Source organism: Arvicanthis niloticus, chromosome 13, assembly GCF_011762505.2.
Source record: "Arvicanthis niloticus isolate mArvNil1 chromosome 13, mArvNil1.pat.X, whole genome shotgun sequence".
NCBI classification, from domain to species: Eukaryota; Metazoa; Chordata; class Mammalia; order Rodentia; family Muridae; genus Arvicanthis; species Arvicanthis niloticus.
Genome location: NC_047670.1, coordinates 60229099 through 60370042, shown reverse-complemented (window position 1 = coordinate 60370042; position 140944 = coordinate 60229099). Strand labels below are relative to the sequence as shown.

Below are 140944 nucleotides of genomic sequence, written 5' to 3'. Positions count from 1 at the left end.
CCTCGATTGCTTTGGGAACATTTCTGCAACTTAGGCATCCTTTCCTGGGGTCTTCAAAGGCCACTAGCCTAAGATCGCAGACACCCTCTGCAGACTATGGCAGCAAAGCTTGGCTGTGTGGTTCTAAACTTCAGAGACCGTGGAGCCCTTACGTGTGTGCTCCAGATTTTAAAATAATGGCTGACATGATAAGAAAGTCTGTTGAAAATTTGTCTTCCCCCCAGCTGAAAGAAAGACACCAGGAGTTCTTCTATGTTATACAGTTGAGGCAAGTTAGAAGTCCCCTAGAGGAAAGATCCTAAAGCAAGACGGGGCACAAAGCTAGGGTAGGACTTCAGTGACTCACTGTTAAATTGCAAGGGATTTGCAGGGACTGCTCTAAAACTCAAGACTTTACAGATTATTTTTTTTTTAAGGGTTGGGACAGGACTTAGCTGACCATAGCTCAAGCACACACTGGATGCGGGAATTTCAGGGAGAAGGGTAATTAATTACAAGGTGCGTGGGTTCTGACCCAGTGCTCTTATTTGTTGAAATACTCTTATTCTTTCAAAACATCAAATATGATTTCGAACAGTGGAACTTCCTCCACGGCTTCATTTCCCTAATTATATCTAATGTCAACTTCAGACTTAAAAGTCCAAGTCTTCATGGATGCCCTTTATGCCAGAGAGGAAATACCTTAACTAGGGATTTACTCAAGGAAAGGGAATATTTAACTGCTGCAAAAGAAAACTCGGAAGAAAGAAAGGGGGGGGGGGGGAACCCAATGCTTTCATTTTGCTTCTGGCTATTACAGTGATTTCTGATTTCAAAAGAATTTGAAGTTTATTTTCCTTAAGCAAAAGAAAGTGGTCATGTAGGCCACTGGACAAAAAGAGGTACTGATCTTGAGAGATACATATATATGTATATATTACATATAATATATACATATATAATATAATTAATATATAATATATAATATAATTAATATATAATATAATATATAATATATGATATGATATATATGTAAGATATATATAACTTTTGCTGACAAATGCAGATTTTGAAAATGTATTTTAAGATAACCAGAAACATGAGCAGATATTTCCCTGCTACACCTAGTTCTCCATGTTATGCAGAGGGGAAGATTTAAGTTCACACTAAAAGACTTTTCACCATTGCAAATGCTTAACCCATTAACTAGTTTTTCAGCTCGGTACTCGAAATTCTCAGCATGTTCTGCCTCCCGGGTGCACTCTGCACAGAAGACTTTTCTCTCTAGGGGAGGCGGGGGACATAGATACTGCCGGCTCCTTTTCTCCCTCTCAAGATTTCTCAGAAATCTGTCCTGTGTTGAACACTGAATTTACAGCAGGACCCCAAGTCTCAAGGAAAAGTTACAAGCTGGGGAAAAGCCTGTCAGCACACACCCGGAGCCACAGATTCAGAAAACCTAACCAGCTGTAGTCAAAAACCAAAACACTCAGCCTGAAAACAGTAAGAAACACAGAGTTCTTTGGTGTGACATGAAGAATTATAAATAAGACCGCTCCGAGGCAGACAGGTTGAGAGAGACTTTAAGACAGCCTGTTGGTGCCTCAAACTTTAATACTAAGACTGTGAAGTGTTAGATTCATAGAGGTAATGTGTGTGTGTGTGTGTGTGTGTGTGTGTGTGTGTGTGTGTGTGTGTGTGTAGCAATAACACTTCGGTTTCCTCTGTGGCCCAGCAGTCGAGCCGAAGTCCTTATTGGATAGCCCTCAGCCAGGTGCAGGGCAGGCCCTATCTGTAGCCTCCTAAGTTACACCCTTTCTCATTACACCTGTGCCAACACCCAAAAAGAGCCAGAAAAAAAAATCGACCTAGATAACAGACAGATTCGGAATACAGTAGAGCTTTCCTTGCAATAAAAGCTGTGCTTTGTGAGTGAGAGCCCGGCTTCTGGCTCAGCCACTCTGAAAGCTTTGAGGGTCCCCAAGGCCACACTGGTAGAGCCCAAACGGTGTAGACTAGGCTCAGGCTCAGACCGAAGACAATTCCCTCTGCTGGGCTAGACACAACTATGAAGGCCATGGACAGACAAACGGCTATCTGGTACCCCCAGAGGACCGTCAACTCCAGTCTCCCAAATTGGGGCCATCTTATTATCATGTTTAAAGGGAGAAGTTGAGATTTTTTTTCCTCTCCCATGTTTAGTCCTCACCTTTATTAGAGCCAGCACGGAGGTGTTTGACATGGTTCAAGTCAATGACAGCATTGCAATCCCAGAAGCCCTGGACACTGTAGGAGCTGCTAAGCCTTTTAATCACAAACGACTGCCTCCTTGGGTGGAAGGTAGAGGTGAGCGCGTTGCTGGTGTATATAGCAAGCACTTCACAACGTACATAGCATGACAGGAATCCATGCACATACAGCAAGCACTCATAACTTACACAGCATGGTTCCACCTCATCTCATCTGACCCAACCCGAGAGGAACAACAACAATGATCAGAGCTCTTGAAAGACTGAGGCCCAGCAGGCAGAGAATAATGACCGGGCTGGATATTACACAGACCTGGGCCCCCAAACCCTGTCACACAAATGCACTTTAAAAAGAAAAAAAAAAAAAAAAAAAAAAAAAAAAAAGGAAAACATCACCATTCACTTTTTCCCATATCGGCTTATTTCACAGGTAAAAGCAGCAATTTCCAGAAGGGAAAAACAACAACAACAACAACAAAACAGAATTCCTTTGAAACCTCAGGCCAGTTTGGTCATCTGAGGCTCCCACTGAAAGGTCCATTCTGACCAACTCTTCAAAACCAGCCTTAAGGTATAAAAATCACAGACACGTGCTCCCCACCCTTTGGGACTCCTCACAAGAAAGCCACCTGGCCTGAAGTGAGGGATCATATCTCCAGGGCTCTGCCCTCATTCCCCCTGAAACTGGAGTCTTCTTAACCAGTGAGCCAGAGTGGTTCCCAGACCCATGCCTGCTTACAGACAGTCTGGGGCCTGGCACGTACTTGCCCCATGGTCTCAGCGTCAGAATAGTGGTTGGTGCGAATGGGTGGGAAACCTGAAGTTCTCCTCGGATCAACAAGGTCCCAGAATCCTTTTTCCTGAGGTCCCCACCCTGAAGGTACTCAGAATCCTCAGCACCCCACCAAGGCAACCATCTATGGCAGATTGCTAGCTGTCTCAGAAAAGAGGAAGGCTAGAGGTCAATGCTGTGGTCACCAGTGGAACTAAGACTTGAGGAAGGCCTGAAGAATGAAGGTAATTTGATAAGCCAACTGATGGGAGACCCAAATGCAAGAGCCGGCTCCATGTGGTGCTGCTTCTAAGACCCAGCGTGTTGCACACAGGCAAAGTTACCACGCAGCTGCCTCCTCCACTCCTGGTCGTGGCAGGACCCCGTCCCGGAGCCTTCCTTACAATGCTAAAGCATGTCCTGGCAACTCCAGAGTGCTCGGCCTTCCCGGAGGCAGTTTCTACCCTGCGAACAACACGTTCAGAATGGAAACCCACATCTTGAAAGTCTTCCTGGCAAAGCCTGGCAATAGTTAAAGCTGGGAACAAAACTTTGAAATAACTGAGAATCAGGCCAGAAGACCTTGCCCAGAAGAGCCAGGGGCTGAAGGACACTCTGCCGTCTTCAAAAGCAACGGCTTCTAAGAGTCCTTTGCTTGTTTTCTTTCTGCACCTAATTACAAGAAAGTGCCTTTTATAAAAATAGATAAAGCCCATTTCCAAAACACGAGGAGTTAAGTCTTAAAAGCTTCTCAGGATAAAAATTATAGCCTTGTCCAATATGGGAGGAAGAACAAAGGAGACGGGGCACGGAGCAATCAGGCCTGAATTCAGTGCCTGCTGTGTGCGTGGCGTGAGATGCTAGCGTCACCTGGCATTACCCTCCACTGGAGATGTAATTTGGAGGGGAAAGAAGGGTTGTGTGGAGAAGGGTCTAAGGAGTCGAGCTTTCTGGACAGAGGATTCTGCTTTTTCCTACTATATAAACAGACTTCCAAGCATTGGTAAAGAGCAGAAAGGGGTTAGCAATCAACGAATACTCTCTCATATCTGCATCCAATCATCTGAGACCCTTAATGATTCCTGGGCAAGTAACAAACTAAGAGGACCAATGTCTCACCTGGCCACAGGCCTGCTTGGGACCCTTAAGCAGGACATAGAGCATCAGCTCATTGAGTGAAGAGGATTTGGCCTGGTGCGCCTCCTGCAGGCAGCCCCAGGGCGGAACCATTAGCCAAGACGCTAGGCACCAGATCCTAGGGCAAGGGTTCAAGGTGTGGCATTAAATCCCAAGGAAGCCCAGTGTGCAACCCACAGTCAGGCTGGGGACCGCTTGGATGCTGGGACTGCAATCAGAGCCACAGCCAAGCATGGATGTGTTTGTCAGGCAGAGACTTGGTCCAAGACTGTAGCCCTGGTCCGAGTCTAGGTTTGAATCCAGTGTCTGTGTGGGTGTTGTGGATGGAATCTAAGGTCCCAACTGGGTCTGCGTCAATATCCAGGTCTGATTTTCCGCCCTGGACAGGGTCCAGGATCCAGGTCGGGGTCCGCATCAGTGTTCAGAAGTGTCCGGAGCTGGGTCCCTGTCTGAGCCCAGGGTCAGTGTCCAAGGTCCTGGTCTAACCTTCACTTTGCACAGGCTCTAGGGTTCGCACGTGGGTGTCCGGGGCTGGGCGCCTGTCTGTGCCCAGGGTGGGTGTCCAGATTGGGGTCTACGTCCATGTCCAGGTCCAGGCCAGCCTCGCACAGGCACGGAAGGCGAAGGCCGCACGCGCCCCAATTAGCCGCGGGCCAGGCGGCGGGCAGCCCCATTGAGGGCGAACAAAGGGCGCGACCCCAGGGTCAGGAGTCGCGGGCTGCCGGCCGCTGCTTTGTTCCTGTGTTTGCTCGGCCGAGCAGAGCACACATTATATTGACTAAAGCGGATTAGAGGGTCGCGCCCTGAGGGTCGCAAAAACCCGCAGCCTGGACCTCCCAGGGTCACGGGCCCTTCCCAGGCCGCAGCTCGCTCACTGTGCGCCCCTGGGGAAACTGAGGCTCAAACTACACCCTGAGGGTTCAGAGTCCTGCGCCCTGCAGCCCTGGTGTCCCCCGCCGCGCAGGGGTCACTCCAGGGAGCCTCACCAAGCCTTTCACTCAAGGGAACACTGACACTTGTCTGGCTCAACATGTGACAGAATTTTGCCGGGTTTTTTCCATCCAGCAGGACCTAGGAATTTGTTTTTTTTTTTTTTTTTTTTTTTTTTAGGAAGACCCTGCCTGAAGGCTAAGAATTCTTTAGTTAGACGGAGAAGCTGATTTCCTCCATATTACAAAATCAATTCTGCAACATTACTGACAAAAACAAAACAAAACAAATTCAGGCCCCTGGTCTTGAAAGCAGCCGTGTGACCCAGATGTGAATTGAAAGGGGTTTGCATGTGAAAGAAAACTTTTGAGATATAGACATTCGTGTAAACATAACCTTAAAAATTATATGCTTTTAAAGAAGATGATGACCATAAGTAGACCAATAAGATTATCATGAGGCATCATGAATCCAAGATTCATTTACTTCTCTGTAACCCAAAAGTTTCTACTATGCCTTTAAATTGACTTTAAACACAAAACAGCCACAGTGAAGTACAGAGATTCCAAGAAGGAATGCCCCTTCCTCTTCACACTAAACTTTAGGGGACACCAATCACTTCTCCCCAAGTCCACATAAAATTTTAATTGAGATTTTAACACTCTGGTTATGTAAGCACTTGTGTTTGACTAGGGACCCCATGAAGCATTTGATTGATAACCTATCAATGTAAATATCTTCTACAGAGGAACAGATAATATTTACTCTCTGTAGGGTATATGTTGGCCTAACAAATATTTCGGCTGTCTGCCATCTATTCCCAACAAGTAAAGGAAAACATGTCATTTGTCGATATTTCTATTCCTAAGCCTTTTAAAATAATCATCCTGACTATGAAAATATCATGTGTTTAAGGAATGCAGGAAAAAGCTTAAAGTCTAAACAATGAAAATAAAATATAAACATGTTAAGATATAGGTAATTTAAGTAGAAAGTACACACACACACACACATATACACACACATATATGTGCAGGTTAAATACAAAATACACAGAAAAAAATCTGGGCATAGGTAGGTCCTAATATTGTGGATATTTCCTTCTCCACTAGTATTCAATGAACATATGCACACAATAACATAAGTTACATATGTACTTACTGTTATGGATCTGTCACATTCTGTATTTCCCCCAAGCCACCACAAACTCTTTGCTGACACCATTTTTAGGGTGACACCCTATGCCACTACTTCGTTCTGTGATAAAATTACTGCGGTGCCATTTATGTTGCCAACTTCATCTTTTTGCAGTTTTCCTCCGTAATTAATACTGCCACCCACCAACCTGACTGTAAAATCTGTGTGCAGTGTGAGCTCCTAAGAAATCTCGAAGGGGTTGGAGAGCTGGTTCGGTGATTCAGAGCGTAAGTCGCTCTTGCAGAAGACCCAGGTTTGATTCCCACCACCCACCTAGTGGCTTACACAAAGCATCTCAACTTCAGCTCTAGGGGATCTGATGCCTTCTTCTAGCCCCCAAGGCACTAGTAGTGCCCGTGGTGCACAGTCATGCACATAAAATAGAACACATAAATCTTTTTTAAAAGTTTTTTTTTTTTTTAAAGAAAAAAAGAAGGAAAGAAAGAGAGACAAAAAAGGAAACCTCTAGTTCTCAGCAAGGAACTTAGCATTTAACAATTTTGGAATTTCTTTTGAATTTAGCTGACTCCACATATAAAGTGTATATACATTTGTTGGTTCTGTGGAATATTTTTTTTTTTCTAATTTGAAGGACCAACTGAGGTACATGCCTAATTCTGACATGGCATTTGAGGACTGGCTCCTTACATTAGCCTTTCTAGTGTACCCCTGCTTGCAAGCCCCTGGACTCCATTGGCAATCCATCACTTGGTGGATTTAAGTCAAGGCCATAAAGTGGACACCTCAGAGACAACTATCTCAACAGCTCTGAGGGACATTTCACATCGAACAAGAGGCCTGCTTTATGTGACCCAAGTGTCTTACTTTGCCCAGGATCTAAACACGACATTACCATACTGCGGGTCCCTGTGCTAACAGCCATGTTCATTGCCTGCCCCCATCCCTACCCCCACCCCAAGGAAAGCCTCACCTGCCCTTCTCCACCTTCGTAGCAGGGTTCTGGGCCCCTCTACTCTCATGCACCAGGAGCTTGAGTACATCCTCAGCTTTGCAGCGTGGCTGTATACTGCTGGACTGATTATGGTCCGGCTGCTAGATCTGGGCTCGGAAAACCTCAGGGAAGAAAGCTGGTGCCAGGAGGCCCTAAGCCTTCTCCTTGAACACCTAGGACCTGAGCTGGACACTTGGAAGAGACAGGTAGGGTTCACCTGGGTGGAAGAAGTGCCTCTGAAACCGAAGGTCAAAGAAACGGGGACAACAGAACAGACAGGCATCGAGGCATTATCTGCAAACAGATACTGCAAGAGTCAACAGGGAGGAAGCCCAGGAAAGTGTAAGCAGAGCTTGACTCTTCGTGGAAAGGACAAACCACCTTTCCTCACATTCATTTCTGTAACATCTAAATTGTTTACAGTGTATCTATGATGCATTCAGACTCCTAGGACTATGTTATATAAAAAAGATATAATTCACAGGGACAGTGAAACGTGTGAATGGCTACTAGTTATGAATTTAATACAAACACTGATTATCACACTTTGCCTTTTAAAAAAAAAAGTTCGATTATAGCGATTCACAAATCTTCAGCCCTTGACCCTGTAGGGAAGGCTTCTGTTTCTCAAATAGAAACTGAAACTAAGAGATCCGCCAACACTGGCTGCTGGTGTCTCTGGCCTGCAGTAGCCCCAACAACTACAGTGAGCAGGCTCCTGTTTATACCGGGACTGAAGCACCTCAAGGCTTCAAGGAGCCTTTCCATTCCATATCCAGGCCATATCACAGCTTCCAGGCCATTTTCCTTGGATAGTCAATGTATTTCCTATAGAGTTTTGTTTGTCTGTCTGCTGTTTTCACAGTGTCAGTAATAGCGCCTGGAGCCAGGGCAGAACTACAGGGAACAAAGACCATCTAGGTTCGAGCCAAGGCAGAACTACAGGGAACAAAGACCATCTAGGTTCACCTTAAAGTAATGATATTTGCACAGGTCCCTTTATCACTCTCCGGGCATGATGCAGCTTGTGGGTCTGACTAGTGGCCCTGCTGTGGAGCGTGACAGTGTCTCGGCTGGGTTGGTATTCTCCCACATAACATGACAGCCTTAGAAGGAAGAACTGTGCACAGACCAAGGCTCAAGTGTATGTCTGAGGACACTCCAATCTCAGGACCCTGACTCCCGTGAGAGCATATTTTGTTTCTCACTTGTTGTTTACAGTGGACTGTTTCTAGACTCCAGCTGCAGGGATGGGTCTCCAGATCCAATGAGGATGGCATATATATATATATATATATATATATATATATATATATGCTTAAAATATATATATATTTTAAAGTGGGTTAAAAGGCATGCCCGAATGCTGTTTTCTACTCTAAAAGGCAATTCCTAAATTTGGATTGAGAAAAAAAAAAAAAAAAAAAAAAAACAGTACTTGAGCTCAAAAAAATCCAATGGTTCTCAGAATGTGAGTGAGATCAGCCACTCTTCGTGCTAAAAGCATCTTAAATAGCCTAAAATAAATCAGAACAAAATGCTGTATGCAGAGCATATGTCTTCCATCACTACTGGCTTTCTGAAGGCAGTTTGAGCTGCCACACACAGACATATGTTGACCCACGAGCTGATGGCTCAGACTCTGGCGGGCCCAGGACCTGTGAGGTACCAACCTCTCAGACCGTACAGACATAGCCTTGCTAGATTCCAAAGACAATTTCAGTGCTCAATGGGGATTAGACTATAAAACAAATATAAAACACACACACACACACACACACACACAATCAACAGGTGAGTTGCACAAATATGCATATTTATTTCCTCCAACTCAGAGAAAGAAGAGCGTCTGGGACTTGGAATTTTTAAGCCGTGAATGGATGGGCACACTTTCAAAAGATTTATTTTACTTCCTCTCCTTAACACTGGGCATAGCAAAAAACACCCCTGCTTTCTAAAACAAAAACACATGCCATTTTAATTTAGCAAACAAAAGCCAAAAGCCAAGATGTAAAAAAAAAAAAAAAATCTCTGCTGAGACGATTTTTAAATTAAAAGGCAAGAAGAGGCCGCTCGTGTGCTTTATACCTTTCGGGGAGGATTACCTTATGCAATCATCAATAATTTAACAATGAAATCACAGCAAAATGCCAATTCCATCTGAGGCTTTGGGACCAAGGCCTCGGAGAGATTTTACTTGTAACTGCCGACTAGCCAACGCTGAGGTTAACTGCAAGAGCGCTTTAGGGAGTCTCCAGACAGGGCGGGGTCATAATTAATTTATTTTATCTTATCCATCTATCTACACACAGGATTAAAATATTCACATCAGTCCTCTCACTTTGAAACATACGCCCACTCCAGGGTGACTCCTTCAGCCTTCAAGGTTCTGCCTGCCCTCCTTCCTATCTTTGGACGTGACACCTACTTTCCAATTCGGGTGGGATCTTTTAAATAGGGAGGCTGGCACGCTGGGTTCTCTAACATGAAAATCCAGGGACAGTGAAGTCATAGTGCCAGAGACCCTGCCAATAGTTTTCCCCCAGAGAGGCCAATGAAACCTTACAGGTCTGAACCCGGCTTCTAGAAGGAGTGTGACTTGGCCAAGGTAGCTTGACAGGAACCAAAGCCTAGCAGGAGTGCACCATTAAAGGCTGCCAGGTAGGCGTCGGGTAGCAGAGGGTTAACTTGGGGAGCAGGGTGGGGTGCAGACAAAAGCACACAGGCAGGGGATCAGGAGCTATAGGGCCCAGCCTGACAGGCACAGACACAGGGGGCTCTGTCTGCCTGCCTGCTGCCCTGGCACAGTGACTAACCGCCCCACCATTGTGAGCCTGAAGCCAGCCCTTTGTGTGGTCCCCTGGCGTCTGGGAGCATAGTGGGAGAGCCCTTTCCAGCAGTTTGTCTTTGCCCTGGAAACCTGCAGCCTGAGACCCCTTTTATCCATTTTCAGGGTTGCTGGGGGCCTGACAATCCAACAGAGGAGTCCCCTGCCCTAGCCAGGAAGGGACACCCAGCAGGGGTGGGGAGGGGCAAAAGAAAGCTTCCAGCTTTGAGAAGCCAGCTCAACTTGCCTTGCCCAGTACAGCAAGCTGCCCACCTTCTTGGGCCCAGACCCCTTGAGAAGGATCCAAGTTTGGGCACTTGCATAAAATATGTTTAGAGTATTGAGGACTTTGTAGGGGAAAAAAAGTAAGATGTCTCTCATTAGCAATTCCGTGTGGCGCATTGAGATTACTGTTTGGGATCTATGGTACAGTAAATGGATTCTATTAGCAAAGTAAGGACCCTGTATGATTGCTGCTAGGCCTGTGACTGGGGCTCACACTGTTTCTGCTGGATAGGGCTGGGCCAGGAGAGGGCCTACGATCCACAAAGGACCCTTGAAAACTGTTTTCTCTTAGGGAGACAGACAAGGGCTCCCCAGCCCAGAATGAACTAGGATTCAGGAAAACCAGGCACTCATGACCATACTGTCACTTGCCTCAACTGTCTCTTGGCATTTTCCTGTATTAAAGATTGTGACTTATACCTTCAGGTACTGGGGAACATGAGTAAACAGTGTATGCACACACATGTGCATTCACACACACACACAGCCACCAGGCCATGGCTTTTCCCCGTGACAGAGTCACCTATCCTGCCAACCACCAGAGAAGCCAGATTCATGGAGGCTCAAGATGGCCCCCAAAGTACCCCCAGAGCCAGACATCAGACCATCAGACCCAGGAAAGACAAGACTGGCTTATGACCAGCTCTGTTTCTTCACATCTAATCACTGTTGCCCTCCTGGGACCCTTCCTTCATAACTATTAAAAATTCTATTTCATAGACACACCGGAGATGGACATCACACAAGTCGGGCTCAATATTACACGTTCATTACTTCATATCCATTTTTTTTCTTTTCATTTTAGAAGGAGTTGAAATTAAAACAGGGACCCAGGCCATCCTGGGCGTTCTCACATCTGCAGCTGGAATCCCTGTAGCTTGCTAGCCAGGTACAAACTTCCCCTACCAGGAGCACCCCTACCACTTTCCCCTGACCACTGTTCCCTAGAATTTATTCCCTTTCTCCCTAGACAGACAATGGGGGAGCCGCCCCACCCCCCAGCCACCAGAAAGCATTCTGGAGCATTTTTAAAGCACAAAAATCAGCTAGCAGAAACACTCAGTATCCCACCGAGGGCCCAAGTCAGTAGGAACTGAGACCACCGTCTTTCCATCCGGTTTCTAAGAGGGCCTGGTCAACGCCTTCAACCCCAAGAGCAAAGCCCAGGCCTGGAAATAACAGGGCCAATGACTGGCACCCTGCCACCACCCATGATGCACCAGGCCTGTGCAGGAACCAGACAGTATGCCCCGAAACCCACACCCTCAGCGGGTGCTCCAGACCCTAGCTCTGGAAAAGATACTGAAGAAGCCTTGGCTTCCCAGTATCTCACAGAAAAGGCATGTGGGCTCCTCACAACCCCTTTCCCGTAGTGTCACTGCCTAGTTCCCCTGCAAACTTTGCTTGGGGAAGGCCTGGTTGATGCAGGAGATGGTTAAAATTCTGCATCCGTTTGCATCCGCCTCTAGAGGAAGCACTGCTTTTTTTTTTTCACCCCCAGCAGGAGCGGGGGCGGGCGGGGGGGGGGGCGAGCTGAGAGCAGCAATTTGCAGGCCTTGGGATGTTTTTCTCCTTGACAGCCCTGGGCCCCGCCTGCCTAGCTTGGCCTTCTTGGGCTGGGCTACACTGCTGGTCCCTGCAGCCTAGGCTCCACTCCGTGGCTGCTGCTCCTGAGGAGGCCCCATGCACACGCAGCCACCCGCCCCCCCCCTCCCCGCGCCCCCCATCCCAGGCTGCAACCTCTCCGGCTTGGGGCGGGCAAGACATGCTGCATGCTGGCGGCCTGGTACTGCCATGGTTCTTCGCCAGCCAATGTCTTCCCACGAGGCCTGCTCCCAGCCGGGCTGCACTGCCTGCCCACCCCCATGGCTCACCCTACTCCCACCCGGAGTGCCCTCACCTTCTGGGCCCCTGGCCCCTGGCCTCGGGTCCTGCTCGTGCCCAGGGCGCCCAGCCACGTCCTCCGCGCCTCTGCCGCTCGCCCCACCCTGCTGCCCGCGCTCTGCGGCGAGCCTGGCACTGTGCCAGGCTGCCTGGGAGCCCAGCCCGGGCAGGGCGAACTTTCCAGCGGAGTGTGTGTAGGGGGATGCTGGAGTGAAGCTGGTGCCAAGGGAGGGAGCGAGCCCCAGGTGCCCGGCGGCCAACCCCCCTCCAGCCCTCGCCACCCCCCCCAACATCCCACTCCCTGTCTCCTGAGTCCCATAAAGGCGCAGACAACACGAGTGATTTAGTCAAAACAGTCATGTGCAGGAGCCCGCAAACAAACAAAAGCCCTTATTTATTTATTTAGTTCACACACCCAGATAAGGAGCTGCCTTTGTGCACATAATTTCACAGAAAGGAGGCGAAGCCAGTGAAGCCATGATGCTCCCCGCAGCCCAAGAGCCTGGACAGCAGGCCTGGCTTCATGAATAATTGCAGAGCCTCAGCTTGGGTATTTCCATATTTAAATTGGGCAGCAGCGTATGATTAATTAAGAAGGAAAAAGGCAAAAAGGAAGAAAAGCTGTGGGGGTGGGGAGCCGGACATTCTGGTCAGTGCGACGGTGCCAAGGTGCCCACAGCGGCTTAACTCCTCCCATGCCAGGCCCAGAGGGGGCACTGCTGCAGATGGTTTGAAGGGGCCCTGCTGGTGCCAACACTGGCCACTTTCCTGTGTCTAGGGCCACCTAACTCCAAATGCTGCCCAGGAAGTTTCTCCTGTGTTCCAATATGGCTCTCACACACAAGAATTCTGCTATGTTCACGATACCCGGTGGGACACTTCAGGCTGAGACAGCCTTCTCCATGAACAACACCTCCACCTTCACATGCAAGCTGCAATGGGGCTCCATTCACAGGGCCCCCAAAACACACACAGATCCCTTCCAAATCCAGAAGCTTCTCCATAGTCTGGCCGTGAGAGCAGGCAGCCTGTTCTGCCAATGAGATAGGAGGCCTGTGGCCCTTCTGGATAGTCTAGGGCTGCAGGCTAAGTGAGAGAGGGAAGACTATATACCCGAAGGCCACAGCCCTAGGGTTGAGGCCCAGCCATCACTGTGAGTCAGCCGTGACCTTGCCAGCTGTTTGACTTGAGTCCTTTACCTCAGTCTGGCCATCTGTAAAATGGGAAGGGTACTATCTATGACTGGTATCTGCCCCCATGGGGTTGAGACAATATAGTATAGTTTCTGGCTCACCAGGAGACCTTCTTGAGGTCTAAGGACATTAGTTTTTGAGATGAGCAATGGTGGGGCCTGGGAAGCCTCCTGCTGGAGTATGTACAGATTGTCCTTGGGCAAGGACCTCCTGGAGAGGGGAATGAATCCCTGGTGGGGGGGGAGGGGGGCTATCTACCATGCCCAGTTGCAGATAGGTAAATCTAGATATAGAATGATCAGTTGCCCCGAAATAGGGTCACTAGATTTGAATTTGGGGCAGCTCCATCCACACCCTGGCTTGTAATCAGGAACAGGTACAGTGGGCTGATGCCTGTCCGGGAGGTAGCAAGGCAACAAAACACCCTCAAAGATGGGCCAACCCGACCCCTAATAGACTGCCCCTCAGAACCAGTGGCCAGAGACTACACATGTGCAGTGTCCCTGTAAAGAAGTGAGAGAAGAAGGTCTCTGCAGAGGAAGGCCCGAGCAGAACACCCCAGTGATTGTGTCTTTGGGAAAAATCAATACTCCTCTCTAAGCCAGTTTCTTGGGTTTCACCATGAGAAGTGGCTCTGGGTTCTTCCTAGCCTTCAGTGAGCAAGCAGACAGGCTCTGCTGGGATGCAAGGACCCTATCCTCCTGATCACGGGACAGTTCCAACTACATCTGCTTCTCTGCCAACTCCAGGCCTGGAGGGTTCTCTGCAGGAGCTGAGGTTCCTCTGTGGACAAGCTGCTGCATTCTGCCAGTTGAGGGGGCTGTTCTTTCCATCTCACGGGGGCTGGGGAGATGAAGTAGATCCTGATACACATAAAACACTCCATAGTGTCCACCTGCCCCAGGTCCCTTCTGATAGTATTAAGAAAGTTTTGAAGCTGGTATCTCTCTCAAGACAGGGTATCAAGAATAGGGAGGGCTGTCTGCTCTGGAGCCAGGTTTCTGTGTCCCTGGCTTCCCTGACCTTAAGTTCATACTCAAAGTAAGAAAGAAGAGAAGGAAAAGGAACAGGATGGGTGGGGAGGAGAGGGAGAAGAGAGAAGAGAGGAAGGTGACATCTCTTAGTACTCTAAGAAACATCAGGTTACTCCTCAACCTGCCCTTGCTGGACAGGACAATGGCCCTGAGATACTCAGAGCTCAGTCCCTCAAAACTACAGATATGTCACCTTTCAAGACAAAGGGGACTGAAGTCATGATGAAGCTAAGAACCTGGAATAGAAGGTTGGCCTGGACTACCCACAAGCCCTTTAGTCAGAGAGAGGCGCCAGCATTGGAGGCAGGAGCAAAGGAATATAGGCAGCCATCAGAGGATGGAGAAAACAAATAGCAACAACAAAAACAAAAAACAAACATAGGGCACACCCGGGATTCATCGAGGGGGCCACTCTTTCCATCCCACACGGTTGGGGTCATGAAGAACCTGACACACAATAGTCACTCCATAAACGTTCCTCCAATCCCTCAAAGTGAGGGCATTGGCTCTCTCCTGTAGAACAGCCACACAATACCTTGCTCTCAGCCCAGCAAGACCTCCACCAGATTTCTAATCACCCCCCACCCCCATTGTTCTGGCGACAATTTCAGCGACCCTGAAGGTGAAGAACAATTCGAGGACCCAGATAGACAGCCTGGCCACTCCACAGACATTTACTGAGCACTGTCCACGAGTGGCCACCAAGCTTTTTCATTTCAACTCTATCCAATGAGTCCTGGGGTCCAGGAAGCCTACTTCTCCACTTGTGGTCTCCCATGTCCTTTCCATAGTTTGATGTTACCGGAGGGGGGGAATACTGTCAGCTCTGTGACCAGCATGTCCCATGGTCTCCTACCACAAGAGCAGCAGGACATTCTGTGACCAGCATGGGATTCCTATGACATTGGATAAAAGTACCACTGTAGGTGCCATGGCTATGACATTGGTCTGTCACCCACAAAAGTCTGGGGACTGGAGCTCTTGGGCCAGATGAAACTTCAGATACGCTCAAGAAACTTCCAAAACTGAAAATTCTCCCTTAGCAGACTGACAGGGGCTCCTGTGAAGGCTTACAGCCTTGGGAAGCAGGGCATGTGTGCTTTCTGTGCTGTGGTTAACAGCAAAGGAGTCTGGGAAGAATCTTCATGTCCAGTGATGAGGGACTGGGTGGGGAAATGCCCCCAGCAATCTCCCCTTAGCCATGACAATTGGTTTGTAGCATTGTGTCATTTGATGTAGGCCAAGAGCTGAGATCAGTTACTCAGTGAGCTGCACATGAGGTGCAGTACGGAACAGACACTAATGTGCTTTGTTCTCGTGGATAGTGTGTGAGCTGTTTCCGCTGGGTGCACTCTGTGGATTCAAAGGTAATAAATAGACGGTTTTCTTTTGGGGGGAGGGTCCAAAATGATCTCAGTTTACCATAGAATACCCACAAACACGCACGCACACACACACAACATGCACATGCCCACACACACCTAGGAAAAGGAACAGTGAGCTTTCAGTTTGGCTGCCTACAGTCGTCCCAAGCCTCGGCATGAATGAGTCCAAGGGCCAGCCCTGACTCTGTGGCTTGGGATCATCAGCTACCACACAGGCCCAGCATTCAGCAAGCACGTGAGTTCAGAAGGGCCCTACATTCTGTTAAATCTACCACTGTCACCATCTTGAAATTTTGAACACACTTCCTTGCTCCACTGAGGCATCACAGTACACAGAGGCTGAGACAAAGTGCACAGGGCTCCACACAGCTGGACCTTGATGTCTCCTCTCTGCATTCGGCTCCCAGATTTGCTGCTTTACCACTTTGTGACTCCCTTTTTTTTTTTTTTTTTCTTACGTTTCATCCAGATTTTCCCAAAACTGGGAATCTAATGCCACAAAACTACAGTAGATAAATGTTGTCCCCAGGGAAAGAGACCTTCTTGTTAGGAGATAAGTGGGGGTCACCAACACAGACCTGGCATTACCAAATGGAATGTTGGCAAAAAACGGGAAACAAGGCTCAGGTTTGTAAATAATAAATAATAGAGATGAAGATGAGTCTATGTTCTCTGGACCTTCTTAGGAGTGCTTTCCCTGGTGAGGCATAGAGCTGTTACGTGCCGCTTATCCTTGTTCCCCCTCAAGTACTGTAGAAGGGTACCTGGAAGGTTTCCTTCAATAGCAATACAACAGAGAAGTAGAGAGCTGCCTGTCTCTGCAGGCATTCAACAGACCATAGGGCCTGTGACCTGGGCCCTGTCCAGAAAAGAAATACTCTGGTTGGGGCGTAGGTGTAGAGAACCTCACCTTGAGGCTGGTACTACTCAGAACAACTTCTCCCCTGCCTCTTAGTCCCCTCGGAGAGGGGCTCAGTGGAAGGAGATGAGAGAAGAAAAAAAACACCAAAAGTGAAAGGAAAGGCATTCGATGCAGGAGAGAACTTTGTGGGCAGCCTCAAAGACAGATGACCCAAGAGAGAAGACAGGAGCCTGGACTCTAGATCACCCATAGGGTATCAGGGGCTCTGATTTCTGAGTGACTGGTGGGTGCTTGCAGGGAACTTAGCAAGGAGATGCAAATATCATCTTGACCCTCTCAGAGAGTACGAGTCATAACTCTGTAGCCAGTGAGGACACAGAAGCTCATGCAAGTGTTATTCCGCTAGGATGGGGGTAGCGCTGGGATACAGAGCTGACCCTGCCAGGGTGACAGTACACAAATGCCCAGGCAGTCAATACCATTTCTTTAACCACCTGGGACATAAACAAAGTTCAAGTTTAGACCTGCTTCCTGCATCCTGTCTCCCTTGTGGCATCTGAGGATCATGGGCACTGACTGAGCAGAGCTATGGAGTCAAGATAGGTTTGGAATTTTCTCTTGAAGAGAGAGAGAGAGAGAGAGAGAGAGAGAGAGAGAGAAAATGTTTTTAAGTGTGTACACAATCATGTGTGTGTGTATAAGTGGTGTGTGTGGTGTGTGCCTGTGGAGGCCAGAAGAGGCCCATCAGATCTCCTAGAGCTGGAATTACAGGTGGTTGTGAGCCACTAAAAGTGGATGTTAGGAACCAAACACTGGAACCTTTCCTCTGTAAAAGCAGCACGCTCTCTTTCTGCTTGTTTCAGTGTTTTGAGATAGAGAGTCCCTGCAGAGTTCTAGGCTGTTCTAAAACTCACTATATATACAAAGTTGGCCTTGAATTCACAGAGATCCACCTACTTCTGTCTCCTGAGCCCTAGGATTAAAGGCATATATGGCCAAGATGCCCAGCTAGGAAGCTAACCATTGAACAATCTCTCCAGTGCTGGGACTCTTGTTTGGAGGGAGATTTTTAACTTTGGAATAAATCTAGCCTGAGAGGGTAACTCAACTTCTCCATGAAGTATAGTGAAATGAACACAAATTTGCCTCCCAGATCTGGGTAGCTTCCTTCTCAAGGCTCTGACTAAGTTACCAAGACACCAGAAAGCCTGCTTTTTAACACGAGTATATTCACATGAACGTACAAGAGCCCAAGTTGGAAGATGACGTTTCCTTGTCCTGTAACACTTTCTTTCTTTCTTTTATTTGTTTTTCAAGACAGGGTTTCTCTGTGTAGCCCTGGCTATCCTGGAGCTCACAGAGATCGACCTGCTTCTGCCTTCTGAGTGCTGGGTTAAAGGCAACGTGCCATCACCACCTGGCCATGGAATACTTTCAATTTTATGGAGGTCTGGCATTCTTCTTTCCAGACTCTTGTTTGAGAACCTGCTGGGGGGATGGGGTATTGAGGACAGGTAGCTTGCTGGGACCAAGGGTGCCAGATCTCCAGTTCATATCTGGGTTTCCCCCACCCCCAAAGTCCCTACAGCTTCTGTGGTCCCAGGTGCCCAAGGGATATCTGTGGATCAGGGCTGACCTCTAGATAGCTGGGGACTTGGCCAGCATTGGCAGTAGTAGTTAGCCAACGATCTCTGCAATGGCTGGGGTGCCTGCTTATAGTCTTGCTGATCTCTGGGAGCGTTGCCACTGTCTGTGTATTGGAGAGCAGAGTTCAACCCCACGGGGACTCCTCACGCACACATACCAGGCCATTCTTCAGGCAAGCACTTATTTCAGATAAAGGGGAATGGTGCTGAGAAGTGGTGTCCACAAGTGGTCTCAGAGGCTGAGCCTAGAGAGCAGGCTCTCCAGGGTCCTGATGTGGCCCTCCCCCTTAAACCCTCTGTCCACAGCTGTCTGTGTCTCTAGCACTGGCTAGGCTCACTCACACCCTGGCTGACCTCAGGTAGCACAACAGTGAGTACCTTTCTACTTTTCAGGCTACAGGGAAGTAGCTTGCGGGGGAGGGGAGAAGGGGGGCATCCGAAAATAATGTCAACTACAATTCTGGCAGTGAAGCCCCGATTGACTCTGCTGCCTCTGGCTAGCCCAGTCTAGGAAGGCTAACTCCTCCCCCTCCCCCTGTATCCCAAAGGGGCCAGTGTGTAACAAAAACCCCCAGCAGAGAGTCTAAGTGCAAGATCTTTTTTTCCCCTTTAAGAGCTCTGGCTGCAGGAAGGAAACTGCCTCAGAGGAGCATTCCCGGCCTAACTCTGCAGCCTTCTTTTGTGCGAGGCTGGGCTGCACAGGCTAGGACCCAGACTGCACCCCAGGGCGGCCCCAAGGCGTGCCCCTGGCTGCTCCCTCCAGCTTCAGCCGCTAAACCCACCCCGGACCCCGGCTTAGGCCAAGCAGAGGGCGGAGCGCTTTACCAGGTCAACCGGAGCTGGCGATGCAGGCGGGAGGAGGAGCACGGGGTCAAGTTCATGTCTACCACCAGGACTGTCTGGAGGTCCCTAGAAGCAGGCTCTGCCGTAATCCTGGTCATGACCTCGGGCAGCTCCAGGTGCTGATGCCCCTTTCTCTGGCCTCGCCGCTCCAACTTCGTGCACAGTCGCTGAACTCGAAGTTTCCGGGCTTCGCAGAGGCTGGGCTGGGTTTCAGGAACGACGTCTGAGCTTGGCAACAAAGACAGAAAGCAGCCTGGCTGGGAGACAGGAGAAAGAATGACAGCAGCAAGGACAGGCGCTGCTCAGAAAGCCTTAGAACTTGAAATGATACCCGAGAGCCGTTTTGTTTTGTTTTGTTTTGTTTTGTTTTGTTTTCCCTAAGGGGAAAATAAGAAGGGCTCAGACCCTAATCCAGGAAGGATACGTTATTTTTTTCCACAAAAGTGAATGGTTAGTGGCCGGTGGGCACCTCTCTGCTAAGTGGGTCTCTTCATTTCAGTTCTTTGTAAGAGTCAAGTTTACAGGTCACAGGGAAGAGCTTAGCGTTGGAGCCTGTGATCATATCATACTGGCTACCTACCTGGCATGGGGCTAGGGACACAGTGGGTGGAGCCAGGGGCTAACTAAGAAAGCATAGAACCCGTTCTGAGAGCCCAGAGACACTTTGGCCTCCATGGGTTTACAGTGTGTTCCCAGTGTCCCCATGGGCTTCATGGGTGGAGGTGGGGATGTGTGTGTGTGTGTGGGGGGGGGTTAGTTGCCTACCAGTGAAGATGGAAATCCTGTCCTGAGAGTGCAGGATGACACATCCCACTGTTTTCAAAGGAACCAGTGTATCCACAAGCCCTGAGACAGTCAGCCACAGTGACTCCACGGCAGAGCAGGGGGAATTCCATGATGGCAAGGTGACCATTTCAAGAGAATTCAGTCTAAGTCGCACTCTTTTCAAGGGGGGAGCCTGCTTTTTCTGCTGGTGACCTTGCTGGGAACTCCATTTGATATTTTAATTTCCTTTTTTTCCCCTTATATTTTATTCATAACCATAAACTTAACTTTGCAGGGGGACTGTTAAGACTCAGAGAAGAATGAGGAAAATATAGACCACAGAGAACTTGGTAGGACAGAGGAAACAGGGTCGACTTGGTGGGGCACTCTTCTGAGCTGCAGAGGGAATGGCCTGGTGGGTAAGATGCCTGAAAGTCAGAAGAGTCAGAGCTGTCCACAGTTGGCAATGGTGACCCTCTTGCTGGTCCTGCTGTTCATGGACACAAAGCCGCTCTAATGGCTTCTGTGATGTCCATGCCTTCTTTCAACTTCCCAGAGCCCACATGTTTGCTGTCCAGCCACTCAGGCCTTGCAGTGCAGATAAGGAACTGGGGACTGTTTGTGTATTGCTCAGTGCTTGCCAGGACGAAGTTCTCACCTTCCAATCTCTCCCTGCAGGTGGACTCGCTGCCAGCGCCATTACAGTGTGCAAAGTTGCCACCCTGGCACATGAACCCTGAAAGGGGGAGCTCCTGCAGCCCACGTTTTCTCTCCGGTGCTCAGATCTGAACGTTTTTTTTGCTGTCTTTGGAACCTTGTGAGCAAAGGCTCACCATGAGCCTGATGTGAGACTGACCATAGCCATGGCAAGGGGCAACAGGGACAGCGGCGTCTGCAAGCCCACTATGTATTTTTTCAATGTATCCAAAACACTGTCTTCCCAGAGCATGGCTTGCTGTGCCTCTTGCACTCCTTGACTTTGGAGCTCAGTTTGTCCCAAAGGAGCTAGGGGTGGGGTTCACACCTGCAACCTAGTGCTCCAGATCAAAGGTAGAAAAGTTGTAAATTTGAGGTCCTCTGGGCTGCATAGTGAGAAACTAACTGTGTCAAAACTAAAGTGAGCTGAAGGAATAACTGGGTAAAGCTGGCACTGCTCTTCTGGAGGACCTGAGTTTTCACACCAGGCAGCTCACAGCTGTCTATAACTCCTGCTCCAGAGAATCTGACATCTTCATCTGGTCTCATCAAACACCTGAGTGTGCGTGCAAGCATGTGTGCATGTGTGTGCACACACGCACATGCATACACACACACACTTAAAAATGAATCTCCAGAGTGGGGCATGATGTCACATGCCTTTAATCCCAGCACTGAGGAGGCAGAAACAGTTATATCTCTGAGTTTGAGGCCAGCCTGGTCTATTAAGCCTAGCCATGGTTACTGTCTTTTAAAGAGATAAAAATCTTGAGGCTGGAGAGATGGCTCAGTGGTTGAGAGCACTCTGCTCTTCCAGAGGACCTGGGTTTGATTCCTAGCACCCACACGGGGACTAACAACTGTTTGCAACTCCAGTTTCAGGGGATCCAACACCCAATTCTGGTCTCCAAGGGCACTGTACACACATGGTACACAGACATACATACTCACAGACAAAATACCTATACACATAAAAAATCAAAATAAACCTTTAAAAACTTCTTCAAAAATAAACACAGGAAGAAAGAACAAACATGTAAGCGTGAAGAAGAAATAATGATAATGATAATAATAATGATGATGATGATGATGATGCCTGGGAATATGTTCAACTAGCAGAGTATTTGTTTAGTGTGCTCGAAGCCCCTGGGTTTGATCACCAGTATTGCATCAAACAGCATTGGTGGCCACACCTATAATCCCATCACTCAGGAGGTAGAAACAGGACAGTTAGAAGTCATTCTTGGTTAAATAATCTGTCCAAGGGCTATACTGTGTTACATAAGAACCTGTCCAAAAAAAGGGGGGGTAGGGTTGGGGAAAGACCACAAAGATGAAAAATAATTACTTACCCAGGGCTGGCCACGAGGGTGTGTGGCATGTTTAGTTCCACAGGTCCACAGGGCCATGTGCACAAAAGGAACCCATACTTGTCAGCTGCCACCTACCTGGGAATCTGAATCATTTTTGAGCTCAGAACTGGCTTTTTTTTTTTTTATCTTGTTCTGGGCTCTGAGAACTAAGTAGACTCCTGACTGTGGCTATAGGCTCACAATGCCACAACGCAAGTGCCTCTCATGATGTTTCTGTTGTTACTGAGTTCTGCCTACAGAAATGATTTCAAACCCTGGGTAGATGAGAAAAAAGAAAAACATCTCAATGCAAATTTATTATGTTTTCAGAGGATGTGTGTCTTAAAGAGGGAGAGGCTGTGGTGACACTGGTAGGACTAGAAGGACTGAAGTCATCTGGGTCATTCCTTGCTCTCCTGTGTGGATGCTGTGCTCCATCTCAGGGGCTTGGGTTTCTTTGGGGGGTGTGGGGGGGATGAGAGTTTCTACCTGTAGATATTCTTAGGAACTAGTGGGGGGGGCGTAGTGTCGGTGGATCAGTATGCAATAGGCACTCAATAAGTAACTAGCACCCTTGACCATCATGGTTATGACTTGACAGTGGGACCCAGGGTCAGTTTCACTTTTTATTTTTAACATATGGTCTCACTATGTGACCCAGGCTAGCCTAGATCGTGTGATTCTCCTGACTCAGCCTGAGTGCTGGGATTATAGACACGTGAGCTCCTATGCCCTGCTTCATTATTTTCAGTGAATGTGTATTCACCTCCTCTTTCTGTTGCTCCTTCCCTCCCCATACACACACTAGCTGCCTAGACAGAGTCTGGCTACATGGCTCTGGCTAGCCTGCAGCTCTCCATGTAAATCATTCTGGCTTCAGACGCAGCATTCCTTCAGCCTTGGCCTCCCATGTGCTGAGATTACAAGCATAAGCCAACACTCCCAGGCGTCCCTTGTTTTTACATGAAAGCAGCAGTATGGGGCCTCTAGATAGCTGAGCTGGTGAAAGTGCTTGCTGCCATTTGAAGCCTGAGGCTCAGAGCTTGATCCCTGGAACCTACAAGGTACAGGGAGAAAACAGACTCCTACAAATTGTCCTCTGACCTTCCGCACACAAGATGTGACATGCACGCGCCTACACACATATGCATACTTGTAATAAATAAGTTAATTAATTAATTTAAACACACACTGATGAGAGACTAACTCGGTGGGTTTGTTTGCCATACAAACATAAGGACCCGAGTTCAAATCCCCAACATAAAAGTATTTGGAATCCCATTAGCCCTACGGGGAGTGAGATGGCGTGGGAGGGAGGAAGGGAGGGGGAGAAGGAGGTAGGGGAAGGAAGGGAGGAAGAGAAGGAGGAAGGGCTGGAGAGAGACAGAGACAGACTGAGAGGACTGAGAGAGACAGAGAGAGAGAGTGTAAGCAAAACATAGTGGGGCCTGACTGGAGACTCTGAACAGAGCCAATGACCACCCTATACCCGTCAGGGATGCCCAGATGAGCATATTGTGAGCTGTCTTCAAACTAGGCATCAACCTGGCCTGTGTGGCTGGCTGTTCCCAAGGACTAGACACTGTGACATTTGCTACTGACTAAAAACTCTGCATCACACTGCGTCCTTAACCTTCCGTGCCTCGGCTTTCCTATTTGAGACTTGTTTTTTTTTTTTTTAAATATTTTTAACAGTTTCAGGCTCTTATTTATACCCACAGGCTGCTAACAGAATCTGCTCCAACAATCAGGGAGGGGGAAAAAATCAGAGCCACCCGGTGTCTCTCCCAGCAGCCTTGTGAGACCAGCAGGCAGGAGAGATGGGTGGTGAACACTGGGCCCCAGCAACTTTCAATAAAGGTAGAGTCCTGTTCCGAGAGAAGCTCACAGTCAACTTCCAAGTCTAGCTACAGAGCCCACAAGAATCCAGACCCTAAACCCGCACCCCCTTAAACAGCTACTGGGTCCAGAGATTTGTGGGAACTGAAATTATAAGAACTGGAAGCCCAGGAAAGAGTTAAGTTCACCAGCTGCAGGCTAACGTTCTCTGGGCAAGCTATTCCTCATCTAAGGCTTCGGTTGCCCCAAACAATAGCCTTAAGCTTTTGGGGTTCAGTGATGACACAGGCTCTTTCTACCTGTGCTGCCAATGCTACTGCATCTAGCCCTTGAGGATCGGTGTGGCCAAAAAGATCTGATACCAAAATACTATGTTGGGAAGGGCAATACAGAAGGCAGCTGGTCCCAGGCAGGTGCACATGGCCTGAGGCCAGCCCTCCAATCAGAAAGGTCTGCCCGGGACAGGGCTCTCCTGGCTCCCCTTGTCCACAGAGCACATTAGCTCTGTAGGGCTCAGCGGGGACATAGCCTCCCCCGAGTGACCGGCACAGAAACGGAGCCAAGGACAGAGAGTTGGGTGTTCCAGACGGAAGCCATTTTCCCTGCAGTCACCTCACTTTGGGAGTTGTCCTCTGTATCCCATCTAGAAGTCCAGTTCTAAAAAAGAAAGGATATATGCTTGATTTTATTTAATTTGTTTATAAATATAAAAGTGTTCATTAAGGGACATCTGGAAGGCGGATGCTTGCAGCTAACCATTGAACTGATCACGGGGTCCCCAATCGCAGAGTTAGAGAGAAGACTGAAGGAATTGAAGGGGCTTGTGGCCCCATGGGGAGAGTGACAATACCAACCAACCAGAGCCCCCAGGGTCTAAACAGCTAGCCTGGGAACACATGGAGAGACCCATGGCTCCAGCTGCATATGTAGTGGAAGATGGCCTTGGTTCGGTGAACACTGGGTGCCCCAGTGTGGAGGAATTCCAGGGCAGGGAGGGGCGAGTGGGTGGATGGTTGGGGGCACACCCTCATAGAAGTAGGAGAGGGGGGACGGGATAAGGGGTTTCTGAGTGGGGGGAATGGGGAAAGGGGATTACATATGAAATATAGATAAATAAATTATCCAATAACAACAACAGAAGGAACATCTGGAAATATAGAAAAGCATAAAAAAGAAAACAGAAATTGCTCACAAGGTAATTACTGGGTACATTTTGTTCAAATCCTGGGATATTTCAAACAATACATGTGTGTGCATGAAAACATACATATGTGTGTGTACTAAAACCAAATTACATGGTAAGTTACACATGTCTTCTACATGTACATGAAGTTAGATCACAGAATAGATTATCTTAAAATCTTGTCTAATATGTTGTAGAATTTTATGACAATATTCTCTACAGTATTTGAACATATAAAAGGTAAATAACTTCTAAAATCAGTATTAGGCTGGGATGTGGCTTGCTTAGTGGAATTCTTGCTAAACATGCACAGAGCCCTGGGTCCGACACCCAGCACCAATGCTGTATGGTACAATTATGTTATCTCAGCACCTTGGAAAACTGAGATTCAGGGCATCCTCAGCTACACAGCAAGTTGGAGGCCAGCAAGGGATACGTGAGACTCTATCTCAATAAATAACAAAGCTGATGCAGGCAACTTTGTATACTTTGTATGTGAGTTCAAGTATACTGTTGTGTCATTGTTGCCTGCACCAGGAAAGAAAGTATCTGTAACCACCTACTTAATGTTCCACAGGGCCTCTTGTAGGGAGGTGATGACCCCCAGGCCCCAGGATCACATGCCTGAAGCCTGTCATGGCACAGTGCTTTTACCTTTGCTTGACTAAACATAAATGAACCACAGACTATGAACTCTTGCTTGGCACACTTGACACTCATCTCTGTTGTTCAGTCTGCCACAGCTTGTTCCTTTTCACTAGTCTATAATATTCCATTGCTGACTGAAAGTTATGTTTGTCTACTGATGGACCACTGGATTGTTTTCGATGTTTTTGTTTAACTATTGTAAACAGAACTTTGTAATTTTTTAAGCTCATAAATGAGCTGTATCACACACACACACACACACACACACACACACACACACACACACACACGTGCTTAACCTGTGTCTTTCTTCCTTGGGGCATCTGAGATGAGAAAATTGAGGAATGAAGAGATGCATGGGTAAACCAGAAGCCTTGGAGTGGGTCAGGAGGAAACCCAATTTCAAAGTCTCAAAATCCCTTATCAACAGGACAGATGCCTCCTCTTACAGATAAGCTGGTAAGAAATTGTGGTGGTTGGAATATGCTTGGCACATGGACTGGCACTATTAGGATGTATGGCCTTGTTGTAGTGGGTGTGGCTTTGTTGAAGGATGTCACTGTGGGGGTGGGCCTTGAGACCCTCCTCCTAGCCATGTGGGAGCCAGTCTTCTCTTGTTTGCCTTTGGAAAAAGATGTTGAACTCTTAGCTCCTCCTGTGCCTTACCTGCCTGGGCACTGCCATGTTCCTGCCATGATGATAATGGACTGAACCTCTGAACCTGTGAGCCAGCCCCCATTAGATGTTGTCCGTATAAGAGTTGCTTTGGTCATGGTCTCTTCACAGCAATAGAAACCCTAAGACAGAAGTGTTCCAAATTATCCTGTGAGGACATCCTATGAAAACCAAACTGTGCAGGACACAAAGGCAGTCTCATGTTAATGGAGCTGCTTCTGTTTGATTCTTCCACCAAGCTTAAGATTGTATGTGAACACGTCTGTGGTTTTCTACACATTCAGACACTAACACACTAATCATCACCAGAGGTTCCTGAAGCCAGGAGGAGTGCTGGCTTTACAGTCTCAGCATAGCCTGGCCCAGAGCAGGAAGCCTGGACTTAGCTACTGCAAAACCATTCAAAAGACTCAGCCCAGAAATATCTAGTGGATTCCCCAAATCCAGTCTCCCCATGAGAATGCAGATGCATCTTTCGGGGACTTCTGAAAGATGAGTCACTGAGTTGGCTGCTTCTAAAGAGATTTATCACAGCTGATGGAGCCAGCAGAGCCCAGGCAAAGATGAGGACAAAGAGATGCACACGAGAGAATGCCACGAGAGTCAGAGCAGTGGTTCTCAACCTTCCTAATGCTTCGACACTTTAATACAGGTCCCCATGCTGTGGCGACCCCTGATCATAAAATTATTCTGTTGTTCATTCATAAGTGCAACTTTGCTACTGCTACGAATTGTAATGTATGTATCTGATATACAGGATAACTGATATGTGACCCCCAAAAGGGTCAAGACCCACAGGTTGAGAACCTCTGGTCTAGCGGTTCCTGGGTTCCTCCACAAATTCCTGGAGGGCATAAAAAGAACTCAGCATTAAAACTGCATCCAAGTTTGGTTTTGCTCCTGAATTAATTAGCTCCAAGTTACAGATCTGTCTGATAGAGCTTCCCTGTATCTTTAAAGATTTTCTTTATTATTTATCATTATATATATGTATATGACTGTGTATGTGAACATGCATTCAGATCCCTGGAGGTCAGAAGATGATGTTAGAACCCCTGGAGCTGGAGTTACAGACAGAGGTGAGTAGCTGGATTTGGGTGCTGGGAACTGAACTCAAGTCCTCTGGGAGGATAGCAAGTGCTCTTAACTGCTAAGCCATCTCTCCAGGTCCTGTTAATCTTTTTAAAATGACATTTTATATATATTCTTTGAAAAACTCATACAAGTATACAATGTATTTTGATCCTATCCCTTTATCTTGTTTAATCCCAAATAACCAAATATGGATATCCACATTTGACAGACGAGAAACTCAAGGCTCAGAGAAGTTAAGAAAGTGGAGCTGCCTCAGTCAGTAAAGTCCTCGCTGTGCAACCATGAGAACCTGAGTTTGGTCCCTAGAACCCATATATGGAAGCTGGGCATCATAGGCAATCCCAGAATTGGGAAGGCAGGGACAGGAGGTTCTCTGGAGCTTGCTGGCCAGCCAGCCCAGCCAAATCGCTAAGTTCTAGTTTAGAAAGAGACTCTATTTCAAAAAGCAAAGTGGAGGGGCTGGAGAGATGGTTCAGTAGTTTAGAGCACTTGTTGCTCTTGTAGAGTACCCAGGTTTAGTTCTTAGTGCCCACATGATGGTTCACAACCATCTGTGACTCCGGTTCTAGAGGCTCTGATGTCCACTTTTGATCTCTGTGGGCACCAATATGCATGCATGCATCCATGAATACATACATACATACACACACACACATACAGGCAAAATACTTGTACATATCAAACAAAAATTTTAAACTCAAATAAAAGAGAAATGATTGAGGAAGACACTGAACATGGACTCTGGCATTCACATACACACATGCATGAATACTAACACTCGTGGCCCACAGAAAGAACTTAGGGTTGAAGAAAAGGTTTAGCTGTCAAGACCCAAGTTTGCTTCTCAGCACCCAAATCAAGTGGCTCACAACTGTATCTAACTCTTGGTTTTGGGGGACCCAACACCTCTGGCCTCCTTAGACACCTGCACTCTCATGAGTACAATCACACACACACACACACACACACAATTTTAAAATAATATAAATCTTTAACAAGAAAGGGAGGAATAAAGAAAAGATGGAAGAAAGGAAGAGAGGGAGGGAAAGGAGGAGGATGAAGGGCTTGCCTGAGGCCTCGGAGGAGTCTGAACTCCCAGGAAACCTGCTCCTTACAGACCTACAGCTAAAAGCCTCTTCTGAATCAGAGAGGCTTCTTTGCACGTGTGGCTAGCAGGCCCTGAGGGATACCTATTCACCCTAAACTAGCTCAGGTGGAACCCAGAACGATTCTCTAAGCACAGAAGTAGTCTAGACCCTCCTACCAAGTCCTGTTCGGCTCTAAGAGTCCTCCTTCCTTGGACCACACCCAAGACCCATTCAATTCGATTTTTTCATAAAAAAGGGAGCACTGGTCTCTGAATTGAGACTCCCAGACTCCCTGCACTTGAAATTATTGGCTGAAGTGTGCCTCTGTCCACAATTGGTGAAACCAAGAAATGGAGAGGCCGGTCTCTTGGGAACTGTGTGTTTTCTGTTTATAGAGGTGGCTGTCCAGTTCTCAAGCTTTGTCTTTTAAGATGGAGAGAGAGAAAAAACCTGTAAAGCTGCCTCTCTGAGGCACACTTCAGTCTAGAAAATCTGGACTGTTGCAGACAAGCTACACAGAGCCTCAAGACCAGGGACAGGTACCCAGTGTACCCACTGCTGCCAACAGACAGCACATAAGACCCAAAAGACGCTATGAAACCAGTAAGATACCTTAGGATATCCCAAGGGGAGCAGCAAATACAGATGAGACAGGCACCCTCAATACACAAGGCTGGTTTCTTCAAAATTATATATGAGAACACTAGGTGGTCTCCCTCATACACATTCTGTCCATGAGAGTAGCTTTGACAGGCTTGGTCCAACAAACTAGATGCTTGGAAATCACCTACTTTTCCATGTTCTTTCTTCAAAGGCTTCACAGAGCCCATCTTCCCCAACCCACCCCCGACTCCTGTACAAAGACTGTACACAGCTGATGCACAACCTACAGTGTTTCATTTAGGGGTTGATCTTGTGATGGTGCAGAAGTGACAGGCATCAGCAGAAACAGTACTTGGGATTTTGAGTTAGATCTCTTCCATGCTGGTGATAATGCGATAGAAACACCCTTTCTCAACGTCGGCCATCACCAGGGGAAACCACATGGTCCTGTGTGCTGCGTTGATAAGCCAGGACATTTAGTAGATTAAGCAACCCCATGATGTCTTCAAGCCACAGCGGGTCCTCTGTATAAGCCATCATTAAAGGTTAAAGAACATTTGTATTTGATGGTCTTGGTGAACAGGGTGGAGTGGGGACATCAGGCACCTCCAGGATGCTTAGGGAAGGAGGATCTTCTGGCTAGGGAATAATAATGAATGAACCGGGCAGGGCTGGCGACCAGCAGTGACCACGGAAGAGAAATATGTTTACAGGCTCCAGTTGAACACAACAGGTTAAAGCAGAGAATCAGAACCAGGCAGGGTGTGGAAGAACTGTCTCTCTGTAGAGGGACAGTACTGGCCACACTTGCTAGGAACACTGAGACAGCACATCAGATATATATGCAAGTCTTCCTGGAAAGTGGCTGTCAACAAATAGGCGCTCTCATCTCTTGGCCTACAGACCTCCGAAAGGGGCGCTCACATTGCGGGGCTAGCCTCGACTCTGCATTTCTTGGACCTGGGCTGAGCACTCAGCAGGGCTTCTAGTACAGACTACCGCCCAAAGTAGGAGGGGCCTCGGGTTCCCGGTGCCACGACTCCGCCGCCATCACAGTGTCCTGGCTTGCCCTCTCTAGGGACCTAGAAAGCTTCGCGCTCACACCTTGACGAGGTACAGAGGGAGCAGAAAAGAAGTACGCCCACAGCGCGGACAAACCTTAAGCATAACACACCACCCTCATGCCCCACCCCGGAAGCAGACTTGGTCGTAGACGTAGGGCGGGGCCTCTCGCGTCGGGGGCGTGACTTCTAAGCGGCCTGCGCCGGAAATGAAGTCCAGGGTGCGGCAGACACAACGACAGCGGTTCGCAACTGAGAGGCGGGGCCATGTCTAGAGGCGGAGTCTTGCACAGCTGGAGGTGGAGCCACTGGGCCACCGTCTCCGACTTCCGGGGTCGCGGACCGTGCGGGCGGAATGGAGCATGGAGTGGGCGGGCCCTGGGTCGGCCAGCTCTGAATGCAAATTTACGGCCTAGGCAGGCAGCGGCTCAGGGGGCGAGGCCTGCGCCGTGGGGCGGAGCTTAGGCATGTGGGCGGGATCTGGCGAAGCGCACTCCCAATCTTAGTGTGGGCAGGAGGGAGGCGGAGCCTCTACGCGCGGCCTAAAGGAGTTTGCGCAGACTCAGGGCCTCGCTGTTTCCTCACGTGCAGCAGGCATCATCTCAGCCTGTCACTGTTGACCATAGAGCTGGATTTCACTTGAGTCAGATTTTTATTTAAATTAGACTTTTCTGTTCTGAAAGCTTTCCTACCCTTCTTCTCAGAAACCAGAGCAAACTACCAGATAGTTGGAATTTGTAAACTTTGGCAAGGAGGAAGAAAACCCTCAAGCACCTGGGGAGATATTTTTTTCCTTTTTTGAGGCTGTGTACGTGGTATAAAGATTCTTGCGTGATTGCAATAACACTTGTGAATGCCTTAAAAATATCCAGTTCTTGATCTGGGGAGGTAGCTTGGTACCAAAGGCACACACACAAAACAAACAAACTTGATAATTTTCCAACTCAAAAATCACACGTTACTGGAGAAAATTTAGGAAGTTGAAAAGAATTTTTAAAACCTGATCAATAAGCCAGGTGGTGGTGCACTCCTTTAATCCCAGCACTTGGGAGGTAGAGGCCGGCCGGTGAATCTCTGAGTTTGAGACCAGCCTGATCTACAGAGCAAATTCCAGGACAGCCAGGGCTATGTAGAGAAACGTTTTCTCAACAAACAAACAAACATCCTGATTATTTAAGATCATTAATTAGTGTTAACATTTTGATGTGTTTCTATTTTTACAATTCTATGTATATTTGAAGTAGAAATAGGGTCAATACCCTACAGTACTGCCTTGCCCTTTGTCTTTTTGTAGCTGGTGTTGCTGTGAAGTCCGACCATAGCCCTATTTGTGGCCACACACAGCCCTAGATGGGGAACCCCTTTGTTATTAACGCTCATCTTATTATTCGGTCTTGGCTTTGCCAGTTTCATTTCTTCCTTTCCTCTGGTTTGCCGTGCCTAGATGTGTAATGTTACCTGTCAAATATGCAAATACTAGGTCTTCTTGTTTCTATCTCTTTAAGATGAATTTTCTACATTTAAATGGTAACAAATGTTTCAACAAGTGATAGGTCCCTTGTAGCCAAAAAATAGATACCTAGTTTACATAGAGGGCGAAAATGCAACAATGAAACCCCCAATTTAATTATAGGCAAGGGACGTGAATGTTTTCTTTTTTCTTTTTTTTTTTTTTGGGGGGGGGGTGTTTCCCAGACAGGGTTTCTCTGTGTAGCCCTGGCTGTCCTGGACTCACTCCGTAGACCAGGCTGGCCTCGAACTCAGAAATCCGCCTGCCTCTGCCTCCCAAGTGCTGGGATTAAAGGCGTGCGCCACCACCATCCAGCATGTTTTCAAAGACTATGTAGCTGTCTAAGACTCATACAGCCAATCAACAGGGGAGAAAAAAAAAAAAAACCTAATTCACAAAGCAAAACTTCACACTGAGGTTGCAAGTACAGAAAAAAAATTACTAAAATTCATTATATGAATGTAGGGAACACAAGCAACTTGAAAAAAATGGAAAGTTTGAAAAGGTGTTGGCAAGTATGCGGAGAATCTGGAACCTTTTCGTGTTGCTGGTGGAAATGCAAAATGACGTAACTGCTTCGGAAACCCTTATGGAAAAATTAGAGCTACCATGTGACTCGACAATTTAGCTTGTCAGTATGTATCCAAAGACTTGAAAGCAAGAATGTTGTCAGGCTGCTGTGCACTCCTGCTCCAAGGAGAGGAAAGGTAGAAATTCTAGAAACAGCTCCAAAGGGTCATGGATGGGTCAGTGGGTGAAGCTGATATCATAAATCCATACAAAGGGACATCATCAGGCTTAGAAAGGACTCGAGTTCTCCCATCAGCTACAGCGGAATTGAACCCTGAAAACTTGCTAGAGGAAGGAAGCTAGACACAAAGTATCCAATCATGAGATCTGTTCAACAGTTCCACCAGAGAGCCCATAGACAGGAGAACAGCGTTGCTAGGCTCCAAGGCCAGCGGAGGTGTGGAGTTCTTACTGACCAGACGAGTTTCAGCTTGGGATAATGAAGGTGTGGGAATGGATGCTGATGGCAGCATAGCAAGGTGAGTATGCCTAATGCTGTGGAAACAGTACATTAAAAAAAAAAAACCTTATTAATATTCATGAGGAAGTCAGAGGACAACTTTCAGGAGTGTCTCCTTCCACCTCGTTTGAGGTTGAGCCACTCATTTCTGCTGCAGGGTACACTCCAGGAACTTGCCGCTGATTCTCCTGTTTCTGACTCCTATCTCACAGAAGTGCTGCGATTAGATACACACCTGATGTATAAATCAGACTTTTTATGTGGGTTCCAGGGATCAAATCCAAGTTGGCAAACTTGTGCGGCAAGCACCTTTATCTCCTGAGCCCTTTAGCCAGCTTCCTTAATAACATTGTTACAAATATTTTAACAACCCCTAAAGACGTTTTGGGAGAGGGAAGACTTTTTGGAGAGTGTGTGTGTGTGTGTGTGTGTGTGTGTGTGTGTGTGTGTGTGTGTTTATGTGTACATGGGGGACAGTGAGTTCTTCAATTACCTGCCTTATTTTTTCCCACCTTACTTTTTGAGACAGAGTCTCTCATTGAACCTGGAGCCCAACTTCTGGAGTAGACTGGCTGACCAGCAAGCCCAAGGAAGCCTTTGCTCTCTGCCTTCGTAGTACTAGATTACATGCTAAACCATGGGGGAGGGATAGGGTCTTTTTCTCAGATGCTAATCCCAGTACATAAATCTCAGGCCCATTGAGGTGCCCCTCCAGGTGGCTGGGGATGGCTTCATTCAGGCATCTCTGTAATAATCTCCAAGCAGGAAAGCAAGCCTAATTTGCAATAGCAGTAAATCATTGGTGATCTTTATCTGAACTTGATCTTTTCTGTTTGAACCACCAAAACACACACACGCACACACACACACACACACACACACACACACGCACGCGTGCGCACACACATTTTCTTCTCTAAACATCATATATGCTTATTGCTGACAATTCTGATAAAATAACAAACAGAACTACAAATTAGAGAAGCCACCATTGTCAAGACCTCCTCTATTCATGGCCCATACTTAGCCACTGACTATATGTCCTGTTGTATTATCTTTGTCTCTATTAACAGGTAATAAAAAAATTTCTCATGTTTCAGCTGCACATTTTAATAACTTCATGCCATCCATTGTTTGGATGTCTCTTATGTACCTCCTGTACTTAATTCTTCGCTGTTGGCTATGTGGGTGATTGACACACAGGCTGCAGTAAGCATCCTTGTGTGTCTCTCATGCTCCTTATGTGTCCCTAGAGAAGCTGTGACTTCATAGAGAATCAGTCCTTTGTTGTTGTTTTAATTTTTAATTTGTTATGTGCATTTATATTTTGCCAGCATGCGTCTATGTGTGTCTATATGAGAGTCTGTGAGCATGTCAGACCTTGGAGTTGCAGACAGTTGTGAGCTGCCATGTGGGTGCTGGGAATTGAACCTGGGTCCCCTGAAAGAACAGTCAGTGCTGTTAACCGCTGAGCCATGTCTTCAATGCTTACTTTAGTTTTTGAGATGGGGTTTCTCTGCATAGTCTTGGCTGTCCTGGAACTCACTCTATAGACCAGGGTGACTTCACAGAGATCTGTTTGCCTCTACCTCCTGAGTGCTGGGATTAAAGGTGTGCACCACCTCACACAGCGAGAGTCAGCATTTCAAAGCTCTTGAGTATATATCATTACTAGTTGGCACCCAAGAAGGGCAAACATTTTTTCAGTAGCACAGTTTGTGACAGTAGATTTTGTTTTGATTTTTTTTAAAGTTTTTTTTTATGTGTATGGGTGTTTTGCTTGTATGTATGTCCATGTACCATGTGTGTACCTCGTGCCCATGGAGGTCAGAAGAAGGTATTGGATCCCCTGTAATTGGAGTTACATATAGTTGGAGCTGCCTTCTGGGTACTGGAAGTCAAATGTTGGTCTTCCGGAAGAGCAGCCAATGCTTTTAACTGCTAAGCCATCTCTCTGGTCCATTTTGTTTTTGAGATAGGATTTTGCTATATTGCTTTGGTTGACCTGAAATCTCTGAATGGACCAGTCTGGCCTCAAACATATGGGGATTCTGCTTCCTCTGCTTCCTCTGCTTCCTCTGCTTCCTCAGTGCTGGGCTTCCATGCCAGCTGAGCATGTGTGAAGCATCTCACTGTGAGGAGAGCTTTGGGGGCAGGAACAACATGTTGGAGAATGGTCCTGCCTGAGGCTGTAGCCCACTGTGGACCCCTGCCAACTTACCTTTGCTGAGCAATCCTGAAGACAGGTGGCCAAGGAGAACTGGGGCTCTGGGCTTCAAAGAACTTGGTTCCACTCCTTGCTGCTCCTAAGGCTGCTGAGCCTGTCACTGCTTGTCCCTCTTGCTGTCAATCAGGTAATGGGTTGGTTCTCAGGTCTGGCTGGTGCAATGCTCTCCTACACTCCCAGGCCCACCGAGTTCCTATTCTCTCTTAAAGGATGGCAGAGGCAAATCTTGGCTATATCTTGGCTAGTAGGCAAGACCTCTAAAAGGGTGGGTGTGGTCAGAACAACAGCACTGAAGAGTCCTACGAGACCGACTTGTGCCATCTGCCCAACCTGACTGTGAGCAAGGCTTTGGGCACCCTTAAGAACAATGTGCGGGCTAGCTTTCTGGCAGTCTTGCTCCAGCACTCACCCCTCTCACCATAAAGCTCCCTCTGAGCAGTGACTAAACCCCCCCCCCCAAAAAAAAACGACTTGTGGCCCCTGCCTGTCCCCAAATTTTTGGTTTGGGACTTGAAGCAAGCTGATCTCTGCCTCTCTCTCTGGCCCCCTCAGCACTGCCATTTCCTATCACCCAGAAGCAACTTGCCCAGTGCAGAAACTGCTAGAGAGAACCACTGGCCTTTCCTTTTGGGGATGCTCTTCCTTCCTGGGAATCAGAATCCCAGCTCCTCCTGAGAATAACAATAGCAACTCAGACCGTTCTTGCTGGCTGTTCCCTCAGCCACCATGTCCTCTAGGAAGCTTCCCAGGATAATGGGGATAGATCCTTCAGCCAGGAGAAGCCACGTAGACATGCTGGTTCTTCCTATCTTTGCCTCAGCCTATCTTTGTATTGAGTCCCACCGGGCTGTTAGTTTCCTGAGAACAAGGAATGGCCTCAGTGTCCCCAGTGTTCAGCACTACTGTACAGGTAGTACAAGCTGTGGTCCAGGACCAGCCTGTGACTGGTAAAGATAGTGACTTGATAAGCCATTTGATAAGCAAGTGGCTGAGTATAGACAGCTAAAGCAATATGGCTCCCATACTAGTTCTGACCTCTCAATTTCAAATTCTTAGTCATTTGGAAACAGCTTAAATTTGAGATGCCATGGTGGGCATTATTAGCTCATGTATGTCAGTTGTCATTCCTCAGGCAGCATCCACTATTTGGGGTGGGGGTATTGCTCACTGACCCAGAACTCACCAAGTATAGGCCAGCAGGCCCCCAGAGATTTGCTTAGTCTCTAATTCCACACACACACACACACACACACACACACACACACACACACACACACATGCACTAAGATTACCAGTGGACAATGCCACATCCAGTGGTTTTGTTTATTTAAGGTGGGGGTCTCACTCACTCACTCACTCATTATGTATCCCTGGCTGATCTCGAACTTGCTGTTCTCATACTCTGAGATCCACCTGTCTCTGCCTGAGTGCTGAGAGGAAGAAGAGCATGCACACACACACACACACACACACACACACACACACACTTTTCAACATCTGGTATAGACAGCCAGGTCACATGAATTCAGACTCTGACACTCTTGTTCTCACATACACCTTCCTTCTTATAAGCCAGTGTCCCCTGCTGCCTTGTCCAGTCACAATGTCTAGTTATGGTTCCACCTGGATCATGCTCTGAGAATGGCCAGGTTGGAGGACACAGTGGATTCGGGGGGACATTGGAAGTTCACTTGCCCTCCTGAGGATCTGGAAAGCCAGTACCCTAGGTAGGAATAAACCCCCGAAGGACTCACCCTCGATGGGCATTTGTTTCAAACATACCATGGAGTCACCGCTTCCTGTCCAGAGTCTATGGTGGCTCCCTGTTATTCTTGAGTTTAGAGCCAGATTCTTTAGTGTGGCTCCAACACCTAAGCTAAGGACAGGAATTGTTACCTTCAAAGAAGTTCATCACAGCCCTTGGCAAAGGGTGGATGGGTATGAGAGCCCATCTAAAGGGCAGTTATGGTCTGAATACAAAAGTCCCCTCCTCCACAGTCTCAGGCATTGGAAGACTTGGTCCCTGTTGGTGGTGCTGTTTGGAGAAGGTTTGGGTTGTTTAGCCTAGCTGAAGGGACCCATGTCACTGAAACAGTGCTTCCCAGTTCTCTCTCTCTCTCTCTCTCTCTCTCTCTCTCTCTCTGTCTGCTTCCTGCCTACCACTGAGATGTGAACTCTCTGCTTCCTGCCCTCCCCACTGTACTATATGCTTCATCATGCTGATAGATTCTTATCCTAGAGTCTTAAACCAATATCAGTTCTTCCTTCTGTAAGTTGCTTTGTGTCATGGTGTTTTATCACAGTCACAGAAAAGTAGCTAATACAAGGGAACTCCATCTGCAGGGAGACCAGGAATGAAGCAAGGAACGTTTAAAAAATGGATTAAGCACAATGTCCAGGCTCCCAAATGTATACTTCATGGACAAGGCTCCAGGAAGGGGAGACCCCATTCTTAAGTCACATGAGATGAGAGTGCCAGGAGAGAACTTGATCGTGGATCTGACTCTAGGCCAGACTCTCTGCCACCAAAGATCTGGGGCTGGGTGGCTTCTCTATGATGCCCTTCCTCATCAGCCCACCTTTGCCTTTCTTCTAGAGCCTGGCCCTGGCTGTAGCAGCAAGTCTGTGGACATCACCCCAGAGCATGGCACTCGTGATGTGCTGGCTGCCCCTGCCCTTCCCTCCGAGCCTGTGGCTTCACATGGATGCACAGGGACAGGTGCTGCAGACACCTGGGATCTCTGGCATCGGGTGGTTACCACCCATAGATCCACACAGAGATTATGCTTCCTGGTACCTCCAGAAGCTCAGAGGTGGGCACCTTCCTCCAGGCAAAAGGGAACCCAGAGGCACCCTCCAGGAAAAAGCACACACGCATACACACACACACACACACACACTTGGAAACACCTAATGTCATGGCCTGTCCCCATCTGCTACCAACCAGCATGACCAGCCCTGGCTGGCATTCACCCATTCAATTCTGCAATCAGTATTTCTGTCCTGAGTTTCACTGAGCCCCAGGGATCATAAGTTCCTGCCCCAGGGAGGACGTGGGGAGGATCCCAGGATAGTGAGGTTAGTTGAGACACTCTGGGACCAGAGCTGGGGCAGAAGGTATGATAATGGTGGCGACAAAACACACACACACACACACACACACACACACACACACACACACACACACACACACACACACAAACGATCTGGGGCCCTCTCTCACCCTAAACACTTGCTCAGCACAGTAGGACAGCAACAGAGCCCCACCTACAGCACGCCTAGATTTTAGTTTTCATGTCCCTGGTCCTCCAGGCTAGGAGGCAGGTTCGATCCAGAAGTATATCTGGAGACTAGAGGGCAAGCTGCCTCATGGTTTAAGGGAAAGGAAACTGAGGCTAAGACTTGTCCCAGGCCCCATGGGAGTGATGTCAGGCCCCCTCTGCTCTCTGGCCAGCCGCTCCCCCGTCATGAGCCTGCCTTTCCCACGGGGCCGGGGCACTCCTGGCAGCCCAGAGGTCTCCTGGCACAAGGCGTGGAGGAGGAGTGCGGTGGAGGGCATCTGGCAGCTAGAGGTGCGGGGGGCTCCTGGCAGCAGGGGGAGCCTGGGGGAGGGGGCCTGGCAGGGGACGCAAGGGACTCGGGGCGGCGGCGGGCCGCCCGCCCAGACGCGCTGCCAGGCTGATTAGCATGGGCGAGGGGCGCTGGCGCAGGGGCGCCGCCGGCCGAGCTGGCACGTCCCGCGCGGGCCCAGCTGGCCGGGCCGAGACACAAAGCGCCTCAGACGGCGGCGGCGCTCGGCCATTCACGCGCTGGGGCGGCCGGGCGAGGGGTTCCCGCCGCCGGGGCGAAGAATAGCGCCTGGGCCAGGCGGGGCTTGGCCGCCCGGCGCTGCTGACCTTGAACCTTTGTGACTGGAGCGCATGCAAATCGCGGCGGGGCCGCGCCAAGCCCCGAGGGCGCTGCGCCTCCCGGTGTGTCCCGGGGAACAATGCGCTGCTGTCCCCCGTGCGGTGCTGCGGGCTGGGAACCGCGGTGCAGGCAGTGCTGCAAGGAATGCAGATGCGGACTTGGCGGTGCCCGCGTGTGCGGGGTGGGCTGCGTGGGCTCCGGGTCCGGACTTTAGCCCACTCTCTGCTCAGTAGGCCGCTCACCCTCGCGCGCTGATTGTGAGCAGATCCAAAAGGTTTGAGACCAGCTCCCACTCCTGTTCTGCCCACTTTCCTTGAATAAGAATGATATTTTAAATCCGCCAGTGATCAGTAAGAAGATAAAAGACCTGGGACCAGAGCGATGGCTCAGCTGGTTATGGCAGTTGCCACCAAACCTGGGGACCTGAGTTCAATCCCTGGGATCCCCAGGGTGGACTCTTGGAAGTTGTTCTCGGACCTCCACACAGTCACACCATCAACACTTTCACGCGCACACTTATAAATGTGAAAAATAAAGACTGCTACCCACCTCACATAGAGAGGTCTTGGTGGGGTTATGCCTATATTTTCTCTCTGGAGTCTGCTCTCTTTGCATTCAGTATCTTGATTTTGAGGCCTAGGTTAAGGTTTTGTTTGGGCTACTGGGGGAGGTCCCCATTACAGAAGTAACCGCTTGTTAACAGGCTCTTCCCAGCCCTTAAAGTGTCTGTACAGAGAACAGACAAAGACCTCACCAGGAGTTGCAGGGCACAGCTCAGGTGGTTTTAGCAGAATCCCATAGCAGCACTACAGCCCGTTTCCAGACTGTCTATTGTGGTCACATGACTACGTAGAGGAAGCCTGTCCTAATGTCCATACACATTCCTGGCTAAGAGATTCCAGCATATTCCATTGGTTTGAAACCAAGCCTCAGCCCACCGCATCCGGTAACTGACTAGTGACCTGTTGCTTGTCTGTCAGAGACTTGGTGTCCTTGTCTGGCAAGGGTCTGTGAACCCTGTCTCCCCGAATTGCAGAGATGCAAGGTGAGGGCAGATTCCCTGGGGCCACTAGGCTGCTCTTGGTGAAAGAAGGCCTTGGCACACCTTCACACATGCATGGGAGTATGTGCTGGGCAGCTCGGCTCTGCCATGACCAGGGGACAGGATAGGACAGGATAAGACAGGATAGAGATGAGCAGATGCCCTTGAGCAGTCGCCAGTTTCTCCTGGTATTAAGTGAGGGGTTGTGTCGAAAGTCTGAGAACCCTATGTGCGCTCTTGCTCTCTCTCTCTCTCTCTCTCTCTCTCTCTCTCTCTCTCTCTCCTCTCTCTCTCTCCTATTTCTGTAATGAACGAGCATGACCAAGGCAACTTCTAGAAGAGTTTATTTGGGCTTTATGGTTTCAGAGAGTTAGAGTCCATGATGGTGGTTGAAGGCATGAATGGCATCAGGCACAGCTGAGAGCTCACGTCTCAAAACCACAGTCAGGAGGCACAGAGCCCACTGCCAACAGCAAGAGGCCTTTGAAGTCTCAAAGCCCACCCTCAGTCACACACCTCCAATAAGACCACACCTCCTAATCCTTCCCAAACAGTTTTACAAACTAGAAACCAAGGGTTCACATGAGCCTGTGGGGACTATTGTCATTCAGACTGCCACATAGAGTCTCACTATCTGGCTCTGGCTGGCCTGAGAATTCCTGTGTAGACCAAATGGGCCTTAAACTCATAGAGGTCTGCCTGCTTCTGACACACAAGTGCTGGGATTAAAGGTATATTCTACCGCACATGGCCCTACTAGCTTCCTTAGAGACAAATGACAATGAAGGCTCTCTCTCTATAAGGGCAGGACAGTTACACATGTCATGTCATCCTAGAGAGGGCACTGTGTTATTGGCTTCCTGTAGATGATCTTCTGAGGTACCCTTGGGGCCAGCAATTATGAAAAACCCGTAAGCCATGCACGGACCTTGCTGGCCCTTGGGGAGTTCAGACTTTGTGAAGAGGGGTGGATGAGGACCGCTAGGAGCCTGGTGAGTAAGGAGGCATGGAGCAGCGGGAGAGCGTTGTTAGCAATGGATGGTCCAGGAAGGTTCCTGCAAGGCCGAGTAGCTTCTACCAGATACGAGAGAGTGGGGAGCACTCCATCCAAGGGAAAACTGCAAGGGAGCACGCAGAGCATTCCAGAGGAAAGAGCACTTGTGAAAAGAAGATCTTCAGGAAAGAAAGTACCATACAACCCTAATCCTAAACTTAAGCCCAACCTAACCCTAGCCTAAGCGTAGCCCTGACTCTAACACTACCATGCCCCTGATCAGATTCTAGCCAAATCTGACATCTCTCCCAAGCACTAAACTAGGTCTAAAACTAAGCAGAAACCACGCTGACACCACCTGTACCTCATACCCTAATGTTGCAGCCGGCTCCATCGCCAATGCTGGTCCTAAGACGAACCCCAGCTCTCACCATAATCATAACCCAAACCTTATGAGGCAATATGTGTAAGTTTAGACCTAACCCTAACCCTAGCTCTAACCTTACCTTAAACCTACAACTAGCCATACTACAATCCTAGCCATAACCCTTACCCAGGCCCCAAGCATAACCCTAATCCTAGTGCTAACTCTAATCACCACATAAACCCAGCCCTAACCCTATCCATTGCCGTAAGCCTAGCAGAAAACAAAGCTCTGCACCTGACACAGACACTGGCTCTAACCCTAGTCTTGACCCTAAAGCAAATTAAATGCAGCCCTAATTCTAAACCCAGTTCTGACCCTAGCTCTAACCCCAACATTAAACCTTTAATCCCTGTCATTAAACACAGGGACTGAACAGTTGAATGCCTGAAGATCGTACATGGATACACTGGGTTATGTGACCTGAGGCAACTCACAGGATCCTTAGGACTTTGGTGGTGCTGACATCATGTGAGAGCCCCATGTGGAGGCAGCAGGAGGCTCTGGCAAGGCCTTGGCTTGCATGCCCAGCAGTGCTAACAGGGGTCTGCAAGACTGAGGGAAAGGGCAAATTCAGGACAGGCCACAGGAAAGGAAGAGGGCAGGTGACTGGTTCACTTCCCTCGAAGACACACATTCAATCTCAAAACTCTTAGCTTTTTCAACAGAGGGTAGTGGCTCACCTCTTTGATCCCAGCACTCAGGAGGCAGAGGCAGTCGGATCTCCAAATTCGAGGTCAGCCTGGTCTACAGAGTTGAGTTCCAGGATAGCCAGGGCTACACAGAGAAACCTTGGTTTGAAAAACAAAAACAAACAAACAAAATAAGTAAACAAAGATTCTCAGCTTTGAGGAACAGTTGGCCTCTTAGGAGACAGGCAGTGTGATTCTGGTTCCCAAAGCCAAAGCTGGAGGCCAGTGAGCTATACGGGGGTTTGTGGTCATGACTCTGTGTCCTTGCAATATGCTGCTATGGGGGACATTTTGTGTAGGAGACTGCTAGGTACTTACCTAGTTCAAGTGCCAGGCCGAATACTAGCACTCAGGAAGCCCCTGTGTGACATGAGACTTGAGGTAGCCTGTCCCAAATTCTCAGGTCCTTTGTCATCTTAACAAAAGTGAATTTTGTAGGCCTGGAAGACATTCACTATAAGCCAGCACCGAAGGGCTGAGACCAGGTTGTCACCGCAGCGGTTCCAGTGCCCCTTAGTCTCATGACCCTTGACACAAGGCAGAACTGAACAGACCCTTGGCATTGCAACCCCTGATTCCTAGCACTCAGAAGTGGCAGCCATGGCCCTGGTGGATTGGTCTGAAGCCAGGACAGGCCAGCATGAGAAGCAAGTCTCCCGCCTTCTAGGTCTTTCCACTACTTCATCGGATTCCTTCGAAATTAGCAATGGAAAAGCCATCCCACACTTCTGCTCTGGAAGAGTCAGTCTTTCCATCCTGGCTCCTTGAGAACACCTGGGGTGGGGGTGGGAGCGGCAGGGGGAGGGGGAGGGAAGGAGGGGGATCTCATGTAATGCAATGGAGCAGAGCTGTGTTATATCACCTGGGCCAGTTCACAGGATGCTTTGGGCTGTGGCGATGTGGCTGTGGTGGTGGTGACATGGTGGGTGGAACCTGTAGAGGGAGTGGCATGACTTCTTCCTTAGCTGCCACACCGTAGGGTTCTGAATCCTGCTCAGCTGCCCTAGGGGTAGCAGCAAAGCCCTGGAACCTTTCCTATCCAGGAAAGTGTGGACAGACAGCTGTGCCCAGGGCAATCTAAGAAACCAGTGTTGCAGCTAGTGAGCTGTGCATAGCCCTGGGCAAGCTGCCTCACCTGCCCAGCTTCAGTTTGCTTCTCTGTAGAGTCAGATAACAGCCATAGGAAAGTGGGGAATCAGTAGGCAGCACAAGGTAAGGGTCTGGGATGGCACCAGGCATGCAGTAAGTGCTTAGCAAATACCGGCAGCCACCCGATGCTCAGCCAGATGCCCGTCTTCCCCTTCCCTTCCTTCTTCCTATTAACCGTACTTTCTGTCTGGCAGCTGTGCCACTTACTGGGAACAGAGAGTCAAACTGGACAGACAGTGATACTAGTACTTGCAACCTAGCAGGAAGCAGCAGAGGTTAGCCCAAACCATCCAGAGTAACTTGTCCGAAAGAGTGTTCTGTGATGACCCAAATGTTCTTTTTGCTGCCCCCCAAAGTAGCCACAGTTAGCTCACATGACTACTGAGCCCCCAAAAATGGATGATCAGGGAAATTAATTTCATATCTGATTCCATTTCATAATTAAAATTGATTGGGGGGAGGAGATTGAGAATGGCAATGGTGTGGATGTGTATCCATAGGCTAGAGCGCACATGTAGGAGTCAGAAGACAACTCTCAGGAGCTGACAGGGACAAGGTCTCCTTGTTTTTTTCTGCTGCTCTGCTCTGCTCTCAGCTATCAGTTTGCTCTCCTGCCTCTCTTTCCCGACTCACCGCTGGCATTACAGATTCATGCCAGGACAGCCAGCTTTCTGCCTGGGTTCCAGGGATCAATCTCAGGTTTGTGTGACAAGCACTTTCGGTCCTGGTGCTCCAACCCCTCCACTTTCATTTCACCTTAATGTAAATCACCATGACACTGATATCCTCCTGTGTGGCTGGCTAATGGCTATGTGACTGGACGGCACAGACAATTCTTTCACACCACTGACAGCTGTCTAAATTTGCCAGGTCATTTCCTGCCAGTTTGTTCTGGGATGGCACATGCCTTAGACCTCTTTCTTTGAAAGCAGAATCTGAGACAGAGACTGGCCCCTGGGCTTTTGGTCAGGGATAAGATTCCAGGGGAAGCCAACTCAAGGATGCTTTACTATGTCAGTCCCTGAGGCAGGAGAATTACTTGTTTTATTGGTTACTTTTCTCATCTTTCTGATCAAATACCCAGCAGGAAGCAACTGGACAGGTTGGGGAGACAGTCAGCAAACCATCTGCCACACAAACATGAGGGCCTGAGTTCAAATCCCTAGAACCTGAGTAAAAAGCTGGGGGTTGGAGTGGATAGATAGCTTAGAGATTAGAAACTCTCTCAGGGGACCCAGGTCTGCTTCCCAACACCTATGTCTGTCCAGTAGCTGATGCTATTTCCAGCTTCAGGGGGATCTGACAACTTCTTCTGACCTCTGTAGATACCTACCTACTTACACACACACACACACACTCACATATGAAACAAATAAACAACAATGGGGTATGATAATTCATGCTAGTAATCGTAGCCCAGAAGAGACAGGCACAGGAGGATACTGGTGATTTGCTATCTAGTTAATTTAGCCAAATTAGTAAGCTACAGGTTCAGTAGGAAACTCTTGTCTCAAAAACGTAGGTGGAGAGAGATTGAAGAACACACCTAACACTGACACTCAGCCTTGGCATGCACGCATGCACACAAACATACACACACATAAATACACACATGCAAACACAAACATATATACATACACACACACATGAACACATGTGTACACATGTTGACATCCCTACAGTCCTGGGTTGGATGAGTCTAAATATTGTGCAGATTCATTATAGGACCTGATGTCAGGACGGGCCCTCAGCTAGCCAGTCACTGTGAGACTGACCTGGAGGCTTGCATGTTTGAAAACCTGATTCTCAGTCGATGGAACTGTTTGGGAAGGATTAGGAGGTGTGGCTGTCCTGTTGGGGGCTTTGAGGGATGACTGTCCAGCAGACTCTGCTGGGAACGTTTCAGTTCTATGGGTGTGTCTCTTACTCTACACCATTGGCAAGGCAGCTACCCAGCTTTGCAGAAGTGGAACTGTGAAGGACCGACTGAGGCAGCCACCTTGGCTGGAGTAGCACGTGCATTTTTTTTCTATAGAGATAGTACACTATTCTGTGGCAGAGACCATCATCCCCGACAGCAAACCTTTTCCTAGAGGAAAGTAACAGCTTCTGCATGTACATCAGAGTTACCTACACACTATCCTTCCAATGCCCCTATGAACTGGTTCCAGCATCTTGTTGGCTCCTTTATTGTTAAATGAATTACTATTAATTAATGAATGAAATCAAACCGTGCATGGATTTATTTTCTCTTTGCATAAGAATTACGATTTGACCTCTAAGAATCATTCTGTGTCTGTAAGAATTTACATTCTCAGTAGGTGATATAGAAGTTATAAAACGAAAAGGACAAGACCAAACAACAACAACAAAATAAAGCACAAACCCCAGTCTCTAAACCAAAGAAATGGCCTGCCTAATGAGGAGAGAAGGTGAAATTAATAGTAGGTCCGGTCAGTCTCAGCAGGTCCCTACTGGCTCAGATTCTGGTCTCTGCTCCCAAAGAACTGGTCAGGGGAAGGATTAGCCCCTCCCACAGCTGGCTCTGTCTTAAGAAGGATCTGGGTTTGGGGACTGGAGGAGGCTGCATGGGATATTGCCAGTGCCCAGGAAAGAGTGATGGGTGTTCAGGTCTGGGTGTTAGCAGACTGAGCATTGGTGGGGGTGGGGGTAGGGTTGGTGGGGGGATGAGTGGCGTGGGTGGGTATGGTGTGGTAGGGAGATGGGTGTGGTGGGGTGAGTGTGGTGGGGGGATGAGTGGGGTGGGTGGGTATGGTGTGGTGGGGGGATGAGTGGGGTGGGTGGGTATGGTGTGGTGGGGGATGGGTGGGGTGGGTGGGTATGGTGTGGTGGGGGGGATGAGTGGGGTGGTGGGTGTGGTGTTGCAGATGATGAGGAGTATCTGGAAGTGGTGTCCCTGGGTGCTATTGTCTACACCTTCCTTTATGTCTGTAGTTCAGTTTCTAAGTGCTACTTAGCGAGTCAAACAGCAGAGATCACCACATAATCATTAGTCCAGAGTTATCTGTCACTCAGCTCAACTCCAAGAAGCCCTCATGACAGGGAGTGGGACACTGGGGCAGCTCTGGGGTGGGGGTAGGGGGTGGGGGTAGGGGGTGGGGAGCATACTCTCAGTTCCAGATGTGTGGCCGCAACCTCAGGATTCTGGAGGCTGGGTGAATCTGGGTCAGATGGAGCCAGCCTGATAATTCACAATACCAGGGTTCTGGCAGCTCAGGCCTCTAGTGACTCTCTGTGTCCTCTCCCCACATGACAGGAGACTTGGGGCTCCGACTGTACAGAGCTAAGCCTCACAATCCTCTGCAAGGACTATGTGGTCTTTGAAGTCTAGGGTTGAGTAACTCAACAAGGGCAGAATCAGAGGCACACAGACAAACAAACGCGAGGCTGCCTTCATCAGGTTGGAGCTCGCTGCTGACCTTGACTGGAGCCATCAAGTAGAGAGCAGCAACAATCCCAAAAAGTCTGAAATGCGGGTTGGGCTGGCCAGTTTAGACGGGTCTTGGGCTGTTGGCTGGTGGCAGGAGGGGGAAGTGGCTAGGTCTGGAGTGGGGTGGGGCACTAAGGGTGTGTCCCTTACTGGGGAGATTTGGGCTGCGGACAGCCCGAGGGAAGGGCGAGGCAGCAGATGCTGGGGAAGGAAGGTGGAGAGAAAAGAATAGGTAGGTCCTGAGAACAGGTGGGAACGCGCAGGGGAGGGCGTGGGCTCAGGTGCTAGGAAGCAGGGCAATAGCGGGAGACGCCACAGAGAAGCGGGCAGGCCACACAGTGACTTGCCCGAGGCCAAGGGACAGCCCCTATATTATACCCCCCACGTGACTCATCTGCGTGACAATCTGATGGGCCGTGGCAGCCGTGGGAAGGCGGCTGGAAGGACACCTGAGTTCCCCACACAAGTTCCAACACGGCTCAGCGGGCGCAGGGGCTGCTGGTCTCGGCAGGGGCAGCAGCATGCCAGGGCTGACTCAGGCGCGCCCTCCTGGAGACAGGCAGAGTCAGGCAGGGTGCTACCTGCCCAGCGGACCCGGGTTTCTTTTGTTGGGACTGCTCTGGAGTGGGTCTTACCACTCACTCTAGGGGGTTCTACTGTATCCAGAGCTCAAAGGCATAAATTGGTCCCAGGGCCTCAGAGCACAGGGTTAATCCCTTGTGGGCAGGCTATAGAAAGGCCTATGCTGAGCTCCGTCGCCATGCCATCTCCACTGTCACCCGTGTCATCCACGTGCTCGCTCATTCCTGCGTCTGCACGCTCATTCCACGCGTGCTGGAATGAGCACGCGTTCCCTGCACCGGGCCTGCCTTCTGCCCTGGAACAGCGAAGTCAAGGTGACAAATCTAGCGGCCAAAACCCGAGAGGCAACAGGGCAGGTGGAGAGGTGAGTCCCAAACTGGGAAAACCCTAGACTAACCTGGGCGGTACCCTGGGACAGCTGGGCGGAGCTTTGAGGTGTTCAGGGTCGTGACTGGGCAGATCCTTGAACTGGGCAGAACCAGGGCTGGACTGGGCAGAGAGGTACCCTGAGCAAGGTAAGCAGAGTCCTAAAATGGTTGAAGCCCTGAGTGGAACCTAAATGGGCAGTGCCCCGAAATGGGCAGATCCCTGGGGGTGAGTGGAACCTTGGGTTGATCTGGGAGGAGCCTGGGGGGGGGGGCAGAATGTGGTGAGGCTGTATGGAAGGCTCACGAGGATGCCCGGGGGTCAGAGTGGATCAGAAGGTCAAGGGGGTCAAGGGCTTATCGGTAATGGAGAGGATGCAGCGAGGGGCGTGAGTAGAAGGGACCAAGGTGACCATAGAGACTCAAGTCCAGGGTGAAGATGTGAAAACGGGAAGCTTCTAGCAAGCTGAGGTGAAAAGGATAGAGGTGTGGCCTTTGCTTTCGGGTCTGAGTAAGTAGGGAAACATCAGGCAGAGAGAAGAGTCCCAGCAGACGACCGTGAGCCTCCCACCCTTGCCATAAGCCTTCCTTCAGCACACCGTTCTGACCGGACACTGCCAGGTGGGCCTCTGGCTGCAGAAGCTGGCCTAGGCACCAGGCCTTGGTCCCTTCATCAGGCCTGCCCAGTGACTCATGTGACCAGGGCCCACTCTTGCAGGCTGAGGACAGCTCTGGGGTCATCATGGAAGGTTCATTCTACAGTGTCCACCCCAGCATCCATCCTTCTGCTCCTGTCCCTGGTTCTTATCTCCACGTAGGACATCATTAAGCATTGGCTTTCTCAGTCACACTAGGGCTGGGGTTCTAAGACAGACCAATACTACAACTGCACCAGCTGCAGCTTCAACTATCCTGCAGGAAGGTAGTCTAGCCTTGAGTGGGGAAGGTGCCAGAAGCTCTTGAATCTTGGAGCCTGTGGAGGCATAGCCCAGGGGCAGGAAGGGTCTTCTATGGAGCCTGTGAGCTCCGAGGGCTGCTGTCTGATAGCACCCCTGGCTCTGGTCCCCCTTTCTTAGCTCCTCAAATACAGACTTCCTTTTTAAAAGGGTTCAGTCCAGCCTTTAACCCTTTGTATATCTTCCAGACCCATCAGGCCTCAGTGTCATTCCACCACGTGTTCCCTGCTGTGAAGAGATAACATAGGGCCAGCCTCTCTGTAATCCAGAAAGACCTCAGTTACTCATAAACTAGCTTGTTGCAGAGACCCTTCTGTGAATGAGCCCCTTCTTGTCCCCATCTTCCTACAAGCTGGCCCCAAGGCACGGGTGTCCACATATAAGTTGTATTCTTTCATGGGAGGGGGTTGAAAGAAGCAGAAGGAGGGGGCTCTAGCCAGTACAGAATGTCTGGCCAAGGGCAGCTGGGTACAGTACTGCAGGCTGCTGGGAGTACTGTCTTGGCTAAGGGTGCTTCCTTCCACTCAGGGTCAGGTCTGCTCTCTAACATGCTAGCTGATACTTTCAGCTCAGCTGGCTCGTGGCCAAAGCTGCATCTGTCCCAGCAGCAGCAAAAAGTGAGCGTCCCACACTCTCCGAGCTGCCCCTGGGGGGGGGGGGGACTCTTGTGTTGCCGTGGGGCTGCTTGCCCAGGGACATAGACAGGCATCCTGCTGTTTTCAGTGCCCTGAAAACCCAGATGAGTGACAGTAACACCCACAGCTCCAGAGTGCACATCTAAGGTGCTGCCAGCCCCCCTCCTTTCCCCCTCCTCCAGCCCACAGCCGCAGTGCCAGTTTGCACCCCAGAGGTTAAGAGACCGGCCACTGCAGGGTGTGGCAGCTCAGCCCTGACTGGCCCAGTCTAAACTGATGTTCCGCCAAGGAGGCCCTTTGGCTGCCGTGAGCACCTAAACAGCCCTGCCTTTGTCCTAGTGGCCACAGGCACTGTTTGCTCAGTGCCCAGCTTGTTTTTCCCAGGCTGAGCTGGGCAGGCAGAGGCCCGGGAGCCATGGAAACAGCACAGGCCACCTGTCTTGCCCAGCCCCGCTTTCTGCCCAGTTGCTTTCTCAGTCTCTTCAGACCTCCTGCTGTACTGGCCCTGTCCCAGCTACCCCTGTCCCACCCCCTCACTCGCTAGGCTGGGTGCAGAGACAGCTAAGGGTTTCAGGAGACTTGGGGTCATACAGATCCTGGGGTCAGTTCGGGCATCCTCAGCACCCAGGTAGTTGACTGCTTGCTGCCTGCAGGGCAACTCAGGACTCCAGCATGGAAGTCTTTTACCTGGCACCTCCTCCCTGATCAGGCAGGACTTCCTGTATGCAGGAGGAAGGCTGTGGTGTCCCTCAGGGGCTCCATAGCTGCATTAAAACTGCTGGACGAGGGGCTGGAGAGCTGGAGCAACAGTCACGAGTACCAGTTGCTGTTCCAGAGGACCCAGGTTCAATTCCAGCCCCTATATGCTAGCTCACAAGTGCCTTTGCCTCAGTCCCAGGGGATCTGGTGCCCTCTTCTGTCCTTCATGGGTACTGCACATACATGGTGCATGGCTATGGATGCAGACAAAATCAATCAATGAAACAAACAAACAAATAAACAAAAGCCCTTCTGCCCCAGCCTCTGAGTGCACATCCTTTTGGAATCTCCAATCATTCATTAATGTCAGTCTGAAGGCCAAGCAGAACACATCTAATTCTTGTCCCCAACAACACCTCCCACCCACTAGAGTGTCCTAGGTTTTTCTCTAATAAGTAACCAGGACAGCTACCCATGTGATGGGCCTGACCTTGGACCTATGTCCACAGGCTCCCTCAATGGGTTTCAGTGTAACCCTGTCAGGACCAGTCTCCTCTAGATTTATTTTCAGAGAGCACAGGCATTCTCCAGGCAGGGTTTGGGGAAAGGTGGTGAGCACAAGAAGCTCTGTGCTTGGGTGAAGTTGGAGGACAGTTTCACTCCCTCTGGGGCAAGGAGAGAAGTGTGTGCTCATCTTAGGAGGAGCCCCTGGCACAGGCAGGGGAGGACCCACCGATATGGCCCCATAAGCACCAGCCTGTCAGCTGTGTTCTCGGACGTCTTATGGATGGGAAGTTTATTTGCGCCATTCTCCAGATGAGAAAATCAAGGCTCCGAGAGTGTTTTCTAGTACTGTCACTGGATCAATGGCTAGGGAGCACTCCTGGTCACCTTTAGAGCACCCTCTTCACCCCATGCTGTCCTTACGGTCCTGATCATGTGACTGATTACATCACCCAGAAGCATTGGGCTCTGGGTGTGCATCATTAGACAGCAGGGTACAGCTCAGTCTGCCTGATGCTTCTGTATTTTGCAGGAGGGGACATGGGCTGGAGAAGGTCAGGGCTTGGCGACTCTGCCCTTCATTTTTCCGGCCCCTCTCATGTCTGGCCATTTTGTTCCAGCTCTTGAAATATCTGCTCTGCCTACCTGGAAGCTACTGGCTTCAATCGGGACCATCCCTCCTGCCTGCTCAGTCCAATCCAGCCTTGTCACCTCCCTGCAGCAGCCACTGGACAGGCACTGGGATGTGCTGTCTGCCCTGGCTGGGCTCCTGGGTGGCCAGGAGGCTCTTGGAAAGCCCTCTTTATTCCCACCCGTGGAACTCTGCAGCTCTTTTCCGGAATGGCTTCCCGATGAGGTAATGCTTCTTGCAGACGGGAGGAGGTCCTGGCGAATGGCAGCCAGTGGCCTCTTTGCCTGGGCGACCTGCCCAAGGCACAAAATGAGCCCTTTTGGGGGACTGAAAGGAAAACCAGGCCCTAGACTCCACACCTTCATTCATTTCCCAGTCTTGAGCTGAGACTATCCCAGTCCTGGGCTGAGCCTGCAGCCTCAGAGTTCTTTTCCCTGCCCCTCAACTGAGGGGAAACTGAGGCCTGAAGGGTTAGGGGGCAGGTCACACTCAAAGCCCCAGCAAGAATCCACAGCTGCTCCTACTTGGTACTCTGAGGGACAAGAAAAGCCTCCTGGCTCACCCTCTTGGGTCCGAATAGTCGCTGACTGTTATCCTTCTCTGTTGGAGCTAGATGGATGCTGGCCAGGAGGACAACTGCTGGGTTATCCACTATCTGCTCTATATCCCAGGGGAGAGAGAGAAGCTGCAGAGATAGACACTAAACCAGGAAAGTCTTGAGGAGGCTTGATTCCTCGCTCCTGCCTATGCCTGCCCCGTCCCGCTCTGGTGATGAGGTCCCCCGCACCCACATAGTCCAGAAGCACTGGCTCCTCAAGCTTGGAAAACAATATAAAACTTCTTACTTCTGAGGATGGAGGCCACAGTGCCCAGTGCCTGGAGCTGGCACAGGCAGACCTTTGGGACTAGATGACAGTTGTCTTCCCCAGCCCAGAAGGACCCCTGTCCTGTAGGACTCCAGTGCTTGGTGGGATTGGGACATGAGCTGTGAAGCAGGCAGGCCCAGAGTCTGCAGGCCCAGCTGGCCCTGTCCCTGATTTGAATTTATTGTGCAATGTTATCCAAGCCCGCCCCCCCACCCCCCGCCCTGGCTGGGTCTCAATTTCCCCATCTGCAGACAAGAGGAGGGCAGGAGAGGCCTCAACTGGACTCCAGAGCGCCCCAGGTCTAGAGGCCCAGACCTGCAGCTGTGTGGGCGCAGCCTTTCTGGGCAGGAAGTTAATTTCCGCGTTGGAGGGAATGCCTGAAGTAGGCCTAGCGCTCTCTGCATGTTCAGATGAGGGGCGGGCTGGTGAAGTCATGTGGGAGGTAGCAGCAGTAGCAGGATCCAAGCCAAGATTTCTCTGCTGGCCTGGAGTGACCTTGTTCAGCCTCCTTTGCTCAGTAGCCCCCACCTCTCTTGCCTACACAAAGCTGGCTCTACAAGGGAACACAGGTCCTCTTGAAAAGCCGGCCTGCACCCTCTTCTGCCCCCTGGTGGCTGTAAGTACATATGGCAGTTCAGTCAGGGCTTTGGATGCTACAAGGCCATTATCCACCCCAAACCATCATCCCTCCCACCCCCACACAGGGCCAGATACCCACAGGGAGCTCTGGTTGTGACACCCCCACACAGGAGGATGTCACTGCCACCTATGTCTGAGGAGTGTGCCATACAGGTCAAGAGTGATTAGGGCATGCAGGAAATGCACAATAGACCACTGAGAGAAATAAGTGCTCGCCCACCCACCTGTCAGCACTCTCTGGTGCTTCAGGCCGCAGTGTTGGGGGATGGACAGGAGGCTGAGGCACATGTCTTTTAACTCCCAGCAGTGACAATGAAGAGAAGGGCTCAGTTTGCTGGTTCTTCCCATTGTCTCCTGAGGCTGCAGCAGCAGTGGCATTACGGGACAGACAGGCACCTACTAGGTTTGGCCTGACCCTGCAACAGCAGGCTTTCAGAATGAAGGACAGTTTCTCTGAGGCCCTGAAAGTGCTGAAGGCTGTACCACAGCAGGGCTATAGAAGCCCAGGTTGGCCAGCCCAGTCTGGCTCCTAGGACCTCTAATATCATCATGAGGGATAGGGTGGACTGGTCAGTCTTTAGAATGTGCCAGAAAGCTCAGACATTAAGAGCTGCTCTTCCAGAGGACCTGGGTTCGATTCCCAGCACAGGCATGGACTCTCACTTACTGCCCGTAACTCTAGTCCCAGAGGATCTGACACCCTCTTCTGGTCTCTTCAGGTACTGAACACACGTGGTGGAAAGATATACATGCAAACAAAACACTCATACACATAAAAAAATGAAATAATAAAAAAAGAATTTCTAAGGACTACTCAAATGCTTCTCCAGAATGCTACCCCACCACAGCACCTTTTCCTTTTCCCACTCCACCCCCCCAAATCCTGCCTGGGTCCTATGGCCAAACCTCTTCTCCACCCCTGACCCCCACCAGGTTACCTGGCTCAAGGAATGACAGGGTCCCATAGAGTGCCATCACATTAGAACTCAAATGGTCAATGCTCACAGGAGCAAAGCAGCCATTGCACTGGTAGATAAACTGAGGCTGCAATAGAGAACCTGGTAAGGCCCAGGACTAGCCAGACACAGACCTGGGGCTGAGATGAACACAGAGTCCTTGGGTAGTCACCAGTCCAGAGTGATGTTGGCACTGTGACACTGGATCCCCAGAGGGAGGTTTGAGGCCCCAAGCAGCCTGAGACATCCTCCATACCTCCCACCCTGGAGTCGAGGAGAAAGGGCCATATCATGCTACCCTGACTAATGAGACAGAGCCTCAACTGATAGGAAGAGAGGACAAGGGTAAAGACCCAGAACTTTCCGTGTTTAGGTCCTGAGGACTGGTAGCCTGATACTGGTGTCTGAGGGCCAAGTGGGAGTAAATATCTATGTCACCTCCCATGCCTGATGTCCCCTCTTCTCAACCTTCTAAAGAAGAGATACTTGGGGATTGAGAATGTCATGATTTGCCGGGCGGTGGTGGCGCACGCCTTTAGTCCCAGCACTTGGGAGGCAGAGGCAGGCGGATTTCTGAGTTCGAGGCCAGCCTGGTCTACAGAGTGAGTTCCAGGACAGCCAGGGCTACACAGAGAAACCCTGTCTCGAAAACAAAAGAGAGAGAGAGAGAGAGAGAGAGAGAGAGAGAGAGAGAGAGAGAGAGAATGTCATGATTTGGGTCTATAGAGGAAGCCGTGACCCCAAGCAGATGCTCTGGTGTAGAAAGACAGCATGGTATGACTAGCAGAAGGCCCAGTGGCCTGGTAGGTTACCCAGTGTGAACCAGGGCAAGGTGCACAGTGACGGCGGCGATTGCCCAACTCCTTTCCAGGCCTCTGTCCCCCTCAGCTGTGCATCAATGAATAGCAATCCCAATCTCTCAATACTTCATCACCACAGTCCTTCCTTCCCACAAGGCAATGGACTAACACATACAGGGAAGGGGCAGGGGACAGTCTAGCAATCCTAGGAGATATTGTCGTTGGTGCTGACGTTATTACACTGGTGCTGAGGAGAGGGATTCAAGGTGAACAAGATACGGCCCAAGCTCTTGGGAGTTGACTGGGCTGAGGGATGGACATGTCAGCCCTCCTGGGAAGCCTGGTATAGGAAGTGACTCATGCCAGGACCTTTGGGGACAAGGTTCCTAGACCTTCATTGTATTGCCAATAAGGATAGGAGATAGATGGGAAACTCTCCATTGGAGCACGCCAGGGCCTTCATTTGGGCTGGATCAGGGAAATGTGGTGAGTAACCTGAGGGCTGGTGGCTGATGGGGACTATCTCTCTGTGAGCTGTGGCCTGTGGGCCTGGTACAGATCGATGTTTGGGTTCTGGGCAGCCTGTGGAGTATCTATTACCATTCCCTGGCCTGTATCCTCTAATCCAGCTCAGGGCACCCAACAGAACAGGAGCTACATAGGTGTCAGGAGACCTGAGGTTCAAAATTCTGAAAGCCCAGAAGTTATTGTCTGGGGGGGTAAATTAAATCTTATAGTTCAGCAGGGTGGTGGTAGCAGGGTGGTGGTGGCAGGGTGGTGGTGGCAGGCACATTTATTCCCAGCATTTGGGAGGCAGAGGCAGGTGGAGCTCATTCTGGGCTACAGAGCGAGTTCTAGGACAGCCAGGGTTGCACAAAAAAAAACCCTCTGTCTTGAAAAAACAAGCAAGCAAGCAAACAAACAAAAACAGCAGCAACAACAACAAAAACTTCATAATTCTAGGGCTGGAAAGATGGCTCAGTGGTTAAGAGCACTGGCTATTCTAGAGGAACCTAGGTTCAATTCCCAGCACCCACATGGCAGTTCACGCCTGTCTGTAACTCTAGTTCCAAGGCTTCTGACACCCTCACACAGACATACAAGCATACCAATGAACATAAAAAATTAAAAATCTCATAATTCTAACATAATAACCAGGACCCCTTAAAGAAGGACTTTGGGGTACTGCTTGCTGGCTTGCTCCCATGGCTTGCTCAGCAGGCTTTCTCATACAGACCAGGACCACTTGCCTAGGGCTAGCACCACCCATAGTGAGCTGGGCTGTCAATCGGTAAGCAAGAAAATACCTCCAATCCAATGGAGGCACTTCCTCAACCGAGATTCCTTCTTTACAGACGAGTCTAGCTTGTGTCAAAGTTGCAGAAACTAACCGGCACAAGGTCTCACTATGCAGCCCAAGTTGGCCTTGAACTCAAAATTCTCTGCCTTGGCCTGCCCAGCACCGAAATAACACGATTGGCCTCCACACTTGGTCAGGAATATTCTTTTTTATTTTTCTTATTTTTCAACTTTATTTTATGAGCATGAGTGTTTTGCCTGCGTGCATGTATGTGCACCAAATGCATGTCTGGTGCCTGCGGATGTCAGAAGAGAGCATCAGATTCTTCCCCTAGGATTGGGGTTACAGAAGTTGTGAGCCATTGTGTGGCTCTAGGAGCCAAACCTGGAGCAACAAGTACTTTTAACCAGTGAACCATCTCTCCAATCAGGTGCCGGGATTAAAGGTGTGCACCACCATGTTCAGGCTTCCATTTAATATTTTGTAACTATTTAATAGAAATTTTGAGTGTTGTCTTTTTTTTTTTTTTTTTTTTTTTAGTGTATATGAGTATTTTGCCTGCATGTATGTCTGTGCACCACATGCCTGCTGCCCAGGGAGGCCAGAAGAGGGTGTGATTCTTTTGGAGCTGGAGTTACAGGCAGCTGTGAGCCACCATTTGGGTGTGGGGAGCTGACCCCGGCTCCTCTAGAAGAGCAGGAAATACTCTTAACTGCTGAGCCATCTCTCCAGCCCGAGTGTTCTTAAATATAAATGGTCTGTTCCTGGGCATGGGAGTAGCCAGGTTTTCATGTAACCTCTGGGGTTCCATCAGCCTGGTCCCTCGCTGATGGCAACTGCCCTGTTTGCTCTTGGGACAGGAATGGATGTCATCAGTTCATTCTACAACTGGAAATACTGAGAGACAGGGAGGTCATCATGGGCAAGTTACAGGTGAGACGGTACTGGGACCTGGGGCAGGTGTGTGTGGAACACCAGGAGTCTTAAGGGAGAAGGTCTCAAGACAACAATGTTGGAACTGGATCTCAATGGGCCATGTGAGCAGCTGGCCCTCAGCTGTGTCCCTGGTAGAGACTCTGGTTGTGGATCTAGGAGCAGAACTAAGAAGTTGAGGGGGAGGGGACTGTCATCTTCACAGAGGGTCATGGCAACCCTTGGCCTTGAATGGCCTCCAGTCTAGTGAGGCAGCCAGACTGCAGGGTGCCAGGAAACAAGGCCGGCACTGTTTATTCAGCTGTTGGGTTGGCGCTGAAGCTAACCAGGACCTGGTCTCTCTGGAGTTAACACATGCACTCCTGTCTTCCTCACAGAGCATGCTCAGACAGTGACTACTCCTGAGCAGATAGAGTTTTCTCCAGAAGTCATCATGGGCAAGCCAGTGCACGGCTGCAGGTGAGACTATACTGGGGACCTTGGTGGAGGGACTGGGAGGCTGAGGTCCTGACTGAGAGACAGGCATTGGCCAAGTGCAGCAGCCTCTAATAGAGAAAGAACCTTAAGCTACCTCCCCACCCCACTGGCTAGGACCAAGCAAAAGTCTGCATAAGCGGTCTGGGAACTGCCGAGGTCAACCTTCAGGAGCTGCCTGGTGGGTGAAAAGGGGATCTGAAAATCCCAGAAAGGCAGTTGCCAGGTTCCTAAAGAAGCCAGTCTGGCCACTAGACTAGGCCTCCCCAGGGAGAACATCAAAGTTATCTTCAAGGAGGCCACAGGAAACCACACACTGAAGCCACACCGGGGGGGGGGGGGGGGGGGGGCTCCACCCACCCCCATTCAGTCTTCATCTTTCTGACTCTTCTGACACTGGCCATATACCATCAAGGGTGGTGTCTAAGCCCCTCCCCCCAGATAGGGGTTATGGCAGCTCCCTGGTGCCACAGAGGTGTCACGTGGGCACAGGACCGGCCTGTGGGATCTTTTGGCTGTTCCCAGCTCATGTGTAAAGTGCCTATCACTTGCCAATCCTGAGTAAGAATGTCCCCAGACTCCAGCCTTGCCTACCAGGCCACCTGCAGCTGAGGTTTCCAGCCAGGAGGACCAGAGGCTGGGTATTTCCTCTGCGACCCAAAGGGGTCATAAGCATTAACAGTGTGGCTGTTGGAGGCCAGTAAAATGTTTGGCACATACTAGAACGTATATAAAAAGCCAGACATAGTGGCCTGAACCTGTAATCCCAGTGATGAAGAGGTGGAGGCAGAAGGGTCCTTGGAGCTTGCGGGCCAGCCAACCTTGCTTACTTGGAAAGCTCCAGGCTAGTGAGAACCCTTGCAAAAAAAAAAAAAAAAAAAGTGGATGGCTCCTGAGGAACCACACCTAAAGTTGACAGCTGGTCTCTCCATGCCCATGCACACACAGACACATGCATCTGGACCGGTATATATAGACTTGCCCGTAGTCCTTCCAACATGCACATAACATGGCTGTAGTAAAAGTCTGTTTAGGGGTTCCCTCTTACACGGCAGGCACAGTATCTAGAACAGCCCCAGACCTCACAGACAAGTGCCAGGTATTTGGGCTGTAACTGAGAGAGGTGTGGTTGTTGTGACTCGGAGCTCGAGTGAATACAGTGTAGACTAGTTCTCATGTGCCATGCTCCGGGCTGAGCCCAGTGCCCTTGGCTTTAATGCTGCCAGGGTCCTGTTTCCCGGCCTGCACGGAAGCTATTCTTTGATAAAGATAAGAGGAACTAGAGCATCAGGGGGAAGGGGAGGGTAGAGAGGGGTCATTTATCACCAGTGGGAGAGGCCTGAGCCATGGACTCTGCCAGCAACATTTGGGTCACTGTGTGGGCAGGGACAGCCATATTGAGTGAGGCTTTCAGGGCCACATGTGGCAGCTGCCTGGACCACAGCAAGACTGGGGGTTGAGCTGTCTGTGGCAGGGGGTTGGGGAGACAGAGGTGTGGTGCCCAGGCAGGGGACTAAGGAGACATCTGGCTGAGGTTATAACGGTGACAAAGATATGTTCCAGGGCTCCACATTCCTGTTGTAGGCTCAGAAGAAGCATGGCCATTCCCTTCCAGCGTCTGCTGCAACTCCATCACTTCATTTGTCAGCTGGAAGTGCAGCAGTGAAAGTCTCCGCTCTCAAGTAGGTGCCCAGGTGGCTGTGGGGATGGAGGGAGGCCTTGTGACAGGCATGGGCTGAGGGCCTGGCACGCCTGATTTGGGGTTATACCTGGCGTATCCCAGGTCAGTTCTATCAGCCCAAGCTGTAGTTCATCATGCAAAGATTCTGTAGAGCAGTGGTCCTCAACTTTCCTAATGCTGCGACCTTTTAATACAGAGTTCCTCAGGCTGTGGTGACCCCCAACCATAAAATTACTTATGTTGCTACTTCATAACTGTAGTCTCACTACTGTTATGAATCATAATGTAAATGTCTGATATGCAAACCCAGGGGGTCATGCCCCACAGGATGAGAACCAGTGTTCTAGAGGAACAGAAAACATAGGTAGATAGATAGATAGATAGATAGATAGATAGATAGATAGCTAGATAGATAGATTAGATAGGTGGGTAGGTGAGTGGGTGGGTGGGTGGGCTGATGCAGAGGCCATGGAGGGCTGCTACTTACTGGCTTTCTGCCCATGGCTTGCTTGGCCTGCTTTCTTATAGAACCCAGGACTACCAACCTAGGGATGGTACCACCCACAAGGGCTGGACCCTCCGCCATTGACCACTAATTATGAAAATGCCCACAGCCCAGTCATATGGAGGCATTTTCTCATTCAAGGCTTCCTCTTCTCAGATGGCTACAGGTAGTATCAAGTTGATATAAATCTAGTCAGCACAAGTGGCATAGCCATTGGAGAACTGTTTTTGCTCCTGTCAACAAAACTCACTGGTTTTTATCAGACAGAGAAAGAGAGAGAGAGAGAGAGAGAGAGAGAGAGAGAGAGAGAGAAACACCAGGAGGTAAGAATCATCAACATATAGTATATACATGTATGAGATATCAAACAAAATGAAACTCATTACTATAATTAACGTATGCTAATAAAACCTTTTGTAGAAAGAGACGCACTGGATTAACTTACAATAGAGGAGCTGGGTAGCCCAATAGTGACTGGCTGCGTTCTGGAGGCAGAGAACTCAGTCCTGGCAGCAGAACCACCATACTGTGAGCAGATCTGACCCTGGGCGCTCCTGGAGTGAAGTGCGTGGTGAGGGAGGGGCCGAGGAGGCTGGAGTCTCAACAGGTGGCTGCAATGATCCAGGAACCCCTCAGGACAGAAACAACCTTGTCAGCTCTCCCTAACTCCTTCACCTAAGCCCTTTCTTAGCTTGAAGGTCCTGCTCCTGTTCAAGGCCTTATCCCTAGGCACTGTCCTGAATGTCAGTTCAGGCTGACCTCAGGCTTGCTACATAGTTGGGGGATGACCTTGAACTCAGGGTCACCAGCTTCCATCTCCCTAGAGTGGAGATTACAGAGGCACACCACAGTGCTGTTCTTAGCCTATTTGTTGATGGCTATGTCATCTTTTTTTTAGCAGCCTGGACCACATGTACACTCTCTTATTCAGTGACACCCTCTCATGGGGCAATGGCCCTCTGTTCCGGGGGCAGGTGGAGACTTTCAGCCGAGGAGAGGCCCTCCAGGCTAGGTCCAGGGGAAGGCATCAGAGTACAACTGGTGGGTAGGTCAATAGCCTTCTTGATTTCTGAAGGCCTAGAGTTGGGAAGACCCCTGGCACCTGGGTCTATGAAACAGAATTGATGGAGTAGGGGGCCAGAGGGTAGGAGGAAGGTTTCCTAGTCCCGGAAAGACTATAGCAGACAGGTAATAAAGCGGCAGTGCCCAGTGCCCAGTGCCAGCTTGCGGGTGGGGGACACAGCTAGGCCTACAGGGGATGATGAAGGGAATGGAGGGTTACAAGGAAGAACCTGCCAGACTCACTGGTACCCACAGTGCTTACACAGGGGAACCATTCAGGGAACCAATGGCTTCTTTGTCAGGTGGGTGTGTCCACCTGGTGTGGGGGATGGGCCTCCCTACCCAGGGCTGGTACCCTACACATGCTTGCTATAGAGTCCCAGATGTTTGGAGAGGCAAAGCAGAGAATCTGGTTGCCCTTTTTCCCCCAAGGAACCCAGGGCACACTCCCCAGGTCTTTTAAAAGGTGTAGTTCTGAGGTAGCGCCTGACTCTGTAGCTCAGGCCGGAACTTCCTGCTTTGAGATCCCGAGTGTTAGGATTCTTGGCACGTGCTGCCACAGTCAACTCAGGTCAGCTTTTAATCCTAAATGGTACTTTGAAAAGTGAGGGACAAACAACATTTGAAGGGAAATTAACAGAAGATTCTAGAAACAAGGTCCCTAGCCAGAATAAACCCAGACCCCAAATAATAGCTACATAGGGAGTCAGGGTCTAGACTGCTGAGATGCAGCTCAGGAAAGAACAGCACCATTCTGAAGGTCAGGCAGGGCTGGCCAGGACTTCATGCCTGAAGACTGTAGTATGTGAGTGTTCTGTGGGATCCAGTAGGGGCAGGGCTGAACGACAGCTGTAACTACACAGAAGCTGTGACCATGTGTGTGACCCAGAGCATCCTGGCCCCTTAACAGACATGGTGGCCAGATTGCAATCCTGGAGCATACCTGCCAGAACAGGTGGATGCCAAGCCAAACACACGTGTGGGTGCTAAGGATGATACTTTACCTCGTGAGCAAGTCATAGTCAGTTGTGGACAGACTAAAAGTAGCCGGTTTCTTCCAGCTGAGACACCCCGTTTTTCTTTATAGTTGTCTACACAGAAAGTGTTCTCTGAAGCTTTGGTGAGTGGGGTGAGGAGGGAGGGAAGGATGAGAGGTGGTGGGCAGAAAGGACCTGGTTCAGGGCAGGAGCCATGGGATAAGGAGACTTATGAGTTCCCAGGCTGGACATCTGCAACCGCCATCCTTGCCTGGGGGTATAGGGTCCAAATTCCCACGGGACCAGTGGTTGGACAGGTTCTTCTCTGATGAGGAGCTGGCCAGGACTGGGGTCATTTCTCCTTGGATCAGGGCTTGGCTGCTCCCTTGGTCTTCTCTACTGTGTCCAGGCTGAGAAGTGAACAAAATCCTGATTGGTTACTGTCACGCTGGGTGACCGGATGGTCTCCGGGAGACGGGGCAAGTGTGTAGATGGAAGGACAGATGGGGACAGCAACCAGCGTCCCTCCCCCCATATCCAGCTTCCACATCCCAGACCCCCATGCGTGGTTGACCAGCTAGGGAGCACTCAAGGCTCAGGCTGCCTCTGCAGCCCTGCAGACTCCCAGGCCATGCCCCCCCCCCGGGGGCCCCACCCGCCCTGTGCAGCAGCTGCTTCCGGCCAGACTAGCAGACAATGTGCTGGCGGGTGGCCCGGGGCCAGGACCATCCATTCCCCACCCCCCCCAGCCTCACAGGAAGACAGAGCACAGAAGAGGAGCCACTGTGTCCCCGAGTGAACCCACTGCCCAGGCACCGTGATTTAGAACTTCAGATTCCAGGAGGAGGAGCCTCTCGGGTGACTCAAACTGATTCTTCCAGCCTTGAACCCATCGGGACCCTGGAATGCTGCCCGGGGTGGGGGTGGGGTGAAAGAGAGTAGGGGGGTCAGAGAATCTTGGCTCAGTCTTTCTTTTCTTTTGGTAGCCTTGGCCTCAGACTGTCCAAGTCTTCTTTACCATGGTGCCCTTGCACGGCCATGTCCTCTCTGTTGAGACTGCGCCCTTCAGGTCTACTCCAGTGGTTCACGCTCTTCTCCGCCCACCCTCCTGTCCTCTCTGACAGAGTCCCTCAGTCCAGGCATTTCTGTTCAAATGCTGTGTGTCCCTTCTACTGGCCCCTCCCCTCTCCTGTCCCTGCCCACCTTCCTAGCACCGGCATCTCCTGAGTCCACATCCACATACCACATCCCGGCAGTGCTTGCCTGTTTGTCTCCTCGTCCTTCAGAAATACCGGAAGGACAGACAATGCCCACCTAGGTCTAAGCATAAAATCTGTGCACTTAGTAGGTCCTCACAGAGGGCTGACAGCTTGCTGTCCTGAGTTGTTGTTTCCTGAGTGTGTTGGCTCCTCCCTGCCAGGCCTGCCCTGACCAGTGGGGCCCATCTCTGCCTCCCCACCCTCACGCCCCCCCACCCCCGGCTTCTTAAAGTGTGAGGCTGGCTGCAGGGTCTTCCCTCAAACCCTGACTATGAATTCTCAAGGAAAGAATGCAGCCCACTTGCCCAGCCTTACAGAGGGGTGGAGCACAGTGACTGACAGACCACTTCTACACACATGGATTTTATAATAAAAACAGTGGTGGCCCAATAGTAATAAAGCACCATAGAAAGAGAAGAGGCTAGTGGGGAGAGTGGGGAGGGTGATCCTCACAGGAGGCTGAAAGGCTATGAGACAGCCACTCAGGTAAAGCCCCTCAGAAAGGCCAACACAGCACCGCTATGCCACCAGCAAACCCACTTCCAGACCTGAGTCCTGTGAGTACCCAGGCTCACAGCATCCAAAAGGGTCTGGGTGAACCAAGTATCCAGAGACAAGTGCATGGGTGGCCATTCTACACAGTTTCTTGGTGGCCATAGTGTGTAGACCCCTCAGTCCCCAGGACTAGCTATAGATTCAAATATGCACCATACCACTATTCATGGTGACTCAGCCCTGTTTCCAATATCACATCCCTGCTTGAGTCTTTACAGGCCAGCTCCAATCTGGTTCCCGTGAGTCGTCCCTAGAGCCTTCAGATAAGCACCATGCCACAGAGGCAAAGGCCTGGATGGCCACACAACCTTTGGCCTAGCGGCCAGGCCCCTGAGAGTCCAGAATCTGCCCCTTTCCCTCTATATCAGGAGTGTGGTCCAGCTCCATGGCTAGGACACTCTGTGCCCATTCCCTGCTGCAGAGCGCCCTCTGGTGGAGATACTGGGAGTTGTCAGGCCGTAGAGAGGGAATCAGAGCTGGGCAGATTCCTGAAGGTCAAGGGTAGGGACTGACTGTCCAGGAGCTGGAGCTGCCTGAGATCACCAACTCTCCCCATGACTTCCATGGACGATGGGTTCAAGCTGTGGACCTTTCCCAGGGACTAGGATACGGTAAGGATAGCTTGCAAACTGGACTCCGCAGAAGACGCTGCCATCCATCTCATTCTCAAAAGCACTGCGACTGCCAACAACATCTTCCTTATCACCGCCATCACCATCATCACCACCACCACCATCATCATCATCATTGCCTGAGCTGGATAGTTTTATGTCAACTTGATACAAGCTAGCGTCACCAGAGAGGAGGGAACCTCGGTTGAGAAAATGTCTCTGTAAAGGGTTGCAGGCAAGCCTATAGGGCAGTTTTATACTTAATGGGATGGGGGAAGGCAATCTATGGGCTGGTCCTGGGTTCTATAAGAAAGCAAGCTATGGGGAATGAACTAGTAAGTAGCACCCTTCTGTGGTCTCTGTGCCATCTCTTACCTCTAGGTTCCTGACCTGTCGCGAATCCCCCACACTTGGGCACCAAACTGTTGCGCTTACTGGAGCCTGATGTTGGACGCCAAACTGTTGCAGCCCGTACTGCCCGTTCCAGTCCGAGGGTCAGGGTCTAGCGAGAGAGAGAGAGAGTGGGGATAAAGGGGAAGAGACGCGAAGAATGGAGACAAGACAGAGATTCTGATCAAGTCTCGTTTATTGAAGGGAATTCTGAGCTATTTATAGGCTTTTGCCACGTGCCTTGTAGGCGCGTGGATACCACGTGCCTTGCAGGTGTTGATATGACGTAAGCCTTACAGGCGTCTATAGCGTGGACAGCACGTGCACCGCAATGCCTTGCAGGCGTGGATAGCACGTGTGCCTTACAGGCATGTATGGCGTAGATAGCACGTGGACAGCACGTGAACTGCAATGCCTTGCAGGCGTGACTACCACGTGTACCTTGCAGCTGGGGCCAGTAAACAGCAACACAAAATATGTGGGATATCAGAGTGTGCTTCAGCTGTTGTAGGCTATTGAAAACCAAATCTTTCGTCAGGGTATATGGTTCCAGATGGCTGCAAAGTTGATCTAGCCGCTTTCTGCTAAAGTCGGCTCCCAACACTGACCTGCTTGAGTTCCTGCCCTCACTGCTTCTGATGATGAACTGTGAGTGAAATAAAACTTTTCCTCCCCAAATTTTAGTCATGGTGTTTTATCACAGCAGTACTTAGTAACCCTAAGACATTGCTGTCACATCCATCACCTCCATCACCATCTGCACCTCCATCACCATCATCACCTCCATCACCATCATCACCTCCATCACCTCCACCACCTTGACACTTGACAGTATTTAGAACCACTTAGGAAACAAACCTGTGGATATGTTCATAAAGGCATTTACAGAGAGGTTTTACTGAGTAGGAGACCCACCCTGCATGTGGGTGACACCATTCCATGGCCTAGAGATCTAGACTGAATGCAGCCAGCCACCTCATGTTCCTGTTCTCATGCCTTCCCTGCCATGATGGGCTGTAGCCATTCTTAAACTGCAAGCCTGTGTGGTTTGGATAAGGAGGTCCCCCACAGGCTCGTACATTTGAATGCTTAATCACCAGGGAGTAGAACTACTTGAAAGGATTATAAGGGTTGGCACATGTGGCCTTGTGTAAGGAATCGTGTCACTGGGGGTGGGCTTTGAGGATTCAAAAGCCCATGCGAGGCCTAGACATGCTCACTCTCTGCCTGTAGGTCAGGACATAGCTCTTGGCTACTGTCCCAGCACTTGCCTGCATGCACCATGCTTCCCACCAATGAACTGAACCTCTGAAACTATAAGCAAGCTCCCAATTGAATGCTTTCTCTGATAAGAGTCGCCTTGGCCATGGTGTCTCTGAACAGTAATAGAACAGTGACTAAGAACAGAAGAGCCAAGAGACCCTTCATGATTATCTCCTCTGTCACATGCCTGCATTTCCAGAACGTTCTGCCCAAGTGCCTGGAGGCAAACTGGGACTAAACCCTCTGAATCTGTGAGCAAACAGTATTTCTTTCTCTTTTAAGTTGTTTATATCAGGTATTTTGTCACACCAATCAGTGTCAAAGGCCAGACTTGACATCAGAGGCTTAGCCAAGGCAGGCAGCCAAAGAGGGTATGACTTGGTGATAGAGGTCATACTGATAGCAGACAGGGGCCCCCTGACAGTGACGGGCGATTTACAGGGTCAGAACTACTGTCGGGATGAAACTTAACTATCTGGGGCTGAAAGAATGCCCAGTGAGAAACCCTGAACTCTTTTAACTCTTAAGTGTACATACAGATAGACAGATATATATTTGGTTATAGAGCAGAGCCACAAATGCCATACTTTATTCCTCCTCTCTGGCCTTCTTATACCTTCTTAGACAAAGGTCCTTTATAAAGTTACCTCATAGATAAAATGTTACACAAGAGTTACAGAAGAACATTGATAGTAAGTTAAAAGCAGCACTTCATTCTGTAAGTTCATTATAAGTTCAAAGCAACAGTTTCACATGGCCTGGCCTTATCATAGTGCGCACCTCTGGCCTCGTCCTTGGACAATCTGCAGCAGACCATATCCCACACCTGGAATTAAAACAGAAACATAATCACATAACTGGGTTTTTTAAGAAGCCCAAATTCTCGATATGTATGGGCCAAGCTCACCTTTATTCCTCACCGCAAGACTTCTCCCGCACCAACTGCCTGGCTCACTCTCTGGAGCTCAGCGCTGGGAAGTGAGGACCCTGTCCCTAGCCATGTGCATCTCCTGAGGGCTCACAGTGCCCAGCTCTTGTCAGTTTCCACGGCATTTCCAAAGGACAATGGCTTCTGATTCTCTGGCCACAGCCAGCCTGTCCCATAGGACAAACTCATCGTCCCCTCCCTCCTCGTGTGGCCCTTGCTGGCTGGGGACCAATCCCCTGGCCTATGTGAGTAAGAACTCTCTGTTGAAAAGCCAGAAACTTGTTCATACTCTCCCCTGAAGAGGAGAGTGGCACCTCTGAGAGCCTAGCCTCCTCCAGGAGCCCGGGGCACAGTGGGCAGTGTGAGCTTCAGGGAGTCTGCAGCCATTTCTCCTGATTATAAAGCATCCATCAGGAACGTGCTTAAAGATAGCTGCTTCTGTCAGACGAATCTGGTCAATAGATTTATCACTTGGGCTATAGAGATCATTTTGTAGTTAAGAACACTGGCTGCTCTTCCAGAGGACATGGGTTCAATTCTAAACTTCCATATGGCTTCTCACAATTGTCTGTAACTCCAATCCCTAGAGATTAATGCCCTCTTCTGGCCTTCCTGGGCACTACAGGTACATTATACACAGATATACATGCAGGGAATACACCATACATAACACACACACCCCATATACCACACACCATACATACATACATATATACCATACCTACCACATACACTACACACTACACAATCCATACACACACCACACCACATACACCAAACACACACTACACACATCACATATACTACACACACCACACCACAACACACAAATACCACACACACACACACACAAATATCACACACCACACGACACACACACCACACCACACACAGATATCACACAACCACACACATACTACACACACACCAAACACACACATCACACACACAGCACATCACACACATACCACATACACACAGAGCACACACACGCCACAGACACATAGACACCGAAGCCCTCCCATACCTTAAAATATTTGCATTGATAACTCAGTGGTCAAGCAGCACCACCAGCTGTTCACACTTGTAGGAGTGAAGCTTTACTGGATTAATGCAGAGTCCACTAAGTGCCACTCAGCTGCCATGTAAGCTCTTGAATGTCACACTTCACTTTTCTTGTGTGCACACATGTAGCAGTAGCAGGGATTGAACTGAGAGCCTCATGCAGGCTAGGTAGGCGCTCTCTCTACCATCCCCATGGGCAGTCCTGTCCTTGAGGGTACCTTCTGCTCTCTGGGCCCAGGAGCCTCTATTTCTGTACTTAGCCGCACAGCAGCGTGGACTTCCGCGCCCCTGCGGATGAGGTGCTGTAGAGAAGAGTAGTTTCCCACAGGGTATGCACTGGGTTCAAATCTAGCTCACGGTGTAAACCATCACTTGGAGTGTGCTGAGCGAGAAGGCACTTCCCAGGGCAGTATAGGATGGAGTCCATCCTGAGACCTGCATGCTACTCTTAACAGCTTAGGACCATCCTCAGGTAGAAAGGAAGAGCCTTCTGCAGAGGCTGAGGAGCTGAAAGCTAAGTGTCCACTTCCTGTGTGCACAGTGGGGAAGGAGCAGGTAAGGCAGCTAGCATAGCTGTGATAGAAGCCCCGCCCCAGCCATGGGCTGAGCATATTGGGAACCAGAGTGAATCCAGGTCCCCCTATGCTTTAAGGCGGTGATTCTCAACCTGTGGGTCCCAACCCCTTGGGGGAGGGTGAGCCTTTCACAGAAATCCTGAATATTAGATATTTACATTATGATTCATAACAGTAGCAAAATTACAGTTATAAAGTAGCGACAAAAATAATTTTATGGTGGGGGGGTGGTCACCACAGCATGAAGAACTGTATTAAAGGCCTGCAGCATTTGGAAGATTGACAGCTACTGCTTTAAGACAAGGGGTCTGTTGTTCATGAGTCCTGTGTGGTTGCCATGGTGTGAGAATGTAGGTTCCCAGGCTCGAGGGCCACCTCTGGTCAGCCTGGTGCTGTGGCTCTTGATGTCCAAGTCAAAGAATAAGAGCATCTGACTTTTCAAGTGTGGGAATGCATCTCAGTTGGCGCCATGCTCCCTAACACACACAAAGCTCTGGGTTCGATTCCCAGTACAGCATAAACTGTGCGGTGGCACAAAAGGCAGAAGCAAGAGGATCAAAAGTTCAAGGTCTCTCTGCTCCTCCCGGTTCCAGAGACAGCCGCATCTTCATGTGCACACAATTTTCTCGTCCCATAGACAAAATGGTGAAGGTCTGTGTGAACAGATTTGGCCGTATTGGGCGCCTGGTTACCAGGGCTGCCTTCTGCTCTGCATCTAGCAAAATGGAGATTATAGCCACCAACGACCCCTTCATTGACCTCAACTACATGGTCTACATGTTCCAGTATGACTCCGCCCATGGCAAATTCAACGGCACAGTCAAAGCTGAGAATGGGAAGCTTGTCATCAACGGGAAGCCCATCACCATCTTCCAGGAGCGAGATCCCGATAACATCAAATGGGGTGGTTCTGGTGCTGAGTATGTCATGAAGTCTACTGGCGTCTTCACCACTTCACTTACCCTATGGCATGTCTCTTAGTTAATTCCATATCCAGTCTAACCAAGACTAACCACACACCTTCTTTGGCCCTTCATCCAACATCTTTGAAGGCAGAATGTGATGGCACAACTCTCCTGTGGTCATTTTTAATCACTCTGAGGTGATTCGCTCCATGTTCAGGATGGCAACCAAGTCCTTGGTGATATGTATGGCCCTTTTACCAGATCTGGTGTTTAATCTATAACTGAATTTCTCTTATGAAAAAGAAAACAGCATGCTCACTGTTTAAACTCTTCTGTGGTGAGCTGGGAGCTACTCACAGGTGGCACAATGAAGAACACTGGAGAACGAGAGAACTTTGAGAGAGCCAGAGATGGGTCATCTTGGGGAATGGTGTACGGTTTGCCTGAACCAGAGGAAACCATGACTGCCAGGTGATTGACAGGGCCGCAGAGTTCCTACACTACACACGGGAGCTGGGACTAGCGACTCTGGGCCAGGAGATAAGAGAAACCGGTAGAAGCAAGAGAAAGGGCCCAGAAGGGAGTCCGCAGGGTCACGGTGGGGACTGCATCTAAGCAAGATGACAAGCTGCCAGATGTCTTCCAGAATCCGTTGTTCCTTCCTCCTTGGGTCACTTAGCTGGTCCTAGCCAGCAACTGAACCTAGGCTCCCAGACTCCCTTGCAGCTACTCAGTTTAGGTGTAGCCTAAACTGAGTTGGTATCAGTGGGATGTCAGAGGTACAAGATTAGGGTCACTTGCTTTCTTGGATGTCTGTGCCTCCTGAAACTGAAAGCTTGGCTCTGACTAAACTTAGCATAGGCCTCATTACCAGTCTGTGTACTGGGCACACACAGTTGACCTGGGTCTCCCACCATGAAAACACTATACTTTATAGCTTAGAACACTGGCTTTTATTGGTCCAATTCTGTCCCCCAGGAAGACATGTGTCCTAAGCCGCTGCCTCTACTTTCATGGCAGGACAAGCTGGACCAGGGTCAGGATCAGGGTCTAGCTAGACAGTGGCCTGCCCTCTGGGCCTGAGAAGGGGCTTCTGTTAAGAACACAGATCATGTTTTAAAGGGGCAGCAGGTCTGTGCACACACATCCTAGTGGCCATTTCCACACAGTGCAGGCTCCTGGAGATTATGGTCCTAGCCGGCAGACTCCCTCTCTTGTTCTTGGCCTGTCTTGCCAATGGGAGACTCATCATCCCCAAAGAACCAGTACCTTGGCCTGCCTATCCCAGTGATGACTCCCCCCACATCTTCTCTGGGAAGAACCTCAATCCCCTTTTCTCCCTCAAGGCCTTGCCCTTTGCTTGATAGGGGCTGAAGCAGGGAACACAGACACACTCACGGCGGGGGGGGGGGTGTCAGGACAGCTGTGTAAGCTGCCAGGAGCTAGAAAATGACTTAAAACCACCAGTCATTGATGGTCCAGGTTCCTTCCTTCCTAATCAGATTTTGTTTCCAGAACCTCCCAGAATGCATTTGGGCCCCTTCCCCCACTGCTAAGAAATATGCCTCTGGGTGATCTCAGACCTGGCTGGTCAGGCAGGCAAGAGGCACCTCATCCAGGGACTACCTCTGATCCTCTTCTCTCTTCCCAGAAATCTTCAGTAGCTACCTTGTTGCAGAACACAAAGCCCCTGCTCCCCATCCTGGCATGCAGGCCATGTGTGACGCCCTGCATTTTCTCTGAGTCATCTCTTACTCTGTCCATGCCAGGGGTTTGAATTTCTGTTTCCTTCTCTGAGTATCCAAACCCTGCAACATTGGTTTTATGTTTACCATGAAGTGTGTGGCTTCTAACCACCGCCCCATCAGGAGTTCAGCCTGGCATGGCTTGGGGCTTATATGGGGTGGGCGAGGGCCACCTGGAGGTCTACAGGTCTGACCGCTGGGCCAATCCTGGTTGCAGGCACAGAACTCTGTCCATTGCTTGGGGGGGGGGGGCGCGAGGCTTCCATTTTCTATAACAGCTTTCAATCCCTAGCGGCCAGGAGCCTTCTCCCCAAAAGGCCAGTCCTCCTCAGGGCTGCTGCTGCTGCTACTCCAGAGGCCAAACTCTCCTGTCCTTCATTCCCACAGCCTCTCCAGCTACAGCTGCTGCAAACTCAGCTTTTAGAAAGCTCAGGAAATTGGATCCAGCCTGTGAGGGTAAGCTCTGATGGAGTCAAAAAAAATTGTGACTTTAAGTGCACCTGTCTCATAGATTACCATAGTCTTGGGCACTGTTGTAACAAGGGCAGGGCATCTTGAAGAACCCACCACATCTCCCCTTTTCTTCCTCCTGTTCCCACCTGCCTCAGTCCCTCTTGAAATCACCTAGTTTCCCCTGACACCTTACTACTGACCTGTGGCCATTTTTAGTGCCCCTTCCCTCCCTGGACTGGGGTTTCCAAGCAGTGGCTGCAGGGGCATCCTCTCTGCTTCTGCCCCATGAAGAGGTTGAGTATAGCATAGACATGAGTCTAGCTCTGTTTGACAGCCATACTTCCCTGTCTTAGTTTATGGGCTCCATGACCAAAAGCAACTTAGGGAAGAAGGATTTATTTAGCCTACACATCCTGATCGTGTCCATCCCTGAGGAAAGACAGGGCAGGGACTCAAGGCAGAAACTGAAGCAGAGATCGCAGAGAAACATTATTTGCTTCCCGTGGCTTCTGCAGCCTGTTTCTTATACCATCTAGGACCACCTGCCCAGGGGTGGCACTGCCTACAGCGAGCCGGGCCTCCCCACATCCATCTTGAATTGAGAAGATGCATCTCAGCCTTGCCCGCAGGCCAATCAGGCAGAGAAAAATTTCTCAGTTGAGCTTCCCTCTTCCAAAATGACTCGGCCTATGTTATATTCTTGGCATCAAACAAACCAGCATACTGCCCCAGCGATGTGAGCTTGGCCCTGTCCATCAGTCTTTGCTTCTGTCCCTTCGTCTTCCTGAGTTTTGAGGTCCCCAGCTGCTCATCCAGTATCAGTGCAAGCTCAGGGCACTCAGGGCTGGAGCTGCTGGATCTAAGGAAATGCCAGTGACCGCATCACTTGCGTGTCACTCATGGGATGCCACACAGAAGCAGGGAAAGAGGGGAGAAGAAACAACCAGCTGCGACCGATGCTGGAGATGGGGGTGCTTAGCCTCTAGGTTCAGGGCAGTTGGGTCAGGTCCCTCTCTTTCCAACCGGGAACACTGCAGGTCACACAGGCCTGCTGCTTCCTGCAAAGTCATTTATTTACCCCTTAATTCGTTCAAATAATTACTTAATAGAACACTTACTCAGTGCCTCCAGGGTAGGCCTTGCAATGGTTCCTGTAAAGCTTATATGCTAACGGAAGCCAGACAGATAAGACATGACATCTTTCTTTAGGAGTAAGTAGCAATAAAAAGAATGCCAATGGGTAAATTATGGGGGAAAAGGTGTGTGTGTGTTGGGGGTTCTCTGATGTGGAATATTTAGCTAAGGCCAGGTACAACCAGAGGAAGAACATTGCTGGGCGAACAGCATGTACAAAGGTCCTGGGAAAGAAATTTGCTTGGAGTGTCAAAGTGGCACAAGGGACGAAGACAACAGGAGAGATGGAGGTGGGCTTTTACTTTATCCATTTACTGTATGCATCCACCTGCTCCTCCATATCTCAGGTCTGTACCTGACCTAGACTGGACTACCTAGGTCAACCTGTGAGTCTGGAATCCTTTGGGGGTCAAATGACATTTTCACAGGGGTCGCTTAAGACCCTTGAAAAACACATATAATTACATTATAATAATGTGACAGTAGCAAAATTGCAGTTGCAGTGTATGAAGAAGCAATAAGAACAATTTTATGACTGGAGGTCACCACAACATGAGGAACTGTATTAAAGGGCTGTAGCATTAGGAAGGTTGAGAACCACTGCTCTAGGCATTCAGAAGCCACTCCAGGGTATAGGGGTCAGGGAAAACTTGTTTTGTGGAGTCCTGTGAGGACCCAGAGGGGCTGTGCAGTCATGGAGCCCAGCACACAATGCCTGTCAAGTAAATGTGAGTTGGTATTGGCTTTCATAGCCTTCCACCCCCACAGCCCAGCCCTCTGGGAGCATGCCCAAGCACTTCTTGCCAGTGTCTCAGTGAAATCACTTGCTTGAGGGGGTTCTGATTTCTTCCCTTTTATTTTAGATCTGGGGTGATGTTGGGAGCCGACTTTTAGCAGAAAGCAGCTATGAACTTTGCAAACATCTCGAGCCATATACCCTGATAGAGACTTGTTTTTCAACAGCCTACAACAGCTGAAGCACACTCTGATAAACATCTTGTTTATCCCACATATCCTGTTTTGCTGTTTAGTGACCCCAGCTGCATGGTGCACGTGGTAAAGTGTCTTCAGCTGTGTTCCCCTGCTTGTGCTTATAAATACCCAGGATTTTCTTGCAAGGGAAAAAATGGGAGACAGTAAACGAGACTTGATCATATACTCTGGTTTGTCCCCATTCTTCGAGTCTCTTCCCCTTCTTCCCCCACTCTCTCTCTTACTAGACTCTGACCCTCGGACTGGAGCAGCAGCTCAGGTGGGGACAGGGTGATTGGCCAGGACTGATGAGTTCCTGAAATAGGGAACTTTCAGTGTTCAAAGACTTTTCTGCCATTCATGGTGGTGCACACCTCTAACCACAGTACTCAAGAGGCAGAGGCCATCCCAGTCTACATAGTGAGTTTCAGGATAGCTAGGGTTATGTACAGATGCCCTGTCTCAAAAACAAAAATCCGACCAACTGGACAAAAACAAACAACCAAGAAACAAACTACCTGGGAATGCCCCAGGCAAAGCACCTAGAGTTGATTCCATCTCCATAACCCACGCTGGTCTACATGAGAATGGTGGGTACATCCTTCCACGACAAATTTATCTTACATTCATTTAACCACCTACTCATCCATCCATCCTTCCACCCATCTATCCACGTATCTATCCATCCACATACCCATTGTCCATCAATAAATCCATGCATCCATCCATTTATTCCTCAACCCATCCATTCAGGTACCCATTCACCCACATACCTACCCATTCATTCATCCTCACATGTCCACACCCGTGCCTCACCTACCTACCCATCCATGTACGATTTCGTCCACCTGTGCCTGCATCCAAACATGCATCCATCTACTCGCCTACTTGCCATCCATCTGCTGCCCATCTGTGCTAACTAGTTTTATGTCAACTTGACACAAGTTAGAAAGAGCTTCAATTAAGAAAATGCCCTCACTAGATTGGCCTCTGGAAGCATTTTCTTAACTGATGACTAACATCAAAGAACCCAGCTTGCTGTGGGTTATGCCACCCGTGGTGGTCCTGGTTACTAATAAGAAGATAGGATGAACAAGTCGCAGGAAGCATGTCAGTAAGCACCATTCTTCATGGCTTCTGATGCTTCTTCTACATCATTTCCTGCATCCAGGTTCCTGCCTTGAATTCCTGCCCTGACTTCTTTTGATGATGAACTGTGATGTGTAACTATAAGCAACTTTGCTCCCAAAGTTGCTTTGGTTATTGTGTTTTATCACAGCAATAGAAACCCCAACTGAGACAGATATTGGTACCAGGAGTGGGGCGTTGCTGACCATGTTGTTTTGGAAAGGACTGTGGAAGTGTTTGGAACTTTGGGCTGGAAAAGCCATTGAGTACTCAGAGCTTAGTCAGCTTTTGTGGGAACTTGGAGCGTAACACTGAGAGTGGAGCAGACAATGGAATTCTGGGTAGTAAAGCTTCAGAGGGAAACAAAGACTCTACCAAGGCCATTTTTTGTGATATTTTGAATTAAGAACCACTAAAGTGAAACTTTTGCTTTGCTGAGACAATTGATGCCGGTCAGTTGGAGCTGAAGAATCAGTCGTGATTAAGAGTCTAGCATCAGCCGGGCAGTGGTGGCCTTTAATCCCAGCACTTGGGAGGCAGAGGTAGGTGGATTTCTGAGTTCGAGGCCAGCCTGGTATACAGAGTGAGTTCCAGGACAGCCCGAGCTATACAGACAAACCCAGTCTCGAAAAACAAAAACAACAACAACAACAACAAAAAGAGTCTACATCACTGAGGACGAATCTTCTGGGAAATGTTACCTTAGGGTCAGTACACAGAAGCTGTGGTCCGGGGGGGGGGGGGGGGGGGGCGCTAAAGCTGTACTTTGTGTTGGCAGCTGAACTTGATAATGTGTAAGAGTCTCCCAAGTGGTACTGGTTTTGAATGCATGAAGAGACTTAGCATCACGAGAGGTCATAAATTCATTCACTCATGCACACATCCACTGATACACACATCCACTGATACATACACCCACTCATGCATACATGCACTGATGCATACACCCACTGATGCACACACCCATTGATGCATACATCCACTGATGCACACACCCACTGGTGCACATGTCCAGTGATGCACACATCCACTCATGCACACATCCACTCATGCACACATCCATTGATGTATACTCTCACTGATGGCACACACCTACCCACCTACCTGCTTATCCACGAATGCCTCAAGTTGAAGTAAAGCCCCAAGACTGAAGGGGTTGTGGAGAGAAGTTGAAGCTTGGCATCATGTGGTAGGCTCAGAGTTCCTGAAGAGAATCCAGCAGATGCTATTCGTAAAGGCACAACCAGTTGCAGAGAAGACCCTGGCATGTAGGAGATGCCAGGACCATGGGAAGACCACCAAGGACAGCAACAGATTCGGGGTGGAGCTGGTCTGAGTTCAGGAGACAAACTATTCTGTGGATGGCAGAGCCATAGAAGTGCCATGGGTCAGCTGGCCTCTAGAGAAGCCCCAGATGTCAAGCACTGAACTCTTCACACCGCTGGACTTTGGCTTGGCTTGGCTTTGATTGTGACCGTGCCCTGATTCCTCCCTCTTGGAGTAAGGAAGCATTTAGTTTGGGATTTGGTTTTATAGGAGCCCACAGCTATGAGACCTTGGTATTTTAGAGAAACTTTGAAATTTTAGAGATATTTTGGATATTTTAGGGAAACTTTGAACTTTTAAAGAGACCCTGGATATTTTAAAAAGAGTAAACTTGTGCTTGAACTTTTAAGGACTGTAGGACTTTTCAAAAATTGGAATGTTTGCCAGGCATGGTGATGCATTCCTTTAATCCTGGTGCTCGGGATGCAGCGGCAGGTAGAACTCACAAAGGCGAGTTCAAGGCCAGCCAGGGATACACAGAGACCCTGTCTCAAAAATAAACAAATAAAAACAAAGCTGGAGTGTTTTATATTGTGGTATTAATGTTGCCATCCTATCTTAGGGATAAATGATAAAGGAAAGTCCTAACCAAACAGCGATGTCTTTGTGTGTCAAGCTGAGAAGGAATCAACCGTTCTGAGCTATTTTATGTTGACACAAGTTAAGAGTCACTTTGGAAGAGGGAACCTTAATTGAGAAAACACCCCCATCATATTGGCCTGTGGGCAAGATAATGGGGCCTTTTCTTGATCAGTGACTGATGTAGGAGAACCCACTCACTGTGGGCAGTACGTGTATGCTCCTGGGATAGTGGTCCTGGGTGCTATAAGAAAGCCCCTGAAGCAAACCACGAGGAGCAAGCCAGTAAACAGCATTCCTTTGGGACTTCTCTTCCCAGGTTCTTGCCTTGAATTCTTGCTCTAATTTCCTTTCATGGTTGAATTAATAAAACCTCACCAAATTGTTTTTGGTTATGGTGTTTATCCCAATAGAAATCCCATATAAGACACCATCCATCTACAGACGCACTCTATGAATGTACCCATCCATCACTCCTACCCACCCACCCCTGCATCCGTGTACCCATTCATCCACCCCATCAAGTCGTTCATCTATGCATTCGTTACCAACATACTCATGCATCATTTACCCACGTACCCATTGCATACATATGTATTCACCCATTACTGTTCACTCATTTTGGGGTGGATATTACAGGAAAAACACCACGGAGTATAGGAGGGATGATGATGATGATGATGACGATGACAATGACGAGGAAACACAGGGGCAAGGATAGCTGAACCTGGCTGAACCCACAGATAACCAGGCCCTCAAGCTGTCCTGGCTCTGGAGACTTCTGTCTTCTTCATACCAATCCCAACCCAGCCCTGCAGAGAGAAGCTCCCCCAATTAAGCAAGTCCCCACCTTGTCCCACAGATAGATGTGGGGACCTTGGACCCAGGCTTTAACCGTATCTTCTTCAAGCTTCAAGGTCAAATGGTGGGTAAAAACCCCTCTGTGACTATGGATCTCCTAGTTTGCCTGGGCGGTGCCGCGTCCCTCCCGCTGCCGGTAGGGGGAAGCACGACGCTGTGCTACAGATCCTAGGCTGTACGCTCGACAACCCTGCATTCTGTTTTAGGGAAACTAAGGCATAGAAGCAGGTCGGGTCCCATCTACCAATAGAAGTGCTCACTTCTCTCAGAAATAACCCTCCTGGAGAATCTCAAAGGTCTTCCCCCATTCTGACAGGGCTGGAAATGGGGTGGGAATCTTAAGATCCCAGTTGGTTTTGGGGGGGGGGGGCGGGGGGAGGTACGGTACATGGATGCTGTTGCTATTCCAGCCCCGCTGCAGCCACATAACTCTTTTTGTCTCACTAACAGACCCCAAGACAGGGGCTGTTGGCAGGGACGGTGGAATGGCTCCCAGACTCCAGTACAAGGTGAGAAATCCCTAAACATCTCAAAGTTCAGCTCTGGCTGCAAGCATCGCTCCCTGTCGCCACGGGGTGGCAGCATCCACCTGCCAAGCTCTCAGGCTGTTCTGCTCGCTCCCAGTCACCTGGCCCAAGCTCCCTGTCTACCAAATTGTGCGACGTCCAGAGTTCTTGGTTTCATTGGGCACTGGTGTAGGACTGCTACTACCGTTTGACATCTGTGCCTTAGTTTCCCTTCTTGTGATGTTCAAATTCTCCTTTCTAAAAGTCCTCCAACCCAAACGTTCTGCACAGCTGCACCTGCCGGCTTCTGAACCTGATGTTAAGGAGCGGCTCTCTCTCTCCCGGGTCGGGTCGTGGCAAAAGTTCAGAGGATTTGGAGAGATTAAGAGGGGATTAGGGGCAGGGACGGTAGCTTTTGAGCTCGAGGTTCCGGGCTGAGGACAACGCCCCTTCATACCCCTCCCCATTTCCACACCAGGCAATCAGGTATTGGCCAGTCTTTAAAGATGAGCGCTCTCCGAGTTCATTCCCTTGTCAAAATGGCTCCATTTGATGCTGCTGTCCAGGGATGAAGACGTTTGAAAACCTAGCTTGGGTCCCCCACCATGTGTCTGGTTACTAGCTGGTCCGCTGAGCTAGGACAAACCTAGCTGTAGCAGGCGGTGTCCCTGTCACCCATTTGTCCAGGATAGAATCAAGCCAGACACACACAGGATGTGCCAGGCACCTAGGCTTGTCTAACTTCCCACTTTAGGTGTTCATCAAGAATCAGATCTGACGCCCGCATGCAGAGTGAGACAGACTCCTCAGACTGGGACTCTCCAAGGATGCCTTTCTGAGTCTCTGTCATGGTGCCACTCTTAATGGTGGACAAGCTGGTGTGTCTACCAGCCTTAAGTCCCACGCTCTGCTTGCGCTCTACAGTGCTGGGCGCTGGACGATTTTTTCACCTTAGTTTGTTGGGCAGGTAACAATGCCTGATCCGGGGTTGTGGCTATGGAAGCACCCATGTAGGTAATGTCTAGGGAAAAGATGCCTGCACTTAGTGATATCTCTCTCTCTCTCTCTCTCTCTCTCTCTCTCTCTCTCTCTCTCTCTCTCTCTCTCTCTCTCTCTCTCTCTCTCTCTCTCTCTCTCTCTCTCTCTCTCTCTCTCTCTCTCTCTCTCTCTCTCTCTCAACTAGAAACTGAAAACCAAGTGACCTCCAGGCCTGAGCGAGTAGTTTCTTAGCCCCTGCCCCTACCCCCACCCTCACTGTCTCTGAGGAGCACAGGTGTCTCTTTGGAGCCGCACCCTCTCCCCTCCCTCCCCTCTTCCCACGCAGTCCTGGGAGGGCGATCGGAAGGGAGCTGGCCTGGGGAGGGGGGGCGCGGGGTTAGATGCGTTCGTGTGTCACGGGGGAGGGAGGAGAAAAGGGAGGGGAGAGCCAGGGAGCGCGCGAGAGAGAGCGCGCTGCGAGCGAGGAGGGCGGGCGGGAGGCGGATCCTCCTACCTGGGGCGCGCTCGCCTGCTCGCGGCTCGCTTGCCGGGGCCGCGAGTCACCTGGGGAGGCGGACAAGTGCGGACACATTGGCCGCCCCGGCGCACCGCGAGGCGCGCACGGCCCCAGGCGGCTGAGCCCAGTGGAGGCAGCGCCCGCCCGCTGCGCTTGGCCCCGACCTACGCTCGCAGAGCCCCACGGTCACTCCGCTGGGCTCCGAGGTCGCGGTTCCCCGCTCGGGTCACTCCCCCGGGCGCACGCGGCGGCTGCGGCGCCCTGGGCTCACCATGGTGGCAACGCGTGCCGGGTGCCCGCGCGTCGCCCGCCTCCCGAGCCGAAGCGCCGGCTGAGCGTGGTCCTACCGTAGTCCCCTGGCCCCTGCCCGGCCCCTGCCCACCCGCGCGTCCCCTCCGGCCGCAGCTGTCTATGGCGCAGCCCCCCTCCCTGGATCATGCACAGAAACTTTCGAAAGTGGATCTTTTACGTGTTTCTCTGCTTTGGCGTCCTCTACGTGAAGCTCGGGTGAGTATTCCTGTGGGCGGGGGCGGCAGAAGGGGAGCCGGCAGCCTCCAGAGCCTCCTCCAACGGACCTGGGGACCGGAGTTGGTGGGGGAGGGCGTTTCTTGAAGTGGCCGGGCAGGCTGGTATCTCCGGCCCTCGCCCCAGCCTCGCGGAGATTCATCCGAGCCCCCGGAGCCAGAGATCCTCCGGAGGGGCGCGGAGCCAGGACGCAGCTGGGACAGCACGGCCCGCGGACGGCCGCAGCGGGGCTCGCGGGTAGCGGCGAGCGTGCCGGGCGCGTACTTTCACCTGTTTGGGCTCCAGGCCCCGGGGGTGGGACGCGCCTTCCTCCCCCGGGCTGCGCTGGGCGCCGAGCCCGGGCCGAGCGCTAGCCGCCGGGAGGGCGCGCCGGGCCGGGGGGCGGGGGGCATCCCCGGCGGGGGAGATCGGGGCGCGCACTCGCCGCGAGCGCGCAGGCCTTGCACCCGCCGCGGCCCTTCGTCTCTATCCATCACCCGGACATGTTGAAATTACCTTGACAACTCGTCCGGCTGGCTCAGGATGGGCCGTGGGGCTGGCGCAGCAGCCTCGGGCTCCGTCCTGGGCCCGCGCCCCCGCCCGCCCGGGGCCCTACGCCCGGCCCCCTCTCACCGAGCTCCCCCTGGCGCGGCCGGGCGGGCGGGCTCCAGGCGGGCCGCGCTCGCTGCTCGCCGCCGTAGCTGCTCCGAGTCGTATTTCCACATTCCTGAACCCAGCCGAGTCCTTACCTGTTGAGCCGCGATCTCCTTTAGACGGAATCTGTCTCGGCCTCCCCGGATTGGGGGTGGAGGGGCAGTGTGACCGAACGGAGCGCAGTGCACCTCGCGGGCGTTAGTCACTCTTGGCCGCCTGTCCCGGCCCAGACCCCCACCTCCACCCCGAGCACCTGCGGGCATCTGTGCCCACCTCGCCCGGCGCTCCTACTATGTGCCGCCTGGCGCTCTGAGGCCAGCCTCATCTTGGCCCTAGGAAGGCCAGTGACCAGACCTGTAGGAGGGGCGGGTTCCGGTACCTGGGAGACCGGCTTTCCAGGCGAGAGGCAGAAACAGTCGCTGAAGATCAGCACCCTTCCCAGCCCTCTGCACCTCCGCCATCTTACAGGTGAAGAAATTTGAGGCCAAGAGAGGGGCAGGGACCAAACCTGGTGGCCTCAAAGTCAGGATTGGAAGCCCCTTTCCTATTCCTGCAGACCTGGGCGGGAGTGTCTGGGGCTGCTAATGGTTGTGTTTATTGTAGGTTTGTGCGGGTAGGCTCTGTCCCTGGGTGTTTGTTTATGAAGGTGAGGGGTGCCCAGCGTTGAGAATGCAGGGGGTGGGGGCGGGGTGGGCAGGCCACTGCTTCCCGGACTCTCAGCAGTCTGTAATGATTCTCCTGGGCCCGTGAAGGGATCCACAGCCCTTTGGGAGAAGGCTCCACGCAGATCCCCAGCTACCTGGCTCTGGCGCCAAGGCCTTTGAGTTGAATGCTTGATTCAACCGGCTCTGGCTTCCATTGCTGACCATTCTTTATGGCACCGGTTCATCAACAAGAGGCCTCAGCAAAGGCCTCTTATCATCAAATGGAAAAAGGTGTCAGCAAAAGGATCTGGGTTCCCGAGGTTAGGGGGCTCCCTGGAGCGGTCCCTAGGTTTCATGCTTGTATCTCTTGTTTCATGGCTGGGAAGGCTCTGGTGCTCTGAACAACTTGGTGGTCAGTGCTGAGTAGAGAGAATGGGTGAGTGAGACCCCGAGGGTCTCTGCCAGCCCAGCTGGGGTTCCTAGATACCTGTGACCACTACCTTCTAGAACTGAGCAAGCTTTCCTCTGACCAAGAGCCCCAAGGGAGAACCTTCTTCCTCTATAAACTACACCCCCCCCATGCCACCCCCGCACGCGTCTGAGTTAAAAAAAAATTCCCAAAGACCCAGTGGAATGACAGCCAGGGAAGCCAAAGACCCACCCTGGGACCTGCAAATGGGAGGCTTAGACCTCTGTAGCCCCCCCCCCCCCCACTGTGTGTGTGTGTGTGTGTGTGTGTGTGTTCGAACGCGCGGGTGTCCTCCATCAAGTAAGCAGGAGAGGCAGCTGAGCCTTCCCATGGGACCTAAAGGGGGTAGGTGGTGTGGACAGGATCTCTTTGGAATAGGCATCCCACAGGACTCCTGGCAGGTGTCTGGAGCAGCCGCTCACCATCTCAATCTCATCTGAAAGTAGCAGAGTTATGGTGGTATCCCCCTTGGGACTGCTGAGTTCAGAGGGCTTTTGCCCTGACCTTAAGTTGTGGAATATGGTGGCACCCACCAGTGAAGCTTTTCTTAACGCCAATGGTTGTGAGATCCAAGGTGTGGGAGCCATCCTGGAGACTCCTCCAGATAGTCTTTTGGGGGGGAGGGGCCATTTTATGATGGGGGCCCCTGAACCTGCCTCTGCCCATGTTTGTGTATGTGCAACGGGGGGCCTCCACCAAGTACAATGGCACTGGGAAGTCACAACGCTTAACCTAAGGTCTCTATGGATGGGAGCAGCTATCCTGGAGGAGGCCAAGGTGGAGTGGGGAACAGCCAAGGTCACTGAGCTAGGCTTGTTCCTGCTTTTGTGGTTGGGAGAAGCAAAGGGGCAAGGGACTGGGAGGTCTGGAGATAAGGGAGGTTTCTGACTCCTGAATCCCTGGGAACTTTAGGACTACGACTGCGCCACACACTGCTCCTCCTTTTCTGCTGTCCTCCCTGCTCCAAGACTTCCCCCAGCTCACAAATACCTCTGTGCAAAGACATTCCTATATGGCCAGGCTCAGCAGAAATAGGAGATAGGACCCCAAATCTGTTTCTAGACTATTAAAATAAATTAGTAGAAAGGGGAGGGCTCTTTAGAAGAATCTTTCCTTGCCCCGACTCCAACCAGCTCTCTTCAAAGAAGAGTAAAACATGAGAGATGAAAGAGCCCGAGGTGATGGTGATGGCGGAGGGTTTTCCTGCCTGCCTCTCCAAAGAGGCACATGAAGCCGATAGCCCCAGAACTGAGCTGGCCCAGGTGCAGTGAAAGGGACCCACACCCAACCATCCCTAACCAGGCTACATTGCAGACAGAGGGACAACACACACAGGGCATCTGTGCACACACACCTGCGGGCTCCCATACCGCCCATGCTCCTGCAGAAACATGCAAGCACATGCATGCATATATGAGCACACGCTGCTTAGCACAGCCCCTAAGAGGCGCACACGCCTCCGCGTGGTGCCTCCCGGAGATGCGCTCTCCTTAGCGGTGTTTCTCGCCAAAGGTTGTGGCGAGGGTATCCCGGCCAAGGCAACTTGGGCAAACCCTGGGGGCGGCACCCGCCACACACTCTGGTCAACCTCCCCTTTAAAAAAAACCCGCCCGCGGAGGAGGCGGATGTAGGGGCGGCCTGTCCAATGGCAGCTGCGCGCTTCGGGAGACTTGGAGACTTGAGCCAGAGTGAGCGACAGAACCGGTTCGCACCGACAGACAGACAGAGGACCAGACAGCCGCTAAGACGCGCTCACTGACTCCCGCAGGGCCCCCGCCCCGAACTCCAGCCCCAGCGCCCGCTACTGCCCCAGATACAGCACGATGCGCGGTCCTGGCAGCAAGACACGGGCGAGCACTGTCCCCCGGCCCCCGAGCCCTGGCCCCTAGCGCCTAGCGCTGCTGCCCTACATCAGGGAGGGCCGCGGAGACCCCAGCCTCAGTTGGCCCAGAAGCCCTGCGGGTGGGGCCTGCCCAGCCCAGCCAGGCGCGCCAGCCCACCATGCTCCTCCTGTCGCCTCGCAGCGCTCTGGTCTCCGTCTATTGCCCGCAGATCTTTCTCCTTCTGTCCAGCGGCAGCTACCTGTGAGTGCCGCGGGTGGCGGGCGGGGTGGGCGGGAGGGGAGCCCCTGGCCACCACTGCTGGAGGAGGGAGGGGGAGGTGGCAAGATGGTCCCGGGTGGGGTGCTGGATGCCCTGCGCGCAAAGAAACTGGGGGCCTTTGGGTCACTTTGCTGGCCTAAGCCGCCGAGGTAGACCACCTGGGGGACAGCTGTGACAACGAGAAATTTTAGCTTAGGGGTCAGAGAAAAGGCGGCCAAAGAGCGGTCCGACTGCCTTTGCAGATTAGGCTATGTGCATTGAGCGCGAGAGCCACAGTTAGCCAGTCGCGTCCTAGCATGATCCTGGACTAGCGGGAGACCCTCTTCCTAGGCCGTATTAACCCACGCGGCGCTCATGGCCGTGCCACACTAAGGAGAGCTACAGGCACACATCGGTTTCCCAGCGCATACACTGGCAGACACACGTGCATGCTGCGCCCCACCAGACAGCGCGCCCAGGCTGTTCCCCGAAGTCTGTCTGGCTACTAGTGCTGTCTTGCCTCACCGGGAGGCCTTGACCTCTTCTCTGCTAGACGCCTCTTCAAGAGGCGAGGAGGGCGCACACTGTGCGCACAGGTAATCGAGGTCTAGAGAGCATCGCCCACCAGGCTACGGGAAGCTCGGGGCAGGGCCCGAGTCGGCCCTGCGAGTCGAGGGGGCGCGTCCGCACAGCGGTGACTTCGCCCGATTCCTAATGGGACGCATATGCTTTGGCCTCTGATTTAAAAAGAAGTTTGATTTATGGAACCGCCGTTTGGGGGAATTGAAGCTGGATGCTACTGATTAAACCTCAGAGCCAGCGCTCCCTCTCCCTCTCCTCTCCTCCCCTCCCCCGCCCCCTCCTTAACACGCGGGCCACGTCCGGGGTCGCCTAACGCGGCCAGAGGCTGCAGCCGCCTTCCCGCTCCCTGCACCATCCCCTCCCCTCCCCGAGGCCACAGTCCTGATAAATTGCCCCGCCCCCACCCCTTTTAATAAAGACGCGGCCAATTTCTCCTCCAGCTCCTAGGAAATTACTATCCTACCAGTTTTCCTTCTATAAATAGTCGCGCATCTTGAAACAAAAGTTCGCAACCGCAGCCAGATGCTGCGAGGCCCGCGGTTTCCCCGGCTGTGGAACATAATTACAAGGTCCAGGCAGAGGGAGCGCTCCAGGCCCGGCGGGCAGCCCTGGCTGCGGAGGCATCGCCTGGGGTGGAGAGTAGCAGGCCTCCCCGGGCAGGGCGCAGGGCCCGTGGGCACCGCCTGATCATGGAGACCTGGCCAAGAGAATTCTGCTTCTGTAGTCCTTCCTTGAAATGGATTGGCCAACAGGGCCTCGGAGTCCAAAGCTCCTGCCTAGTTCTGGAGCTCCTGAGGTTCCCCTTCCCCTGGCATGTCAATCTTAAGCCTTGCTGAAGAGCCAGCAGTTACTTTGAGAAATCATTTGGGGAGACTAGGAGCTGAGGTTTGATATTCCTGGGGAGGTGTCCAGGGGTGGAGGCCAGAAGTTGGGTCTGAGAGAATTGGATGGCAAAAGTGGTTTGTCCTACAGCAGCTGCAGGGCCCTTTGGCGGATAAGTAGCCAGTGTACCTCTGAGGCTCCCCAGTTTTCTCCTGGAGGGCCCATTCCAGCTTAGTGGGGTAACCTCCACCGTCTGTACCCCACATAGGTTGGTCCCTGACTATACTGCCGGTTCTCCGGGCTGATATTCTTTCAAGGAAGAAGCTTTTCAAGTGTGTCCAGGCCAGTCCTGGGGCCAACATGGGGGGCATCAAGGGGCCACTTTTTCATCATTAGCCTTGACTGGTTCAGCCCTCCATAAGCTCTGCTCCTGGGAGGGAGAGAGGGAGGGCTAATGATTGTAGGGCTGGGTTTTCCTCACCTTGCTGGGTATCACAGAGCTGGCTGCATTAAGATGCCTGGGAGGGAACGGCCCTTAAGATTATGACGAAAGGAGTTCCGAGTCCGCCTGGTTTAGGCATGCCCCCGGTGTATCGGAGTTTGGCTAGATGACCAGCACAGAACTCTGCTAACTGTGGAAGGTAGTGGGGGGTCAATATGAGACACCCCTCCTCCTCCTAGTACTGCAGGAATGCCCCAGAGGATGCCACAGTGGGGAGGGGCCCCCGAGTGGAGGCTGTGTTCTGTTCCAGAGAACTTTCCAGAAGGCATCCCATTGCTAGGATCACAGACACTAGCCAACAGTTGATCCTGCCCCTTTCAACTGGGCTGTTCTCCCAGCTCCCCATGCTGGATTATCATCCGAACACAGTGAATCCCAGACACATGCCCTGGCCCCTGCCACTGATCGTGTTGGACGGGTGTACTGGCCTGGAAGGGCCCTGAGCCCCTATCAGACTCCACGTGTGACCCAGCTGTGAGAGGCAGCTCAGCCACCTGTACTCCTGTGTTGCAGAGTGGGGGAGGTCCAGTGGGGAATCAGCAAGGGACCAAGGAAAGGCAAATGGGGGGGGGGGTAAGGCCACAAGAAGTGTTAGTGCTGGGTCAGCTGGTATGAGGGCCTGGCCCAAGTCTGGAGCCAGAACCAGTCTGGGCTACTGTAAGGGCAGGTCCCTTCCGTTCTTAGCCTCCTTGTCCTAGATGTGGTAGTTGACTGTGATGACCCCCCCCCCATGTCTTCCGGTAGAGCCTGTCATGGTAACCGCCTGCTCTGGGGAGCCAAGTGAGTCATGAATGACGGGATGGTTACTCACCGACCACCTGGCTTGGGGGTGCAGAGGGTGCTCACCACTGTCCTCCCCAGGCCCAGTCAGGCCTCTTCCTGGTTCCTGCTGTGGCTTTGCTGGTGGTGCTGACCACACTCCTAAAAGCCCTGTGGGTATGACCCTTGGTGAGATGGGTGCTGAATCAGGCTACTCCTGGGGCATCACAGTCCAGGGGGGCAGTGTGGGTCACAGGACTTCAACATGGACAGGTCACCTGGAGGGTGGTGTCTGTCTGGACCTCAGTCTCCTCATAAGTCATAGAGAGAAAGAAGACTCAGGTCAGGCCCAGATGTCTCTGGGTTTGAAAGCATGTGACACCCCCATAGAATAACAGGCACACCAGGGTTAAGAGCTGGAACACCCGAGCACAGCTTAAGTCCCAGGAAACCTTCCAGCTGGAGCCCCTGTAACCACAGAAAACTACCCCAAACCCTCTGTGGTATGGTAAGACTCACCAGCTGAGAGAGGAGTGAAGTGCATTCTGGGATGGACCTTTCCTAGTCACTGTGTGTGCAGAGGGCTTGCCTCTTTGGTCTCTGACTGTGGGGGAAGCTGGAGGGTGGAGCCCACTCTAACCTGCTTTCCTTGGAGTCCTGGAGACCACCAGGCATGCCAAACCTGGGTTCTCATCCGAGGACCACCTCTTTCTGCATGGCTGATTCTAGCTCACTCCTTTTCCCAGGGAGAATCTGTGGAGGCGATACAAACTTCACAGGGTGACCTGGACCACTCAGAGAGATTCAGGGCCTGAGCTTAGTTTAGATTCTGGTGTTAGGGACAGTTTAGGAGACAGGTAGTTCTTGGTGTAACAGGAGCAGGGAAATTTGCCTTTAGGGACCCAGAGGAAGGTCCAGAGGAAGCAGTCACTCAGGAGGGGGTAGTGTGCTCCTTGGGTGCCTCAGAGGACTTCTTCCTTCAGGATCTAAACAGGATTTTAAAGGATGGAAGAGTTTTGGCCAAACTAAAGAGGAAGACTACAGGAGGAAGCTATGACTCAAACACATCCACCAGGGAACCCCATGGACAGACAGACACAGTACTGGGGTCCTGAGAGATGAGGTCACCCAGACCCCAGGTCATCATCTTGTCCTACTGGCTCTAACCCCTACATGGCCCTCCCTGGGGTGATCCATCCCAGATGGGAGAGGTGGCACAGCCAGCTGTTACAAGTGATCACATGGGTGATCGCCACTAAGGAAGATATTTAGAAATGACGCTTCTTCCTTCCTCTGCCTGGAGCTCTCCTGCTGAGCCTCCAAGCCTCAGGCTGGCCTGGAGGGGCAAGTGGGCCAGGGCTACATTGCTGCAGGTGCCCTGGTGGGCATGGATGCCCTGCTGGGGTTTGAGCAAGTGTGCCGGGCATGGTAATGGCAGATGGCTGGGATGGGAACCAGAATTTTGGATGGAGGTTTCCTGTCATCAGAGGGTCAGGGGGAAGTGTCCAGAGTAGGGTCCCTCTGTGCAGCTTACACCCAGCCCACTAACCTCTGCATCGCCTATGCAGGTGGAACAGCTACAGCAGGCTCCCTGGAGGCCTCCATTTTGCACAGTCCTGAGTCCGGCTGGGATAGGGCTCAGCTCCCCTCCCGAGGGGACAAGAGGCTGGCGCCCTCCCTTGTCAGATGAAACCCCGGCCCAGGGCTCCCTCAGCCTGATGAAAGGGTCATTGTGTAGTACAGGCCGCCCGCTGGCCAAGGACAAAACGGCCGTTTGTCCTCCCTCCTTGGTGTGGGGCTGGGGGGCCTCCCCTCAGGCTGGCTGATGGGTGGGGGTGGGTACAGGTGCACTCTGGGCTCCCTCTCTTTCCTCATCTTCCAGCTCAGCCTGCCCCTCCCCCAGGTCCCCTACCCACCCATGGTCACCTTGCCCTTGAGTGTGGATCCCCAAGCTTGGGCCAGCCTTGTTGCTGACTGAGAGATACTGAGTTTCCTGGCCCTGGAGGCATCCAAGCAGATGTTAGCATGAGAGACAGGAATTCTAAAGAAGGGCTTCGCTGGGCCAGGGAATCCAGTGCTCTGGGACTCAGTGGAAGCCTCCAGGTGTGTGGTTGAGGCTACTGTATTGGTGCAGATGTGCCACAGCCATGGCTAAGACTGGGAGTAGAAGATGCTGCAGCGCATTGTCCCACTAACCCCGCAAGTGGCCATGGAACCCATCTTAGCTAGCTTTTATATGGCTATGATGAACACCATCACCAAAAGCAACTTGGAGAGGAAAGGATTAATTTGGGTTGCATATCCCGGACCAGTCCATTGAGGAAAAACAAGGCAAGAACCTGTTCTCAGGAATAAAAGCAGAGACCATGGAGGAGTGGTGCTTACTGGCTTGCTTGCTCCTCATGGCTTGCTCAGCCTGCTTTCTTATAGCACCCAGGAATGGCACCACCCACAATGGGATGGAAACCACCCTCATCAATCTTTAATCAAGACAATACCCCCACAAAGTTGCCCACAGGTTAGTCTTATGGAGGCATTTTTTTAAATAAAGATTCCCTTTGCCTAGATGACCCTAGCTTGCATCAAATTGCCATAAACATACAAACAAATAAATAACAACAACAGACTACCAGTACTACAGCTATAGGCTGTGAAGCCTTCCAAGGGCTGGAGCATGGTTGGAGGAAAAGCCAGGAGCCCCAGGAATCCTCTTAGTTGATACCAAGGACTTCCATCACCTTCCAGAACCTTCTCCCATAGCCCTTCCTGATCCACCCCCGTCTTTGTGCTCCAAAGTCCCACCAACCAAACCCAAGTAGTGATATGTGGTCAGGTCCTTAGAAGGAAGAAGACAGGTGGGATTTCAGATTACCCCCAGCAGCAGGCCATTGGGTGTAAAACAGAGTTTAAAAGCCCTGGTTGGGTTTTGTGTTGCAAGCCTGTTACCCTAGCACTCAAGGCTGAGGCAGGAGGATCATGGGTTTAAAGCCAACCTGGGTTTCATACTGAGGCCTGTTTCAGCATCTTTAGAACGAGAATGGACCAGCAGCTGTCTCACTGACTCCTTACTAGGAACATAGACTCCAGGGTCCACATTTCCAGAAGGACCTGTCTCGTGGGTCTGGCACGCACAGCCTGTCTGGAGTCTGCTGTTGAGTCTCTTTCCTCCCTGGCTGCTGGCACAGAGGCTAAACCAAGCCACCTCCAGCATAGGACTGTGAGGGCGGGGAGGTCAGGGCTAGGTGTTTCCCAAGTCAAGGTGTCTGAGGCTGGATTTGAACCCATGTCTGTAGGACTCTGAGGTCCATGGTACATCCTAGCCTCTAACCAACACTGTTGCCCCTCTCACATTCATTACATTTTATAAGGGCTGAGAACCCAACTAGGGCAGTAGGTTGCAATTGTTTTGGGACCAGGAGATCCTGGGTCCTGAGCAAAGGCTTCCTCTACAATTTGGGGCTAGCTTTTGCTTTAGCTGGGGACAGAGATGTGATGCTCTTGGAGGACGTAGAGATGTCCCTGCCTGACTTGGCACTCCTCCAACAGCTCTGAGGTCAGCTTTAACAGGGAGAAAGGTAGGTAGGCCTGGCAAGCCACCCTGTGACCCGTATGTAGGTTTAGTATGTGCTTCATGATATACAGTCGGGTGTGGCTGGGCATGGCCTTGGGGTATCTTTGGCTACTTGAGATCTTGATTTTCCAGCTGGGGGTGGCTCTAGAGACCTTCTAGCGAATCCTCCTGCATTCAGTCGACTCTTCACACCCCCTTAACTTACCACAGCCTTCCTGTTCACCTTCTTCTGAGTTCACATAGAGCCTTGCAGCTCCCATAGCCAAGACCCTGACCACCTGTAGTAAGGATGACCCAGGAAAGGCTTCCAGAGTAGGGTGACCCGAGAAGCTCCACAAGTCATCTCTGCCAACCTGAGGTTGAAACAGAGACTGAGAGCTGGGCTGAGTCTGAACACCTTCTGGGAGGTGTTCCAGCTTCACCTCGAACAGGGAGTGCTGGGACTTTCCAAGTGCTAAGCCTTCCCAGGAGCCAGATTTGCCACCCTGCTATCTCTGTGTTTCAGAGACATGCTATGTCCCTGTGGACCAGGTTGGCCCATGGAGAAGGATGAATTTAAGCCACTGTAAATGTTCCTGTAGGCTGGAGTGGAATTCTTTGTGGACCAAGCAGGGTTGACATTCCCTTTGGTGGCCCTGCCACAGGGTGGAGCACCAGATTAAGCATGCCAGCTTCTCAGGGTGACCTTTTGAACCTTTGGATGGGCCGAGGTGTACTTTGGCTAAAGCACTGTGCAATGAGCGAGCCTGAGGTTGGTGGGGCAGGCAGGTGGTGTAGAGAGAGTGCTAGCCAGGGGCTTGCAATTTTATCTGCTCTTTACCTTACCACAGCTCTGGGACAGAGATGCATAGCATGAGGGACCTCATGGACACAGCCCTGAAAATGTCCAGGAAGAATAGAGTTTAAACTTCTATCTTGTCCTCTCTCAGAGATGGACAACTTTCCTCAGGCTGTGGTGCCTGTGGTGGTGGGCTCCTGGCCCTGCCTGACGTTCTGTGTTTCCTTCCTGGCATCTTTGCAGTAGAGTATGTGGCAGTGACTTTACCTAAGGGAAGTCCTTGTGTGTGTGTGTGTGTGTGTGTGTGTGTGTGTGTGTGTGTGTGTGTGTATGATAGCTCTGCTCCAGAAGCAACATAGGTTGGCAGCTTGTAGGTCAGTGATGCTTTCGGGACCCCTCACAGAGCAGTGGGACAGGGTGTGCAGTCAGGTCTACAAGGCCCCTGTCTTCGCCTGTGCCTTCCAATGTGGGGACTCCTGTAGCAGGAAGGACCGGGGCAGGCACAGCCGCAGTGGAGGATATCAAGGAGGCAGAGACAAAACACTTGGTTTTATTGCTGCCAAACTGCTATTCAGCCTTGGACAAAACACTGCCCTTCTTTGAGCCTCCTCTGGAAAATGGGAATAATGGGATCCTACCCAGGCTAGCCATTGGCATTGAGTGGCCCCTTTCCCAGGGCATTCAGTCTGAGGCAGTTGACTGGGGAAGCCATTAAGGTCATAGAAGAGCCCTAAGGTGAGGGACTGTAGAACAGTCCCCAGGGGGGGCTTCTGACTCAGATAGGCCCCAACTGTGATGTCAGAAGATGGGTCAGGCCCCTGGCTGAGGTTCACAGTGCCCTGGGTACTGTGTGGTCAGGCAGGCCCCACCCCCTCTAGGCTCTGTCTCCCACCTGATTCTGGATAAGAACTCAGCCTTGCCTTGAAGTCTGTAGAGAGATGGTGACTTGCTGTCCCCCATGTGTGGGACTTGGTCCCCAAACTCACAGCTCAGAACATACTCAGAGTGTCCCAGGAAGTGCTGGCTCAGCCATCCAGTGTTTAGACTCCCAAACTGGCGATAGGCCAGTGGGGCCTGCCAACTCCCTCCCACCGTTTACACCCACCTGTCCTTCTGTCCCTTGGTCTCAGGTTGGTGTCTTGGCCAGCCATGCCTTCAGGGCACCCTGTATCACATAGATTTTATAGCAAGTGCTACGCTGGGCTTAGGAGACTCAGCACCATTTGGGCTTCAGCCAGCCTCATAGCCCCAGGGGCCATGGCATCTCTGGATGTGGTGGTCTCCATCTGTACTGTGGGAAGCAAAGAGTAGGGCCAGAGGAGCTGCCTCAGCCTCTGTGCCAGGCCTGGCACGCATGGGTGTCTTCTAAGTGAGAACAAAGCAGGGTCAGACAGGCTTCTTGGAGGTGGGGGTACTGTGCTGGATATGGAGTCCTGTCTGACTGCTGGAGAGACAAGGTACCCTTCCCAGGGCAAAGACCTGATCCGTTAAGGCCAGGACTTGGCATGTTATGTTGGGCCCTACGTGCCAGGAAAGGTCCTGAAGTTTCTGAAGTCGGAGGTCAGTCAGTGAAAACTACAGTGACCCCCATGAGAACTCAGTGAACCCATTAGCCCCCTTAAGCCCTTTGCCCATGTCTCCATGTGCCACTCAGTGGGCGTGGCTTTCCCATCTTCAACCACCCCAATCTACCCAGGCTTCCTGCTCACCGCCTGCTTCTCCTAGACTGCCTTCTTTCTCTCCAGGGTGGGGTCCTGGGATGCCTGGCTGGAATGCCAGCTATGTAGAAGGGTGGGAAAGCCTTTAGCAGAATCTCTACTCTCTTGCCTGGGAACACCAGGAGCAGCTGAGGGGAGCAGTGACTTGGAAAGATAGGAGGAGTGGGGCCCATGCTGGAGGGGAGGGACTGCCCACCAGAGACCCAACCATGGGCAGACTGTCCCCGCTACTGACATATAGGTAGACTGAGGCCCAGACTTGTCAGAAAGAGTCAGAGATTTAGCAGAACTGGAACCTAGTTTCCACAGCCGTGGAGGTCCTCTCTGGGGTCTAGCCTCAGGTACCCTGACTTTTGTCTCAGCCACCTTGATATTCGAATGGGAAACTGAGATACAAACAGGCCGGGGAGGGGTTTGGGGGTAGCTGAATTCCCAAGCAGAGCCCTAGAGTTGCCCACCCTCAGCCATCTCCAGCCCCTGGCTGCCTCTAGACCCTTCTGGGTTTCTCTGTCTGTTTTCCCTTCTGCAAGTTTAGGCTTCAAAAGCCAACCCCAGGAACTGCTGTAGGGATGGGTAGAACAGGCAGGAAACTAGGTGTGTGTTCTTTCAGCACTGTGGCTATGGGTGTAGAGCCTGTGTCAGAGCATGCTAAAGAGCTACTTGGATAGCCAGGCTAGACCTGCCCTCTGATACTCCCTCCAGGGTCTCACCTGGGTCCAGGTACTTACTATTGGGGTGGTGCGCCCCCAAAGTGCCAGCACTCTGAGGTATAAGCAGGAGGATCAGAAGTTCATGGCCATCCTTGGCTACTTAGTGATTTTGAGGTTAGCCTGGGCTACATGAGACCCTGAAAGAGAGAAGAGGCAAGGGAGGGAGTAGGGAAGGAGGAGGGAACGGAAGAGGGAAGCAAGGAGGGAGGAGGGAGGGGATGAGTCAAGAAACAAAACACAGCTTTGGAGCTACATGCTCTGCCCATATTTCTGAGCTGGGGTTACCAGACAGCAGAGGGAAGAAAACTGAAGGAGGACCAGAGGGAGGACAGGTAGCCTAAGGGCAGGGGCCTTGGCACCTGCTGTGTTCCACACTGACCAGTTCTGTTCCACAGACCTGCCAAAGGGACCTGCTGTGCTCAGTTCTGGCCTAGGTGAGCTCTCCTTGGTCAGTGTAATCTAATTCAGATTGTAGCTAATGTCTCTCTGTGTGTGGGTGGGTGGGGACTCTGATCTGGGGGCTCAGGCCAATCTGCAGTAGGGAGACATTCCTATCCCCACTTGCCTGGCAAGAACATCGAGGTTCCTCTAGTCCTGGCTCCCAACCAACCTCCCACCCCCAGCCTGGGTGTGATCCAGAGCCTGGGAAGAGCTCCTGGGCCCCTCAGTGCCTGGAAAAGCCCTGGACACACCTGCCCACCGGAGGGAGTGCTCAGCGCCACCCTCCAGGGGATTTGCTGAGTTACTTCCTGGATGAGTGGACCCAGGCCCGCCTTCCTGGCCGATCATAGATAATTAGAACATTCTTCAAATATTTTGCCAGAGGATGCCCAAGAAGGAAGAATTACAAAGCGCCCTGGGCCAGGAGTGTGGGCTGGAGTTGCTGGGCAGCTGGGTAGCTGTCCGGGCCAAGACTGGGGGTGCCCAGAGGGAAGCTTAGGCCAGCTTGACCCTACTCTCTAGAACTGGAACTGGGGCAAGAGACCCAGTGACCTCGGTTATCTTGCAATGGTGGGAAATCATTGCCCTGGGGGAGTCAGCAGCAGGCAAAGAGGCAGAGCCTTTGGAGAGGCCTGGGAGTGGGGGGTCACACACTGTCTGTGAGGAGGTGTGTCTGCAGTGGAAGATCAGATCTGGAAGAGCACAGCAGGAGAGAGAAGAGGGAGGCCTAATCCTGGTGCCACGAGGTAGGTAGCATGGAGCAAAGAAAGTTGTTCGAGAGACTGCAGCTGGGAGGGCAGGGAAAGGCTCTGAGGTAGGACAGGCCCGAGAACAGTGCAAACAGCTCTGGGCTAGACCAGGAGCTGGAGCATGAAAGGGCGATGGGACCAGAGGGCTAAGGGGCCTGTCCCAGGGAAAGATGTGTTTTGAAAAGGTCCTGCTTTCCAGAGAGGATGGTTCATGTCTTTCTTTAGGCCAGGATAGCCTCAGTTCCAGTTCTAAGCAGTCTTTGGGTCCTGTGCTTGTCTTTGCATTCTCTGACTCTCTTCACACGTGTTTGTTCCAGCCCAGCAGCCTGGGGGCAGCCTGGTCCCATGTGGAAAAGGCTCAGGCCAGAGAGAAGCCCAGCAGATGTCACTGCTCTTATGGGGCCTGTTTGCTCTCATGGGTGGAGATTTAAAGGGACTAGTGGGGTAGAGATGCTTGGCTTTGTGGCCACCTTTCATCTGTGGATTTTGAGGTGTCTGGAGGCTTCCTCTGGGTGGGAGAGACTGTTTTGTCGGTCACCTCTCTGGCCAGCGATGACACCATTTCACTCTGGCCATTTAAATGGAAAAGGATGGTAAATGACAGACATGGCTTTCACTGACCTGTCACCCAGGATGAAGAGAGGAAACACCATGACTGCCCCTGGAGCCATCACCTGCCCTTCTACACTGAGGAAACCCCATGTTTCACTCAGCTGGGCATGTGAGCCAGGAGCCTGTTCACTATCCTGTGAGGGGCCTCTTCTGTGTTCAGTGTATCTGAGCTTCCTGAGTAGAAGCCTTCATTTGTTAACTCACTGAGGGGGTGGGGCAGTAGGCTACAGTTCCTGATCCTTGCCTGCCTGCCAGCCCTGGGCAGCCAAGCCTCTCTGGGGCTCTGGGGAAAAGAATATCAATTCTTATCACACGTTTTCACATAGGGACATTACGTGGGTCTTGGGCCCAATCTAGCACACAGTAGATCTTCTCCGACTCAAGCACTGAAAACACTAGCAGCATGAAGGATTTAGGTTAGATTTCTACCCCTGACCCGAGCACACCCTTTGGAGGGCTTACTTCCTGAAGGAAGCAGGAGTGTCCTTCACACCAAGTAAGGACAGGGCAACCTCAGTCCTGGGCATTAGGGAACACCATTCCACCAGCCTTTAATGTGAGCTCTCTAAGGATGTCAGAGAGGGGGGATACTTAGAGGAAACCCCAGGGTGATACCTGACCTGAAGGAGGGATCGGTCCCTTAGGCATGGCCACAGCTCATCTGGTAGTTGGTTACTGTACTGGCTGGAGTCCCTTGTTTCTCAGACACAGAGTGAGTTGGCAAGGTTAAAGGGAGGAAGAGCCTGAGGATGTCCCCTTGGGTTGTCATGGAGACAGCAGTGGGCATGCAGTAGTTCAGAGTTCCACTATAGGCACGGTGCCTTCTTGGTCCCAGGAGGAGTGTGGGAACCAGGAGTACAGCAGCTATGTGTGTCCAGTAAATGCAGCACCAGCGTGATCCCAACCTCAATGATGGCGGATAGAGCTGGCCCCACAGGTGAAACGTTACCACACACTAGCTGTGGTATGAGTGCATGTGCCACACCATTCTCCACCCCATCAGCTCTGCCATGTGTCCCGAATGCTCTTGCACCCCTTTTACCAAGGAGGAAGCTGAACTTAGGAAATGTGCTTGAGCCTACCTCGCTCAGCCATAAAGAGGCATGGCTGTGGCTCCCATGGATCGTGTCAGCATCACAGTTTGTGGCCGTAGCCGCTGCATTAGAGGTCTGGATATCTACCACTGGGGGATACCAGCAAGGTTGAGATGTCCACCTCTGCCCTCCACTATAGGGGTGACATTTAGAAAACGGTGCTGGGTCCTACTTCTTCCCGGGCAGCCACCGTGTTTCCACTGCTCCTCAGCTCTGACCAGGGCTCCGGCTAGCTAGATGCACAGGCCCTGGCACCCACGAGATGCCAGTATGGGGGATGGCTCTGCCAATCCACCAAGTTCGGCTGAACCCCAGACAATATCTGCCATCCTTGCAGTACCCGGTAGAATGAAGACTCTTAAAGCTTAATGATTATCTAAAGGATTTATATATTTAGAAATGCTCAATCAACAAGATGCCCACACAATTAGAGTTATTACCCAATATCTAACCTTTTGTAGAAATTGCTACCCAGGACAGCTTTTGATGCATCAGTGGTTCTCCATGGCTGATAACCTCCTTCTTCTCTTCCCCTTCCTCTCTTTCTCCCTTCCCCTTCCTCTCTTTCTCTTCCAGCTCCACCTCCTCTTCTATTACCTAATCACGGAGCTCCACTGCGAATACAATGTAGCAGAATAAGTATCCTGCCACATCCCACTCCCTCCTCCAGCGCCCCCCCCCCCCCCATCATGAAGGCAGTCACATTCCCTTAAGCTTCTGGTAGGTAAAAGGGTCTTGTTGTCCAGGGAAGTCCTCCTGGCACAGTACCCAGCCTAAACCCAGAGCTGGACATCTCAAGACTCCAGTCCCCCTGGCCTCTGCTGGCCTCTGGTGTGAACTTGGAAGACTCTTCCACAGCTCCTTTGGGCTCTTTTTCAGGAGCCTGATCCAGACAAGAGGTGAGGAAGATTTGTAGGCTCCCAGTGTGGCCTGCTGTTCTTGGCTCTCTGCCCATGTCCTAGGGCCCCTGAGCAGTTTGAGGGACAAGCCCAGAACAGAATTTTTCCACGGAAAAAGTCAGCCACAAAGGCACACACCCCCCTGCCAGGCTTCCCTGCTCACTGGCCCGCCCTGGTCTGGTCACTTGGATACCTGAGCAGGCAGCTGCTGGGTGGGAAGAAGGTTTTCCCACTGTGGGATGAGAGCTGGGGGCCACCTGCAGGGTGGCCTGGAAAGGGTGCCAGGCATACTGTCATCCCACTGCCAAAAACCCCAGCAGGCTCCACACGACACTAGCCTCCTGCTGGCACCCACTACTTGGTTTTTAGGATTTTAACCATGTTTCCTACTCACAGGCTCTGCCTTTAGTCCACTCCCCTGTCTCAAAACCTTGGATTGTTCACGGTCTAACCTGTTCTAGGAACTTGGAATATGATCAGTTGATGTCTAAGAGTTAGTATGAGGAGAGCTGCAACTAGACCTCTCTACCATAAGCCCAGATGAATGAAGAATGAATGAATGAATGAATGAATGAATGCTTTTCAGCAAGGAAGTGACTTAGATTGGGTTTTGAGGACAACGAAACAAAACCCAAACAGGCCTAGTGTGATAGGGTGGCACTCTCCTACAACTCCAACTGAAGGAGACTGAGGCTAAAGGAGGGATTATATCGTGAGTTCAAGGTCAGCTTGGGTTACAGAGCAAGATGCTGTCTGAGAGAGAGAGAGAGAGAGAGAGAGAGAGAGAGAGAGAGAGAGAGAGTTAGATAATGGTGTTTCTACCAAACCTGATAGTCTGAGTTTGCTGAGTTTGATCTTTTCATCTTCAGGACCTGTCCAGTGAAAGGAAAGAACCCACACCACACACACACACACACACACACACACACACACACACACACACACTAAATAGATAAGAAATTAAAAAAACAAATTATTTGAAAAAAGAAAGGAAGGAGGGCTAATCCTCACCCTCACCCCATCCCCAACTGCCACCTCACCCCCACCCCCATCCCCACCCCCCACCTCCTACCCCCACCCCCCACCTCCCACCTCCCACCTCCCACCTCCCACCTCCCACCTCCCACCTCCCACCTCCCACCTCCCACCTCCCACTTCCCACCTCACCACCCCTCCCTAGGCTTGCCAGCTCTACATGGTTTCCCAGTGTACAGTTCAGTGTCCACCTCTGAGCTCTGGAAGCGCAGTGCAGGCTCTGTGTGGGGCCTGGAGGCCTCCTAATCCCCCCCCCCCCAGGCTCTCTGAGAACTTACCTTTCAGCACCCCTACAGAGCACTCATCCCCCCATCCTTTCAGAACAGAGTCCTTGCAGAGTTGGGTACAGGGGGGACAGCACAGAGGCTGGCTTCAGAGGGGAGTGTTGAGTATTGTCAGTGGAATTCCCTCTAGCACGAAGGAAGACAGTTTGCTGTCAGCTTCAAATTCGGTGTCTGTACCTGGTCACTTAGACAATGTTTCTTGTAGGCTCTGATTCACACACTGGCAAGGGTGTGTGGGTACAAATTGGACTGAGAAGGTAGAAGTCCCGTGTTGGCAGCACTGACACCCATATTTGGTGAAAGCCTACTTCCAATGGATCCCTTACTTTGAGGTGTATAGAGTCTTGTGAATTGTGGTTGGTTGGCTTTTTTAAAAAATGTGTTTAAGTGGCACATAAAATAAAATTTGCTGTTCTCTCTCTCTTAAAGCACAAAATGGTGCCATTGCGTGTTTTCGTAACACCGCAGGGCCATCAGCCTACAGGACTCCATCGCTCAGATGGGAATTGCACTGTTAGTCAGCAGTCAGTCTCCGCCCCATCCTCTTTATGTGTCTTCCTTCTCTCTCTGTGGATTTGCCTGTTCTCGATTTTACTTTTAAATGGACTCAGGTAACATCTGGGATTCCGCATCTGTCTTCTTTCCCATGGTATAATCTTTTTGAGCTTTTTCCATACAGGGCCATGAGTGTGTGCTTCATTCCTTTTCATAGCTGAATAATACTCCATGGCGTGGGCATACCGCATTTTGTTTTCAGCCACTCATCCGTTGATGGGGAATTGGGTTATTTCCATCCTCTGGCTACTGTGAATATTGTTGCTGGGAGTGTTTATACAGAAGGTTTCGTTTCAACACCTGTCTTCAATTCTTTTGGATCTATGCCAAGAAATGGAATTTCCGGGCAGCTTTGTGTGTGACTTTTAACTCTCTGCCAAATGCTGCCCACAGGGGCTGTGGTGAGGGAGGACTCTGCTCCCTGGCCTCCTCACCCACAAGTGGTGTTTTACAGCTTCTCAGTGTTGCTCACAGGGGTCCTGGTGGGTGTGCAGAGGTTTGCGTTTCTGGGAGAGCAGGTGAGTTTGTACTTCACTGTGCATACTGCTTGCTTCCACCGTGTCTCTGGGAAAACGTGCGTGGCAAGTTCATTACAAAAATGGGTTGTTGTCTGGTTGCTGAAATCCAATAGTGGTTTGTGTATCTCATGCATCCTATGGGAGCTGGAAAGGGCCCTTCCCCTACACAGCCATTCTTGGGCCCCCGAGTCAGCCAGGACTTGGCATTTTGGGTGTGCATCTACCATTTGGAGTGACATAAAGACAGTATCGGCAGGGTACAGAGGGATGAGATTTGACTCTCAGAACAAATGTTTGCTGTTCCCCTTTTTGATGCCAGGGCTTGTGGAAGGGACACACCTGGAAGGGAGAATAGAGGTTCCCAGAAGGAACCATAGAGGAGGGACAACATACTAACAGAGGGACCAATGACTACAGTCAAGGTGGACAGTGAAGACCGAAGGGAGGGATCATCAGAGCCAATCCCTTATATTTCTGGCAGAGGGCAATGGGGAGCTACAAATGACTATTGAATAAGGGTTACAGCAGACCTAGTCTCAAAAGCAGTGACAAAAAGTCTCTGGCTGTGGAGATCTGGGTGGTAGAGGGAGCTGTCTGTAGGTGGGACAGTCAGCTAGGGGCCACTACAATGATTTCTTGCTGCCCTTAGTTCATCTTGGGATCTGTTCACCCCTGAAGGTCCCCACAGTTCAGCCTGTTGGTCTGGACGCTCTCCCAGGTAGGCAGAGGAGGCCTGAGGTCCAAGCCTATCAGACGAACTTGGGAACAAGGAGCGCCCTTAAGGTCTAGTACCGAAGTGACAGCTTTGCTGTGGTGGCACTGCCCCGTGGCGTTCCCATCCATCTCGGTTCCCCAGCTCGGTTTCCTGAGGATTCTACTGTTACTTTGGGCTGGATTCCCCAGATTCCAGCCCGCTCCCAGCCCCACCCGCCCAGATGCCCTTCCTCAACACCAGCCTGGGGCGTGTTTACCCCATTGTGTCATGGGACACCCAGGGGGGGTCTTGGCCAGATTAGCAGGTAGAGCAGGCAGGGCGTGCCACAGAGATTGAGTGTCACAGGGCTGCAGCACATACTGGGGGCTCAAGCCACATGGAGACTGCCCAGCTGCCTGGGGAGTATGGTGGCCTGGAAAAACACAGAGTTCGTAAAGAACAGCCACAGGCCTAGCTGTCAGCTTTGGAGGCCCCAGTGGTTTCTCTGTACTGCTGCTTCCTTGCTAAGCAAACCCTTCTCTGATATATATATATATATATATATATATATATATATATATATATATATATATATAATTTTTTTTCTCTCTGTGTAATCCTAACTGTCCTGGAATTCAGAGATCCACCTGCCTCTCTGTGCCTCCGTACTGCTGGGGTTAAAGGCATATGCCACCACCACCACCTGGCTCAGTCTAGTGTTTTAGACTCAGAGACTTTTGTTCTTGTTTTTGAGACTGGATCTGTTGTAGCCCAGGCTGACTTTAAGGAGCTGAAAATGACCTTGAAGTGATTCTCCTGCCTCCACTTTCAGTGTGCTGAGATTGCAGGCATGAGCCACCACATAGATTATGTGGTACTAGGCATTGAGCTTAGGGCTTTTTGTACGTGGAAGGCCAGATCTCCACCAACTGAGCCCAATCCTTGGCTGTTAACCTGGGGACTGGCCCCTCTGCTCCTCTGTCTTAATGTTCTTTCTCTGCCTAGAACTGAAAGATCAGTACAATGGCTGTGAAAACCGTTTAGCAATTCTTCAGGTCAGGGAGTTGCCAGATGGCTCAGGAAGTCCATTCCCAGTGGTGGTGCTTGAACAATTGAAAACAGGGATTCAGACAACGACAGGCATGCACACCTTCATAGCCACAGCTGAGAGATAGAGTCAGATGTCCGTCCATGAGGAATGGATCAACAAGTGGGGGCCCAGAGTACAAATGGAATATTATTTAGCCTTTAAAAGGAACAGGACACTGATGTATGCTGGGACTTGGATAAATTTTGAAAGAGTTTCACTGAGTGGAAGGAATCCGGCTCCAAAGACCACGTGTATTGTAAGATTCCACAGACTGTCCGAGCTCAGGCAGCAGCTCCGTGGGAACGGAGACAGATTAGTAGCTGGGGGGGGGGGGAAGGGGGAGAAGGGGAGAGGTTGGGGGAGGAGGGGCTGGGAGTGCCTGCTCGTGGGTACAGAGTTTCCTTTTGGGATGTGGAGAAAAGCCTGGAACTTGATAGAGGCGGAGGCTACGATTCTGTATGTGTGAGCTAAAGGCCACGGGGCTGTACATTTTTAAACGGTTAATGTTATGTTATGCGAATTTCCCCTCATTACAAAAACAAACAACCATGTTGATAATACTCCAAGCTCAGAGTGAACTTGGCAAGAGGCTTCCTCCCTGGGAGTTGCCAGGAGTCATTACAAAGGCAACCACAGTCTCGGAGCCCAGTTAAGCACACAGTAGGTGCTTATCTCATGTCAGCTCCTGTCTCTTCCCAGTGTACCCACTCATCTAGACGTAAAAGGGCTGGGCTACTTCAGGTGTGTGTCTGTGCTCGCATGCTGGGGGCTGCAGGTGTCTGTACCCATTCCCTGAGTGTGAAACTTAGTCTCAGTGTCTTGTCAAGGTCACACATAGGTGGGAACTGGAGGAAGTGTCCTTTGGGCTCAGAAGGAGCAGATAGGGAAACCCAGTGGTCTGGGAGTTGGGTGTGCGGTGCCAAGACAGCTGGGAACTGTGCCAAGGCTGACAGATCCCAGGTGGGATGCTGTCTGATCGGAAGGATCTGTGTGTCTGACTCAGGCCTGGGGATCGTGGCTTCTGCAGGTGTGAACTGGTCTGCGGTTCTAACATTTCCAGGGTTGGTGAGGCTCAGTGGAGAAGGTGTTTGGTGCCAGTGGGGGACAGCTGACCGCCTGAGGGGGTCTCAACACCTTTCTTCTCTCTGTCCCCCCCGCCCCCCGCCAACCTCCTACAGAGCATTGTCATCCGTGGTGGCCCTGGGAGCCAACATCATTTGCAACAAGATTCCTGGCCTGGCCCCACGGCAGCGTGCCATCTGCCAGAGCCGACCCGATGCCATCATCGTGATCGGGGAGGGGGCGCAGATGGGCATCGATGAGTGCCAGCACCAGTTCCGATTCGGCCGCTGGAACTGCTCCGCCCTGGGCGAGAAGACCGTCTTCGGGCAAGAGCTCCGAGTAGGTAAGGGTGTCTCTGGGCCTGTGGGCTGGGGGCCGGGTCACCCAGCAGCCAACCCAAGTCCAGGCCAGACAGCTCACACAGGCTGTGTGTATGGATGAGTGTCCTAGCTCTGGGCTGTGGGGTAGTAGCACAGTGACCCATGTGGATAGGAGCAGAGGAAGGGGACTTGATGCAGTGGATTGGTCTATTCTGTCTCTTTAAGTACCCTGCGCCTCTTTCTGTGGCTGCCATTGGGAAAGCATGGAGAACCTGTGAGGCTTTGCATGTGGATTAGAGCTGCAGCTCACCCAGAGGGGACCATGAGATGCCACCTGCTCCTTGCTGAGCGACTCTAGTAGTCAGAGCCTATAGGAGGCTCCGGTATGATGGCTCTCACCCTGAAGTAAGGTGCCATATGCAGGGGTGGATCTGGACGATGCAGGGGTGGGTTCCATTTGAAGACAGTGATCAGCTGCTAGAACGTGTGAGGTGAGGTGGCTACTGAGGGCACAGCCCTTCGGATCCATGGTGGTACCTCCTGACCTTGAAGTGCTGTGTGGGCTACGTGGTGCCCGTTTCACAACATTTCACGAACAAAGCCAAAGGGAGGACCCTACTCAGGGCTAGGAAGAGGCTTAAAGGAAATTTTCAGAGAGTATCCGGATCCAAATCCAGCTGTGTGACCTTGGCTGTGTCCCTCAGGACTATTCTAAGCCTTCGTTTCCTCATTTGTAGTATGAACTCTGAGCCAATAGGCTCCGTCTGGGTCTCGGCACCAGAATTTAGTAGGCGCTCAACAAATGCTGTGTGCTACACATGACCAGGGACAGTGACTCTGGCTGCCTTCACTAGATAATTTGGAAGAACAATATAAAGCTTGCTGGCTGCCTAGCCTTCAGGCCCACGGGGTCCCCCATGTACCAGGGGGCCGAAGCTGCCACAGGACTCAGTCAGAGCCTGCTCTTCAGGGATGAAAACACCAGCAGGGGGCTGGAGGTGGTGTAGAGGAAAACTCCCAAGGGCCCCTTTGTGGTGAGCAGCCTGTGGGTGGCACCTAGTGCGGCCAGGAGCATGGCACCGCCCCCTCCCCGGGGCTGTGCCACCCAAGTGCAGATTGCTCCCTCCAGGTGCCAGCTGGGGGTGGGGTGGGGAGGGCAGTAGTGGGCAGAGGTACCCGCCTTGTGTGGCTTCCCACCCACTTCTGCAGGTGCCACGTATGGAGGCCTCTGTGAGTATAGGAGTAATGCTGGCCCCACAGTTGTCCCCTTACCTCACAGTGTCCCCTTCTGACACTTGGGAAATGGCCTTGGGCCCATCAGCAGCCAGGAGTCCAGCTCTGTCCTCAGGAAGGACACTGAGGCAGGGCTAGCCTGTGTCCTTCTCCTGCCCCTTGCTCCCTTGGGGACCAGGCTGCTAATGCCGCTGCTGTTCAACAGTCTCTACTTCCCACTCTTTGTGTCCCCTACTCTGCAGAGAGCCGCTCTTTCCTGCCTCAGGTGCTTTTTCTAGGGAGAACTTGGCCCTTCATCCTTCAGGAACATTTCGGAGCCCTGGGCAGGCTTCCTGATGTCCTGGCCCACAACTGTCCGTTCCACGTAGCTTCTTGTCCAAGTCATTGGTGGCCTATGTGTTGCTAATTGTCCCCATTCCCTGGGCTTCCATCTTGATTCACCAACTTGAGTCCTTTTCTGCCTCTAGCTGTCTTTTGCCTGGGTAAGGTGTGCCCTCTCCCCTGGCACACGTGCAGGACTCTTCCACCACACCCTGACAGCTCATTGTCTTCTGATGTTGAGTCTCAGTGACCCACGGACAATTTGGCGTTTCTGCATGGCTCCCCCTACCCACCTGACTACCTGGTGTCATTTCCACTCTCCACCCCTCTACCCTACCCTTTGATCCCTGTTGGGGCTGCTTCTCTCTCTGCTCCTCCCCTGGAGGCTGTGAGTGCCTCCTGCCTTCCACAGACCCAGTTATCAGGTCAGACAGCAGCCACTCTGTGTGTGTCCTTTCCTCTCTGTTCTATGGGTAAACATCTGGCCTAGTACACCAAAGGATCTGGGTCTGATTCCCCAGCACCTCCTAAGTCAGGATGCTGCAGGAGGGGCCTGGCATCTCCACTTTTGCCAGCTACTGGCAAACAATAAAAACCAGCGGTGTTTAATCTTTCCAGAAGCTCTCTGCTGCCCTAAGGTAAGGGTAACTTCGAGGCCTGGAGTACCTCACCTTGCTTCCCTCTAACCAGAGCCCCAGCCACATCTGGTTTCTCTGCTTGAGCCTAGTTTCTCAATCTGAGAGGCCTCTCCCCTCTGCTATACCTCTTTACAGCTTATCTGTTTTCCTCCTAGGGGGGCGCTTTTCCCACACCCTGAAGCTGGGTCAGCCTGTGCCTGTCCCTAGCCCTCCCTGCCCCAGGGATGGGCAGGCTTTCTGGAGCTCAGCCTGGGTCTCGCTGCCCTGCCTTGCTTGCTAGCCTCCTGCGGCTTCCTGCTGTACTCGAGCAGAGAAGCTCTGGCCACAGGCCGAGCTGATGGGGCAAGGGCAGGAACCGCAGGGGCTTTGACTAGAAGGGCTCCTTCTCCCTTCTCAGTGGCTGGGAGTCAAAAGCAGCAAACTGGCTGTACTGTGAGCCGGCCACTTTGAGAGGCTTGCTGGATGCCTGGACATGCCCGGAAGCTGGGCTGCGAGCTGGCAGGCAGCCGGGGTGCTCTCCTGGGAGCAGCCTCTCAAGCGGGGCCAATTAATGATTGTCCCCGAGAGGGGCAATGGTCTGGATGGTGAGACAGCCCCCCTTTAGGCCTTGCCTGTGACCTTGGATCAGTCCTAAAACTTGAATGTTGACAACAAACCTCCTGAAGACAGCAAAGGCCCTCGGCAAAGTGACACATCTCCAACACCTTTGCCTATTTATCTCCAGGGATGGGATGCTCCATACTCCCACGATGACCACCACACTAGTCTTGTCTGGCACGCTGAGAGCGCTAGCGAGACCATTCTTTTGAAAAGGTCAAGGCAGTCTTTAGATTCCCCGCCACTGTTGTGATATTCCATGCTTGGCACTCTTTACTTTCCAGCCTGTCCAGTACTGTTTCCACAAGGCTCCAGGGAGGGCGGTGGCCTAGAGCTCTTCCAGCTGTCTCTTCCATTGGGGTTGTACACATTATAGGTGCTCTTTCCTGAGATGGGGGCGGGACAGAGGTGAGGCATGAGAGTGTTCATGTAGGGATACCTGGATATTCCAGAGAAGTCTGCTAGAGGTGTGTGTTCTCTTGCAAGTGCAGGAGCTGCTGACAGTCACCATAGGAAAGCCAGGACTTTCAGCAAAATCTTCCTCAGAGGGGAGATCAGGGAAAGAGACCCAGAGAACAGAATGTGCCAAGGCCCTGAGCCAGGAAGCAGAAAGTCTTTTTCTCGAAGGGCAGGTGCTTTGTGGGGGCAAGCTGGGGGATCAGTGAGGGAGAGTTGAGGCTGAAGGGCGGGGAAAGACACTGATAGAATGGCATGAGCTTTCAAAGAAGTCCGAACATCCAGAAGAATCTGAGCAGGCAGGGTCTTCCCTTGAGCATGCATGAACCCCAGTTCCTCCTGAGTCTGGAGCCTCTGACCCACTAACCTGGCCTGGACTGTGGTTTTCAGTCCTTAGCTCCATAATGCAAAGTTCTGCCCATCATGTGCTGGTTTCAGACATGACCAGGCATAAGGGCTGCCCCTAATCTGAGCTCACGTGAGCAGACCGAGGCTGACTCCTGCTGGCTTTCCAAGTGAGCTTTGTTAGAGGACAGAGTCCTTATAACCAGGCCCACAAGTGTTACAGCGGGGGGGGGGGACAGCTGAGGACCCCCAGGGGCAGGTGATTGATTGGTTTTAGGTCATCTGAGAATCAAGGGCCTTTGGGGAAGGAGAGTGGCTCCTCATCACATGTCCTTGCAGCTCTACCAGGGCTTTTTCAGCAGGCTCCTGTGGGGCAGGGGGCACTGTCCTCAAAAGGGTACTGGCTGCCCTAACTTCTCCATGGCTGTAGGCCTCTGCTAACAGGTGTGCTTCCACTGAATAGACAGAAGTGTAAGACAGACACATCAGGGTGTGTGAGGGACAGTAGCTGCCATTATTAACTATTGTGGTGGTTCAGCTTGCTAGCATTGGATACCTGCTATGTTCTGCCCAGGGCTCTTCCCAGGGCACCCTGAGTGAACTGGGATGGGTGGGCAGGAAGATGGCAGTGCTAAAGAGACCCTAGCCTTGAGGTTTTCAGACTTGGTTTAAGCATCTCAAATTACTGTCACCAGGGCCAGCCAAGGCAGCAGAACAAACATTTTTCGTGCATACGGTCCCAGTGTCCTGGACACTAGGGACTATCAGGAGATTGGAAGTCAGTTGCTGGCCTGGGATGTGATGAGACCCCAGGCTACTGCCTGGACTCCATCCCTACTTGGAAAGGCAGTTCACAGATGAGAGAGCTGCACCCAAAGGACTGTTCTGTCACTGTCGCTGAGCTCTGCAGCCTCAAGCAGCTGGGTCATCCTTCAGCCCCTCAGAGGCCACCTGGAACTTGTCCAGAGCTGGAATTTTCACCTTGTTAGCAGGCACTGCCAGGAGTATAGTCAGGGTGAGGCCTGGAAAGGGGAGATCTTTCCTTGCCCAGTGTCTAGCTCACCCAGGTGACCTTGAGTATAGAGTCGTGTTCTTGGGGCCTCAGTTTTCCCTCCTGTGCCAGAAGGGGCTGAGGCTAAACCCCCACTTCTCTCAGAGGTGGTTTTGTCAGCAGCCCTGAGGGAGGGAGAAATGGGAGGTAGCTAACCCTATCCCAAGGCACCATGGGTGAAAGGCTATGGCTGTCTAAGGTCCTTCTATCTTCCCTCAGTATCTCTACAGGATCCATAGAGACACAGACCCAAGGATTCTGACCTTCTGTCCCCTTGTCATGTAGCCAGGTCTTGTCCTCTGGGCCCAGCGCCCCCAATTGGGGCACTATCTACAGGGCTGCACAGCAGCATGTGCGGGCCACCCTGGGTCGGAACAAAAGCCTGGGGCGCAGGCGGGCCTGCATGTTCGGACCTGGCAGGCCTTTCCCCGGTGCTCTGTTTATGACAACGGCAGTGAGGAGCTTAGAGTGGAGACACTGACTCAGCCAAGCGGGGTGGGGCCGGGCGGGGTGGGAGCCAGAGGGGACAGAGGGACACAGATAGAGAAGGACAGATAGGCACATAGAAACACACACACACATTCACACACACACACACACACACACACACACACACACACACACAGTCATATGCTACTATCAACTACATCTGTACCTGCTCACAAATGTATGTACAAACACACTCACAGTCACACACAAGTATACACCTACTTACACATGTATGCATACTCATGAGCTTAAGATATATCTGTGTGCATATATACAAATGTGCATGCACACACACACAGTCACATACATGCACACACATACACACATGCACATACATACACATACACGCACACACACATATACATACATATGCACACATACAAACACATATACACACACACACACATGCACACACACTCATACACACACATACACACTGACACATATATACATGCACACACAGATACACATACTCACATACACATACACATGCACACATGTACACACACATATACCTTGCTCACACATGGGACACGTAACACCTATGCCGGTCTAGGGTCAGATCCACTCTGAGAGGCATGGTATCTGCTGCACATAGTTTGTCACCTAATTCCTCTGTGGTACTCATGTGATACCTCCCCTGCATTACTTTACTATCAGAAGCCTCTTCAAGGGACATTTGGTATCACCTCATTTTACTGGGGCAGAAGTAAGCACAGGTTTGAGGCAGCCTGCCTAACCTGCACTGGGCGGAGCCTGGAGACCCCAGTGCTATCTGTGTTGGCTCACCTCACTGTTCTGTCTCCACCCGGGCCCCTGCTGCACAGAGATGTCCCTAGCCCGAGGCTCTGGATGCTAGGGTGCAGGCTTGATTTCTACTTAGGCATGTTTTGCACCTAGACCCTGGGCACTGTGTCCATATTGGGGCTGAGTGGGCAGGCTGGGGTATGGGCAGCCATAAAGGACATACTGGACACTGTTCTGACTCTCTAGCCTTTCCATTCCCAACTTCTGTGCCCAATAGCCACTCAGAACCCTGTTCAGACTGAGGACTCTCTGCATGTAGGCACTATACCCATTGACAGGCCAGGGGCATCAGGAGCTACCAGAGGTCCAGGGATGTCCTTATCTCTGAAAGTCTCAATTTCTCAGTTATAGACTGATCCTGTTGGAGACAGCATACTCCATACGTCATTCTAGACGTATGAGGATACTGGAGACCTGGTAGGCTGGGGTGAGGGAAGGGGTCTTGGCTGAGCAGGGAGATCACCAACCATGTCCCATTGCCCAGACCCACTGTCTCATGTGCCTGCCTACTGCAGCCTAGGAATCTTTCTAGAAGGTTCATAAGAGTGCTGCTACCCCTTTTGAAAGAGATACTAAAGGGGACCCATTGCACTGAGACCTAAGAGTCAAAGGCCTGGCCAGGGTCATGTAGCGCAGAGCCAGTGGTCTCTGGGACTGGCTTTGGTGGTGCTGGTAGTGGGGACTAAGCCTGTGAAGCAGGCTCTTCCCCTCCTTTCTTCAGACCCCTTACATACTCACAGCTAAGGTTTCCTTCGATTCCCCAAGACTCATCTTCCGCTTGGTCATGTCCTCCGCTAGTGGCTCCTACACCACATAGGCAGCCTTCTGGAGTCTTCTATCTCCCTCACCCCCTGTTCATCCCATTGGCTCACCCACAGGCACCCTTGCACCTGCCTGTCCTTGCTGTCTCCAAACCCCTACAGCTGCCCAGAGGGTTCCATTCAGCTTAGATTAGAGCCACACCTCCAAGGATACCCTGTCTTCTCAGAAATCTTAAATCTTCCTAGATTCTCTTCCAAGAACAGTAGTGTGTGGAGAGTCCCTGAAAACCATCACTGCTTTCCTGGGATAAACTTTGGGCACTCGGTTCATTTCTCCTCAGGACTGGCATTGTCTGAAGCACAGTTCCTCAGACCTTTGCTTGACTTTCTTTTCTACCACTCAGGACTTATCTCCAGCTTCCTTCCCTGCCTGTCTCTCCCCCAGTCCCTCCACTGCCCTCCAGCTGACCTCTGCACAGTCTGACTGCTGCCCCTGCCTCACAGCTAGGAGCCCCGTCTAGTCTAACCTGTTTGCCCTGGGTCAGCATCCCCCACTCCCGTGCTTAGCCTTCTGAAAGATGGGGGAACCTATAGTTGTCTCTTCAGGACTTGGGGTGGCCTGGCCAGGAGCAGGGCTGTGCTTGGTGGTGTGGGACACACAGACTGGGACGAAGTTTGGGATGGAGAGGTGTTGGACTGACAGAGGTGTATGGAGTCCCTGGTCTAAGGCAGGAGGTGGGGTGTGCAGGTTTTCCAGTCTGGCACTTAGGCCTCAGGGCCAGTGAAACTCAGGTGTCCCTTAGTCAGACCCCAGCTCAGTGGATCACACGATGTGTGCCCTCAGGTTAGTCACCAGCTTGGCTTCTCAGCTTCAAATCTTTATGGATAGCTGAGGACCTAGCTGGCACTGACAGAGTCCCATGAGGACTCACACTGAAAAGGACAGGTGTGTAGAACCCTTCAGACCATCATGTGTCACTTCTGTGACAGGCTGCAGCCAGCCATACAGCTCTGTGGGCAGTACGCACACAGTGTGGCCACCATCACCATTGATCTTAGATCATTTTCTCAGCCCCAGAAGAAACTCTGAGCCTTGAGTTGCTAGGCCCCATCTTCCTGCCCCCGGCAATGCCAGTCCAATACCTCTCTGTAGACTGGCTAGCTGTAGACACACTGTAAGTGGGAGACTACAATGTGGGGCCTTTGTGTGTGGCCTCATTTACAACACATCCTGTTTTTAAGGCCCAGGACTTTACGTTAGCGCCACTTCTCTTTGAAGACTAAGCAACAATCCGTTGTATGAGTATACCACATTTACTTTCCTTTTTCTTTCTTTCTTGTGTGTATACATGAGTGTAGATGCCCAGGGAGGCCAGAGGTGTTGATTCCCTGGTGCTAGAGTTACAGGCAGTTGTACCACGCAACACAGATGCTCTTTTCTCCAAACCATCTCTCCAGCCCCAGCGTACATTTTCTGCACCCATCCTTGACACATCCTTGGGCTGTTCCCACCTTGAGCTGCTATGAACATTTGCATGTGGGATTCTGAGGGTGTGGCTTCATTTCCTACAGATACCTGGTTGCCGCATCAGGAAGCTTGACCATTCCATTTCCAAGGACCTGCCAGACTTTTCCGTGGTGGCTTCCCATTTCACATGCCCAGGGCTCTGAAGCTTCAGGCCCTTACCAGCATGTTGTCTTAGTGGTCTTTAATTCCCACCATCCTGATGGGTATGAGTTGCATCTCGCTGTGATTTGGGTTTTCTAATGACACTGGGCACTAAGTATCTTCTCATGTGTCTATTGGCCATTTTCATACTCTTTTTTGGGAGACGTCTCTTCAGAGTCTTTGTCCACACACTCCCCTCTCTGATGCCCCGCCCCCTTTTCCAGTCCTGTGAATGAAACCTAAGGCCTCCTGCCTGCTAGGCAAGCACTCTGTCCCTTCTTTGCCCATTTTAAATTGGTTGCTTTTTTATTAGTGACTGGAAGACAATGTTGTTTTTAAAGAGGAGCAGCGGGGTCGTACAGGGGTCACACAGGAACCTGCCTTTCCACATACTCCCAAGTGCTGAGTTCAAACAGAATAGCATGCACACCCAAACACATGCATGTGGACATATAGTCACACACACACACACACACACACACACACACACGCACGCACGCACGCACACACACACACACACACACACACCACATGGGGTTGCTTAAGCATGTACATACCACAGAGACCCTGTGTGTGTAACATATGTCAGTATGAAGATTAGGGAAACCTTTCTGGGGTCTGTATGTGGCCACAGAGACACAGGAAGACCCCTTGGCTGGGCCAGCATTACCCAAGTAGCCAATTTTAGGTTCTGGACTTGTAGAAGGATTCCACGCCCTGAGTGACTCCAGACCTTTGACGTCTGACTTTAGTGACTTTGGCCTGTGAGCCCTGGCTTCACCATGTCCTGAATATTGGGCAGTACACTGTCCTTCTCTGGGCGTCAGTCCATCTCCTTGCTTAAGGTGCTCAAGGCCCTTCCCAGAACCCTTCTGAGAGACAGCCAAGGGCTTTTGTAGCATGGCCTCCCCAGTGTAGCCCATGGGGTCATTGTGAGCTCTATTCTGGCATTTATAGCATTCTAAAAATAGTGTGTGGCCCATGTAGATGCCAGGAAATGGCAGGTAGCTTGAGTGATAGGTCTGGGGGTAGGCTTAGCCTCAGCTCTGCCCTGAGGCAGGGGGCCCTGTCCTCCCTCTGCTTTGGCAAGCAGGCCCATTAGCTCTGCCCAGTGGGGTTCTCTGGGGGTCATTGTGAGGGGACACCAGGCAGTTGACACTCAGCTCTAGTTTCACACTGTAGGCATGTGGCAGGCAAGGGCTATGTGTATTGTCTATGAGCCCAGCCTGTGCCAACTGGGTGGGGAGCCCATGGACTCAGTGAGGGCAAGTTTGAATAACCTAAGGGGAACACTGAACTGGGCAGTCCTCCTGTGGCTAGGCCAGCCTCTGCTCTGCAGCTGTGGTTCACTCACATGCTGGTGGTCTCAGGGGCTGCTCCCCTGATATGCCCACTTAAGGTGAAGACAGGAGACTACTGGCAATGCTGAAAGCACCAGTCCTGGAGAAGGGTGTTCTCAGCCCACCTCACTGGACCCTGAGAAGTGCCTGGCTATCCTGTGGTTCCTCTACTTGCCTTAGACCTCCTCTCCTTCTTATTGATAGGGGTAGTGGCGATGGTTCTGTTTGCTCCCAGGGCCAGCTCCAGGACGAGGGGCAGGGGAGCATTCTGTTTCCACAAGGCAAATGAGAGACATGAGCTTCTAGAGGGGTTGTAGTTTGCCCACCCCATCCCCAGCCTGAAGCAACTTCAAGCCCAGTGTTCCTCTGCCTTCACTGCTCCAAGCCTCTCTTCAGGCCCTCTCTGCTTTTCCTCTTTATTGGCCAGAGCTCCTCAGCTAATGGTGCTTGCTTTGATGTATCCAAATGCCATAGGTAGGGGTACGGATGGGGGGCAAGGTTCCATATCATCCTAGTCCCACAAGGACCATCAAGATTCAGAAGCTTAGTTAGGATCATCAAGACTCAGAAACCCATCCAAGGACTCTGGAAAGCCAGAAATAAGGGGTGACCACTGTAAGCCCTCCTCATCCATCTCTGGTGTTTTCTAGGGAGGCTGGGGCTCCAGCTTAATGGTGCAGACCTGAACGGGAATAGTCTCCGATCCCAAAGGACCTCTAGGTCTCTGTGAGCCAGTTGTCCTCTCAGAACAGCTGGTGGTCACACAAAGCGTGCATGCTGGCCTCATTCCCTTGATCTCTCTCCCTGCCATCAAATCACCTAGAACAAGCCGCCTGAGCCCAGGCAGTAGCCACTGTCTGGAGCAAATTGTTTACCACCAGGAGGCCCAGTCTTCCTATCTGGGAAATGTGTCCAATTACAATGACCCACTCTTAGGAATGTTGGAAAAAATAAAATAAGATAACCAGATCCACCCATGTCTGAAGACATGGGAGAGGGCCTTGGATGTAGGAAACATAGGAAAACTGACCCAAACGTTGCCCAGAGGAAGCTCTACCTGCCTCCAGGATACACTCTGGGACAGGGCGAGCATCCAAGCTGCATCCAGAGCCTGTGACATGAGGACATTGACAGTCACCGAAGGCAGAGTTACCACTGTTGCCAGACAGGAGGCAGAGGCAGGGAGCTGTGGGTTCCTCTCTTCACATATAATTCCCACCCACAGATGAGCCACCCTTCACCCTGGCCATGTTAAGCTATAGCTCACGGTGGGAGAGGATAGGCTGTCAGACTTTGGGGACCAGGGCAGGACCTTGGAATCCATCTCAGAGATCTTGGGAGCCATCAATGGTTGTTGAACTAGGTCCTTGAGCATCTGTCTGCATCTGAAAAGGATAAGCTCTGAGTCAGTTCTCTCCTGGGGGGAGCAGGGTAGAGCCTTGGGCAGCCCAGCCAAGGCTCCAGGAGGGATGGGGAAGCCTAGACTCACTCCTCCCTTCATACTCAACACCTGGGCATGCTATAGCCTGGGGCGAGTTACCAAGCCCACTGAGCCAGCATCCAGGGCTTGTTCAAGACTTGCAGCATGGTGGTGGGTTGCAGGCATCCTCATCCCACGACCCACACTCAGCCCTCTTGTTTGACCTCACATGGGTGTTCTTCTCCACAAACTACCACTTGCCTCTTGGTCCCCTTTCCCTGTCTCTATGGTAACAGACGGAGGGCTTGGCTCATTAAAACCAAATAAAGAACGGCCCTAGCAGGCGTGGCAGCCTGGTGAGTAGCTGCTGAGTCAGAGCAAGTATGGGCAGAAGCCGGTGAGAGCTGAGGCCTAAGCAGGACACTCGCGTCCCAGGACACCTTGGGTTGTCCCCAAACACACCTGCCAGCCAGCACACCTGTCTGTTTGCCTGGGGGCTTCAACATAGGTTTCCTGGTCAGATCGAAAGAAGTTGAACAGCATCCAGTGGCTGCCTTGGTCTGGGTGGCAGTGGTGGTGGTAGCAGTGGATGACACCCACAGCTGTCTGTCCCTATTGCAGAATTGCACGATCATTTGACTTTTCTAAACCTCTGCACTGGTACTTGCAGCTTGTGCTCACTAGAAAATCAGGTTGACCTCCACAGCCCCCTCATCCAGGGATTAGCTGCTGCCTAGCACCTCCAAACCCCGCTACCCGCCTTCCCCCCATAGACACCCTAAAGACTCTAACATCAACCAAAGGCACTCCCCCTAGGTGCTGAGAGTCTCTCCGTTGTTCTTGTTCCTCTCCCACAGCTGCAGGCTGTATATGAGCCAAACTGGGCGGGGGGCAGAATGGGTCCCAGAGACCTATGTTCGGGCTCTTAACCCCTTACCAGCTTTCCTAGGCTTTGCACCATGGCCAGGTTCAAATCCCACCTCAGCTATTAATGCCCAGTGTTATACCCTCCACATGCCTCAGTCTCCTCTGGAAAATGGGAATAAATCCTGCCTCGTCTCACTGTCATGAGCATTCTGTAAGAACAGGAGATGGTCAGAAAGGAGCCGGGTGCACAGTGGACACGCAGGAGCGCCAGCTGTGATGAGGACGCCGAGCTGCTTTTGCAAGGTTCAGAATCCTGTGAAGTCACAGTGAACTCTGCTGTGTCTGGGTCTCATGGTGTCTTGCCAGCCACTGCGCTCCTTAGACAGTTGTGCACACCCCCACAACACAGGATGCACACCACACCTCACAGCCCTGCCCATGTCACATACAGCACTGCCCAATTCCCTAATAGCAGCACAGGCTACTACATGACCTCAACACACATCAGGAGTCGGCCTATGCCCCTATAAGACTTCCTGCATTCAAGATGTCCCTTCTACCCTACAGGAACAGGTTAGGATGTCATCTGGGATCCTGAGTCCTATGTTCCACATAGAACGTACAGAATTCCTCCCTGGAAGGGCCCCTTCCATCACCGCTCAACAGCTAGCTGGTCACCTGACTTTGCTAGGTCTGAGCACAGGGGAAGCTTCCCTAGAGGTCTTGGTGACCTAATTTAGACCCAGGGACATGGATTCCTGCACCTGCCCAGTCTCTGCTCTATCCAGGGTTCCTGGTCAACCTCTACCAGTACAGGAACAAGGTAGCTCTGGGTCCTCTGAGAACAATGCTGGCCACACAGGACTGTGCAGAGTCCATTGGGCTTAGGGACTATCTTCATTCTTTCCTATCTCGTGTGATAAATGGAGCCCAGAGCCCACAGACCCTGGGAATGTTTTCTGGCAAGAGATGTTCTGGTGGGGCTGGGAGTGGCCCAGCAGGGCAGCGGGGCAAAGCAGAGGCTGCTTATAGGCCCGAGACAATTGTCCTCACCTGAGGGAGGAGGGTCCCCCAATGATCTCCCCCTGGGAAGGAAGATACTTTCTGGTATGCCCTAGCTGCTTGGTGGGTAGATAGGTAGCCTTAGGCCAGGCATTAGAGATGGTTCTTGATGTGATTTATGGATCTGGCTTGACTCTGACCCACTATTCTGTAGTGATGGGTTGCAGCAAACACAGTCTCAGATAGTAAGGGCCTGTATCCAGGTACCCAGGACAGGCTGGGGCAGGCATGTGCTGGCATGAGGCCTTGCTAAGGCTGGGCCTTGTTTTCTATCACCTTGGCCATATCTGACCACAGGCCCTGCTGTTCCTAGATGAGATGATGGGGAGCCATGTCACTGGTGCTTACCTTAGGTTTCTGGAGTGACCGTCCATGAGCCTGCTGGGCAACCACATACTACCATGGGCTGGAGCCCTGAAGGAAACAGGGTGAAGGGGGAGGGACCCGAGAAATGAGTCTGAGATAGAAGGCTTGCAGCCTGGAGCTGTGGAAGATAAGGAAGAAAACAGAGCAGGTTTCACCCACTTTAGAGGCCTTTGGACCTATAAGGATCCAGGGAGCTCCCTTGTTGGGCTAAGCTTGTGGACAGGGTCCTCATTGGAGCAATGAGGGCTTTATCCTGAGAAGCCTACCTAGAAGAACAGGCATTAGGGTTAGGCATCAAGAGGGGAAGGGAATCCTACCCCAAAGACCAGTACATCTACAGGAGGTGTGAGCCACACCCAGAAGGCTTGAGTCATCATCCCTGACCAAGGATGGGGAGAGGGCTGAGGAAGCCAGGCAGGTGTCAGCAGGGGTGGAGGTGGGGTGGGGTGGGGGAGTAGCTTCCCTATCTAGCTCTGTGGGTCATAGGCTTGGCTCTTGGAGGAGAGCCAGTGAGGAGGACACTGGGATGGAGGGATGTCCAGCCTAGACCACATTTGGAGAGACCCAGGTAGTAGCTAGTGATGGTTGAATGGAAGGGAAGACCTGGGAGTCCAAGGCCTAAAATGGACTAGAAATGAGGAAAGAGGAAGAGGGAGGGGAGAAGGAGGGAAAGGTGAGCTTCTGAGCTGTGAGGGGTTCCAGCTAAGGACAAAGACTGTGCTTCCTCATGGCCCAGAATACCACCTTCTGCCCAGAAGACAAATGACCTCTCCCTTGAGACTGTCTCTACTCCCCCCAGGGAGACAGTAGAGGACAACGGTATGAGTTGGCAGGTCCCTGCAGACAATCAAATGCCCTTACTATATCCGTCAGGGTGGGGCTCATCGGCCCCACTTCAGTGAGCTGTAAGCTCTGAAAGAGCAGGTGCTGAGCCTAGGGCCACACAGCAGGTGGACTACATCACCGTGACCATCTGGCTCAGAACTGGAAGGCCACAGCACCCATCTCTGTTGTCTCTCTCCACAGGGAGCCGAGAGGCTGCCTTCACATACGCCATCACCGCAGCGGGAGTGGCACATGCCGTCACGGCTGCCTGCAGCCAGGGCAATCTGAGCAACTGTGGCTGTGACCGTGAGAAGCAAGGCTACTACAACCAGGCGGAAGGCTGGAAGTGGGGGGGTTGTTCGGCTGATGTCCGCTACGGCATTGACTTTTCCCGGCGCTTCGTGGATGCTCGTGAGATCAAAAAGAATGCCAGGCGCCTCATGAATCTTCACAACAATGAGGCAGGCAGAAAGGTAGCACTCGGGCATGCTGGGCATGAGGGCATGACAGGGATGGGGGTCTGGTGGGCTTCGGGGACATGGTGGGCATATGGATATGGCGGGCCTAAGGACATGGTATCTGCCTTCAGAAGTATTTGGACTGGATCTTTGTGTTTCCTCTGAATCTCTCTACAGCCCCAGGTAGTCCTTCCTGCCCTTTGTACAGGCCAGACACCTCAGGTTTGGACATGTGGGACCAGTTTCTGTGTAGCATATGGCTTGGACCTGGCTGGGGACCTGCAGGTGGATCAAGGCCCGGGCCAAAATAGCTGGCATCCTGGTACTGAAATCTAGTCATCAACAACAAAACAGTAAAACAAAAGAAACTAAAACTCAGGCAACTGAGGACAGGAAAAGAAAGATTATTGTCTCAAGATGGGCAGGTGCAGTCATCTGGGTTTGCTTGTGGAATAGCCAGGCTTGTGTATCAGCGAGATAGCGTGAGGCCTATAATGGAGGAAAATCAGGCCAGGACACACTAGGGAAGAAGTCAGGGTGAGCCCCGCCACCACAGGGAGATGAAGGCCCCAGATACTGAGCTAGGAGGAGCGGCTACAGTGGCGGCAAGATGGCCCAAGATAGGGCAGCCAGCCGAGCAGAACATGGGCTGGATCTGGCTCCTTCGTTCTAGGGGCTGCACCCATGCCTGCAGGGCCTAGGGGCTTCTTGAATGAATTGACTTTTCAGGCAAAGAAGTGTTGATGAGTCTCTCCACCTCAGGGTATATGGCTGAGACCAGAACCTCATTCATTTATTCTATAAACACTCTGCCTTCCTTTTTCCAGGACCAGGCAGTAGAGAGGAATTCAACTGACTAGGGGGTCTGGGATCACTTAAGGGAATAGAGCCTAGGAGCCCAGGGTAAGGCACAGGGACTTCCTGGAGGAAGTGGTATAGGAGTGGGTTCTTGAAGGACAAGCAGGCCGATCCTAGGGAATAGCTGCAAGTGATTCCAGCCAATGGGAGCAGGCAGGGTGTATGAGTCAGGCCTCAGGAAGCTGGAGCCGGTGTAGAACAGGAGGATTGATGTGGATGTCCCCAACAGGGGCAGTTAGATCAGGACAAAGAGATAAGGAAAGAATGGTCACCTGGCCTCCAGTGGGTTCCAGAGAATCTCACATCTCCAGGCAAAGACCAATTCATAGCACATGATTCAAGCCCACCTGCCAGGAATGCTGAAGAGGGAATCACCAACATGGAGAATAGGCAAAGCTGGACCCTCATAGGAGCCCCTTGAGTCTCTTCATTGGTCCGTTTCTTAGCAGATTGTTTTTCTCTTGGAAGGAAGATTTCACCATTCCCAGTTTGCAGATAAGGACTGTGAGCCCCAGGGTGAGCTGCTACAGAGCTGTCCAAGTAGCGCGCCCCCCCCCCCCCCGAGTTCTGGTCACCATTCATTGGGACAAGGATTCCAGGCAAAGGGCCATCTGAGGATCAGCTAGGGTTATCTCCAGTTTGGGTCTGGAGATGATCCTGTAAAGAGGTATAAGGGGTTAGGGCGGGAGTGGCCCCTGGGGCTATGGGAAGATAGAAGTTGGTAATAGGACTAGGGACCAAAATAAAGGATAAAGGGTGAGTTCTGGCAGGTGTTGGCTGAGCAGATAAAGGATTACAAACATCCCGGACACCATCCACAGGGTTACAGGAAAGCTGTGCCGTGAATGAAGCTGAGAACAGACCACGGGAGAGCAGGCTAGGTGGAGGCTGGCCAGGGGCCACAGGAAAAGGCTGATAAAGTGTCAGTGGTACCCAGGCGTGGCAGTCCATTCACTGAGGCCGGCATAGATTGTGAGTTTTAGGCTAGCTTGAGCTACAGGACAAAACCTGTCTCAGAAAGAGAAAGAACCAGACACAGTGGTATGTGTCTTTAATCTCAGCACTCAATAGGCAGAGTCAGACAGATCTCTGGGATTTTGAGGTCAGCCTACATAGTAAGTTCCAGGCCAGCTGGGGCTATTCAGTAAGACCCCGTCTCTTCCCCCCGCCCCCACCCCCCCAAACATACATCAACTAGAAGTCACAGTCCTTGTGCCAGCTCTGTCCTCAGTTGTATGTGAGTTGACCCCCCGCCCCACACACCCTGTCTGCACAAGTCATGCTGGATGCTTTGCCAGCCTCCTCCACTGCCCCTTTAGTAGACCCACCTCTTAAAGCTGTGAGCAGACTTTGGCCTGAAGCCCTGAAAGCCAGCTGGTGGCTGCATGTGGGCCTTCTCCTCTAAGCAGCTCTGTGCTAGAACTAACCAGCTTTGGTGGTGGGCTGAGAGCCTGAGGTTACCACACTGCTCCAGCACTGGGTCTGAACCTACCCTAGGGCATCAGACAGATGTCTCAGAGCACCTCAGACTCACAGACAGCATTAAAGGATAGACACACCTTCTCCAACTATTCTACCCCTGAAATCTAGCACCAAGGTGTGGTGGGACCATGTTCTCTCCAAAGGGTCTGAGGCATAGAGTATGGAAGAGCCAAGTACCATTTTCTTTGATCAGCTTCTAGAGACCCCAGTGTTTGTTGGTTTGTGTCTGGACTGTTCTAGCCCTGCTCCTGACTGTATGGCCTCTACTGGGCTGTTGTTTCTTCTGTCTCATATGAGGGCACTCAGGGTCTTTGTGGGCCACCCTGTTCCAGATGGACACAACTCTATTTTACCCCGCCTCACTCCTGTGAGGTCACTTCCGAGATGTCCTGTGATCGGGGTCATGGGCAGCAGCCTCCAACCATCTCACTCCCCGTTCACCTCAGGCTGCATGAACTAAAGACTGGCATCCTGGATGGGCTGGGGCGAGAGGGACTGAGCTCAGAGTCCAGCTCATCATGGCCACCAACCCAGCCCTGCTTCACCTCCCCAGACACCGACACCTCATGGGCTGTGCTGGTCATTAAAGAGAGGTGTCCCCTGGTGTCTGGGCAGAAAGACTGATTCCCAAAGGATACTGAGCTGTGAAGGAGCCCGGTCAATGTTTTTGCCCCTTTGTGGTCCCCATGACAGTATGGAGCCAGGGAAATGGGCAGATGGAATGGCTGCCTGAGAGGATGGAGTCTATGGTTTCTTTCCTCTATCCAGACAGGGTGGCATTCAGGGCTGTTTCTGTGGGAAGGTCGGGTGCTGTGTTCAGGCCGGCACTGAAGTCTTCCCACTGATACCCGTCAGGCATGGCACCCTATCAACTGACCACAGAACATGTCCTCACCAAGGGTTTCTGACAGTGGTGCTGGGCCGGTTTATCCCAGTTGTACGGATCTGGGAAGGAAACCCATTGGTGAGCCCAGAATGTGGCTGCTGCTCTGAGGCCAGCGAGACTCACAGCCATTCCCGGGCCCAGACCTCAGCTGCTCTCAGGCTGAATGTGAGGCACCTTTCCCACTCAGGCCTGCATTGCTGGGATACAGGACTCTCAGACTCCTCTTGGCTGTCCAACCTCCTGAAAGACTGGTCCCCCGCCTGCTGACTCCCCTAGCCTAGCCTAAAAGAGTGCTGCTCCAAAAACCTGGACCCTCCATGTCAGCTCTTCCCTGGGTGCAGCTCACACCACACTCCTGTGTGTACTGAAGGGAGCCAGGCCTGCAGAGCCGGCAGCCTCAGCCGGGCCCCTCAGGCGGGAGGCCCCTTCAGCAACCTCCAGGTGTCTCCTGGGCGCCTGGGCTGGTCTCAGTGCCCCAAGCTCCTGGCTGTCCCTGGCGCCACGGCTGCTGCTGCTCTCATGGCGAGGGCTCTGGAGAAGGAAACGGCACATTCTTGAATCCTGTGATCACTTCCCGGCGAGACTCCAGCTCAGGGGACCCAGCCAAGCGAGGACTCGGCCCCTCACTCTGCAAACACCTGCCCAATCAGCTTCATCTGCCCTTGTCACCGGCAGGGCTGTGCAGGATCTGATGTCCTCAGGCAGGCGAGGGTAGAAGATGGGGTTTAGGAGCTATGGCCTGGGTGAGGGGTGTCCAGCAGGCTTCAGTGACACTGGTAGCTGACTACTGGATTGCATGGCCCCAACCTGGTCCCCCACTGGTCTCAGCCATTGGAGGAGAGTTGTCAGCCAGGTCCTAAGTAACCAGCTCCTTGTGCCTAGGACCCGGAAGGTCCAGTCTAGCTAGCTGCTAGGCTGGTGATCAGGGCAGAGGACTTAGCAAGCCCAAAGAAGACTAGAAGGGAACATAGCCAAGCATAATCAGAGGCAGGAGAGTCACCAGGGTAGACGAAGGATAGGGGATGCAGGGTACAGGTCCCATGTATGCCTGAGACCACTCTGGCCCTACTCTCAGGCCTTTCTGGTCTACCCGCTCTGCCTGCAACTCCCACTTCCCTTCATAAGAAACCCGGGGCCAGTCCTACCTCAGCACCACCCCCACCCCCAACTTCCTGCCCAGCTTCTCTAGTCTTTGCTGTAGGCCATCATTCACTTAGCTGGAAAACAGTAATGGGGATACCCGCCCAGGGTCCATCTAGCAATGAGGGGCACACACCCCCATCTTCCCCGGGCTGTTCAGTGACACTGTTGTGTCTTTTGGTAGGCCCTCTTGGAATGCTCAGTGAGCTCCTACCCTGTCATTAACACCCATCATAAGCATCACCTTCTCCAGGAAGTCCCCCAGGGTACTCTCACCCCTGCAGAGTTGTGAGCTTCCACAGGCCCTGGGAGTTACAAGCAAATCTCCTTCTTTCCTTCCTTCCTTCCTTCTTTCTTTCTTTTTCTTTTTTCTTTTTTCTTTTCTTTTTTCTTTTTTTCTTTTTTTGACAGGGTTTCTCTGTGTAGCTCTGGCTGTCCTGGAACTTGCTCTGCAGATCAGGCCGACCTCCAACTCAGAGCTCCACCTGCCTCTGCCTCCCGAGTGCTGGGATTAAAGGTGGGGCCACCACTACCAGCTCTTTCTGCTTCTTACACTCAACCATGTGCCCCAGAGGTCCTCTGTGAGATTCAGGGAAGGTGCTGAGGCAGAGGCAGTCTCTGGGGGGATCTTCCTTTCACTCTTGTTTTCATTCATTCATTCATTCACTTGTTCATTCCCTCATTCACTTGCGGAAGCTTCTTGTCTAGAGCAGAGCTGGGGGCTGACAAGAGGTGCCCTTGACAGTGGGTTCCAGCCTGAGGGTGGAGCTAGAGGCCAAATGCCAGAAGTCCCAGGCTGTGGAGGTGAGGCCAGTGAAGCAGGGACAGCTGACAAATAGCCCCTCAGCAGCCACAGGGCGGCAGCTAACAGTGAGTCCCCATCTTTCATCAGGCCGGCTGGCAGGACTCTTTCGATCTGGGTAAATGAGTACCTGGGGTCAGGGCTGGCTCTGGGAACTGGCCTTCCCAAGTGAGAGGGAGGCCCAAGGAAAACACAGGGTTGCACCCATCCCGGGCCCTCATGCCGCTGGAGAAAGAACAACAGCCGGCTCTGCCTGGCTGTCGGCTTCCCAGAGGATGGCACGACTGGGCCTCGCTGACCCGTGCCCTCACCCTCCCAGTTCCCTTCATCACTGGCACGGCAGCCTGTCATTAAGCAGCTGGCTGTTAAGCTCTGACTGCATGCCAGGCCCTGCACCAGGCATGAGGGCAGTCGCAGCTAGATAGAGATATGGAGGGTCTGTGCTTATAAATTACCTGCTGTTGCCGGGCCTCTCCCAACACAGCGTCCCTACCTGCTGCCCTCCCCGCAAGTGGTCCCGGTCCCATTACCTCCTTCGGGCAGGATTTAACCAAGTCTGATCAAATACACCACCCTCTACAGAGTGTGCACACTGGAACCCATTCCTAGCAGCACAGATGAATGAGCTCAGAGAGGAGACCCGGATAATTCTGGATAGCACCCAGCCTCTTCCATTCCCTGCTGAGCCTCTACTCTGTCCCCTGTAGGTTCTGGAGGACCGCATGAAGCTGGAATGTAAGTGTCACGGTGTGTCAGGCTCGTGTACCACCAAAACCTGCTGGACCACCCTGCCCAAGTTCCGCGAGGTGGGCCACCTGCTCAAGGAGAAGTACAACGCAGCCGTGCAGGTGGAGGTGGTGCGAGCCAGCCGCCTGCGCCAGCCCACCTTCCTGCGCATCAAGCAGCTGCGCAGCTACCAGAAGCCTATGGAGACGGACCTGGTGTACATTGAGAAGTCGCCCAACTACTGCGAGGAGGACGCGGCCACCGGCAGCGTGGGCACGCAAGGCCGCCTGTGCAACCGCACCTCGCCGGGTGCGGACGGCTGTGACACCATGTGCTGCGGCCGCGGCTACAACACGCACCAGTACACCAAGGTGTGGCAGTGCAACTGCAAATTCCACTGGTGTTGCTTCGTCAAATGCAACACGTGCAGCGAGCGCACCGAGGTCTTCACCTGCAAGTGAGGCTCCGCGCAGGCGCGCTCGGCGCCTACCTATGCTGCGGCCCTCGCCATTTTGCACATCCTTCTTTGCTTCCGGAGCTGCCAGCTGCAGGCACAGGAGGGTGGAGATGGGGTTGGGGAGCTCGAGATACACCAGGCTCCTTCCTACCTGGTCTCTCCCCGCCCACCATCCAAGGTCAACGCAATGGTGGTCTGGTACCCAATGGAGACAAACCCCTTTACTTCTCTTCAAGAAAGTGAACCTCAAAGCAACCACGAGACTCTGAGGGTCACCTCCCTGCCTGGTGGCTGGACACAGAAAGGTCACACCCACCAGTCACACTCAAAACTTTCCTGGGCTGTTTCTTGCCGGCCCTGGGCAGTGTGGATGGATGTTGACAAAATTATTTATGTTTTCTTAGCATCAGATGAGGACTCAGTACTAACGACTGGGTAGCCAGACCTAACCCTATTTGATGAAGCCCCACCACCATCTCCTTTCCCTCCCTTCTCCTGGCCCCTCCCTGGAGGGTCCTCTGCTCCTTACAGAACTCGGGGATGTCAGAGTTGGCATGGAGGCCAGCTGGTGGGGGGACTCCTCATCAGTACCCTGGGAGGGACTTGGTGCCCTACAAGGCCTGAAATGGCCGCAGAGGACAGCCCATCTTCCATTCCACTTGGAGACTGTCATGCAAATCAAATGTGGCTTGTGTCAGGTTCCAGGCATGCCTCTTCCTCGCCCTGGTCCTTTACCCTCCCAGCCCGCTGCCAACCTCCACCTCCAGTTTACAAATTCCCTTCTATTCTGGAGCCAACCTGACACCCAGGACTGCCCCCCAGGTTCAGGAGAGGTCAGGGACAGTTGCCCCACATGACAGATGGCCAGAGGGCAATCTGAAGACTTACTAGAGACCCCCAAGGCTCTGTGAAGTATACCACCACAGCCCCACCCAGCCCAACTCTGGAAGTAGCCAGGGTAATGGGAGGCTGAACCTTGTTTTCAGTACCTTGGAGTTTGTCCTTTTCCTCTGACCCTGATGCCAGAGCATTGACATCCAGAATTTAGGGCTGTATCTAGATGCCAGTGCCCCTGCCTAGTGTCCACTGACACCTGCTTGAGGGTCCTCATATTATGAGGACATGGGGGTCCTCAAGCAGGGGGTCTGTGGGAGACTTAATGTCCCATTTCCTCAGGCCCTTTCAGATGGGGACATAAAAGCTCAGGCCTGGGCATCTCTCCACCCTCTCCTCCACAATACATGGCAGGGGTAAGAGACAGACAGGGCTGATAATACAACTGCCCACAGCCTACCCCACACTAAGGTGTTTCATAGCAGAAGTCCATGGGAGTGTGGGGTTTGGTGGCCACCAAGCCAGGTGGCCTGGACATTGACTTGGGGAAAGTGACCCTTGTTTGCCCTTGCCTTGCATCCAGCTGTGTGTCCCTATCATGTCAGGATGTTCCAAGCCTCTGGGCCACTGGAAATGTCCCACCCTGATCCTGGCCCCACCCCTCACCTTAAATCCTGGACACCCATGTCTATAGCCCAGTGTCCCCTGTGAGGAGCCTGGTTAACTTATATTGTTATATAGCGTCCCCTGTCTGTCATGTCTCTTAAGTTATTGTGACCTACACTGGGTACCGGAGGGGATGGGGGATGGCTTCAGCTGGCTGTCCCCCAAGCCAGGCTCCTCCTTCTGCTTGAAACAGACCCTCGGGGGCCCCTGATGCCACCGAGGCAATTCGCACTGTCCCTGGGCTGCCAGGCACCTGCGCCTGCACTCGGTCAGCCGCAGACCTTGCCTTGGGGGAGAGAGGTGGTTAGTGGACCCAGGCAGGGCACTGGCTGTCCCAATGCTGTGTGCTGGGGTGGAGGTGGCCGGGCACCACATGTCCTTGAAGTGCCCTACTTCTGATGGGCTGTGTTCCTGCCTCCTCTGGAGGGGAGCACTTTGCCCCAATAAAAGCCAGAATCAGAAAAGCAAGTGTGTGTGTGACGTCTCTATGGGACAGCCCTGCAGTTCTTGCCCCGAGGGTGGGGACACACACTGCCCACTGAGGCTGAGCCCTTTAGGCTTCCCCACTTCACCTCCTCTGCTGGCTAAGGGACCAGCTTCCCTCCATTCCATGCTTGAGGCTCTCGGCCAGGCTCAGCTGGGACTATCAGACTTGCCCTGCCTCTAGCGGCCAGCAAGAGTCCCTGGGTATGTGCTTATACACAGACCTTGAAACTTCTCTGGGTAATACAGGACTTCAGGACCAAAGGCCAACTGGTCTGCTGCCTAGGAACTAACCACAGGTCTGGCCCCACTATGCCCTCAGCTGGAGGTGGTATAGAAGGGTCTGTCTCTGCTTCCATTCCTCTCTGACTTCAGACTCCTAGGCCTGAGGACCTGGGGTCTCCCCAGCTGTTTGTGGTAAACTTCTGGGCCTTCTCTTGTTTTCACAATGCCTGAATCTAGAGTCCCTAGGGGCTCACAACCCTAACTGCTTGCCTGGCCACAGCCTGTGGTGACCATGCACTGCCTACGGAGAATGGCATCCTACCCAGGGTCAGAAGGCATGTGGCGGGGCCGGTTTGGCCACTGCCCATTGTCCCCAGGGGAAGCCTGGCATTGGGTAGAATTAGCCGTGTGCTCTTTACTAGGCCCCACAGAATAAGCCTTAGACCCAAGTCTCCTAGAGGGGCCTTCAGCTGTGCTCTTTAAAGGGCGGGGGAGTACACCCCCTCTAGGGACAGGCAAAACCCTGCATCTGAGCCTTGTTCCTTCCTGATGCACAGAAAGTCTGGAGATGACCCTCACAGAGGCATGGCCTCAGTCTCCCCATCAGAGAGCAAGAGGTAGTCCAAGGCTGAGGCTTGATGATCGGTAGGTTGAAGCATGCCTGGGGCCCAGGCCAGGGCTGGGCAGGCTGGCAGGAGGCCCTGGGTCCCCATGAGGCACTCATCAAATCTTCAGTGGCGGCTGCAGCGGAGCTCAGGGTCCGGCTACTCCCACAGGGCCAGGAATGAGGAAGGAGCCCAGAGAATGCCCTGGCCCGGGTGCCCAGACTGTACTTATTTCTTGGCAGTGATTCAATCCCAACCTGGCCTCCCAGGGCCAGGGCACGCATCCTTGGGGGCCCTGCCTGAGGCATGGAGTCCACACTGCCCGGCCTGGCCCCAGGCCCTACCTTAAGGCACTGTGAGAGCCTTTGGCCTGGGCCAGCTCAGGTATCCCCAGTGACTTTCTTGATAGTCTTCAAATGACACCCCCTTCCCCTGAGCTCTAGTCACTTCTGTAGCTTGCTGGGCCTTTCCTGTCTGCATACCTAGTACTTCCCTTCCTAGAATGGCCTGCCTTCTGAACCCCAAAGAGCAGAGAGGCTTCCAGGCAACAGGAATCACATGGACCCCAGAAGGGATTTGGTAACACAGTCACTGAGGAGACTAGAGCTGTAGGAAAAGCCAGCCTTGCTTACCCCTTTCCATCTCTGTTCCTTCATGTCTGTAGTCTTGCCCTGGCTAGGCTGAGCTCCGACCTCTTAGGCCTCCAGTCAGGCACCCCATTCCCCACTCCAGGTGCTACCCATAGTTCCAGGCTAGGAGGGAGCCCAGGAGGAGGTGCTCACAGATAGTAGAGGCAGGCTGTAGGGAGGAGAAGGTACTTAAGAGAACTTCCCTATTTGGGTATCAGAAGACAAATGTTCCACGGTACCAATTGCCAGACTCCCTCTTCCTCCATCTGAGGACACCCTGACCATGTGCACAGTGGCCCTGCCAGCTCAGGGCTGCCTGCATGCTTCCTTCTCCGAACCAGGTTCCATTGGGACATTCTTTCTCCCGCTATCTCCCATCTCGTATCCTTATTCTCCTTCCCAGGTTGCCCAAGCAACCTTGTCTTCACTCTTGCCTCATGGGTAGGTAAAGAGGTACTGGGCTCTCCGCACACACAGGCCCATTCCTCATAAGCCAAGGAGTCCACTGAAGATGGAGCAAGGCCTTTTTGAGGTAGTCTACTGCTACCCATGACCTTCATAACACCTCCTTCCCTGCAAGATCTTGTTAGCAAATGGGTTAACCAAGATCCAGGAATTATGGAGGAACATTGGGTGAGAGCCAGAGCCAGGATTTTTTTTAACCCAGGTCTTCTGGGGTCTTCTTTGTCCCCAGTCCATCTGAGGAAAGGCAAGCAGAAGGGTTTCCTCTGAGAGCACACAATGGAAATGACTGAGGAGAAATGCCAAGAGTATCATCTCTCAGAACAGAGCAAAAAGACTGGATTAAGACACAGCAGGCAAGATCTGGGTTAGATCTCTCTGAACTGGAGAGAGATCAAGATGGGGTAGCTGTGGGTCACCTTCTCTAATAAAGGAAGAAGAGTTATTCTGGTGAGTGGGTGGGTGGGGCTGTGGCCTAGGGCCTGGTGTGATGAGGAGGCAGAACGTAAGGGAATGTGAGAGGTGAACAGAAATGTGTCTCTGGCTGTTCTAACAGGAAATCGAGAGTACCTGAGCAGACTGGTTTCCAAGTCTCTACCATAGGACCAGGACTACAGCTGATGCCAGTGGGGACCTTTGAACCTACACCTCTCTCCTTCTCCTTAGTCTACAACTGGGACTGGACCTGTTTGTTCACCAGGTCCTTGAACTTGAAGGACCCTGTGACTGAGGGCCACTGAACTGGGTATCATAGGACAGAACTCAAGCCCAGGGTTCTGGGGGAGCCATAGGTTTAGTGCTACAGCAATGGCCAGGAACAGGCCTAAGAGGCAAAATGTCTGCAGAAGACACTGGTGAGGGGCTAAGCTGTAGACTGCCCTACTCCACCGCAGGACACAAGTGGTGCATGTTGGGGAGGCTGCCTAGTGTCCTCTTTCATTGGGCCATTACCATAGTGAGCCCCACTGGAGCCCTATGCAGCCTTTGAAGAAGGTGCAAGTCAGGGATTGAGCGATCTCTCACTCCACCTACAGGAGGCTCAGCAGGAGGGCAGCAGGGCTGGCTCTTCTCCAGGGGCCAGAAACAGACGTCCTTCCTAGATAGCTGGTCCCTCCTGGATGACCAGCCTGCTCACCTGAGGCCCAAGGGTGACTTAAAGACCCTGATCTCTTTTGATGAGCCCTGTAAAAAGCCATGGCTGAACCCCTGAAAGTCCTTGGCCTGAGCTGTCTGGGGCCCAATCCCCATGTCCCCTCAGAAGCTGTGCCAGCTTCACACCGCTACCACAGAACAGGCTAGTAGCCCTGCCTGTGGTCCTTCCCTATCTTCTGGATCCTGGGCTCCAGCTTTTTCTGTGGGACACAGTATCCATGCTGTCTCAGATCTTATAAGGTCTTTGGTGCCAGAATTGAATGGGCCACTGGGAGGGCTCAGAGCTGAGTCTGAGGTGAACCTCTTCCAAAACTCAGAGAGCCTCGGGCTGGGGAAAGGCAAGTAGAGTGGTTGATGAGAGCGGGGAGCCTCCCACAGAAGCAAGGAGAACCGAGCATGGAGCTGAGGAGGGTCTGCAATGGCTTCCCGAGGCTGAGGCCAGAAACACAAATGCAAAGCGAGAAGAATGAGTGAAGGGAGAAGGAGGGCCTGTGGAACTGAGGTGAACTGAGAGTCAGTGGAGTGGGGGTGTGGTGGAGTTTGGAGAGTGAGCGAGCTGCAATGAACTGATGAAGTTCTAGAAAGTTCCATAAGTGTGGAAAGGAACCTAGCTATTAGAGCCCCATAAACTAATATTCAGCAGAAAGGCTTGCTGCATACTCTGGTAGCTTGCAATTTGGTGACCCTCTGGATAAAAGGCCAACTTCTCATTGTCCTATAACCCCAGGCTGCCTATAGGCTGCCATCGGAACAGAGAATGGTGTCTATAGTCTGAGAGCTACAAGACTTCAAGGAAGAGGGCCCCAGGGCTGAGGGCTGGGCTGGGGTATTCTGACAGTGCTCCACAGGACACACAGACCTTAAAGACACTAAAAGTGGCCTTCATGTCGCTCCTTGGGTCTCAGTTTCCCTGTCCAAGGGGGGCTTTGCTTGCCCTGAGTGTCTCGTTAACCTAGGGAGGACTATCTGAACCTGGTGGAGCACTGCCCCATCTTCCCCTTTACACTAACAAGGCCACTGTCAAAGGCAGTGAGCTCCTTGTCAACCAAGCTGAAGGATGCATTGCTACCTGCCAGCCCACCGATGACCTGACACAGAAGGGGTGACCTACTCCTATGTTTCCTCCCTAGTTCTCAGACAAGAGGGATTGATTCCATCTCAATGACAAACACTGTGGAAGGAATGGCAGTCTCAGGGACAGCTGAGTCACTGGGACATCCTGGGAACAGGGCATACCTCTGCAGGGAGTGGCATTGCTCCATGGTAAGGTCCCATTCTATAGGGAAGTACAGTGACAGCAGGGTCTGTAGGTGCCTCTCATCTTGGGGACTTCGGGATGAACCAGGAGATCTAGACAGGGCCTGACAATGACCTCAGGCCACATTTCCCAGGTCTTCTGAGCCTGAAGGGGCACATTCCTTGTCACTAAAGGAATTCAAGCATCGTTTGATCTCCACAGAAGGGGAGAGATGTTCGGAGGCCCTATGAGGGTGTGTGTTCATGCCCAAGGTGCCAGCAATCTTTTTTTTTTTTTTTTTTTTTTTTTTACTGTGTATTTTTTTTTTTGGATATTTTCTTTATTTACATTTCAAATGTCCGTCCCCCCCCACGAAACCCCATATCCCATCCCCTTCCTCTGCTTCTATGAGGGTGTTTCCCCACCCACCCACCCACCCACTCCCACCTCCCCACCCTTGTATTCCCCTACACTGGGGCATCCAGCCTTCACAGGACCCAGGGCCTCGCCTCCCATTGATGCCCAACAAGGTCATCCTCGGCTACAAATGCAGCTGGAGCCATGGGTCCCTTCATGTGTACTCCTTGGTTGGTGGTTTAGTCCCTGGGAGCTCTGGGGTATCTGGTTGGTTGATGTTATTGTTCTTCCTATGGGGTTGCAAACCCCTTCAGCTCCTTCAGTCCTTTCTCTAGGTGTCAGTAATCTTATTCCTGTTGCAGAAAAATGGCTTAATGCTTAATATTCTAGGTTAGGGAGACAGTGCTGAGAGGCTCTGGGGAGATCAGTCTGACCATGACCCTGGCCCTGACCCGGCATGGTTGCTTGGCACCAGGAACTCCTTGCATTCTCCTTATCTATGATCCCACAGGGAGTCAAAGTGCAGCTAGGACAGTGTTCTGGAGACCCAGAAAGCCCAGCTAGCGTGAGGGGCAGCCAGTGTAGGTCGGCATTGCCAGGAACCTATGGGCTGATGGCTATGTAGAACTGGAAGGGCTGGAGACAGGGTGCAGACCTGTGGCTGAGCTCGGGCTTGGAGGAGGTAAGGGGGTGGGGACAGATGGTACACTAGGCAGAGGGAAGGAGACTGGTAGGTATGCAGTTAGTTGACAGGATGTTCCCACTCAAGGCCTGGCCTTTTTTCCTAGCAGCTGGACTATAAAGGGAAGCTTGTGAGCGGTGGGGCCTTTCAGCTCTTCAGGAGAGGTATAAGGGGGTGGTTAGGAGCAGGGAGAGAGTGGAGTCTACTGCAGTGGCTCAGGTGTGGTGCAGCCGCAGGAGATACAGCGGGATTCCATACATATTTTGCAGACAGAGCAATTCCCTAGAGCCCTATAGGCAGGTTCTGGAAGAGTCCTGGAAAGGACAAGGTCAGAGGAAGCTGTTGGTAAACCTGGCCTAGGCTGGCTCTCCAACCGTCCCTCAGATGTGTTTTATGTTCCGGGGATGGAGAAGAGCCAGGGTGAGAGCCTATATCTGGCTTAGAGAGAGGTCAACCACTGGGACCGGAAGGCAGAGGAGCTGACTTGCCCTTGGAGATGGGTTGCAATCAGGGCCTCTGGGTTGGATGGAGCACTGAGTCAGGCCTCATGCCAGTTGGCTATGTGACACTGGCCCCAGTTTGCCTCAGTTTCCCCTTCTGCTAGCGCTTTCTAGGCTGAGATCGTGGTAGAGGGATTCGACCTGGGGTCATGTCAGAGCGAGGAGGAATGTTGTCTCAGGAGACTGTCGGAGGCTCGGAACAGCAGTGGGGCTGCCTGGAAGACTGGCAGTTAAAATGTGTGCCCATAGAACTTTACAGTTTACCGTGGTTCTTTTGCCTCTTATCTAGGTCCCACTCGAGGCCTGAGAGCTTTGTGTCATCAGTGTGCCTCTTGGGAACAGCTCAAACCCCTTCCCCTCAGGAGACTCTGGGATCACTTCCTGAGACAGCCCACCCACACAGGACCACTGTATAGTCTCTGGACTGTGTGTGAAGCTGCAGCCTAAAGAGCCACTGGGTCCAACCTGAGGATGTAGGGCCAGACCCTTCTGGACAACTGGCCATAACTTCCCAGCTTCTCAGGCTTTGTGTCCTCCCCCACGGCGACCCGGCATGACTACTGGCTTTTGTTGGGTACACTGGACATCCCCTCCATCAGGTCATCCCTCTGACCTTGCTAGGACATCATTTATTGGGAAATGGTGTCCAAGCCTTTCCCTGGGTCCCTCTGCTCCTTACAACATCTGGGTGTGCACAGCCCTGTAGAACTAAATCAGCCTTGTGACCCATCCAGATGGGCAACCTCAGCCTGTCACCATTTTCCAAAACCTTTCCTCCCCCAACTGACAGTGAAGTCAAAGCTTGGCGTAGGACAGGGGCAAACCAGACCTTGCACCAGGCAGCGGGTTGGGAGGGCTCCCCACAGGGATGGGACTCAAGACATTTCTATTTTTAGCCTCGAGGGAAAAAAAGAAAAAAAAAAGAAAAAGAAAAACTCAACCCTAGTACATTACAACACGCCTAACAAATATTTGTTTTTATTCTTAACAGGGCTTGGATGGCAGCTGGCTGGTTTGGGGCCTGAAGTGAGTGTCTGCTTGAATACGGGGGGCTCAGAAGAAGTCTCTCCTGTGCCCAAGGCTGCCTGCCTGGCACAGCCTCATTCCAGAAAGACCAGGGTGGGCCAGTGGAGGGCCGACTTTTCCTGAAGCAGTCAGGCTGCTTGCCCTCCACCTTGCACATCCCCTCCCCCAACCTGCCCGTCCTGTCCCAGCACTTCTTCTGGTTGTGCTTGGGCATCCTCCTCCCCAGGAGACTGCCTGCTGGGAACTTCCTGCAGTGTTAGAACTATTGTTCACTTCAGGAATGTAGGCATCTTTTATCAGGTCCTGTTCCAGTGGTCTTCTCCTGAGCTACTGTCAGGAAACTGAGGGTCAGGAGAGGTTTCATAATGAGGATCCCACCAAGACTGGGGTGTCAAGGAACTCTGGCTTCAGGCAGGGTCTGAGAGGTTTAGATGAACTTCCACACTAGGAGAACAATACGAATCCATGTACAGACCACCTCAGAAACAAGGAAGGCCTTTGCTCCCTGGAGCCGGGCAATAAAATGTCCACAATTCAGGGTCTCAAAGCAGCAGTTGTTCCTCTGATGTCAAGAAATCCATCCACTCTAATGATGTGTCTGCTCTGTCCAGCTACAGAACTAAGGTCCCTGGCTGTGGCTGTATTGGTGCAATCTTCAAGGACATCCTCACACATCCCTTTGTCCCTCTACGTGGTCGCCTCTGCCATTGCCTTTGTCATTGTCCGTCCTTAGCTTGTCTCTGGACTTCCTCATAGGAGTCCATAAGATCATGACAGGAACCACCTAGGAAACACTTGGGGGAACTCTCAGCATCCTGACAGAATTGTATGTACCATCCAGGGGGACACTCCTGTATCTGGGGATCAGGCTCAGTATGTCTCTTAAGTCTGTCACTCTCAGCCTCATACAGACCACCGAGGCTCTCCCTTAGTGAAGGACTTAGTATCTGTCAAACACTAGTGGTTGTTTATCTAGTTCAGGTTTGGAGAGGGAATCAAGGCTCATGGCTGAAGTACACAGCCTGGCAGGAGGGATGGAAGGGTCTCGATGAGTATAAGTGGGCCCTGCCACACTGAAGGTAAAGGGGGGCTGGGCAAACATCTCTGGGCTTGCAGGCTGGCAAGCGATGCAGCTCTAAGGCAGGCCATGTTTATCATGGCTGGACAATGTTGGTGTCAAGGGTAGGCCCAGTAGATAATGGCTCTGTCATACTCTCTCCTACAGGAGGACTGTCTGACTTCCACCAGTCCCCCAACCCCCAATCCTAACCCACACATGGCTCAGGGAGGTTGGGAAGAATCAAGGCATCTCAGTTGCTCCTCTCTTCAAATCTGTCCCTGGTCTTTGCATTTCCTCAACTCTGTCCCTGCTACCACTCAGAGGGACTTCTAGAACATGGAAGCTGGGCCAAGCCACCACCTTGAGTCCTCTCTAACACCTTCAGGCCTGCACTGGCCCTCTGCCCACTTCAGTTGTCACAGGACAAGACTCTTTCCTGGCCTGTCTATATCCTCTGCCTGGGACTCTCCTGTAGCCATCCTCTCTCTCCGAGGCCTCTCCTGAAGCCATTGTCTCTGCTGGACTGGGGATAGTGGCTGATTTAACATCACTGCTACCCAGGACAGAGTCTAAGGCACAGCAGGAATGTGGGTTGTTGAGACTATGCATGGTGTTTTCCACACATTGGTTCAATAGCCAGAGGGGCCCAGAAAGTAAATGTATCTAAGGACAAACCAAACCTCAAGACAAAACTACTCATGGCTTCCATGGGGAAAGTCTCTCCTAGAGGCTCACAGCAGTAATTGCCCCAGGCCTCTCAATGAATGAGAGAGTTAACCAGGCATGGTGGTGCCCACCTGTAACCCCAACACTCAGGGGGCTGAGGCAGGAGGATCACCAAGAGTTCAAGGTCAACTTGAGTTCCGCAGCTACAGCCTCTCTCAAAACACAGCAACCACCAATGGTCTAGAGAGATGGCTCAGCCAGTAGGAATGCCTCTTGTGTAAGCACAGCGATCCTCAGAACCTAAATTAAAAGCCAGATGTGATGTGTGCACGTCTGTGACCTCAGCACTGTCTGGAAGGGGAGTTGAGCCGTCAGTGAGGCTGGTGACCCTCTGAGCTCCAGGGTCAGTAGTCTCAGAAGAAGGCAAAGAGGGATAGAACAAGATTTCACAAATCTTCCTCTGGCCTCCCTGTGGCACTGGTACCCATAAACATACACATACAGAAAGCACACACAGATTTTACACACACACACACACACACACACACACACACACACACACACACATATATATATATATATATATATATATATATATATATATATATATATATATATTCTGGGCATGGTGGAACATACTTTTAATTCTAGCACTTGGCAGGCAAAGGTAGTTACATCTTCTTAAGTTCAAGGCCAGGCTGGTCTGTTTAGGGAGTTTCAGGCTATCCAGCTCTACAAAGTGAAACCCTGTCTTAACAAACAAACAAACCCAATTAAACTAAACAACAACAAAAACCTCATTCAAAGTCGCAGGATCTGAGCATTCCTCTTGTTAACCACCCTCCTCTCTCTCACACACACATACACACACATATAACCATTCATTGGCTGGTCCTCATTTGCCCAAGGTGACAATCCAGTTCTCTCTGCCAGGTTAGCGCCTCATTCATGGAGAAACTTTTATAGATTTTCTCCCCCAGGAAGCTGCAGTGCAGGTCCCCCAGAGGGAGCTTCAGGGGCTGTGAACAGGATCCCTCCCTCCCCTCAAGCCCATCCCCGAGAGCTGCAACTGACTGGCCTGGCGAGTCTGCAAAAAGCAGCCCAGTGATGGAGTGTGACATATGGAGAGAATGCGGCCTTCAGGTCAGCACTTGGTAATCCTCCACCTCTTAAGGACTCCAAGCCTCAGTTTCTTCATCTATAAGTGGGATTATCTTCCACACAAACCTTATGGTGCACGGGAGGCATACAGGCAGCCTTTGCCTGCGCTGCTCACGAATGCCAGACACAGGACGGTTAACCTGAGTCAGATGGACTAAGTCTCCTGCTCATCTCAGCGAGAGCCTGCAAGGATGGACAAAAGGCCCATCTTTATTTAGCCCTGGAAGTCCAGTTCCATGTAGGTCTCCAGCCTTTGGGGGCCAAGGGGTGCCACAGCAGCTCCTAGCAATCCTGGAGTCCTGGCAACCCAAAGAGAAGCTGTTAGAGACACGGAGAAAACAGGCTTATACCCTCGGCTTGTCTTTTCCTTTGGGGAGTGGTGGGTGCTTATGCCTATCTTTTTGGGAATAACAGGGTTACAAGAAATCCTGAGGCTTGAGAACCTAGCGTGGCCTTGCTCTGAGAGGACAAATGTGTCACCCCTCTGGAGCAATCTTCTGGGTGTTCAGCAGGACTCCAGACTAGTGGAGGTGAGGATGTATGGGCTCTGCTCAACATCACTTGTTAAACCCAAAGGTCCTGCCTGTCCCCCCCCCCGAAGGTCTGAGGTGCCCAGGAAGCAGTCACCCTTCGATTAGGAGCAATGGGGTCCCAGGAGAACCCGTAAGATCTCATCTCCTCCTCTGACCACATGGCCATTAGTGGATGAGTTCAACTCTGGGAGGAACTAGGGGACTAGAGAGGACCTGAGGGGCCTGACAGCATTGGGGGTGGGGTAGGCAAGAGTCTTCTGGGGGTGGGGGCTGAGAGAAGGTGCCTAGACCATCAGCAAAGGCTGGAAGCCGGCAGCTCCACCCCGGGAGCCATTGAGAAAGCGGCTTCTTTTTAATTAAAGTTCTGCAGAGGGCTGAGCTCCCAGGAAAGGGAAAGTGTTGGTGCAGAATAATTAGCCGGACAAAAGGCAAATCCTCTTAGCTTCTCCCTGGGCGATTACAGGTTAATTGGTTGACGGTCCTGCCCGCCAGGCCAGACACCGGCTTTCCCGAGCCTCCTGCAGTTCCCTGACCCCAAGGCCACACCTGCCCTGCTGTCCAGCGTGGGAACCCAGCAGGGCTTCGGTCATCCTCTGCTTGGGGGAGTGTGTGGCCCTGCCCCACCAGTCCCTCTGCTGGCGCTCCCCGCATCCCCCCCCCCCTCAGGACAGGAGTAACAGCATTGTCCCACAGAGGCGTGCTGTCCTGGGCTGGCACCCTGTCCTCCCTCTGCATTGATGCCAGCTGCAGAACACCTCTGGCAGGGTGGAAGCCCCTCTCCTTTCTCCCACCGTGGGCACATGGGTTGGTTGATCACTGACTTGAGGGACAAGAGTTGCCCCCCCCCCCCCATGGTTATGGGGTGGTGCAAGCTGCCATTGTATCTTGCTTTCTGGAGAGAATGAAGTTTATAGGTGGAGAAGAGGAAGGCAGGCAGGAAGAAAGGATGGAGAGGGACTGGTGACCAGAGCAGTGATGGTATGGAGGGTATGACCCTGATGGTGGATGGCCAAGGGCTGTAAGACCTCTGGCCCCATTCCCACCCTCGTTAACAGTCATTTGTTTTCCTGCCCCCATGTGAGGCCTGGCTGTGGCCTTCAGGAGACCCTGAATCACACCAACGCTCTTCTGCTCTTCTTCCAGCTTTCCTTCCTGACCACACCATAGACAGTGAGGTGTAGTACTGGCCTCTGGGTTTATCTCAGGATGCTGCTGGAGAGAGAAGAGGTCGGGGCCTGACTGGAGGGAATCCAAAATGTGTGTGGCTCAGCCCAGGTGTCCTGGAATGGACACTTCCTCTTGCCTGCCAGGCATAGGCAAGATTGTGGGGCTCGGAGTGGCATCTGAGGGGGCTCCTGGGGCAGCTCAGGGCCCTGTGTGCTGCCCCCACCCAGGCAAGCTGTGAGTCAGCCCACAGCTGGGCTCAGCAGAGGCCACACTGTGGTGGGGTTTCCAGTCTCAGAAGCAGGACAGCTGTTTATTTTTCTTGCAGTAAAGGAGAGGGCAGGGGTGGGGTGGAGGAGCTGACCCTGCTGGTTCTCACACTGGCCCAGGATCCCTGGAAGGCCCTGGAAGGAAAGGGATCTCAGGAGCAGACGCTACAGCAGGGGGGGCCTCCGGGCCTCCCTGCCACACTCCTGGGGCAGCCAGCCAAAGCCAGTGCCGCAGGCCAGTTCCTGGAGCGGGATGCTGGGGTTTCCGAGGTCGGGAAAGTACTGGCAGAGCTCTTTTTATGATGTCACCGACTCTGCCCTGGCCTGGCCCAGCCCCAGCCCTGTCACCACCAGGGAGGGATAGAGCATGCCCTGGGGAGCTCAAAGCTGCCTGGAGGACTCAGGTATTTACCCCTGGACCTCCTAGTGGTTGAGGCCATTAACTTTGGTGTATGGCAGAGACTACATCTCCCTGGCTTCTGGGCAGGGCTTGAGATTGTGTGGAGGGGGTGTTTCCTGTATGAGAAGGCAACCTTCCAAGACACTGATTCATCCTTGGAGGGCTGCTGACCCCTAACTCAGCTATCTTTGTGAGCATAGAGACCCTTCCCCCAGACAGACTTAGGACCCAGCTTGTAAATGAGGCCACAGTTAGACCTTGGCAGTGGGGGACAAAGGACTCTTCAGTAGAAACACATAGATGAGGTGAACACAAGATGAGCCATCCTCTCCTGTCGGCGATCTTCAGTTTCCATCCGCCAACCTATTTTTTTTCTGGAAATTTCTATTGACTTAGAACCCACAGGGGAAGTGGGTATAACAGAAGTGGACAGCCCAACGAGATTTCAAAAACCAGGTCTTCTGTGTTACCACCCACCCAGAAGGTGACTCTGTCTTGGTCTCAGAAATGTCTGTCAGTGTTGTCAGATGCTGCCCTGTGTGATCTCAGTGTTTTTTTAAACCCCCACCTCTCTCTCTCTCTCTCTCTCTCTCTCTCTCTCTCTCTCTCTCTCTCTCTCTCTGTCTCTCTTTCTCTCATTCACTGAACCTGTCTTCTGACACACCAGAAGATGGCACCAGATCCCATTACAGATGGTTGTGAGCCACTACGTGGTTGCTAGGAATTGAGCTCAGGACCTCTGGAAGAGAAGTCAGTGCTCTTAACCACTGAGCCGTGTCTCCAGCCCCCAACTTCTCTTTAGAGTAGTTTGGCTTTACAGAAAGACCAAGAAGAAAGTACAGAGTCCCAGAATATCCCTAGTTTCCCCTGTTCTTAATGTCTTCTATTCAAGTCTTTCTAGCAAGTCTTTTTTGGTTTTGTTTTTTGTTTGTTTTGAGACAGGGTTCCTCTATAGAAGCTCAGAATCTCCCAGTGCTGGGATTAAAGACATGTGTCATCACCCACAATGCCATTTTTTAAAAATATAGTTAGAGGGGTTCTACCTACAACTCCCTGCATCCTTGAACTCCCCCACATCCTTTCTAGGCTCCAGGGCTCCAGGGGTCCGCTGCCTCCAGGCAGTAGGTGGTCAGATGGAGAGGACCAATCCACTCCTCCTCTTGGAATGAGTCTCTTTCCAGGGTCAGGGGAGTGCATGTCCTTGGCAGGGCAAAATTAGATTATCTTGCTGTGTTTGAATGGGAACCTTCCCATCGGGCCTGGTGGCTGTCAGCCCTGAAGCAGTCATCTCCCACTGTCAGGTGCTCGGTCACTCTGACGCTCCACATGGACTTTCAACGACATCAAAGAGGCTCTAAACACATGCCTGATGGGGATGACTTTAGTTCAGTGAGACTCGAATATACAGTGTAGTCACCACTGACTGTGTGTGGCACACACTGAGCTTTTTATCCCACGGACACCACAGGGCTTGTTCATCTGGTGTTTCCCCAAACAGTGAGCTATGACATTATGGTAGCTACAACATCTCTAGGTGACAGGGACTTCCCACTCCATCTCGATCTCAGGGAAGTCTGTTACCTATGTAGCTAGCTTAGCTACTGACTAAAATGTGGCTCTATAGTGTGTGTGTGTGTGTGTGTGTGTGTGTGTGTGTGTGTGTGTGCTCTCCCTGGCTATGTGACTCTTAGAGGTTTCAGAGACCTAGACTGAACAGGCCTGTGGGTACCCACTGACCATGCAGAGGTCACCCCTACACGGCGGCGCTGACCCCTTGCACCTCGGGAGCAATCATCCTCTTTCCTGGCAGCTGAATCCCCCTGTACCTCAGACCATGCAAAAGTCATTCAAAATAGCAAATATCCCTGTGACCCTGCTAGCCTGAGCAGTTGAATCATAGCCTAACCAGCCTGTCTGTCTCACTCCCAGGGCAAGCCTATGGGGCTGAGGTGCACCAGACCTAGTCATTCTTCCCATTTCTAGGGCTCCAGGGCAGTGGAGAAGAGGATCCAGATGGCCACTGGGAACTTGACCCCCAAGTACACTGGTATCTCGTCTGCCCTGTACAGAATGTCCCCAGTGTTTTGCCTAATGCTTGCCAGTGCTGTCTGAAAGGCCATCTTGCTGTCAACCCTGGGGTGAGCATGGGTTACAGTCCTCAAGGAGAGACAGAGAATCCACCATCTGGAGAGGTTGGCCAGGGCCATGACATCACAGATGATTAGGGGAGGGAGTGAATACAGAGCCCCAGCTCAGGGCCTGGGCTCCCTGGGAGCAGGCACTCAGATCCCCTGCCATCCTGTATCTAGACAGGTGCTACTCATCAGACAAACCCCAGAACTTCCCCTGCTGGCCTGAGCACCCCAGAATCAAGAACTCCTGCTCTTCAAGAAAAGACCTTGGGCAGCCGGGAGCTGGGGTGTTGAGCTGGAGGAGGGGTGTCATTTGGATAGGAAATATCCCGTACAGGCTCATCATGTGTTGAGGTTTTGGTCCTGATCACTGGCCTGGGTTTTGACAGGTTCTAGAAACCTAGAGGAGAAGGAGCCCAGCTAGAGTAAATAGGTCACAGGGTCAGGGACTGCCTTCAAAGGTTACACTAGGTTTGTAGGGTCGGCTTTGCTCTCTGCTTCCTGTTCACCATGGGGTAGGCAGCTGTGCTGGCCACAGGTGGCTGCAGCCATGATGTTCTGCCCACGGGCACAGGGCCAAGCAGCCGTGGACAAGATTCTTGGAACCCATGAGCCCAAATAAGCCTTTCTTCCTTTAAGTTACGCGTGATAGGTCTTTTATTTTGTTATAATGACAACAAAAAGAAACCAACAGAGGGAGGAAAGGTCGGGAGCTGGAGAGGTGGCTCAGTGGTTAGTAGCATGTGCTATCATGACAGAAGACCTGAGCTCAGTTCCTAGGAAGGTTGTAGTTTGGATATAAAATATTCCTACAGGCTTACAAACCGCCTGTGACTCCAGTTCCTGGTGATCTGGTGCCTTCTTCTGGCCTCTGTGGGCATTTGAACTCACGTGTGCATATCTACACACATACACATAATTTTAAAAAAACTCTTTTGAAAAGATAAATGAAAAGGGGAAGTGGCTTGGGACATGGGAATTTGGACTCCGGGCAATGTGGAGCCATGGAAGGCTCCTGAGCTGGGAAGGGGTGGGGTGGTGGGGTGGAGGGAGTTCACTCAGCCAGGCCAGGCTGGTTCTTGGCTCCTACAAGCCCCTCCCAGGATGTCCATTCCTTTGACCAGGAGAAAGCTGTCCATATCACCAGCACAGTGAGGCTGAACCAGAGCTGGGTGGCATGAGTAAAGGGCACAGGGTTGGCCATGCTCTTGGGTTTTGTTTCAGAGCTTAGGTCCGGGCCAGATCTCAGGACACTGGAACAGAGGGCTTTCAGTGGCTGTGGAGATGAGGCCGAAAATAGTGTACCCTCACCCCCGCCCCCAACAAGGGCTGTACGCCAGAGGCAGGCGCACAGTAGGCCCAGGATAGTTATCTGTCAGGTGGAAAGAACTCAGGTTCCCTGGAGGACGTTAAAACTGGCCAAACCGGTTCAAAGGCAGCTTTTCTACAGTTTTTACAAGAAGTTGTGATCCCTTCTCTGTGGAGGTCTGGCCAGCCCAGGCCCCTCCTCCCCCTCCCTGCACTTCTTTCTGGAGGACTGGGCCCCTCCCTCACTATCACTTTGGTCTTCTGTCT

At 51.7% G+C, this 140944-nt stretch overlaps 3 protein-coding genes and 2 long non-coding RNA genes across 22 annotated transcripts; 3 read left to right on the top strand and 2 right to left on the bottom strand.

The window, feature by feature from the left end:
- The first annotated feature begins 19493 nt into the window (after window positions 1-19493).
- Window positions 19494-21671, top strand: LOC143434136 (uncharacterized). The gene is made up of 2 exons (XR_013103409.1): window positions 19494-19625; window positions 20619-21671. It is a non-coding gene; the product is annotated as an uncharacterized LOC143434136 (long non-coding RNA).
- Window positions 21672-40225: 18554 nt separating this feature from the next.
- Window positions 40226-42766, bottom strand: LOC143434230 (uncharacterized). Its single transcript, XR_013103573.1, has 3 exons — window positions 42000-42766; window positions 41754-41871; window positions 40226-41016 (listed from the first exon to the last, which is right to left on the bottom strand). It is a non-coding gene; the product is annotated as an uncharacterized LOC143434230 (long non-coding RNA).
- A 4328-nt stretch (window positions 42767-47094) lies between these two features.
- LOC143434134 (uncharacterized) lies at window positions 47095-64125 on the top strand. 5 transcript variants are annotated; one of them, XM_076911810.1, is made up of 6 exons: window positions 47096-47554; window positions 50970-51205; window positions 56402-56474; window positions 56852-56933; window positions 58533-58630; window positions 63980-64020. In XM_076911810.1, the coding sequence occupies exons 1-4, from the start codon at window positions 47351-47353 to the stop codon at window positions 56867-56869; spliced, it is 531 nt and encodes a 176-aa protein (XP_076767925.1). In that variant the 5' UTR covers window positions 47096-47350; the 3' UTR covers window positions 56870-56933; window positions 58533-58630; window positions 63980-64020. The 5 variants fall into 5 exon arrangements, 3 of the variants coding, with proteins under 3 accessions (XP_076767926.1, XP_076767927.1, XP_076767925.1); XR_013103402.1 differs by lacking the exon at window positions 47096-47554 and adding an exon at window positions 47662-47705 and having other exon boundaries at window positions 63980-64125; XR_013103401.1 differs by lacking the exon at window positions 47096-47554 and adding an exon at window positions 47726-47784 and having other exon boundaries at window positions 63980-64125.
- Window positions 55731-80438, bottom strand: LOC143434135 (uncharacterized). Of its 10 annotated transcripts, none has more exons than XR_013103404.1 (7): window positions 80177-80438; window positions 79393-79498; window positions 75261-78449; window positions 66032-66077; window positions 63974-64100; window positions 59580-62081; window positions 55731-58646 (listed from the first exon to the last, which is right to left on the bottom strand). XR_013103404.1 is itself a non-coding variant. In XM_076911813.1 (6 exons), the coding sequence occupies exons 1-4, from the start codon at window positions 80342-80344 to the stop codon at window positions 64094-64096; spliced, it is 327 nt and encodes a 108-aa protein (XP_076767928.1). In that variant the 5' UTR covers window positions 80345-80402; the 3' UTR covers window positions 55731-58646; window positions 59580-62081; window positions 63974-64093. The 10 variants fall into 10 exon arrangements, 4 of the variants coding, with proteins under 4 accessions (XP_076767928.1, XP_076767929.1, XP_076767930.1 ...); XR_013103403.1 differs by lacking the exon at window positions 80177-80438 and adding an exon at window positions 79944-80068; XR_013103405.1 differs by lacking the exons at window positions 75261-78449; window positions 80177-80438 and adding an exon at window positions 79944-80065.
- Wnt7b (Wnt family member 7B) lies at window positions 78895-125090 on the top strand. 5 transcript variants are annotated; one of them, XM_034516570.2, is made up of 4 exons: window positions 78895-79430; window positions 101867-102093; window positions 116519-116790; window positions 122651-125090. In XM_034516570.2, exons 1-4 carry the CDS (start codon window positions 79360-79362, stop codon window positions 123128-123130), a joined length of 1050 nt encoding a protein of 349 aa, XP_034372461.1. In that variant the 5' UTR covers window positions 78895-79359; the 3' UTR covers window positions 123131-125090. The 5 variants fall into 5 exon arrangements, with proteins under 5 accessions (XP_034372461.1, XP_034372463.1, XP_034372460.1 ...); XM_034516572.2 differs by lacking the exon at window positions 78895-79430 and adding an exon at window positions 80420-80549; XM_034516569.2 differs by lacking the exon at window positions 78895-79430 and adding an exon at window positions 82828-83278.
- Window positions 125091-140944: the final 15854 nt, after the last annotated feature.

Coding starts and splice junctions, on each gene's coding strand:
- LOC143434135 (XM_076911813.1), bottom strand. CDS start 80,344: ATGCCCGCAGGTGCTCGGGGTGGAGGTGGGGGTCTGGGCCGGGACAGG. Junction 79,499..80,176: donor AGGAGATCGCGGCTCAACAG/GTAAGGACTCGG, acceptor TCCGGTCCCCAG/GTCCGTTGGAGGAGGCTCTG. Junction 66,078..79,392: donor ACGCCAAAGCAGAGAAACAC/GTAAAAGATCCA, acceptor TTTTAATTCCAG/GTGTGGGATATGGTCTGCTG.
- LOC143434134 (XM_076911810.1), top strand. CDS start 47,351: ATGCTGAGCTCCGTCGCCATGCCATCTCCACTGTCACCCGTGTCATCC. Junction 47,555..50,969: donor GCAACAGGGCAGGTGGAGAG/GTGAGTCCCAAA, acceptor ATTTTGTTCCAG/CTCTTGAAATATCTGCTCTG. Junction 51,206..56,401: donor CGGAATGGCTTCCCGATGAG/GTAATGCTTCTT, acceptor CTCTTGGGACAG/GAATGGATGTCATCAGTTCA.
- Wnt7b (XM_034516569.2), top strand. CDS start 83,196: ATGCTCCTCCTGTCGCCTCGCAGCGCTCTGGTCTCCGTCTATTGCCCG. Junction 83,279..101,866: donor CTGTCCAGCGGCAGCTACCT/GTGAGTGCCGCG, acceptor AACCTCCTACAG/AGCATTGTCATCCGTGGTGG. Junction 116,791..122,650: donor ACAATGAGGCAGGCAGAAAG/GTAGCACTCGGG, acceptor TGTCCCCTGTAG/GTTCTGGAGGACCGCATGAA.